Below are 118,929 nucleotides of genomic sequence, written 5' to 3'. Positions count from 1 at the left end.
CTGTAGAATTTACTTAAACTACCAGTCAGTTGCAACAGAATTAAAATGAGTGTGTTTACAACTCAAGGAGCAGGTCGGACGTTGACCTCTGAAAAGGTCTGAGGCCTCTTGGACAAACTAACAGTCGCAGGTTGAATATTTTGATAGAAGTACCCTTTTTTCTTTTCTTTTTTTAGGTTTTAGCAACGCATATGGCAGACGAAGTGAAGTGGGGGCTTACAGTATTGCATTTATAGCGGAGTGTTTACTTGTGTTTCGGATACGAGCCCTCACGTTGCCAAATCTCAGGGTTGTGCTCACATCTGCTCATTGTGCAAAGTTTGGTGTTTGCGGCCGACCCGACAGACTTGTGTTGCGGTTCTGAAACAAGAGCGGGCCGGGCTGAATCCCAAAATAATCGAGTGTTAAACCCAATACTGCGACCACGACTTAGAGCAATTGCCATGTTTATGTAAACATACACGTGAATGAAGCCTCAGCGTTGTGGCATTAATGCGTTTGGAAAGAAATCCAAAAAAAAGAGAAGGAGGACAATATAAAGACCGTCGTGACTCAAAAAGGACAACCTGGAGGGTAATGTTGCAACAGGAGCTTGAAGTAAGTCTTGTTAGCATCTATTAGCATCTACTCGCATTTTACATGTCAGCATCTACTGTTGTGGTTTTTCACTTTCCAACAGTACACACTCAATGTAAACCAAACAGTTTGTTTTGTGAAGACTGCAAGTAGCAGCAGCTGCTGCTGTGAGCTGCAGCCTGTACCGTGCTTGCTGCAGTTTACAGCAGCAGATGCCACTATGACTCCCCAAATATCCAATAGTGGTCGCGGGCTTCCGACTGGTACCTCAGCTGTCCTACAACTGTGCACAAAGTTTGATTGATTTGAGCCTTTTGTCTCAGACGGAGACTGTGGAAGCCTTTCTGGAAGTTTTTACGACATACCTTTGATGTTGAAATTGCATTCTGATAAAGACGGAAGAACCTCGTCGAAACATGTCAACGGTAGTAAGATAGTAAAATGCTGTTTGCCTTAAAAGTAAGCAAAATGTTTAAGAACAAACTAACGATGGTGTAATGAACTTAATGGAAGTATCACGAGTAAGGCTGCATAGTTTCAAACTACCAACCCTCTCCCGATGCTCCTCACCAAGACCCAGTTTAAACCAAAACCATACAAGTCATTCGAAACAAGTCAGTGCTTCGATGTGTATGGTTCGACTGTCGACGTCGACTCCAGAGCCAAGCACATAAAAACTGTTTGCAGATGACTCAGTCTTCTTTCATTCACTGTGTTTGAATTTTGGAGTGCTTGTTTTTTTGTTTTGTTTTTGTCAATGAAGATATTTATTCATCCTGTTTTCTCTTTTCTGTGTAAATATATTTATTTTTGACGTGAAGTGAACATTTGGATTGTAAGTGTGTGTACAGAATGTGTGGCAGGAATGTACTTATGATACGAATGTATCTGAGTGGAACAATGGGTGGAAGCCATTCTTTTTTATATATATACACACATTTGTTTCAGTTATTTTCTTTGTGGTGGGGTGGGGGTGGCGACCATTAACGTTTTTTTGTACTCCTATTCGTTCATCAATTCATGCAGCAATACTCAACACTGCTCCCACCCCCACCCCACACCTTCTCGTCTCCGAGCTTCAGATGTCAAAGTCTCCAAAGCCTGTCACAAACGCTTCAATGCCAAAAGTTAATGTACATAGTATGAACAACATTCGAGCTCCTGAGACTCCTTTTCCTTTTTTTTTTATCAATCAGTGTTTGTCACCGAATCAGTCCGAGCTGCAGACAGAGACTGACTACATCATCCAAGGTTAATTCCCTCTATGAAGGCTGTATTTTTCACAGACCTCAGAGCTGTGCCTTTTTCTATGCAATAGAACACAAACAGAGAGAAACTATCAGATTTATTGGGATCCAAACATGGACTGTGGTTGTTTGTGTGTGTATATATATATATATATATATATATATATATATATATATACACACACACACACACACACACACACAATAAATTGTAAAAAGAGTATAGTATGTCTGCCTACTTCTTTTCTGTTACTTCTTTGCCTACTTCTTGCCTTCTTTGAAAGAAAATCTAAGTTGGTATTGTGGATGCAGAGAAAGATGAGACGGACGAAGCAGTCCAGTCGGTTTTTCTTTATAGCTTCCAGCAGCATGATAGTTCACCTGTCAAACATTTCTCCTGTGTGTCACCGCACTTCCTCTTCACAACTTCTTGTCACCAACACACCTCCACACGTCACCGACATACCCACTCCATTCTGGGTGCGAGAACCTCCCTCCAGGTGCACAAAATCGTCGCGCAATGGAAACACAAGCGGAGTCCATTGGCTTGAGGGTTGAAAGTTCCGAGGCCTTTAGCCACCTCTGTCCACAGCTCCGAGGTGAACTGGGAGCCTCTCTCTGATGTGACGTCCAATGGTGTGCCAAACTGGGCCACCCGGGTGGATATGAAGGCGCGTGCCACCTCAGTAGACGTTGTCGATGACAGAAGAACCACCTCCAGCCACCTAGTGGTCCTGTCCACCATATTGAGGAGGGAGTGGACCCACCAAGTCCAGATGCACATGATCAAACCTCTTCTCAGGAATAAGGAACGGCTCCAGGGGGCTTTGGTGTGACGGTGTACGTTGGACCGCTGACACGCCACACAGGAGGCCGCCCAGCTCCTGATACCCTTCCTGAGGCCCGGCTAGACAAACTTTGCCCTCACCAGCTTCACTGATGCTCTTACACCCGTATGCAATAGAGCTTGCACCGCATTAAAAACCTGCCATCGCCTGCCAGCATACCTGCTGGCATGGCGCGTGTCTGTCCTGTAGACACGTCACAGAGGAGCGTGGTCCCGCTGTCATGGAAGACCACATCCTGAAACAAACCCGTGGCGGCTGTCTTGTAGGCCTGGATGTCAGAGTCAGTCAGCTGGTCGCTGGCCATGGCAGCATAGTCCACTCCCAGGTGCACAGAGTTCACGTGTGCCCGGGAGAGGTACTGCAGTCGGCCACTGCATTGTTTTTTCCAGCTACATGCCGAATGTCTGTGGTGAACTCTGAAATGGCAGAGAGGTCTTGGACATGGCGGAGGTGAGGAGCTTATGGTCCACAAAAGCAGTAAACTGCCGGAAGGAAAAGAGCGAAGAGTTCTCTGTCAAACGTGCTGTACTTCTTCTCATTGTCACGCAGTTGCTTGCTGAAATATGCCAGATGCTGCCAGGCTCCACCCACTGTTCACGTACCCTCACTGCGTAGTCCGAGGCATCGGTGGTGAGTGCTACCGGTGCCGTTGGAGATGGGTGGGAGATCATGGCGGTGTTGGAGAGCGCAACCTTGACCTTCTCGAAAGACAGGATTCTTTCTGGGCACCAGTCCATGTCCTGCTTGGCCTTTCTGCCCGTCAGAACTTCATACAGAGGACGCGTCAGGTTCGCCATCAGCCAGAAGCCAGAAGCTGCTGGTACACATCCCCTGTACCTAAGATATTGGCGAGCACCCCCCCCCCCCCCCCCCCTTCCCCAATGTGCAGGAGTAAGAGGAGAATGAGATAGCGTCCACCAGGTGGTGATTCGTCTTGCCCACTAATAGTCCGTGAGTGCACAGGAAATCTGCTCCCAGGATGGGCACGGACACAGCAGCCATGACAAAATCCCATCCAAACTGACGGCCATTGAATCCCACAGTCACAAACCCGGTGCCAAAGGTGCGGATGGGGGTCCCGTTCGCGCCATCCAGAGGCGGCCCGTTCCTGCCGCTCGCAACGTCGGTGAAGGAGGCGAGATGATGCTCCGCTGCGCTCCGGTATCCACGAGGAAACGCCTCCCAGATATAGTGTCTTTAATCAGCTTCCCGGCGTTCCCGGCACTCACAGCTGCTATCGAGCGCCGGGTCTGGCATTTCCCTGCACAGAGAAGGAGCAGGGCGGCGTGCAGCACTTGGCTCTTTTACCGAAACGCCTGTGGAAGAAACACAGCTGGCTGTAATTCTTGCGCCGATCCGTAACTGCCCTGACCGTAGCCTGCGCTTCGTCCTCCGGCCAGTGTTCAGTCGGCATCGGCACAACTGTTTGCACTCCGTATGGCCGTGACGCCAGCAGAATCCTGTCTGCCTCCTCCGCCAACCCACGACAGTCTTAATGCGCCAGCGGGTCCTGAAGAAGCCCCACTACTCGGCGGGTGGTAGAAGAATCCAACGCTGCGACGACGTGGAAGTATCTCGTGTCGTCGGCCGTTACCCTTCGGAGATGGAACTGAGCCTCGATATGTTGGAACCACGGCTCCGGATCGTGCTACCAAATCTCTGGCAGGTTGACAGCTGCGGCATACACAGCGTGGGCTCCTGCTCCCGCGCTACCGGCGATTGCACCTCTGCTGACTTTGACAGACATGTTCAGATGTCAGGGTCACCAATGTGGAGGCACAGAAAGATGAGACGGATGGAGTCCAGTCCATTTTCCTTTAATGCCTCCAACAGCACGATAGTTCACCTGTCAAATATTTCTCCTGTGCGTCACCGTACTTCCTCTTTTCACACCTCCTCATCACCAACACACCCCCACACGTCACAGACACACCCACTCCATTCTGGGTGCGAGAACCTCCCTCCAGGTGCACACCACCATTAATTTATATTAATTCCAGAGAAATTCCTTGAAGCATTGCTCTACACAAAATAAATTGAAAGAAAGTTGAATATCAACTAAGTCAGGATAAATAAGTAATATTATGTCCGCCAAGGATGTGGTAAAATCATCAGCGTATATTGGTCTGTCTGTCTGTTGGGAAGATTACGTCAAAATTACTCCACGGATTTTGTTGACATTTTCACCACGGATCGATAGTAGGCCATGGAAGATTCCATTACATCCTGGAGGTGATCTGGATTTCATTTTATAGACTTTTAAGGGTTACAACAAAACTACATGACAGTTTTTCACATTTTCACCACTGATGGCTGTAACCTTTGGCAGACGTCAGAAATCTCTGATTTCTCTGGTTAAATATTACTATGTACAAGCCTTAATGGTGATTAATATAAGTGCGGAAAGGATGAAATTCACAGAAAACACAAACAATTTACAGAGAGGAGATGTAGGATATATGTGTGTCATGATCCCTGTCAGTTCCGGTCATGCCCAGGGCGCGCCGCTGTTTCTCCGGCTCATTCCTGCTGCTCTGCTCTGCCCTGCACTCAGCCTCGCACACCTGCTCTGCATTAGTGATTACTCTGCTTTAAATCACAGGAAGCTCTCACCACCTTCGTCAGTCCGTCTGATCTCCACAGTCACGTCAACTCCTCACTCTGAACACTTCAAGCCATCGTGGATCCAACTCTGCCTGTTCTTCGACAACGTCTCTGCCTGCTCCCTCTCGGTACCTCTGCCAGCGGTTATTGGACTTCTTTTGTTTGCCTTTTTTCCAAGATTAAAGTTCCTAAGTTTTTTCCTCGCAACCTGTCTCTGCGTCTGCATTCTGGGTCCAGCCCTATCTCTTGGTGGGAAGTCCAGAGCTCTTGACAGAACGGACTGACCAAAAGATGGACCCAGCAGACTCTGACCCTGTCCGGCGTGCGCTGAGGACCCAGGGACAAAGGATTGCACAGCAGGAGGAGCAGCTAACGTCCATGCACACATACATAAAGGACACAACAGCACGCCAGGAGGCGCTGATCCATGGTTTAAGTGCACAACTGAACTCTCTCACCCAGGTGCTGTGTCGGGAGGGTGGACCGTCCTCTGATTCCGTCTCCTCTCCTGCCACGCCTCCTGCTCCAGACGGGGACCAGCCTGCTCCCCCTGCCGCTCGGACTGCACTGCAGCTGTCACGCCCTGAGAAATTTTCTGGGGAATCTGGTGATGTCCGGACATTCCTGACTCAATGTGAACTACACTTTGAACTTCAAGCCTCTGCCTTCCCTTCCGATCGAGCCAGGGTCGCCTTCATCCTGTCCCACCTGACCGGTCGTGCTGCTGCCTGGGCCACTGCAGAGTGGTCGCGCCGATCGGACGTTTGCTCATCCCTGGTCACCTTCACCCAAGCTCTCAGTCAGGTATTTCAACAGACCTCTCCGGGGCGGGAAGCCTCTCGCTCACTCCTTAAGCTCCGACAGGGAGGACGCCGTGCGGCAGACTACGCCATCCAGTTCCACACCCTGGCCGCCGAGAGTGACTGGAACCCTGCAGCGCTGAATGAGGCCTTCTTCCAGGGGCTCTCTGAGCCCATCAGGACCGCCATGGTCGCCATCGATCCGCCAGCGGAGCTGGATGCTCTGATCGCCCTCGCCATCAAGATTGACCGCCGCCTGCCGGAGAGGGAGAGAGCGAGAGTAGGCCCCGCTTCTGGGAGTTCTCCGCCGCAGAGTCGGAGGAGTGACCTCGCCAGCCTTCCAGCCTTCCCATCACCATCGTCCTCCCGACCCTGCGCTGAGGAGCCCATGCAGATTGGACAAACCCGTCTCTCCCAGGAGGAGAGACTCAGGCGACAGAGAGAGGGCAGGTGCTTTTATTGCGGCGAGTTAGGACACACAGTCAGCCAATGCCAGGTAAAGGCTGCCCGATCCCCCAAGAGACAACGACTCCCGGTGAGTGATGCCATCTTCATAAACACTGTTAGCCAGGTCCAGCCACAGGTCGAGCTGGCCGCTAATCATGACACTATCTCCGTGCCTGCATTAATTGACTCTGGGGCCGAAGCCAATTTGATTCACTCCCATCTTGCCAGGTCACTAGCTCTGCAACTCATCGAGCTCCCGCGCCCCCTGGAGGTGAAGGCCGTTGACGGCTCTCTTTTGGGCAGAATAACTCACCGTACCCAGACCGTTCAAGTAAGCTTCCCAGACTGTCACAGTGAGACTATCAGTTTCCATGTTTTTCCAGAAATGTCCCATGACATCATTCTTGGTCAACCCTGGCTAGCATTACACAATCCCCAGATAGATTGGGCAACCGGACAGATCAGGGGCTGGGAGGAGAGGTGTAAGGACACTTGTTTTGCTAGAGGGGTTAATATTGAACCAGATCACCAGAATCCTGACCTGGCTACCGTCCCATCCTGTTACCATAGTTTAGCCGAAGTCTTTAGTAAGAGAAAGGCCACCACTCTACCTCCTCACCGTGTATACGACTGTGCTATTGACTTGGTTCCGGGTTCTTCCCCATCCCGTGGAAAGCTCTATTCCCTCACAGTACCTGAACGCTCCGCCATGGAGAAGTACATTAAAGACTCCCTTGCTGCTGGTCTAATCAGGCCCTCCACCTCACCTGCAGGGGCCGGCTTCTTTTTTGTTGGCAAGAAGGATGGGTCCCTGCGCCCCTGTATCGACTACAGAGCACTAAACAAGATTACAATCAAGAATCGGTACCCTCTCCCACTCATCTCCACTGCCTTTGAGCTCCTTGAGGGGGCCAAGGTATTTACGAAACTGGACCTCCGCAACGCCTACCACTTAGTCAGAATCAGAGAGGGAGATGAGTGGAAGACTGCCTTTAACACCCCCACAGGCCACTATGAATACCTTGTCATGCCTTTTGGATTAACTAACGCTCCCGCCGTTTTCCAGAACTTTGTTAACGATGTCCTGAGGGATTATCTGAACGTCTTTACTTTTGTGTACCTCGATGACATCCTGATCTTCTCTCCCGATAAAGAGTCTCACATGCAGCATGTCCGGTTAGTCCTCCAGAGGCTGATGCAGAACCACCTGTATGTGAAAGCCGAGAAATGTGAGTTCCACAAACCCTCTGTATCCTTCCTTGGGTTTGTGTTTGCTGAGGGAGTAGTAGAGATGGACGCTGGAAAGATAACTGCTGTGATTAACTGGCCTACTCCCAAGTCTCGCAAGGACGTCCAGAGGTTCCTAGGTTTTGCTAACTTCTATCGCAAGTTCATTCGCAACTACAGCTCTATTGCTTCACCCCTGCATGCTCTCACTTCTCCTCTTAGGTCGTTTGTATGGAGCCCTGAATGCCAGTCTGCGTTTCAGGCCCTTAAGGAGCGTTTCTCATCAGCCCCTGTTCTCACTCTCCCCGACACCAGTCTGCAGTTCACAGTGGAGGTGGATGCCTCCGAGGTTGGGGTAGGAGCCGTTCTGTCACAAGTTAGTCCCAAGGACCATCGGCTTCACCCCTGTGCCTTTTTGTCTAGGAAGTTGTCTTTGGCTGAGCGTAACTACGATGTGGGGGACAGGGAACTACTGGCGGTGAAACTGGCTCTTCAAGAGTGGAGACATTGGCTGGAGGGAGCTCCTCACCCTTTCCAGGTTTGGACAGATCATAAGAACCTCGAGTATCTTAAAACGGCCAAAAGGTTAAACGCACGGCAGGCCCGGTGGTCCTTATTCTTCAGCAGGTTTAATTTTTCCATTAACTTTAGACCAGGTTCCAAGAACGTTAAACCTGATGCGCTGTCCCGTTTGTTTGAATCCGATACTGTACCATCCGAGCCCAAGTCAATCCTTCCAGCGTCCTGTTTTGTTTCCGCGTTCTCGTGGGGAATCAGAGACAGGGTCAGGCAGGCCTTAGACCAGGTGGACGTTCCACCAGAGTGTCCGACAGGGAGACTGTATGTGGTTCCTGAGCTTAGGGGGGCAGTCATTGATTGGGCCCACACTCTCAAGACTTCTTGTCATCCAGGTATTACCAAGACCATGTTCGTCATAGCTCAGGGGTTCTGGTGGGCCAACATGCGTAAGGACGTTACTGAATACATAAAGGCCTGCACCATCTGTGCCACATGCAAATCCTCTAAACAGAGGGTAGTGGGGGAGCTGAGACCACTCTCTATCCCCAACAGGCCTTGGTCGCACCTTGCCATGGACTTTGTTTCTGGCCTGCCGCCGTCTGCAGGCAACACTACTGTCCTTACGGTGGTAGACCGTTTTTCCAAGATGGTGCATTTCATTCCCCTCCCGAAGCTGCCCTCGGCCAAGGAACTAGCTGAGATAATGTTAAGGCATGTGTTCAGACTCCATGGGTTCCCCTCAGACATTGTCTCGGACAGAGGACCTCAGTTTGTTTCCCACTTCTGGAAGGAGTTCTGCAACCTCCTCGGCGCCAGCGTGAGCCTGTCTTCTGGTTTCCACCCCCAGACTAATGGCCAATCGGAGCGCCTCAACCAGGAGCTGGAAACAGGTTTGCGTTGTCTGGCATCCCAGGAGCCGTCCTCATGGGCTGACAAGCTCATTTGGTTGGAATATGCTCACAATACATTACCTTCCTCATCAACTGGTTTCTCCCCTTTTCATGTTGTGCACGGTTTTCAACCACCTTTGTTCCCCTCCATTGACTCTCAGGCCACAGTCCCATCCGCTTTGACCTTGGTCCGGCGCTGCAAGAGGGTATGGGAGCGAGCTCGGCAGAACCTCGTCAAGATGTCCTCTGCGTACAAGGTGGCTGCCGATCGCAAGAGGACTCCAGCCCCTGAGTACCAGGAGGGTCAAAGGGTTTGGCTCTCAACACGTCATCTGCCCCTACGGGTTCAGTGCCGTAAGCTCGCACCCAGGTTTGTGGGTCCTTTCCCTGTATCCAAGGTTGTTAACTCTGTGACTGTGAAGTTGAAACTACCCAGGTCAATGCGGGTACATCCAGTTTTTCATGTCAGCCAAGTCAAGCCCACGGCGGACAGCACCCTGGTTCCTCCAGTCAAACCACCTCCTCCCGCCCGGATCGTCGATGGTGGCCCTGTCTTTACTGTAAGAAAGTTGCTAGCTGCTCGCCGTCGGGGTCGAGGCATGCAATACCTGGTCGACTGGGAGGGATATGGTCCTGAGGAGCGTATGTGGGTTCCCTCACGGTTCATCATGGACCCTGGCCTCATCCGTGATTACCATGCCGTGCATCCTGGAGTTCCTGGGCCGTCGGGTGCCGGCCCTTGACGGGGGGGCACTGTCATGATCCCTGTCAGTTCCGGTCATGCCCAGGGCGCGCCGCTGTTTCTCCGGCTCATTCCTGCTGCTCTGCTCTGCCCTGCACTCAGCCTCGCACACCTGCTCTGCATTAGTGATTACTCTGCTTTAAATCACAGGAAGCTCTCACCACCTTCGTCAGTCCGTCTGATCTCCACAGTCACGTCAACTCCTCACTCTGAACACTTCAAGCCATCGTGGATCCAACTCTGCCTGTTCTTCGACAACGTCTCTGCCTGCTCCCTCTCGGTACCTCTGCCAGCGGTTATTGGACTTCTTTTGTTTGCCTTTTTTCCAAGATTAAAGTTCCTAAGTTTTTTCCTCGCAACCTGTCTCTGCGTCTGCATTCTGGGTCCAGCCCTATCTCTTGGTGGGAAGTCCAGAGCTCTTGACAATGTGTTATGGTTATATGTCCTGCACACAGTCGCGGCGCCAGAATTTTTTTTTCTGCTGGTGCTTTGGGGGAGCTCGATCATCCAGAGACGATGCTGTTGGGCATCTCTAGTTAATGCCCTACTGTTGCACTGACAACAGTTGTGCATATATTGGAAAAGCCGCGCTATTTAAAACAGTATTATGCGACACAATACGCAAGATATTTAGCCAAAGTGATAAAGATGAAGATTTACAAGCCTGCCACTTAAATACACCACTGAATGTAAACTTTAACACAGATATTTCACTGATGGAGCCACAACAGCACCAGTAAGCAAAAAACAGGAAGTTTCAGCCTCACACACAAAGACCACAAACTCCTGCTGCCAGTCACCAAAACCTCCACTGAAAGAAAAATATTTGGTTTAATGGATCTAACAACAGTGGTGGCTGGTGGTAAAAACTTTTTTTGGGGGGGCGGGGCGCACTGGAGGGCAGGTATTACAACATACAAATAAACTACTTAAACATAAATTTTGCTCTCCTCTCCTTAAGGCCAGCAAATTTTTCAGTCACTTTCTGATTGAAATCTGTCATTTCCAAAACAAGTCTCTTTTCCATGGAGAGCATGGCCAATGCATTAAGCCTCTCCTGGGTCATGGTGTTTCTGAACAAATGTTTTTGCTCTCTTCAAGGTTGAGAAGCACCTCTTAGCGTCTGCTGTGGTCATGGATGTGGTGATGATGATCTTTAAATGAGTTACAGTTTCTGAAAAGACCTCTTCAACATTGTTCTCCATGAAGAGCTGGAATAGGTCCACAGCACCACAACAGGCTCTGAACTCTTCTTTTCTGTAGATGAGACCAAGTTCTGTCTTCAGCTTGCTTCCATTCATCATTGGGTAGGCCTTCAAAGTGCTGTGCAGTGCAGCTTCAGGACATGGCCTGTGATGTTCCTTGAACTTGTCCCCCTACAACAAGGTTGCACAGACAAGATGGTCTGTGAAGGTGAAGCGCTCCCTGGTGTGTCTCAGAAGGGTGTTGCAGACCTATATGACAGATATTATATTATATTGCGGACCCCCCCTCTTTCCTTCATGAGGGTGAATGAACAAAGGATTTTGGCTCCAACTGTGGGCTCTCCGGGTTGTTCCTGTTAAGAGACGAGCAGCTGCATTTTGGACGGTTTGAAGGCGGTTTAAAGATGACTGATTAAAACAGGTAAAAAGGGCGTTACAGTAGTCTAAACAAGAAGAGATAAAAGCATGTAAAATCATCTGATGATAGGCTGTAACATCTCTGCAAAATGACAATAATATATTTAAAATGGTATTTCCAAGCACATTTCTCCTCTAACAAATATTACAACCTTCAATGAAACATGGACTATGAAAGACTCCTACAACATAGACTCACCTCTTCTGCAACCCTTTGACGATCCTCTGAACTGAGTACCCCACGTCTCTTTGCTGGCAGAGAGCCACTGCTTTCCTCACCCATGGAATGGAGATAAGTTCTGTGAAGGATAAGGATAAGTTATAATTATAATCAAAAAGGGGAAAAGAGATCATGAAAATAGTGATGATCATAATACTAACAGGAATACTTATTACCTGATGTTTTGTATGTCCTGGTCAAACTGCTGGATTCTACCTTTGATGTGGACAGAATCTATGTTCTTCTGGAGGTTGGCATAGAGGAGGTCCACATGTGGCATGATGTGGTGAAAAGTTTCCAGACATTGCAGCAGCATGGCCATGGCTCCCACCTCTCTGATGGCAATGGTGTCAAAGTCACCTAAGTCTCGTATGTTCTCAAAACATTGAATTGAATCATCTCATAAATCAACACACTCAAGTAGCAAATGACATCGAACACGGAGATCTAATATATTAAACAGCAAACACTATGTACAAAGTGTGTGTGTGTGTGTGTGTGTGTGTGTGTGTGTGTGTGTGTGTGTGTGTGTGTGTGTGGTCTGGAGTGATGAGGGGGATGGGTGTAATGACCTCAAACGTCCACCAGGTGGAGGCAGACGTCCGCGGGTCAATGTGAGTGGGTGTAATGACCTCAAACGTCAGGTGGATGAGTTGAGATCCTCATCCAAGATGGCTTCTCTGATGTGGTTTCAAAGAGCCAAAATGGCGGCCCAGTTGCACTCCCCGAAGCAGCGTTACCGTGGCGATTAGGGTGACGCTTTCCGAGGTCACGTGACGACCGGACGACGCTGTCAGTCCGGTTCTGAGCCGGAGTTCTAACTGGATGTCAGAACATGCAGTCAGAACTCTTGACCTTCTTGACCTTTGACATTCATCAGCATTAACTACTTGTGAGGCATTCGAGCCTGTATCTCTCCGCCGTTGTCTTCTTTCGATCTGACTCTCCTCACTTCCCACTGAGCTGCACTTTTCCAGTTGACTATATCTCTCCTGTCCTCCCACTTATCCACCATGGTCATCACTGAATCTTCTTCGGACTCATCCTCTTCCCCATCTTCTGATTTCACAGTCTTATCCCATGCCTGTGGAATTTCCCTTTCAGTTCATGGGACATGGGATATTGTCCCATGAATGGGTTTGTGTTCTGTTGAGGATGGAGGGTTGGGTGTTCTATGAAAGGATGAGCGTTCTTTGGGGAGTTATGGGGTGGGGGCGCTTCAACAATCCATGATGGTGCTGTAGCATCGGGGTTACTCTTGTCATATTCTCTGTCTAGTGGATGTCTGTCTTTTTCACCACTCCTCTCCTGACTCGTTGACAGCGCAGGGCTCTTAGGATGTGCAGGTTCCACAGGCTTTGTTCGTCTCTGCTTTTGTCCCTCTAGTTTAAACCATTCCAGCACTTCTTGCTCCTTGGCTCTTTTTCCTCTTCTTTTGTCACTGTCGTCATTGGCTTTGTTGTGATTGATATTTATTGCCATTTCATCACAACACTTATCATCAAAAGCACATACCACAGGCCACTGTGCCTCTCCAGGTGTTGTCTTATTCCACTTTTTCATATATTATAAAATTAGTTTTTCAGAATTTGGGTGCTGTTGCACTATTACCTGTACTGGAGTTTCGCTCCAGGTGGTCACTTTTCCCACTTTGGCTCCCATGATCTCCTCTCGCACTGCTGGTGCTCTGGGCAGCTCCAGTTCTTCATCTGTGGGTTTAATTCTGATCAGTACAATGATCTTTTTTTACTGTGATTGCTGTTTTCACTGTTGGTTCTCTGATGTAATCATAGAATAGTATTTCACTCCCGTCTTCTAGTGGTGTTCTCACTATTTGGGCAAATTTACCAGTTTCCCACCTTACCTTTCGAGGAATGTTTGTGATACCCAGCCATGGACTCACTGCCACCCCATGTTGCCCCCTTATCCCGTATCCCTCTGGTACATTTAATAACGGACTTAATAGCATCGCCGCTTGTCGCAGTGATTCATGTCACGTCACAGCAGCGTCAGTAGCTCATCCAAGCCTCTTGGATTCCAACAGCTCTGGATGACCTATACCCACGGTACATCGGGGAACTCCTCTTGTACTTGTGTTAGATTAACAATCCTGGTTCGATGCCACAGTTTTTGATTAATTTCCTGCGACTATTTTTAATTTAAAACTATTTTATAATATCTATTTATAACATCAATATCAATACTTTATGTGACACTGTTTCTCTTTAAGGTTGTCAAATAATAAAACCATAAACAAGTTGACTAAGTTTCGAAATATGTCTAAAGGCAAAACTGCAAACTTACTACCTGAACAAAGTGGCCCTGATATACTGTAACAGCACAGGACAGGGAGAGAGTGCAGCCGTGAGAGAAGAAATTGAGACGGCAGGTAGTTGGAGTAGAAACTGCCCCTCGGAGTGTGGGACTTAGTGGGGCTCAAACACTCGCACACAAGAGGGAAGGAAAAAAGGAGAAATGGCCCGACATGAGAGTAAGTATCACTCGGAGAGAGAGAGAGAGAGAGAGAGAGGAACTATCACTCAGAGATTGAGAGAAAGAGGGAGAGAGAGAGAGAGGAACTATCACTCAGAGAGGGAGAGAAAGATAGAGAGGGGGGAAAGAGAGGGCGAGAGAGGGAGACGGAGAGAGAGGGAGAGCGGGAGAGGAACTATCACTCAGAGGGAGAGAAAGAGGGAGAGGGGGAAATGAGAGAGAGAGAGAGAGAGAGAGAGAGCGAGGAACTATCACTCAGAGAGGGAGAAAAAAAGAGAGAAACAGAGAGTGAGGAATCGAAACATAGCATGGCAGACACGCTCGCACACAGAGAGAAAGAGGGAGAGAGAGAGAGAGAGAGAGTGAGGAAGACTAGCAGTGAGAGAAATCTATGAGTCTTTAAGAGAGGAAAAAAAGAAAAACACTCACACACGGGCACACAAACACAGTATACCGGCGAGCCGGGAAAGAGAGAAAGAGGAGAAATTACAATTTTACCTGCCAGTATTAGTATGAATTTATTCTCCTGAGTTTGTTTTTTTTATCATTATTATTATTTGGGTAAAAGTTAACTTTACATCGTGGATAGCTAATTTAACATTATTAACTCCAACATTTATCCCCTTGAACTCAAAGAGTCTTTTACCTGGGTGGATTTAAGTTTATTTGGTCTTGGGGCAGCATAGCTCAGTTGGTTAGAGTGGTTGTCTCCAAAATCACAAGGTTGCAGGTTCAATTCCCATTCCTGCCATCTCTGCCTGCCTACATGACGGAGTGTCCTTGGGCAAGACACTGAACCCCAAACTGCCCCAATTGGAGTGACAGTGCCTTGCACAGCTGCAGCCTTCAGTGGTGTGTGAATGTGATGAGCTATGTAAAGTGCTTTGGGGCTGTTGTCAGCTAAAAAGTCTATGTAAGTATATTTATTTTTTAAATCTTTTACCTCACTGTCCTAAATACAACTTTTTTTCATTAATTATCCACACCAGTCCCGCTTCAAACAAAAGTAACGCCACACAAGTTACTGCTCCCAGTACAATATAGCCTCGTCTTGTCTGGTCACGCAGCCACCTCACGTTCTCTATCTTGCACCACTGCGCTGCTCAGCCTTGAGCGCTCTTCCTTGCTCAGTCAGTCTGTCAGAGGATCACTCAGTCTAGGGAGCTCTCCCTCGTCTATTTACACTATTATCCTACTTCTCACTATATTATATATACTTCATGCACTTTTTACATTTATTTACACATTTGGCCAGCTGTCACTTCTCCTTATGAGTACTCCACACTCACACTCATATTCACACTTTTCCTCAGGGTTTTATAGGCACCTCGCTTGATATTACAACCCATCCATTCAGCCTCCACGTTCTTTTCAACAACTCAGCACTCAGTTGGGCTCTTTAAAAGACGATATTGACGGTATCCATGGGTTGCGACAAACTCTTCTGTCAATTTAGCCCCCTCTTGGAGTTTTAGTGCACCCTGGCACTCTTCTTCCCTTCTTGGGAAGGCCGCGGTTGAAGCAGAACCTTCTGCTTTCTAAGTTCCCTCTTAGAGCTTTAGTGCACTCTGTACCTGCTTGCCCGTTCAGACCTGGCTTTAAGCCACGTGCATACAGCACCCAGCTGTACTCACTTGGCAAATTTCCAGCGGTTGCCACAAGCGTATGACAATGTTGGGATTTATGGTTGGTTATTAGCATATAATTACTGTAAGTAATAGATTACTGAAAGTAATTAATCACTGGAAGTAATTTATGAAAAATTTTAATTATTCATGGAAGTAAACGGTCATTTACTCATTAACAACTCCTAAAGTAATTGAGTAATTACTTAAAAAGGAAAAAAAAATTATAAATGATCAAAAATAATTTATTAATAAAAAACGTATTAATTTGCATAGATTTGTTATTTATGTATTAATAATAAATCGGGGCACCACCAGATAAACTGGAAATAGCTAATACCAAAATATTAGTCTCGATTTTAAAAGTTTATTTAAGTTAGTTAATATTTCTGCTTACAATATAACAATCTTAAATATAGGGGGAAGGTGTGAGATCCGAGCACAGACTGTTAAAAACCAGTGAATTGTCAACAATAAATACACAATAGTCACCAAGAAGCGTACAATTCAGCTAACAGGCGTTTATTAACAAAATGTATTAATTCATAAATAATTCTGAAATCATCTCATAAATCAACACATTCAAATAGCAAACGACATCTAACACGGAGATCTAATCTATTAAACAGCAAACACTATGTACAAAGAGTGTGTGTGTGTGTGTGTGTGTGTGTGTGTGTGTGTGTGTGTGTGTGTGTGTGTGTGTGTGTGTGTGTGTGTGTGTGTGTGTGTGTGTGTGTGTGTGTGTGTGTGTGTGTGTGTGTGTGGATGGTCTGGAGTGAGTGGGTGTAATGACCTTGAACGTCCACCAGGTGGAGGCAGACGTCGGCGGGTCAATGCGGTGACTGTGACGACCACTAGGGGCGTGCGGCGGCGCGCAGAGGGAGAGTGCAATGATTTGATGTGTCCACCAGGTGGATGTCAAGAGGGGATGACCCACGCGACCACTAGAGCCGTTTGACAACTCTTTCTGGGGACGCGGCGATTGCTTAGCGGCCAGATAAATAAGACGTCCGTCGAGCGCGCATGCGTGAGGACGGTCTCGGAGCGAGGCAGTCTACCGAGGGCGTAACGAACGGGTGGTTCCGTTGGCCCGGTTCTGAGCACCGGAGTCCTAAGTGGGTCACCCTCCATGGTTTGGTGCTATTGGTTCTGTGAGTCTCTGGTAACTGGCTGTTACCGGGTCTGAATTCAGCATCCTAAATTCAGAGGCTTCGTTTCAGCTGCAGGAGTGGACAGCTGAGAGGAAGATCTTGGAGAGGAGACGATGGCTCTGATCTCCAGAATCCCCCAAAAACAGGAAAAATAGAGGAAACAGACGAAGAAGTCCAAGCTGGGTTCTGCTTGTCCAGCGGGCTGGTGTCTTGTTTCTTTTCGGATTTGACCATCCTCATTGGTTATCAACCTGGTGGGTCGTAAAACTGGCTCGCTCCCCTGCTGTTTTATGGCCTGTTCATTGTCCCTGGTGTTTCTCCTCAGTCAGAGAAACTTCTGCAGGAGTTCACTGGAATCTTCAGCCCAACAAAGATAATGAGTGGGTTCATTCACCTTCTGTGAAAATCTAATTGTGTCCAGTAAAGAGCACAATATGATGGTTAACATGAGTGGTGGGAGTTGTTTCATTTAGGCTGAGATAGCCATCTCTTTTTAACCAGGTTTCAGTGAGGGGACAGAAATCACATTTGTGATCTATTATCAAATCACTTACAAGTGAAGATTTGGACGATAGTGAACAAATATTTAACAGTCCACATTTGATTGTTGTGGGATTTTGTTTACCTATGGAGGTAGTTTTTTATCAAATTCCTATGATTAACTCCTCTCCTGTGGGATTCATCTTGTCTTAGATAAAATGGTGGTGGAACAGACACAGTCTCCACATGAAGGATTTGGTTGTTAGAGGGTGAGGGGGCAGCAGGAAGAAAGCTTTGTTTTGAGAACACAGATGATGAGGATGTAGTTGACAGAAAAAGACAGTGGGGGGTGCTGGAGGAAGCAGCAATGGGTGAGTGAGGTGACTCATTTTCAGGAAGCAGTGACCGAGGAGGACAGTAGGGGGTGCTGGTGCTGCCAGCAGCAGCCTGAGGAGTCCATGAGGAAGGACACTCGGGGGCATGGCCATCGCAATCCCTCTTGACATCAGTCTCAGGGGACGAATGTACCGTATGTAGAGTACCGATGTACTGATGAAGAGGTTGCAGCTGTTGGAGACGCAGGAGGAGGGAGAGCCAGGTGGGGAGCGACCGGGGCTGCAGCAGCGGGAGCGGGATCATCAGCTGGGTGGACTGGGACTTCATCGGCCAGTAGAGCGTAGTAATTGGACAGGCTGAGTCCAGGAGGTGAGGCCGTTGCACCGGAGCGTCCCTTACAACCACGGATTACCACCTTCGACTATGGCGGCTGATGGTTGGGGGTGGAGCAGGAGGAAGAGCGAGGACAGGTGGCAGGATCCCACACAACTGTGTCCTGAAGGTCCTGAATGGTGGCGTTGAGCGAGGCGAGCTGTTTGGACTGGTTCGCGGCTACCTTCATGAAGCTAGACAACATGGCGTCCTTCTTCTCCAGTTCTCTGGAGAGCCATCGAATATCATCTTTAAGGTCAGTGATCGTCTTTTTCGTTTTTTGAAGTGAGAAGTGAGTTTGGTTAAGACAATAACTCTCCAAACTTCATGGTTCAGATATCAGAGATAAATAGCATTTTCAGAAGAATCCATCAGGTGTAAAGTCTTCGTCGCGTTGCGTGGCAGAGTGAGCATGGCGTAACCACTTAGTACGTGGAGAAGTCGTGCACACACAGGAGAGAGGCGCAGAAACACAATGCCACATCAGCACAGTGTTGCCAACTCCTCAGTAAGGAAAGTAGCTATTGGCTGTCCTAAAAGTCACTAAATGACATCATCACCTAATTTGCATAATTGGACATTGGCGCGTACTTGTAAGGCACGCTGTAGGCAGGAGAAGTTTGAGCGTGAACCCCGTCTGGGCGAAGACGTCCGGTGCCGGGGCGGTGGTCTCGGCGACTGGACCTGGCGGACCTCCTCCAGTTCGTCCTGGTCGTAGTCGGCCATTCGGACACAGGGTTGAATGCCGGATCCCTCCCGCGGTGTGGAGAGGACGGTCTCGGCACGCTCTGTCTCCTGGAGTGCCTTCTCCAGGATCTTGGAAGTGGCGGAGCCGTTCGGGGGTGAGTCCCTGCAGGAACACGTGGAGAGCCAACTCTTCCTGCACACCTACGGGGAAGCTGGGGTATCCCCATCTCAGCGGTGGCGGCTGTTAAGCTTTTCTCTCTCCGCTGTCACTGCCGGCCACCTCCCAAACCGCAGCTCGAGCACCGTGGTCAGTGCGCACAGGTCCAGATCTTCCTCCTGCACCAGATCCAGGAGAATCTGCTGCGCTGGGCCTTCCAGGGCGAGGGCAAGATGCATGGCGGTGTACTGGTCTCACCAGCCATTATGTGCTGACGCGATGCGCACCTGCCTGAAGTACAGCTCAAGCGGGTTTGTGCCGTCATACTTCGGCAGCTTCACCGCTGCTCTTGGTGCAGCAGCCTGGGGCAGGAACACGGCGGGGACTCTGCTGTCACCATCATGGCGACCTCGCTGATCGCTGTAATCATCCAGGTGACTCGGCATCCTCCACTCCTCGGCTATCCAGGCAACTCTGTCTTTACTGTGGCAAGCTGCGTCTTGAAAAAGACTGTTGTGCTCTTTAGGTGATTCCATCCTGATCCTACTAATGACACCAATGTAGCGCCGCAGTGCTCATACAGGGACCAGGAGACTCAGGAATGCTCAGGAGGGTCTTTATTGAAACAGACATAGGCTACATGCGCTGCTGAGAGGGATGCGCACAGCTGCAACCTCAGCTCTGCTCAGGGTGTCACAAATAATGCATCCAAATTGTTTATAGACAAGACAAAAAGAATGCACAACCGATCACAGGACATTCATTCACCTTCTCCCGCTTAACCATTTCCGGTTCCTGGGGCTGGAATCTGAGCACTCTCACCCAGATCACATTGCAGCAATTAGGAACCTTCCTGCAGGTGGTGAGCCCACGGGAAGGTGGCGCCCGGCATGGGACATGAACCCACTACCTTGAGATTCCAAGTCTCAACCAACTGAGCTAGCCGGGGGACGATCACAGGACAATAACTAGACAATAGCAGAAGAACTCAGACATGGAGCTATAACAGGTAACCAAGACGACACATAAACAAAGTTAGCGGAGCATTTAAAATGTACCTTAGCTCAAAAAAGGTTGAGAAACACTGGTCTAGACCACATGTGGGGTCTGAATGTGGCGCATGGGCCTTGAGTTGAGAATGTGTATTTGTTAATCGGGTAAATTAATGACATTTATGTTTTTATAACAGGGCTCCAGACTGCAAACCATATGGCTGCATACACAACCTTTTTTAAGAGGGTCTAAGTTGAAATTTAACGTGTAAGTGAATTCCAACTGGAGCTACACTGCAGCTGCTTGCCAGAGTCTACTGGAGCCAGCATGTGAGGCGTTTAGGGACTATCAGTAAAATGTGGTATTTATTGATTAGGACATGTTCAGCCTGTGTCCTACTCATGACTGATACCAGAAGAGGAAGGTGAAAAAAACGTATTTTTTTCAGATTTTAATATTTTAAAGATATCAAGTCTTATATCACTGAAAGACAATGCACTATACTATACAGTTATACAAACTATACAGTTATACAAAAACAGCTATTCATCAGCATGTATGGCGGATTAATAGCTGTGGCCATGCAGAACCAAAATAAGGAGGTGGGGCGACCAACTAAGAAAGTTGGAGAAGTTAGTCTGGAGTCATGTTATAATATAATATAATATAATATAATATAATATAACACTAAATCAATTGTGTCCTGTACCGTTAAATGTTTGAAAATTCAATTTAATCAAAAGACCGTTAAGTGGAGTGGAATTCCTAGTTCTATGTCCAACCCTCCTCTTTTATCCGGGCTTTGGACCGGCAAAGTGACTCAAAGAGACACTCTGGCAGAGTTACTTACTTTTTTTTCTTTCTTTTGTTTGCTTATTTTAAATTTTTTATTATTTTTTTTCTTGAATTTGTTTCAATTTCTAACTTTATGCTCCACCTATAACAAGATCCAGTGTAACATTTGGAACATTATTTTTGTATAAACAGTTTTAACTTTAATATTAACAATATAAATGGACCAAAAAGAGACAATAGAAAAAACTGTCAATGGCAATGTGACGAAACGTGTGGCCCTTTCCTCACCTTAGTCCTCAGTGCCCTGCCATGTCTCCATACCACTAGGCATGTCTGCATGTGTGTGTGTATGTGTCTGCATCTGTGTGTGTACATTCACTCGTTTCTTAAATATCTATCGTATTTCTGCACTGTTTAAATCATGTTAAGCACTTTGTATTACATTAATTGTATAAAAAGGTGCTATATAAATAAAGTTGATTGATTGATTGAAACTTTGTAGTCTGGCCCTAATTCAGGTTCACTGTGTGTTTTTTTTGTTCAGACCTCTCTCCACACACATACACTGTGCTGGCTCACAAAAAGAGGAGGTCATCTTCAGTTTGGTGAAGATTTTCCACTGCAGGTTGTGCCACTGAGGGAACTGACTTAAATGAATAAGCAGCTGATGTGCCAAAAAGCTGCAACACATTTTCAGGCAGCTTGTGCTCATAGCAAGCCTCTCCAGACAACTTCAGACCATATCAGAAATACAGGATGGAGTTCAGGGTCTGCAAGGACATCCGATTTCTCAATTTGCTTTTTACCACACCCATCTGGCTGAATAGTCTCTCGACTTCAGCATTCGAGTGTGGCAAGGACAAGAAAGACAAAGCAGCCATGGCAACTTCCTGAAACGGGATGATGTCAGCTGCATCCCTGAACTTCCAAATCTCACTCCAGAAGCCCACTGTGTTTGTGGTTTCATTCCACTTACTAAGGTGGATGACACGCCATTGATGGACAATGTTGTCTATCTCTTTAGGAGAGTAGCCAAGGAGCTTTGCATTTTTTTTCTATTTCTCCCAGGCTCTTATTGTTATCCCCATCCCGGCGGGGTTAAGGTTTCCTCGACAAAGAAAATTGACATGTACTGCAATGCTTCAATGTTGTCCAGCAATCTCACCCTCACCTCATTAGTGAGGGAGATGATGAAGGCTACACATTGCTTTCAGACATTGTCCTTCTCCTCAGGCACAATGTGGAGTTCAGCTGCCTTTGACTCATAAAGGTGACCCAGGTATGGTTTGGGACTGATGTATCCATCAATTGGTTCTTTGAGGACATCAATATTTGCCAGTGGATTCAACACCCTGCTACTCACAGACTTTATCAGGCTAACCAAGCTGTCAAGGAGTTTAAGAGGATCCACCTGATCTCCCTCAAAAGCCTTGATGGCCAACTGTACCTCACCCAGCACTGACTTCAAAAAAGTCAGATACAGGATGTTTTGAGGATCACTGTACATGGAACCTAAAACCCTCAGGCATGTAGAAGTGTTTACTGGACTTGGTTAATTGGAAGTGCAGCTTAAGTACCTCCCACTGGTCCAAAATACGTGAAACTGCTCGTTCAATTGAGAGCACACACCTTGGTCATTTTTAAGTGTTTTTCCCCACAGTTGATGGTCTCACATATAGCTTTGTTGGCCTCCCTGTACTTTGGAGACACTGAAAACCAGTTGTAATTCTCCCGCACCAAGTACTCCACACTACGGGGGATGGTGTCATTAGAAGCATGACTAAAGGCAAGCTGCAGAGAGTGACACACACACTGAATAAGGAGATCTTTGAGGCCATACTCCTCCTTCATCACTTTATGGACGCTATTGTCAATCCCCGTCATAACAGCGGCATTGTCAGTCCCTATCCCCAGGAGTTGCTCTTTTTTAAGACTGCACTTGTCCAAAAAAGCCACAACAGCACAGGCGATACACCTGGCATCTCCTCCCTCCAACTCAACAAGCCCCAGAAATGTTGAAATGATTGTGTGTTTGGTGTTGCTAAAATACCTTATCACAGCCCCCAGGTATTTAGAAACACATCCGTGGACTCATCAAGGAGGAGGCTGAATCTCTGGCTACCCACATCTGAAAGCAACTTCTTTAGAAAGTACGGTGCGAGAACACCATTAATCATTTCAGTACACTTTGTCCAGTGCATGTTGAAGTGAGTAGCAGCAGTGGAGTCTGAGAACGCAGCTCTACATGCTTCCCGAATGTGATCACATGACAGCATGGAGCAGTGTTCAGCAATAGCTAGTGCAATAGTGGCTTCAGCCTGTTTTGCAGAGTAAGTTTTTTTATTGAAGAATGGCAGCTTGCTTTGGGTGGAACTGATATGAGGATTTGCCTTTTGGGTATGTTTCTGAGTTGTCATGTTTTTTTATATCTGATAGTTTGGTGCAGAAATCAGCCTTACAATAAAGGTAGAATGCCCGTGTATCGTCTCCAATAAATGGCTTCAACCTGCCTTTAAATTCTGTATTTGATTCCTACTCCTTTCTGTATTTTTGAGAGTAGTTTTGACTGAGACATGATTAGCTGGCTTATGTCCCAGAGAGGCACGCACTCGGGCAAGGTGAGTAGGTGACTGAGACTGAGTCAAATGCAGTGATTTATTGGATCTGTTTTTGTGAGATTGAAAAAACAATTATATTTACTTGCTGCTCAGTAAACCAGCGGCGGCCTTGCACATGCACGGTTCCTTCTCAGTGTGGACGCAGTGTGGTGAGGGTCTCCTCTGGTCTGACTGCAGGAGGGAGGGAGGGACTGTCAGACTGACCACAGGTCTGTCAATGCTTCAGGACGGAGGAGGGGCTCACAGCAGGACCCGCTGCTCATTAACGACAGTGACTGCAGAACCATACGTGCTTTCACCTCAGAGTCGCCAAACACACTAGAAAGTCGCCAATAACACCAGAAAAAGTCACTAGATTTGTCGCTCGTCGCTTTTCACAAAAAAAAAAGTCTCCAACAGGACCTGAAAAGTCACCAGATTTAGCGAGAAAGTTGCCAAGTTAGGTATAGTGCATCGGCAGCCTGCTGCCGAGAACCAACACAACTTCAGTTTGTGTCAGTATGTTTGAGCGACAGTCACGCAAGCCAGGGGCGTGATTTTGGTTGACAAGTGTCATGATGAATCGATCTGATTGGATGAAAAATGACACAAAAAGCGTTGCTTGGCCAGGGGCGCAGAGAGCTGCTCCCCGAGGAGAATCTTTAGGTAGCCAATTAGAGACCAGCATTAAGTCACATGGAAGCCAAATGTTTAAGAACATACATACATACTAATTTGGCTGGCACCCCTCACTATTGAAACGTATGTATTTAGGTCCACACAAATAAACAACCCCAAATAAACTCAGTATGGAATGGGAATGCTGAAAAATCAAAAGTCAGACACATTTTATGAGTGAACAGATGTGACAATTGCTTTTTACTATGTCATTTATGTTTACTGTGTCTATACATTTTCCTGCAATTTTGATGGAGGCGGCACCCCCGCACCCCTTACTAACAAGCTGCCACTGCATATCAATAAACACAGCATAGAGCCAACCAGAAGGGGTCAGACTCCGGATATAAGCCCACAAATAGGCAATAATTTTGCACTCACTTATTGCACTCACCATAAGATGTCATGATAAAACAATACATCGGTTGTTTAACAGTTTTGTAATGATCAACATTTTTAATGCATTTTAGGTGACATCCCGCTCAACAATAATTAAATAAATATTAAAATGTATGTTTTTGGTCCGTGGGAGGAAACCGGAATACCTAAATAAAGCAGGAAGAATATACAAACTGCACAGAAACCTCAGCGAGGCTGAGAAAGTGATCTTTGAATGCAGACACGGGTCTGCTCATGGGGGGTGGGGGGTGGGGTTGCCATGGCTCGGCTCCGACTTCCTGGACAATACTTGAGTGGCCACGTGCTGCACACGTTCTATTTTCAGCTCTAATGATATGATTGAGTGCAACAAAGCGGCAGCCCTCCGACCAGTGGCGTTTCTAGATGTAAATACTTGGTGGGCAAGATTTTATTTCAGGTTTAGTGACACCACCGAATTCCAAAGTAAAGTGTGTGCACCACCTTCATCAGGAGTGTGATTTAGGCTTAATCATTGTGACTAGGAATGCACTGATACCGAGTACCGATACGACTACATACTGAATGTCATTGATTTAACTGGTTCTCAGCCTGGGGAGGGGGCTTTGCATGTCCGTCAGATTTACTTCAGTCAAATAAAGCCATGATAGGATCATCTAGAGTCTAGAGCAGACGTGGAAATCTGTCTATTTTCGTAAATTTAGAAGGCTAATTTTCTAGGCTGATGAGAGGCTGTATCATCCATTAGTTTTAATGTTTTGGCCTCTCTGAGAACCTCTGACAGTCTGTGTTTTCCTTTAGGTGACACAAGTAAAAACACAAATGCTTTGAATCTGCTTAAGAAAGCAGTTTGTTAATCCACACAAAGCTGAATTGAGTATTTCATCCAAAACTCCAAAACAAAATGCTTATTCTTTGCTCTCACACCTGAATAAAAACTCAAAGTATTTTTTTTAAATGGTATTGTATAAAAAGTCTTGTGTCCAGCACATCAATTCACGACAACCTCCGGCTAAGAACGTTTTAAATATCCACAAGTTACAACTTTTCTGCCACTGAAGTTTTATGCCAGTTTCACAATCAACATCGTTACTCATGGTCAGTCGTTCATGTTCTTCTTTGGCTTCCTTGCGGGCTCGCTTTCTCTCAGGAGGAAGTTCGGCAAAACCTGAGGCAGTGTGACGGACTGTACTCTCCTTTATGTGACAGAAGTAAAAACACAAATGGTTTGAATCTGCTTAAGAAGAAAGTTTGTTAAAGCAAACATAGCTGAATTTGTCTAAAGAATTTAATTCAAAACTCCAAAACAAAATGCTTCTTCCTTGCTCTCACAGCTGAATAAAAACTGAAAGCACTATGCCACTGAGGATGACACAGCCCAGTTTCACAATCAACATCGTTACTCACGGTTGGTTGTCTGCATTTGTTTTGTGCTTGCCGGCGAGCTCGCTCTCTCTCCAGAGGCAGGTTGGGGAAAAGTGAGGCAGGCTTGGTCCAAATGAACTTTTGCAAAGCAGGTGGAGGATTTTGTGACGGTAGAGTGAGGCTGTAAAGAGAATGTCCTTGTTGATAAGACACCACTCTTTAAATCAATACAGTTCAGTATTCAGGTGAGATATGTTCACTGTTTGCGTGTGAACACCTGGTCTTTTCAGGAACCTCCTTTGTGGTGCCTTCTAACCATTTCTTCTTTTGCTCATTTTCCTTTTTGTTAGAAAGCCGCCTTACGGAACTTCTGGAAACTTTCTTTTGAGGACTTGATGGGGGCTGAAATGACCCCCTGACCCCCAGGTCCTGCCCAAGACACAATGGCCTGAAAGGTAGAAGATATAGAAAAAGATTTTAAAAAGTGCTGACAATTTGTTTTCATCAACACTTTGGTAGACTGTATGAAAGTCATTCCACATCAGTTCTGACCATTGAAGGGAATTTTTCATATTTCACAGAAAGAAAAATAAACAATATGCAGATTATTATAGGAGTTTCACAAAAAAACTCATGTCCGTTTAAAAGGCGCCTTGGCCGAACACGAGTATTTGCTACAGCTGTAGTGGAACCTGGAAAGGATGCAGCCAATGGGAATCAAGTTGACAAACGTTAAACAAGAACTAAAGACGAAAGTTCAACGATGTGCACTGGTGTATCAACATCACTTGTATGAAATGTAAAATGTATGGAAGGCAGGAAGTCAGAAGTTACATGGTTTCATATGAATGATCAGTAAATTGATCGTTTCCCACAGCGGAGTACAAAAATAGAAACGTTTTGCTTCATCGACCTCCAGTGGCAAAATAAAGATGCATGTTATATTCACGACTAAACATTATTGGGGTTTTGGTTTTGCATGTCTTACATAGTCATCAAGTGTTTATATTATTGTCAACCATTTCTAACCTTTTTGTGAATTTGGGGCTTGTCTTTGTTGGTCCAGGGACTCGTGGCCGTGGACAGCGGTGGGGCCTGTTGAGGTCAGATTGAGTTAGAAACATGTCAAGTTCATAACAGACAACAATTGAAATAGTTGCATGATAACATTTTGGATAGGATTTTGCATAATTTACAATTTCACAGGGTTTTGGCTGTAATAAATAAATGGTTTTCCTGAATTGAAGTAAGATGTTAAAAGGTTAAAAAAAAAAAAGACTGAAATCTGCATTCACACTATTCTTTGACATGTATGGTGATGAGAAAACAATTCTGATAATAGGCTGAAGGTGGTAAATGAGAGGGTCTGAAACTGGTAACCCTCCGAGAAGGATTGCTTTTTGTTCAAACCAAATACGCAGCTCTGTGAAATGAGAGTCTATAATGACACAGTTGAAAAGAAATGGAGGACGAAATGAATGTCAGAGTTACAGATTTCCCTGCAGCAACGTTTCCTCATTGTTACTTGTGAGAGAGAAATTCTGGCCACTAGTACTGGTGAAGATGCCACAACAATCCCATGGGTGAATTGTTGATGTTATCAATATGTAAACAAAATGACATTTATAGTGCAGTGGAAAACACCTTGTGCCACTCTTTTTGGTGAGGTGTTGCTCATTTGAGCTCATTTGAAAGCAAAGTCCGGGAATAAAGCATTATTTTTCACTCCAGGCCTCTCCTTTAACACCACCAGCTTATCACTTAAATCATTGCTAACATTTACCTCTGGATTCTCTTATGTTTATTTTTAGCATGACACAAAGTTCAGTCTTCTGTTAATACAACTTGGCCCCAAGAGGGACATTCCAGACACTCCATCATGTTCTGCACATTCTCAGCTAAAATAAAAACTTCAGGGTCAATCTAACATAGAAGAGAGAGACTGTTTCAATAACAGCCGGTTTTATAGGACGTACCTCAACTCCAGCAGGAGGAGCAGCAACGTCTTTCACATGGTGAGGAGACGACAAGGAAGATGAAAATGGAGGCAATTCTGTTCAATGAACAACAAGACAAAAGCATGAGCAATATGTAATGGGAGGCATGTGTCTCTACATTTATATCAATACAATAACAAACTAAGGGAAGAATATTAATTAAAATGTTTGACTTCATAGATAACTGCAGAGTACAGAAGATGTAGCATATGAATGATGAAAAGAAACTTTTCTTAACAGGACACCTGCTGTTGAAGGTCACTACATGACATTAGGAGGCTCAGGTAACTTTACAGCCCGTTTACACAATGTTTCACATGAAAATTTGTTTTTACATTTTTGTTTCAGAAAAGTTTTACATGTCAACATTTTGAAAATGATGTCCGCTTCGGGAGCAACGCTGAAGTTTTAATGTAGGACCACTTGTGGGTGCCATTTGTTTTTGTAATGAAACGACACCAAATAAAATTACAACTAAACCTTGACAATAGCGAGTGCACAGACATTCTTATTGGACAGACGACCAAGTGGGATTGTTATTACAGTGACTGTCGACTATAAAACTACCAAGTCCCAGGAGAAGATGGACTGAGAGTCATGACAATCTGGAGGCAAACAGTGTTTTCAAAAAGTCCCACCTTGAGAACCGTTTCACTTTTTCAGTGGCTCCAAGGAGCGTCGTTGTGTAAACAAACACCCAAAATCACATTCATGTTTACAAAGACATACACATGGACGGAGCCTCAGCGTTGTGGCATTTATGTGTTTGGAAAGAAATCCCGAAAACGGAGGAGGAGGAGAATATGGACGTGATCGTGGCTGTCAGATTATTTCATCTTAAATTCTTCTATGTAGTCTGCCATTTTAGCTTCACTGTTAGAGACAATAGGATTGCCTCCTCTCATGTGTTTTTCCCTCCATTTTCTACCATGATGGTTTCATTGATACTCAGACAATAGCCTGTTGATGTGTAAACAAGGGGAAGTGACTGCAAACTGGAGCCCGCCTCAGAGAACAGAGTCCATTGTGATTGGCGCAGAGTGTAAAACAGGAAGTGGTCACAGGAGGCGGTTCACAGAGACGGAAAGAGATTCAAAAGTCAATGTTGGTATAGAATCTCTCTCTTTCCCATCCTTAAGCTGGGGAGCGCACGGCCGTGACCTGTGCAGCTGACCATGTGGTGAGAATGTCTTTGTTTAATAAATAATTCTGTTAATTCTTTACTCTCTCAGATCTGTTGCTTCCATAAGCCAACCACAGTTGTGGAACATGCATTAAATGCAATTTAGAATATAGATCAAATTGAATTAAATAGTTCTTCTTTCTCTGTACTATCCTGCTGTACCACTGCAAATTTCTCCACATGCGAGATAAATAAAGGGATATCTTATCTTATCTTAAATCTAACAGCTCAGAGAGAGAGAGAGGACAACCTGGATCATGTTGGGTCATGTTGCAACGGGAGCTTGAAGTAAGTCTTGTTAGCATCTATTAGCATTTCACATTAGCATCTACTGTTGTGGTCATTCATTTTCCAACAAAGCACATTCCATGTAAAGAAGGTTTGTCTCTGCATCCTGCAAATTGTTCTCTGCCTACATGTGTGTGGTTTCATCTTAATAAACCAACAGCACCCAGTAGTGGCCCAACATATAAACTACTAAATGTTCAGTGGTTCTGCTGTTTCAGTGTAAACGGACATTGTTTTGAAAACGCTGTTGCATAAATGCCAATCTTCTCTGAAACGAAAACATCCAAATGATACGCTTTCATAGGAAAAGTTGCCATGGAAACGGGGTCTGACTTGTTAAGCAAAGTTTAAATGGTCAATACTTACTATTGTATTTTTCTGTGCCGAGCGCTGCCTGGACAGATTGGATTGAGGCTGATAAGGAGAGTCCTTCTGCTGCTGCTTTACTGCACCGACAACACAAGTTCAAGACATTACAAACACAATTACTGGGTCAAGTATAAAATGGGTTAAAAAAGGAGACACATTGAATTTAATTAGCTGTTTGATCTATGAAACAGTAAAAGACTAGAGATAAAACAACTTATAGTCCTCAACCCAAATGCTGATTTTCCATTGTGTTGTGATTCTGAAATCAGATTATTTTCACAGAAACCAAAACTTATTGTTACTGCTCTTAAATATAAAAGACATTTCCAAAGAAATTTTTAAACATGGCAACATTTGTCAGTGCTTTTTACCGCTCATTTTGAAATTACAAGACAACTTCAACAACAATCAGGTGTGACACTTTGTTGTAGAACATACCACATAGACACGTTGGTATTTTTCTGTTTCACTGAGTGCTCCACCTCCATTCTCTAAAACCCATTCTCCTTTAGGCATATTGGCCATTTTCTCCAAAAACAGCTTCTCCAGCACCGTCGCCATGACGTGGACGTCATCCTCACACTGAGAGGGGAAAAATAAAATGGTACAACTTTATCAGGTCAAGTTCTATAATCGGATATAATCCAATACAACAAGCTTCATGGTACATTTCAAATTTGCAAAAAGTAATAATGCTCAGATTTGGGTGAGACCATCAGAGAGGTTTTTATCCTTTCTGAGTCTGTGGTTCGTGATGGCATTGAACTGGACAGGATGACATTGAAACGTCTTACAGTAACATATTCTTAAAAAGAATAAACACTGCAAATAACATGCTCAAATCAAAACCATTGTTAGAGAGAATTTATTGCACAGATTATTTCATGTTAAATATTTTTAGGTATTATTTCAGCCACATAGCTTAGTGATTTAAATTGCACTTGGCAGAAATATGAGCGTTTTTTCAATTTCACGAAGCATCTTCAAAGTTACTGAAAATTAGTACTATATTGCAATTACGTCAAAAAGTAGTGGTGATCAGTCACTTGTCATCAAAACTGAAAAGTAACTACTAAACTGGCAAAGTAACTCTTATGTTATATTGATCCCAGTTGTCAGCACTGTGTGGGCCAGGCCAGACTGATGCATACGTTGATGCGTCAGTCAGTGGGAGAAAGATGCTGTGTAATCTGGATATCGGTTGATGCTAATGTTACAGACAATTCTTTTTAATGCTGCCGTCAGGAGAATTCAGTTTAGGACAACCGTCATGATCCTTCTGAAGTGAGTAAGTTTAGTGAAATAGTTAATTAAGATGTCTATGCTAATGCTAAAAGTGCATGTCTTGCCCCGAACTTGTAATTTTTGTTTGAATTTCGGACTTTCTGTTTTTACATTTCAGAATGATTGTTGGGGTCAAGAAGGAACAAAAAGTATAAGTTTGAAATCTGGCAGTTCTTCATTCACAATCTGATTTTAAACAAATTTGATCATTTTTATCCACAAAAATCCCTTATAAATTTATTTTAATATATTATAGTCTACATTTATTGGGAAAAGGCATCCTAATGACCCCAGATTTTTAATGTTTTCTAACCCTGCACTAATGTGTTAATGCCAACATTGGTTATTGAACAATACGTCCTCTTAACCGATTATAAATGGAGCAGTTGTTGAACATACAGTAAGTGTGAAGTCCTGGACGCAGTCACTTCCTCTCCAATAGAATTTGTTTTGAAGACGCAGCCTGATGGTGCCCAGATCCATCGGGCTGCTAATGATTGAATAGTAATCCTAGAAAAAACAAAACAAAACACAAAAACCATCAGAACACGGTGAATTCCTGGCAGCAACACGTTGGAGCAGTGCCGCAAGTTGACCATTGCAGTTTCACTACTTATTTTATAAAGTGTCCGTGTATATCTGACACAACTATTGTTTTTATTTTATGTGCAATAAAATAAATCTTTTCCATATCGCTCTTTGCAGTTACCATCTAACACAATAACTATATAGAACTCTAAAATACTTTCCAAAGCAAAGTGGATCTATCACAAACTAAATACTCAGATTGTGTTTGGTTGGAAAATGTCTACAGTTGCAATATCTGTCAACGAATGCTTCTATAAACCTCATTTTACACTATAAAACTATTTACTTGGATGGAACTCGTGTTGGTGGCTTGGCCACCAGAAACACCACGATGTGTTTAAATAGGAGGCTTTTTGAACAACACATATTGTAGCTGCCCTTGGCATCAAGAAGAAAGCGTGGAGCTCGACGGGTGCAAACGTTTATTTTTCTTTTCTTTCATTGTTCTTCAGAACAGGCACCAGCACCGTACACCGTGAAACTGCAGGATATTATGAACAAAAAATACATCAGTTCACTTATTTCATTACATTTCAATCTAACAATAATACACAGTGCCCGACTAATAATAACAAACAAAAAGACGCGCTGTCATTGTACACACCTCGCTTCGCCTACCAAGGGCTCAAAACACCGGTCCTCATTTCCTCAATGATCCCAACACTTCGGAGTTTGCCTTAAGCAAAAACACAGGGCAACACATGCATGTCTCAGTTCAATTTAACGCGTTTCTGTGACATCTTTTGGGATTACCTACCGGTTATCTTTTATATAGCAGTCGCTCCTTGCGCGCTGCTGTCAAGGCCCGTCAGTCTCAGTGTGCGTCAGCTGTCAAAACCAATTTGTAGGCAAGTTACACCCGGAAACATAAATTGTCGGCGGGGTGAACCCCAGAACATGTATGACAACAAAACAAAAACAATACTGTAAGTAGCCACTTACACATATGATTTTCAGTAAGTTTGTGTAAAATTAAGCACAATTTGAAAACCGCAATTGAACGTCATTGCGGTTTTATGTAATATACCTGCTACACTTCAAATTAAGCAAAAAAACACAGAAACCAACACACTTCTAATGAAGTGTGACACATCCTGGGCATCTGCATATCTCTAAAATGATAACTTTCCTACGTGCAATGAAACCATTTTAATCCAAACTCACTCAAAGAAAATGAAGATAAATAACCATTTTATCACTGATGTTACTTTTCAATTAGATAAAGAATCTGATTCCTGTAAATTATGAAAACTTTAGAAATATTTGTAATGATTCCATCTGAGCCTGGAGATCAGTCAGAGGCTGTTTTTATGATGATATTTCAATTTTAAATCCTCCTCACAAACATTTCTAAAGTTTTCATCATTTGCAGGAATCAAATCCTTTATCTAATTGAAAAATAATTCAGCATTTTGTTTAGAATAAGAAGAATCATACAGGAATCTAAAGAAATTCAAAAACTCCTTCACTATACTTTTTGGTTCTAAGTATTCTTTTCCATACATCATGAGAGTGAATCTTTTTTTTCTAGGCTGTTTTTATAAATTGAATGTGGAATATGATGGTTTTTTCTCTCCTTCCTCAATCCACTTGGCTCTGGACCTTATAAATACTCTCTGAGTTTTATTCAGATAAAATCTACCTGGATGTACCTTCCAGTGTACTTGTGCTTCCCAGAACTGAACATGACCCATGAAGCCGTGACGTAACTTTAGCCACTGACGTCATTCTGCCTTTTAAATATGGCGGCGACCACATACAAGTATGACGGCGCCCGTAAGCCACCATCTTGATACCGCACTGGCGGGGTTTCAATTCTGGAGAAGTACGGTCGCACTGCAGATCATGTGCCTCCCATCGACATATATATATATAGAGAGAGAGAGAGAGAGAGAGAGAGAGAGAGAGAGAGAGAGAGAGAGAGAGAGAGAGAGAGAGAGAGAGAGAGAGAGAGAGAGATTTTTTTTTTGATTTTTAAAAACACTTTTATTTACACCATTTTGTCAGAAAACAGTGACATTGTGCATCAGAGCTTTATAAAATCATTTATGTTAAAAAATGTGCAAATTGCAGTTCATTGTTTTCCGTACAGCACAGAATGTTTTTAAAACACCAGACCTCTTTAAAAGCATTCAAATCATTGTTTTGTTTAAAAAAACGGTATTCAAGCCAGAGTCTGGATTTGATGTTGACTCGCCACACTTCTATGACATCCTGCCCTTCTCTGTTTTCCACCTTGTTCCTCCTGCTGACATATATGGCCATCTTTGCCTCACCTGAGAGGAAGTTCAGGAGCTGCCATTTTGCTTTTGTACTCTTTTTATAGCCTGCTCCCATGATAAAAATCCTCTCAGTAAAAACAACACTAAAAAGAGTAAAAACCATTGTTAAAAGGGTGAAGAAATCTGAAAGTCTCTTGCACTCCGTAAAAACATGATAAATACTTTATTTTTTTGTGCAAAATGGGCAAGTGTTTAAAACAGCAGGATTAATAACAGAGATAAAAGCATTGGAAGCGATCGCACCGTGTAAAATCCTCCACTGAAGGTCTCCAGTTCGTTTCTTTAGGGGGGGTTTATATAAGATCCTCCACTGGGGACCGGGTCCGCCCTGACCCAGTCTTTGCGACCACACAGTGGGGGGGTCTGTTGCTCAGTCCACCCTTGTGGATGCTCTTCACACAGTTCCGATAAAAAATCCGTTTGTCTGCCTTGTGCAACGACAGTCTCTCGGGCTGTGTGATTTCTAGGAGGGGGCCGGACAATCCCCCCAGCCCCGGGCTCAGCAGGACCTCAGGGAAGGGGTCTGCAGCGTCCGGGGAGAGTTCTCCTTCGCTGTATCTCCTCAGGAGGCTCCTGTCTCTGGCCGTGAGTGTCGTCCTCCAGGTCTCCAGGAGCCTCTGGGACACCCGGACAGACTGCAGCTTCAGTCGAGAGCCCAGGGCCTGGGCGTCGCTCAGGTCCAGCCCCACAGCATCCACAAGCTGACCCACGGTGAGGGTCCCAGACTGGATCAGCCTTCCCGTCAGCCCAGGAGTTGTTGTTCCGCTGATGTCCAGTCTGGCTCCGTGGATCAGGGGTTCTTTCAACAGCCAGTGCAGAGAGTCGGCTTTCAGGCTCCTTCTATGTGTGAATAAAGCCCAGCATTTAAAAATACTTTGATAAAAAGGAGGAAGCTCCTTGAGATTTAGGAATTTAGAATCAGTTAAAAACAGAACATTATCCAACCCCAACTTACTGACACGCCTCAGGATGCAGCTGGCCACACCTCTCAACACCAGATCTGCCGGGCCTGTGAGGTACCTCTGCAGGAACTGGAGTCTAAAAGTGGCAGTCCGGCTGGCCAAGTGGACAAGGCCCTGACCCCCCTCCTCTCTGTCTAAAAACAGCACCCCCTGTGGCACCCAGTGCAGACCATCCCAGAAGAAATCTATCATTTTTTTTTGAATTTGAGCCAGGAGGCCTGGAGGAGGGTCTACACTGGTGAGCCGATGCCACAGCTGGGATGCTACCAGGTTGTTTAAAACTAAAACCCTACCTCGGAGTAACATCTTGGGGAGGAGCCACCTCCACTTGGAGAGCTTACCCTCAATCTTTTCCATGACGGTCTCCCAGTTCTTCTGAACAAAATGTTCTTTACCCAGATGTATCCCTAAATATTTAAAACCATCTTTTTTCCATGTTAAATTCTGGGGAAGAACTGGGAGACCGCCATGCCACTTGCCAACAGCGAGGGCTTCACTTTTTCCCCAGTTGACCCTCGCTGCTGATGTCACATTAAAATCCCTTATTATCTTACTTAAAAGGTCTATTTCTTCTTGGCTCCTGATAAAAACAATAAGATCATCTGCATAAGCAGATAAAATTGCACCTTCACTAAAACCCGGTAAAAACAGACCCCCTAAACTAGAACGTATCTTATTGAGGAGGGGTTCCAGGGAGAGTGCATAGAGCATCCCAGACAGGGCGCAGCCCTGCCTGACACCTCTACACACTCTAAAAGGAGCACACAGACTGCCGTTAAACTTCAGCACACTCTCAATGTCTCTGTACAGCACCTTGATCTTAGCTATGAAACCAGCACGGAAACCGAAGCTTTCCATGACCCTCCAAAGGAAGTCGTGTTCAACGCGGTCAAAAGCCTTTTCTTGGTCTACTGAAATTAGACCAGCATCTATGTCCAAAGAACTAGAGACTTCCAAAATATCACGAATCAGGTGGACGTTGTCCACCATGGACCTGCCAGGGACACAGTAGGTCTGGTCCCGGTGGATGACCTGCTCCATAACCCTCCCCAGCCTGGAGGCCAGTACTTTGGACAGGAGTTTGTAGTCCACACAGAGCAACGACACAGGGCGCCAGTTTTTGATGTCCTGCAGGTTCCCTTTTTTAGGGAGCAAAGTGAGGACTGCCCTCCTGCAGGACACTGGCATGGAACCAGAGGCCAGACACTCATTAAATACGTCTAGGACATCCTTACCTAGGATGTCCCAGAACGCTTTATAAAACTCAGCGGTGAGCCCGTCAATCCCAGGAGACCTGCCCGTTGCCATCGCCTGCAGTGCCGCCCGCAGCTCCTGCATTTCCAGGCAGGCCTCCAGCTGTTTGTTGGTCTCCTCGGAGACTTGAGGCAGTCCCCGCAGGAACCCCTCGAGGAGACCTTGCTCCTCCTTGTACTCACTCCGGTACAGGGACGCGTAGAAGCTCACCGCTCTCCTTCGCATCTGGCTTGGTTCTGAGATCTCCTGCCCCGTGTCTGAGAGCAGTGCGTGGACCACTTTCCCCTGACCGTTCTTTTTTTCCAGGCTGAAGAAGAAGCTAGAGGGAGCATCCATCCCAGAGATGGTTTGATACCGGGACCGGACCAATGCGCCCTGCACTTTAACGTTTAGCAGGTCGGCTAAAGCCCTTTTTCTGCTTTTGAGGCTTTCAATATAACCTTGATCTCCTGTGGACTTATTTAGATGTTCCAGTTCCACTATCTCAGTCTCTAGATGCTTCATAGACCTGGTGATGTCACCTGTGACATTTAGGGTGTGCTGCTGACACAGGAGTTTGATCTGAGTCTTACCGTGGTCCCACCACTGCCTAAGACTGCTAAAATCACCCTTCCTCTCTCTAAAAACCTCCCAAAAAAACATTAAAGCCTCTCTAAAACTTCTATCAAAGGTTAAAACTGAATTAAAATGCCAGTAGGCGCTTTTAGGTAAAACATTTCTGATAAAAATACTATTTAAACGTAAACAATGATCAGTAAAACCAATAGGTAAAATATCAGACTTCTTAAAGACATTAAAATGATGTTTAAAACAATAAATACGATCTAACCTGGCTGAGGAGACCCTGCTCTCTCTAAAGTGGGACCAGGTATACTGTCGGCAGTCAGGATGCATCCTTCTCCAGACGTCCACTATGCCCTGAGAGTGGACCAGCTGCCTTAAGGCGTGCTGAGAGGCTGGATGAGGCTCTGCATGGTTGCGGTCTAATGCCGCGTCTTCTGTACAATTAAAATCTCCACCCAGAAACAAATAGTCCTCCGACCCACACCCACTTACCACCTCACTTAACTTGAGGAAAAACTGCTTCCTCTCTGCACCGGCTGTTGGGGCGTAACAGTTAATAAAAACACATTTAAAATGGTGGAACTGAGCTTTGATTAAAAGCAACCTCCCCTGTACACAGTGCTGGACCTCCAGTGAGTTGGGGTTAAAAGCCCTGGAGAAGAGGAGGCCCACTCCTCCACTGAGAGGAGTGTGGTGGCTTAAAATGGCCTCCCCTTTCCATTCCCTCCTCCACTCAGCTTCATTACTAAAATCACTGTGGGTTTCCTGAAGGAACAGGACGTCTATCTTTTTAAGTGTGGCTGTCTCATTGTCTTTTTCTCAGATCTCTGGCTCCGTTCACATTTAAAATACCCAGTTTAAAAACATCCATGATAAAAGCGATGTTTAAAACTAGGATAAAAACAAATACATTAATTAAAACAAACTTGGCTGTCAGCATCATCGTCTAAAAGTTTTTTGGCTTTCAGCACAAGTTTCCTTAATCTAAAACCCTCCTGTTCTGTGAGGCCAGACTCCTGTCTGCTGCTCAGATGGAGTCTGGCCGAAAAAATAAAAAGACTGAGGTCTGGGAAATGGTCCTCTACTTTTACCCCGTGTTGGTTTTTCGTCTGCTGTAAAAACATCTTAAATTTTTCTGCACTGTACGGTACTTTGGTTTTTTGAGAACTGTTAAAAGAAATGTCACTGTTATCTGACGCATATTCGTTTCCACTGTCTTCTGACACCCGATTCTCCCCACACATTTTCTTTGTTTCACTGTTTTTTCTCTTCCTCCTCCTTTTTGCAGGTTTATTTTTTCCAATTTTTTCTTCCTCCATCTCTGCCTCCTCCACCTGTTCTGCCCATGCTGCACTCCTTTCTACTTCCTCCACCTGTTCTGCCCATGCTGCACTCCTTCCTACCTCCTCCACCTGTTCTGCCTTGCTGCTCCCTCCTGTCTCCTCCACCTGATCAGCTATGTTGCTCCTTCCTTCTCCTTCCTCCTCTCTTTCCTGCTCCATATCTGGCTCACTCTTTTTTTCAACCACTTTTTTTTCTTTTTTTCTTTTTTCTCCCTCCACCTCACCAGTGATATTTACATTTCTTTCATTCACGCTGCATTCAGTGTCATTCACTCCTCCTTCCTCTCCAGCTCCACCCGACATACTCTCCTCACTCACGCTCACATTCACAACTTCACCCGGTGTATTTACATTACTCACCCCGTGTTTGATGCTCTCCTGGTCGGTCACAGCAGCGCGTCTCCTCGGTAAAACCTGAGGAGCGGCGATCGGCCGCTCGGACTGAGCCCCAGCCACCGCGTCTCCCGGGAGCCCGGATTGCGGAGCCACCAGCGGGGGGGGGGACCCCCCAGACGGAGGCCCGCGGCCCCGGCATCGGGGCAGCGGCGGCCGTGGCAGCAGCGCCACGGGACTCCGCGGAACCGGGCTGAGCCGACTCAGCCCGCCGCGGACAGGACTTCACCGTGTGTCCCTCCTCACCACAGCCGAAGCATTTCATGCCAGCTGAGCTCGCGAAGACAACGTAGTCATAATCATTTACTCTCACATGGAACCTGAGGTTGAGCTCCTCATTCCGGTTATTGAGTATCATAAATACTTGTCTTCTGAAACATATTGCGTGTTTCAGCAGCGGAGACTTAATTCCAGACAGGATTTCCTTATAGCCAGACACGACTTTTCCAAATCTGGAAAGCTCCTTAGTTAAGAGCTCATCTGGAGCATAAGGAGGGACGTTGGACAGGATCACCCGGACAGCAGGCTGGGACAGCGGCTGTACCTGGACGAACCTGTCCAGCACGGTGATTCCTGTCTCCACAACGGAGTTGGCCTTTTCTACCCGGTGCATAAAAATCACCACGGCGCCGTTCATCCGGGCTGCCGCCTTCACGCTGCTTTACCCGACCTTCTCCCCCACAGCCAGAGCAATCTGCTCCACGCTGCAGGGGAAAGGTGTCGAGATGCGGATCCCGTGTTTGCGGGTGAGCCTTCTCAGCTCGGACGACATGGCCTGAGCCAGTCGCCGGCAAACACGGACCACGCAGACCCACCGAAACCCCCAAGAAAGAACGAAATAAAACAAACAGTGCTCTGTGACTATTAAACTATATTGATTGTGGACATTAACAATGAAAAATACAGAAAAAAACGTGACAAACGCTCCCTGCTCACACACGCTCCCAGCCCTTCCGCACTCCCAATATGCACCGAGAGAGAGAGAGAGAGAGAGAGAGAGTAAATAGAACAAAAGAAACCCAGAAAACGTTCAGATGTGATCAGGTTTTTATTGTCATTATTACTTAGGGCTATGGCTATACATTGCATTTGACAATTATTATTATATAATTGTACTACTGTATTATTGTTATTTCTATTCTTATAATTATTATATTCTCATATTATTATTTTATTTTATAGTTACTGGTATTCTCATTGTACTCTCATTATTGCTATATTATTATATTATATTACCTTATTATAATTATCTAATGCTGTTTATTATTATTATAGTTTTTATTATTGTATTACAGTTACTGGATTCTTATATTATTATTGATATTAGTATAACCATGCTGAGTATAGCCAGTAACCTATTTGCCCACGATAACAGTATCATCACAATACAGTGATTCTGCTAATTATATCACCGGAAATTTCATTCACGATACATTACAATATCTACGGAAGAGTTTTAGGGCCACCGAAGAAAAAAAAAAATTCGGAGGCTAAAAAAACAAAAAACCTTTGTGGCCTCAGAAAAAGTCGAAAATCAAAGTCGAGATTTTTTTTTTTTCACAGAGAAGTCTGTCCAGCCCTCATCATTTGCCCGTAGATGTGAATTCACATTAAATCACTTAATTCTGATTATATCGGGTTGCTTACTGCTTATGGACATGTGATTGTACACAGGATTTCCTTGATTAATAAGAACATATTTAAATAAGCAGCCCGGGATCCGTGTCTTTGTCCTTCATACTCGACGAACTTCCGCGACGGAACAAGGCAGCAGGCTGCTCTGTCTCTTCTAGTCCTGATCCTGATGATAACTGCACCATGTTTATGAGCTCCATTCTGTCCTGAAGCATCTTTTCATCACTTCATAAACCGCCTGAGATGCATTTTGAGGAAGCAGTCACATGCGCTGGCATGTGGATGGACGGACTTTTTTTTCCACCGTGAAAAAAAAAATCTCGACATTTTCTGAGGCCACGAAGGTTTTTTTTTTTATTTTTAGCCTCCAAATTTTTTTTTCTTCTTCAGTGGCCCTAAAACTCTTCCGTAAATATCTGTCTCACTGAAGAAATTTAGAATTTATTGACTGCACCCATTTAACAGGAATTACAAAACACTGTCAATCAATTTCACATGAATGACAGCCCAGTAAAACAAAGTGTGTACTGCACATTAACACACATGAAACAAAGTGTGTACTGCACATTAACACACACACTGCAGTCTGCACATACATTTCAGTGATAATACTGATATACATTTGTTCTTTGTAAACTTACATTTAACATAAACATTGAACTTGTGCTTTGTACTTAACTTGTGTGTAAAAAAACAAACCAAAACTAATCAATGTTCCACAACGTACCGCAAGACGAAATATTGCGATATATCGTATCGATATTTCGGCATGCCCCTAACCATTACTATTATTACTGTAACTATTAATATTATATCCCTATCATCATCATCTTTATTATTATTACAGCCAAAGAACTGAACTATTCAAGGAACAAGAACATAAACAATCCTCAGAAAACTATTTACAAGAATATTTACAAGCCTTTCATAACTAATACCCATGGAAGATAACTGTTTTGCACAATTTCTTCCTTGTGCTGCCACTCTGGAGTTTGAGTGTTGTGAGTTTTGCAATGTGGTGCAGCCTAATTTTGAGAAACACAGACACTACCAGTTTCACTAAGTTTGAATGGTGATTGTCGATGCCAAATTGTGTGTCTCCAGTATGTTCCCCAAGCGAAAACACATCATCAGTTCCATTCTCCTCATGGACCACATGCAGGACCACTGACACATTAGGGACTTTCCCTGAGTGGCCCTGGCGAATCACCCGCTCAGCTGCTCTCACCACCTTGACTGTGCCTTCTGATGGAATCATCAGCCCGTCGTTATTTTTTAGCACAAGTAGGTGGTAGCTCTCATCATGTGATGAGGGTACGGTGTCTCACACCAGGCTGGCACGACACACATCACAAGAGAGGCTTCTTAGAAACTGCCGGACAACAAACCCTGCAATATGTGCTTTGTCCGCAAGACCACCAAAGCGCATGGGAAGGTAGCTGTGGTCAGACACGATGGCTGCAAAGTTAACAAACGGGGGAGGAATTTCTTCTGCAGTTTCAGCAGAGGACATCTCCACAGCAGATAGAGACACTGTGTGGTCCTGTGCTGCCACATTGCCCAGCCCACTGGGTGAGACACCAAATCTGACCATCAGATGCCTAAAGATGCCCTGGAACTGGCCAGCAGAAGGGTTGTTGTTCCAGCCCCTTTAAGGAAACATACACATGCTTTAATTACATCAAAGATGTTTTCTGATTATTTTTTTTAAAGTCAGTAAAATATGAACCTTACCTGATGCTCTGATTGAGTTAAAGAGAAGCTCAAGTGATCTTGATCTTGCACCTAGGAATTTTGTTCATTGAAAGAGGCAAGTTGATTTTGCTACTACTGTATATCCATCAGATGTAAAACAGCAAAGGGTGACAGGGATGGCCACAGTCATAGATCTTTTGCTTATGTGGCATCCCTTGTGTCTTAACTGTACTGCTAATTTACTGGAAACAAAAGTACTGTGTGCTTCTTACAGGTTTTCAAACCTTATTTTCTTTAATGATTCTGAACCAACTTTTAGGATGCTGGACCAACAGGAGAAACATTATTAAACTTGAACAGGAACAGCTTGAAACAAGACCATGATACAATACATGACACATGCATGATGTTAACATACATACCACTGGCACCTGTATGACCTGATAAACACTAAACAATTAAAATAGGAAAAAAATGCAATCATAAAAAAACAAGACATACCATATCACACACAGATACAACCTCTTCAAAACTTTTATGGCAGGACAGTTGTTGAGGAATACACAGAGATGTTATTAACAGTGGGTGCCATCGTACCTGCTGCATACCATATTGACATCTGTATGACTTGAAGAAACACTGAATGAAAGTTACTTCCAACAGTAAAAAACACTGCATACAGGGGGAAAAATAGAATAACTTAAACCCGAACCCGAACCAGAACAAGAGAACAGGGCATCATATGAACTTGATGCAGAACATGAGAACTGAGTATTGAATGAACCTTTGTCATGCAAACAGTATAGTCACTATTTTTAAAGGCCTCTTTGATCGGTGAAGGGGTGTGCCATCTTTCACTGACAAACTGATCAAATACTCCCTGGCTCTCAACAAGAACACCACTCTCTCCGCCCATTTCAAAGCCCCCAGGGGGAGCTTTGAATCCTTTGGCACGGGGACAGTGTTTTTTGAATCGGGAAGTGTTTTCTCTATTGGGAAGTGTTTTTTGAAGTTTGTAGTGTTTTGCACTTCCAGGCCACCTTAGGCCTTTGACATCTCACACTTAAGAGTCTGACTGCGAACACTTGTTGAATGCAATGAAGTCATTTAAAGCCAGAAAGCTTCGAAGGTGGGGTAAGTTTCTGGGGAGTTTGCATGTTAAGTTCATGTCCTGTGTCAGCCGCTGCGGGGGTTGCACGGATTGAAAAAAAGCCAGAGAGCATGTGCCTCCTTGCGCAAAGTCCTGCGGGCTAAACACATTGCTGGCTGTGCTCACCCAGAAGCCATAACTTGCTCTTAAGTGACAGACAAACAGCGCGAAAAATAGAATCGCGAAAAACGCCATTGTCCAAAGAGAGCAGTTGAGTGTATGTGTGTGTGTGTGTGTGTGTGTGAGAAAGATATCAAGCCAGCGAGCTCACCGTGGGCCGCCAGCTGAAAGACTCATCCAGAGAGAGTGGAGGCCAGGTGGTAAGGCTGCACCGGCAGGTGAGAGTCAGTGGCCAGGTCGCTTCTGCGCTCCAGGATAGCTTGCAATCCGGGAGAGCTTGCAAAATGGGAAATCTTGGAGAGCTTGCGAGCTGGGCGATCCGGGAGATCTTGGGTGGAGAGGCCCGGCAGGTGACGGCTGCAGGCAGGAGGACCCACCTCAGAGTAGGAGCAGTATCAGAGGCTCAGAGAAGCTTATGATCCCAATAAACTCGAACAAAGAGATATTCCCAAGGTGTTTGGAAGGACCATCATATGCGCAAAGTTCACAATAAAAGCTTCCCTTAATTTTAAAAGTAAAAGTTAAAATAATATTTAAGTTAACTTAAAAAAAACAGGCAACACTTTACGTGACGTGGACTGACAAGCTGCCATGCTGTCATCTTAGCATCTTAGCATCATCTTAGCACCACCCAGGGGCGACTGGTCATTAGGGGAAGGTGGGGCTGAGCCCCACCTGGTGTCATCAGAAAGGACAGCATGCAAAGTATGTTATTAATTCTTTAAGATTATCTACAATATTTTCTTGTCTGTGAATAAAACTTCCTCTTATATAGCACATAATTACTGTGTGAGGACTGTCCTCCCTGGTTCTTAGTCTCCTCTTGGGGTTTCAGGTTGTTTCCTCCTGATCCACACCGATGGTGCATTAGTGTAGCTCGCCCCTCTCTCACCATGCAGTGTGTATTGGATGCAGTAAAGTGAAAGTGCTCATGCTCAGGCTGTTGCTCCATTTATTCAGTTCACGTGATTTCGATGCCTCGTGGGGCTTGAAGCCTGAAGCCCCACTAACAACGTCATTAGATGCTCAGAGCTGATTGGCTGGTGCTGATTGAGGCGGAGCTTCACAGAACCGGAGTGAGTCTCACAAATACCAGCTTGTTAGCAGCTAAAGCAAACAAACAGTTAAGAATAAAAATGTATTAGTTTGATTATTTACTTGCTGCCATGACAGGCACCATCAAGCTTCCGGCCTTAACTGCACATAGCCACTTCCACAATGGAGGTCTTGAACAGGGTCCTCTCAGACCTCTGGAACATGGGAGAAATTCTCACGGAGGTGGGAATTGAAATCATTTCAGATGGAGTCCTCTGCTAGCCTTTCCCAACATACCCTCACTATGCGTTTTGGCTTGCCAGTTCTAGCCTGCAGTCTTCCCCACCAAGTGATCCAACTCACCACCAGATGGTGATCAGTTGACAGCTCTGCATCTCTCTTCACCCGTGTCCAGAACATACGGTCTCAGGTCAGGTAACATGACAACAAGGTCCTGAGATCCAAGGCGCTTTTGTTTCAAGTACACTTATGAGCACTCTTGTGTTTGAACATGGTGTTTTTTTAGGGACAATCCATAACTAGCACAGAAGTCCAATAACAACTCACTGCTCGGTTCAGATCGGGAAAGCTGTTCCTCCTGACCACCCTCCTCCAGGTTTCCCAGTCAATGCCAACATGAGCGTCAAAGTCACCCAGTAAGACTTTGGAGTCCGTTGGTGGTGCCCTTTCCAGGACCTTACCCACTCGCTCCAAGAATGCCGAATACTCTGAACTCCTGTTTGGTGCATAATGTAACCCATGTCTGCTACAGACGGCTGATGCACTCCAGCCCTCCGCCACAAGTGGCGCTAGCATAAAAATGGCTGACAGCCGGCACTTCAGGTCGGCAAGTCGATGCTTCCGCTGCGACCACGTACTGACTCAAGATACAAACAAACCTTCAGAAAGGTTACCATAACTTTGAAACCACATCAGGACAGTTCACAAGATTTGACGGTGAGTGGTCGAAGCCCGGTCTCCACTGAACCAGTACGTTAGATTTCTGATCGCAGTGAGGAAAAAAGTTATTTTGTGCTAAAATCGCGAGGGAGCCGTGATCACGGATATCACTATTTAAAGTGTTTATATTTCAGATTGTTTTTGATTGTGAAGTGCAACTGTTTTTTATGATTGATTCCGGAAATAAATTATTTTTATTTATGAACATGAACTGTTAATTTTGTGAAACTTATAAGATTTTCTCCTGACCTTGTTTTCAGATCAGCTCCCCCCCCCCCCCCCCCCCCCCCCCCCGCCCCAGTATTCCTCTGCGAGAGGTGGCAAGCCGATCCGGTAGGACCCCCTTTATTCCTTTTTTTTGTTGCATCCACCGGATACAATTTTTGTTGGATTATGATTCTTTTCCATTCTCTTTTTGATCCATGAACTTTGTTTTTGGAAAAAGAATCTGATGAACTCTGAACACTGTTTTTTTTTGGAAACAAGATTCTGCTTTTCTTTTGACAGAAACACTAAAAGAAACACTGACTAAAGGTCATACGGGTTTTTGTTAACCGTATCTTTGTGTAGTTATTGTTGTCATTGTTGTGTTTGTTATTGTCATGTTGGGGGCTTATGAGTATCCCCACTACCACCTGGCACCTCTCACCCTGTGCAACACCTGAGTAGGAAAGAGACCATCTCTTATTGAGGATTATGTTCCCAGAGCCGATGCTGTACGTGGAGGTGAGCCCGACTATATCTAGTTGGTACCACTCTGGGTCACTGTGTACTGTTCACAGGACTGGACCGTGCACCTTTTATTGTCACTTGTACTAGGTACAGTGAGATTAAAAACAACTCCAGTGACAGTGCAGCAGTTAAAAAGAGCAGAATATAGTGCTAGAAAGAAGGAGGGTGGGGGGTGTAGGGGGTAAGGTGCACGGTCCAGTCCTGTGAACATTACACAGTGTATTTACAGGAAATAAATAAAAACTATCAAAATTATATTGCACATTATGGGGTAATCTGTAAAGTCAGTGCATACAAGAGTTCACAGTGATTATGGCTTTGGGGAAAAAACGGTTTTTGAATCTATTTGTTTTTGATCTCATGACCCTGTAGCGCCTTCCCGAGGGCAGCAGGTCAAACAGGTCAGAGCCAGGGTGGGAGCTGTCCTTGATAATATTCGTAGCTCTGCTGAGGCAGCGGGAGGTGTAAATGTCCATCAGGGAGGGGAGAGAGCAGCCGACGATCCTCGCCAGTGAACACCACCCCGTGGCCTGGCTCCAGAGGTATGTCCTGGTGACCCTCCTCCAGGCAGGGTACACAATCTTCTGTGTTCCTTATTCAAGGTTGAGTGAGGATGTGTTTGCCTGGGTCTTCACTCCAGACTTGGGTGACCCTACCAAGAGCCTGTGCTCCAGACGGCATAGCTCTGAAGGTCACTAGACCACCCAAGCCCTTCCACCATGACAAGACCACAGTCCAGAAAGGATTATTTAATTATGTTTCAAAAAATGTACATTGTTATAAGTAAAATAGATTTTGTAAAAATGTCTCATAATTTTTTTTTTAAATAAAATTAGCATCCAAATTTTTAAGGCACTTTTTTTCTACTCCTATGTAAAGTTTCAATAATAATGATAATAATACATTTTGAATTACTGATATTTTTAAATTAATACAAATATGAATGTAAAATGCCCCATAATTTTGATTTTAATTCTTCAAATATGTAATTTTTTTGTCTCAGTTTTATACAAACCACAACCAAGTTGTACTTGACTAAATTTCAAAAGCTTGACTTTTGTATTTGTACTTACAGTACTTCCATATTAAAAACTTCAATTGAATGTTTCAAATATGGTATATGCTCAGATATATTCTGGTAAATGTGAACCATTCTATCTTTTACACTTCGTAGTGATAAGTCAAAACACAACTGGTCATTTGACTTTGTAAAGATTTATATATAAGTAAAGATCATGAGTTTTTCTTTTGTACTTTTTCCACTTATTGTGCGTGCAGAAACCAGTCCACACAAATGCCACCATCAAAAACTTTTCCTACAGTTTCATTACCTATAAATATTTACACACAAAGGGAATCAAATTTGTGGTCTGGGGACCAAAAGTGGCCAAGTTATTAACCCCCTGAGGATGGTGTATATTTGCTCACCCTGTGTTTTTATATTTTTTAACACTTGACAATATTTTGCACCAGGAAGAATTGTTAAGTTATTGGTTTTTTTTAGCACAATTTTCTTGAAAAATTTTAAATTTGTTTGTCCATAATGTTTTCGCACCTATTTTATCTCCTCAAAAATGAACTGGTGTGATTCCTCCTCATACAAACACTCCTTTTACCGCTTTAAAGTGGCACCCTCTATTGGTTGAAGGCCGATGGTGCATTGAGGACTAAACGTGGATGAATTGAATGGTCGTCAGGAGCATTTTATCACCCTCGAGCTCAAGACAAACAAAGATCAGTGTGAAGCTTCTGCTACACAATATCACTTCGACCACAATTTAACCAGATATTAACTGTAATCACTCTGTGAGTCTTGTATTTATACAAATATTTTTAAATGAAACAGGCCAAATGCATCAAGAAAGGGGGCTCAGTCCCCCTTAATGAGATAGGACCCCCCCTTAAAACATGATTTGCGAAGTTTGGGGGAGTCTCTAAAATATTTGTAAAATGCTGGTTTTTTCCAATGCATTTCCTTTGGTTTTTTGTTTTTCAGTTTTGTCATGATGTGTAAAATTAGGCTATTTTTGTTTATTTTTATTTGTGCATGAGGATGAATCTTCACTCTTTCGCTTTAATAAAGTTGCCAGCCTGCATGCAGTTCTTGTTCTCACCATTGAGGTGTGGGGGCGCTAGTCTTAAACGTCACTTTAAATCAGACAGCCACTCAATTTCAAATAGGGATACCTATTAAATGTTGGGTTTCCTAATAAAAACAATGTGGGGGAGTCTGAGGAGCAGCAACAGAAGCTGATCCAGGTCTGTGGAGCTTCCGTTTGAAGGTAATGTCCATAAACTGTATTATCAATATTCAGCACTGTTTTGTTTATGATGGTGCTGAGGACTGAATCTCTGATGGTCTGGACCTTTCTTTTCTAATTCTGATGGTCATGCGTGTTTGGTGTCAATTATTAGTTTGTTAATGCCTGTTAATGTATTTAAGAGGTTATTTTTTGCATGTTACTGTGGATTTGATTTCCAGTGGAGTCACCACTGGAAATTCCCTTATATATACTGTATATATATATATATATATATATATATATATATGGGAAATCATATTCATATTCGCACAGCTAAATGTTTTCTATCTGGACTTGCAGTTTTTTAATGAGCATTTTTGCATTCTTTGCTTGTACCGCTCATCTTATATGTGTGTTGTTATAGTTATACTTGAACTTTTCCATATGGAATTTGGTATGTATGTATCTATGTGTACTGCTGCTGAAAACACTGAATTTCTCCAGTGTGAGATAAATAAACACATATCATTCTTTAATATCTTAGTGACAATGGCAGTTGGGCTTTCCTGTGTTTGTGCGAGGTGGACACAGCTCATTATATTTCCTTTAACTGAAGAATGATGGGGCTGGTGTTAAATTACAAACATTGGGTGCCGCATGTTGACATTAAAAGAGGTTGGTTGGAATCTGAAGCCGCATCATGGCGCACTGGACAACGCTCTCGCCTGCAACAAGAAGGTCATAGGGTTAAATACTGGTTGGGTCTTTCTTTCTTTCTTCCTGTCACGTGTGGACGTGTGTTTGAGGGAGAGCGTAGGAGAGAGCAAATTGTTGCTGAAAACAAACGTGTTTGCTTGTTTGTGTTTTTCTTTTTCCGACTGTGTGTTTTTGTATGATCCTTTTATGTGTTGTTAGTGGAGTTTAAACTTAGTTTGCTGGTGTTTTTGTGTATTTTTCCGTGTCTCGTGGCCGGGATGGCGTCCTCCGAGACGTCTCCCGTGTCTCTGAGACATGGAGTTCGGTTGGTGCCGCAGCCCAGCTCCACCGTGGAGCAGGTGCTGCAGGTGGTCGGGGAGAAGGTTGGCTGTGAGAGCATCACCTACGCTTCCCGCATGAATAAGGCAGTGATGGTCTTTTTTAAGGACCCAAAGTTTGTGGCGATTTTGATCGAAAGTGGAGTCGTCATCAACGATGAGTTCATCCAGGTGTCCCCGCTGGCTGTACCGTCCACGAGGATCACCGTGTCCGGAGTTCCGCCGTTCGTTTCGAACGAGGCTCTGGAGCGAGAACTGAGGAGGTTCGATAAGTTTGCGAGTGGTTTCCGTACTGTTGGTCTGGGCTGCAAGGACGCGAAACTGAAGCATGTCCAGTCTCTGCGGAGGCAGGTCTTCATGTTCCTGGACTCTCCGACTCAGACACTGGATGTGTCTTTCCGGGTGAAGCATGAGGAGGGTGTTTATATGGTTTATGCAAACTCTGGGAATTTTAAATGTTTTGAGTGTGGAGAGCTGGGCCACAAAATGATCGCCTGTCCGCGGCGGCAAAACGCTGCGAGAAACGGCAGCACAGACAGCGGAGAGCCGGGCGCTGAGGCCGCGCGGGCGGAATGCACGAGCGGATCCGCGGGCACCGCGGGCGTGCCTGGGGGCTCCGGGGTGGCGGGGGCCCACGCGGCTCCGGGAGGTTCCGGGGTGGCGGGTCGCCCTGCCGGCCCCGCACTCGCCCCCCCGGCCCCTGGGGTCCTCAAGGTTCTGCTGCTACTGACGCTGGTGTCTCTGAAGCTAAGTTGGTGCAGAATGAGAGAATGGCAGAGGTAGTGAAGGAGATAATGGTGGTGAGGGAAGAGGATGACAATAAAACTGACAGTGTGGAAAAAAATGAAGAACTAGAAAAGACTAAGGCTGGTACCGATGAACAGGTGACTGATGTACAGGTGAGGACTGATAAGGAGCAGTGTGTTGAGATGGCGGAGGCACTGCAGACCCTGAGTGGTCAGGCAGCAGAGCGGCAGGCTGCTCCAGAGGCTGGAGAACTGGACTCAGAGGAGGAGATTGACTCGGATACTACATCGCTTGTAGGCAGTGCATCTCAAAATGCTGATATTTATTCCATGGATGAAATCAATGAGTTCCTGTAGAATTCCTTTGGCCGGCCAGTTGATGTGGGGAGTTATTTCCCTAACGCAGAGAAGTTCATCCGGACGGTGAGCGCTCTTCAAAAATCGGTCAGCACAGAAGTACTGGATGAGAAAAAGCGCTATCGTCTAAGAAAACATGTTACTACAGTTAAAAGGTCTTTAAGGGGCCGCAAAAGGGCCAAAAAGATGAAATTATCGAAATAATTTGACAGTGATCATACTTCAAGGGGTGTTTCTCTATCTGTTGGTTCTCTTTGTCTGTTCTTTGTCTTCCTCTCCTCCTTTGATGGCTTTGACGGTCGCCTCTCTAAATATGAATGGGGGTAGAAGTGCACACAAAAGGGGTTTGGTGATGGAGACAATCAGACAGAAAAAGATAGATGTAGTGTTTTTGCAGGAGACTCACAGTGACGCCCTGATGGATCTGAGTTTTTGCCTCGTTAATGTGTATGCACCAAATGGTGGTGCAGAGCGTCTGGCTCTTTTTAAGAAATTGAAGGCCGTAGTAGAAAACGTTAGTCGTGGTGAGATTGTAGTGATGGGAGGAGACTGGAACTGTTGTCCGGATGACAGTGTGGACAGGACAGGAACAGAACCCCACCTTCAATCCTCCCGTTTCCTCTCTCAGTTGGTGACGGAGGCTGACCTGGTGGATGTGTGGAGGAATAAACACTCCTCTGATATACAATTCACATGGGTCAAGGTAGTGGATGGTCAAATCAGCGCAGCCAGGCTGGATAGATTTTATATGTCGGCCTCTTTTGTCACTCGTGTTGCAAACTGCCACATTGTCCCTGTTGGTTTTACGGATCACCACCTAGTTTTAGCAGAGCTGTTTTTATCTGGCAATGGAAAATCAGGCTCTTTTTGGCATTTTAATGTTAAACTTTTAAATGATCTAAATTTCTGTGAGAATTTTAACTGGTTCTGGCAGTACTGGGCATCACAAAAAGGGTGTTTTTCTTCCCTCAGTCAGTGGTGGGAGGTGGGGAAGGGCCAGATCAGAAGCTTCTGCCAGCAGTACACCTCCTTCTCCACAGCTAGGATTCGGAGGGCTGTTGAAGAGTTGGAAGCAGAAATCAGTGGTCTGCAGAATGGTCCTGATTCCGACGCTGGTTTGCTGCTCTCCAAGCAGCACCAGCTGAAGGCTTTTCTTCAGGAGAGGGCAAAAGGAGCCTTGGTCCGAGCCAGGCTCAGAACGCTAAGGGACATGGATGCTCCTACCTCCTTCTTCTTTACTTTGGAGAGATCGGAGGCTCAGCGGAGGCAGATGGTGTGTCTCCGGCTGCCGGATGGGCGGCTGACCTCTGACCCAGCTGAGATGAGGAGGCATGCTGTGGCCTTCTACGAAGACCTGTTTGGAGCGGAGGACTGTGATGGGGATGCTGCTGCTGAGCTGCTGCAAGATCTTCCCCAGCTGAGTCCAGAGGACCGTCTCGTCCTGAGCTCAGACCTCTCTTTGGAGGAACTGAATGCTGCAGTGTCACAGATGGCCTCTGGGAAGTCTCCAGGCCTTGATGGACTCCCCCCAGAGTTCTATAAACATTTCTGGAGCCTGCTCGGAGGTGACCTGTTGGACATTTATAGAGACTCTTTCAAGAATGGGACCCTTCCTGCTTCCTGTCGCCGTGCGGTGATCTCCCTGCTGCCTAAGAAGGGGGACGTGACCCTACTGAAAAACTGGAGACCTGTCGCTCTTTTATGCACAGAGTATAAAATATTATCTAAAGCTCTGTCAAACAAACTAAAAGTTTTTATTGACCTTTTAATTGGCAGAGAACAATCTTACTGTGTCCCCGACAGGTCAATACATGATAATTAGTTTTTAATGAGAGACATTTTGGAGTGCTGTAAACTGTATAACCTGAACACTGCCATTATTTCTATTGACCAAGAGAAGGCCTTTGATCGTGTTGATCACTCTTTTTTGTTTTCGACACTGCAGGCTTTTGGTGTTGGAAAAACGTTTGTGTCATGGATTAAGTTGTTGTACAGTCAGGCATCATGTGTGGTTAAGGTGGGGGGAGGGCTGAGCTGTCCTGTAGCTGTCCGTAGAGGCATCCGGCAGGGTTGTCCTATATCAGGCCAGCTGTACAGTATGGCTATTGAGCCACTACTGCGCAGACTGAGGAACTGGCTGACGGGTCTGTGTTTGCCAACGCTAGCTGCTGAGTCCAAGGTGGTTGTGTCGGCTTACGCGGACGACATAAATGTTTTTGTTGAGGGACAAGAGGATGTGCTGGCATTGCAGGACAGTTTAGCCCTGTATGAGAAAGCCTCTTCAGCCAGGGTGAACTGGGAGAAAAGTGAGGCGTGTTTGGTGGGACGCTGGAGTCCTGAGGACACTCCTGACCTCCCTGGACGTCTCAAGTGGGGGACCACAGGCATAAAAGCCTTGGGTCTGTGGTTGAGAAATGAGGACAGAGAGAAGCAGAACTGAGAGGGGGTGCTGGATCAGGTGCGGGCCAGGTTGTCTAAATGGAAATGGGTGCTACCACAGCTGTCCTACAGGGGACGAACTCTTATAACCAACAATCTCGTCGCCGCGGCTCTGCGGCACAAACTCAAAGTCCTGGTCCCTCCACCAGGCCTCCTGGAAAGAGTGCAGAGAGTTCTGGTGGACTTTTTTTGGTCTGGCCGGCACTGGGTGCGAGCGTCGGTCCTGTATCTCCCTTTGGCAGAGGGGGGGCAGGGCCTCATAGACACCGTCTCCAGAACTGTGGCCTTCAGACTGCAGGCTTTACAGAGACTGCTCTATGGCTCTTCTGTCTGGACGCCACTTGCACAGCTGCTACTCAGGAAGGCTGGGAGACTCGGACTGGACAAACAATTATTTCTGACACAAACATCTCAGGGTGACCTGTCGGGGCTGACTCCTTTCTACACATCAATGATGGAGGCATGGAGGACACTGGACATCTCCCGTCCGGACGCCAAGCCTGGGCTGTGGGTCTTTGAAGAACCTCTGCTCCACAACTGCCTGATCTCCACCGCGGCCTTCTCCTCAGCCACTTTGAGAAGCCAGCTCACTGACGCAGGGATCACAAAGGTGGGCCATCTAGCTCGGACAGACACACAGCAGCTAACAGAGATGATGGGGGTCCGGTCCAGCAGAGTGGTCCAGCATCTGGTGGAAGAGGTGTGGCAGTCGCTTCCTGCTCCTCTTCGCTCCTTTGCGCAGGATAAATATCATGCAGACCAGTGGAGTAGAGGAGAAGATTATGTTTTCCCCTCCCTGAAGGTTCATCCTGCTGTGGGAGAATGGGAGGAGGAGGAGGGGAAAATACTGACTATTAAAACACCAAGACTGGGAATCTTCCAATCCTGCCCTGGGAAGGAGCTGTACAGCAGCTGTGTGGAGGTCCTGAATCTGCAGTCGCTGGCTGGAGTGAGGGAGTCGAGGTGGACTGGTTTGTTTGGTGGTGATTCGTCCCCTAAAGGGAGCTTGCGGGTCCTGTACAAACCCCCCGTGGAAAAGCGGATGGGTGACCTCCAGTGGAGGGTAATACATGGAGCTGTAGCTACGAACAGATACAGAGCCCGCCTTGATCCAAGCACTGTGGAGAACTGCTCTGTTTGTTCAGAGCCGGAAACCTTAGAACATCTAGTGGTGTCCTGTCCCAGGCTGACTGGCCTTTACAGGCTTCTACGAAGGCTGGTGGAGGCTCTGGGAGAGGTCTTTTCTGTCCCCCTTTTTATTTTTGGTCCCAAGTACACCAAACAAAAAAAGGCAACATTGGTCCTATTGAATTTTATCTTTGCATGTGCAAAACTTGGCATTTGGCGAAGCAGGAGGAACCAGGTTTCAGGTGACGGTTTTACTGATCCTCTGCATGTTTTTAAAGGTCTGATCGCAGCTCGCCTGAGAGTGGAACACAGTTTTTATAAACTCACAAAGAATGTGACTGGTTTTATTTCAGTGTGTGGAATCAGGCAGGTCCTGTGCTCCCTTGGTGAGGGGGACTGTCTTATCGTGAACTTTTAATATTGTATGTGATCTTGTGTTGACTTTATAGCTGATTACAGTGTGTGACCTGTTTGTGGTTCCACACTGTGTTTGTCTACATATTATTGTTCTCTTTTGTGAGGAGGATAAACATGTAAATTATTGATTTTTTGTGTTTTTTGAATAAAGGGTTTTTCAAGTCAAGTCTTTCTTTCTTTCTGTATGGAGTTTGCATGTTTTCCCTGTGTGTAGGAGTTTTCTTCCACGGTCCAGAAACATGCATGTGAGGATGTGAGGTTAATTGGTGACTCTCTGGTGTGAATATGAGTGTGTGTGTGATTGGATGGATGGATGGATGGATGGATGGATGGATGGAAGGCTATACCTGGATGGATGGATGGATGGATGCAAAGATGGATGGATGGATGGATGGAAGGGTATAGCTGGATGGATGATGGATGGATTTTCCTGGATTAAAAGGTAAAGAAATGCCTGAGGTTCAGATGTGTTAAACTGAATTTGGACCCTGCAGGAGAAACAGGAGACCTGGAGATCCATCCATCCATCCATCCATACATCCATCCATCCATCCATCCATACAAATAGGTGTGAAAAGTGTGGAAGCTGCAATAAAGCTCTATAAACGAGAGCACGCAGTGTTTGGAAAAGATTCCAGCTTTCCCAGCTGTAAAGGAGAATTGTTCACTGCAAGGAAGTGTGGCACACTGCCACAGATCCTGGCAATCTCTCGTGCTCTTGCATCATTTGCCCCTTATGTGAAGCGGCGGCTTGTGTGCGCATGTCCCGCCGGCTCGCTGTGACGTCGCTCCATCTCCATTGGCTCACCGCGCGCCGCTGCTGCGCTCGCGCACAGCCGATATACTATAACTCCTCCGGACGGACAGTCCACTCTGCAGGAGAGCGTATGCAAGTAGAAGTGAGTGAATAAGTGCACGATAAGAAAGATGGTGAAGAAGAGTGAGATTAACGGGCACGCCGTGCCGGGGTCCAGCTTCAGCGAACCCGTGCTGGAGAGCAGCGCGCGGAGCAGGAGCGTGGGCGCGCGGCTGCTGTGCTGCCTGCGGAGGAACCTGCTGGTCATCATGACCGTGTCCGGCGTGCTGGTGGGCGTCGGGCTCGGCATGCTGGTCCGCAGCATGGACCTGAGCAGGGCGCAGATGACCTACTTCGCCTTCCCAGGGGAGATGCTGCTACGCATGCTGAAGATGATCATCCTGCCGCTCGTGGTCTGCAGCCTCGTGTCCGGAGCCGCGAGCCTGGACACGCGCTCCCTGGGCAAGCTGGGGGGTATCGCCGTCGCCTACTTTCTGGTGACCACATTGATCGCATCGGGCATCGGGGTGGCGCTGGCCTTCATCATCAAGCCCGGGGTGGGCGCAGGAGCACTGAACACCAACAGCCTGGGACTCGAGAGCATCAGCAGCGACAAGGAGACCGCGGACTCCTTCCTCGACCTGGCCAGGTGAGAACGTGCTGCACAGCCCGGGCAGGAGGAAGCTGCTAACATGAGGCAGAGAGGAGCTGCACGGCTCTCAGAGGGCTTGAACACGCACACGCACACACAATTGCTGTGGCCAAATCTCTACACTGTACACTGTTGAAATGATATTTTGAATCAAACCCCTTCCAAATGGGATTAATATGGCATCACACACAGTCATTCACTGTAGGACTAAGCGGTGCATACTACATTAAGGGCAAATAATTATTATTTCCATTTCAGATCTAATTTAAAGTAAAGACTTCAAATAGCAAATTGATTTCATTTTTGCAATAAGACAGCTCAATTTCAATTTTCAATTAAACATTTAACTGGAGTTTTACTGTTTTGCACTTATTCTAGCTTATTTCATTTTGTGTCTTTTAATTTCAATCTGGTATTGTTCTCTGGGTGGAGGTGTAGTTGCTGTTTTTATGTTTTGAAGAGCTGCGAGGCAGTTAAATTTCCCTTTGGGGATTCGTAAATAAATATCTATCACTATGTTTTATGTTTTTAATCACATTCACCCACTCATAGAGGCTGTCATTCAAGGCCCTTAATTCATCCATTGGGAGCAACTTGGGATTCAGTGTCTTACTCAAGGACACTTTGATGTGTGGACAGATAGGGAATCGAACCTGTATCCTACCAATTGAGAGATGACCCGCTCTACCCACCGAGTCATAACTGCCCATAAGAATAAGAGGCAGCAGGACTGCTTCTCTTGTACACTTATAATAAATCCAAAAATGTGTTTCAACATAATATACAAATATATTAATAAACTTAATATTTATTTAAATAAACATCAGTGATTCCTAACCTATTTTCTCGAGGGACCTAAATGTTTACCATTGTAAAACCATGGCAACCCCTGAACATTTATCAAAAAAAGTTTAAGCAATGTCAATATGTGACATACAGTTTTTTCATTATATTGTGCAATGATGAGCTTTTCTCTGAGGATAAACTCCTGAGGGTACACTCTGCCTCGTTCTGTTTGATGGACTGAAGCCACTTCAGCGTGAAGTTTCAAACTTTCATACACCAATTTTTCACCACAAAAGTTGAATTCAGCTCTAATTTAGTTCATTGCTTTAATTAAGCTATATTATTTGTGAGTCTTAACACTTGTTTCGACCGATCAATCTTCCTCTTTAACCTGACGCCACGCCATTTTTAATATAAACCCTAAAACTGAGTATTTTGGGGCATAAATTAATTGAATGCAGACAACTATTTTTAAGACGTAAAAAATGTTTAACCCTTTAAAATCGAGAGGACTTTGCGACCCCCATCCCCCCATGAATCCTTGGCACCCCCCTGTGAGGGTTGAGCCCCTCTGGTTGGGAATCACTGGGAGTATATCAAGGCCCCATTTACACAACAACGTTTCACGTGACAACACCTGTTAAAAAAAAAAGTGTGTTTACACTGCTGCAGCAAACACAGAGAGAACAATGTAGTTTGTATGCCGGGCCACAGGAGGGCGCTGTTGCTTGATTTGGTAATGAAACTACACAGACATGTGTGCAGAGAACACGACATCCGCATGGACTGATGACACATCGGATGCTATCAGGGAGAGTCTCAACTATTAAACTACTGCTATGGACCATAAAACTAGAATACTGACAGCGATTCATGCCACCACGGGCCGCCATGTTTGTTTACAACTGGATGAGCAGTACGGAGGGGGAGAGATGTGCAGTAACAGGCTCTGTAGCCTCCATCAGTCTCTGCAGGAGGGAATAGAGACCATGAAAGAATCTTTCCACATTGGGAGCCGGATTAAAAACTTTGCGGAATCAGTGCATCCGCAAACTGGTGCCGTGTAAACGGACCCCCCCAAAGTGAAGTAAGTTTTGCGAATATAATCGAATTCGTTGTCGTGTAAACGAGGCCTAAGACTTTACTCTCTACTTTTTCCCTTTTTGTGCTGATGTTTAGAATCTTAAAAGGAGGATCAACCCCAGAGGATGCACGCCCCACACTTTTAGAACCACGTCAAAACACTGGCAAATCACTGAAATGGTACAGAGTGATGACCCTGTGTGCACGTGAATGTTTTCTTGATGCAGTCGGTGTCATAATGAGCTGGATAAACCAGCGTGCTGACACCACAGAGCAGGTCAGCATATCCTGCAGTGTGCAAACAGCTCTGTGTTTGTTTTGGTCCGATCTTCCACTGACTCTGTGAGGTCACGAACTCTCAGGGGGCTTTTCCACCAGAAAGAAGCAGGTGCTAGTTCGGAGCCAGGGCCAGCCTTAGCACCAGTTCTTTGTCTTTCCACTGCCAAAGCCCCGGCCAAACAGGGGCTAAACTGGTGCTATGCTGGCCCCACTTCGTTGCTGGGCCAGAGAGGAGCCAGAGTGGAGCCCGACGCGTCATCAGCTGGGGGCGGAGTTATCGCTACCTACAAGGCGGAAGCGACGCTGAACCGGCTTTCTGAAATCTACAGCGAACGCAGTCTTAGCATGGTTATAGAGAAAAAAAATTCAAATAATGCGTGGGAACGATATAATAAGTCGCTCCCTGAAGTTTATAATACGAGGGAACAAGATATTTTAATCCGCGATCGTGGAGCCGTGGCTCTTGAGATGCAGAGCTCCTCCACTGTCAATCAGCTACGTCAGATATGTAATTTAGAAGCAGTTTTCCATTGTTGTAGTTTTTTCAGGCTTTTCATGGTGACATGATTGTAACTAACTTCACTTCCAGGTCTTGTATGGTGTTATGACCGCAGGCTGAGGTCTGCATGAGGCTGCATTGCGCTCTGCTATGAGACGCCCCAATATTTTTTTCCACCCACAGAACTTTATAATGAAGCAATACTTTTGGTTCATCAGCAACTAAAAAACAAACTACATACTACTGTAAATGAAAGCTTTGATTTTTTTTTGCCATAAAATGAGCCTTTTAACGGCTTCATGTGAAAGAGAACTTTAATCAGTGTGTTTACAGAGGTTGCCATTGGAAACGGCTATAGAGCTGCGTTCTATCATTCTACACCTCCATTCCTCCAATGTTGAAGCATTTGATTCAGACACACCCAGAAATAAAGTGAAAGGAGCAGAAATTCACAATGTAATGCCCAAATGTTGAAAAATAACCCCCAAAGTCATACACGCCTTGTTATTTTTTCCCTCTATGTCCACTCCGGGGCTTTGGACTAAAGCAAGACGGACGTGAAAAAACAACAAAAGAGATACGAGGAGACTCAATGTTTTCTGCCTCTTTGGTCTGCATCTGAGGTTCAGGCCAAACTAGATGGAGCGAGCCGGACTAAACCGATGTTACAGTCCGTCTCCTGGTTCTTCTACGAGCACTGTCAGCGCTAAATTGGTGAAATCAGTGACGTATCACGTTTTGGAGTGACGCAATGACGTGGCTCTCACTTGGCTCTGTTAACGGTGGAAAAAGAACCGGTTCTTTGGTGGTGCTCATTTAAGAACTGGCTCTGGCACCGGCCCTGAACTAGAACCTGGTTCTTTTTGGTGGAAAAGCCCTATCAGGGGTATTCAAAGGGAATTTAATGATTGAAACTGTTCAGAAAAATACGGGCTGAACTCCAGAAGCTTTGCATCAGGGGTGCCAAACATGAGGTCCATGTGCCAAAACCAGCCCGTAAGAGGCTCCAATCTGGCCAAACCATTCAGCAAAATGTAGAAATTTCAAAGAAAACATTGCGTTTTAAACAAATTTCTTAAGAGTAGCAGACACAACACAACACAGAGACCAGAGGCCGGTACGACAAATCGTGATCAACATATCCAGGATCTCTCTCTGTTTCCTGGGTTGACTGATCCAGACACGTGCGATTCTGATCACCGTTACTACGAAGCAGGTTATCAACTCGCTGGTTCAACTCAGACGTACGTGTGCACATTCACATGAAAGGGGCGGAGTTTGCAGCGTAAGACCAATCACACACACAGAGAAACTCTGCAGCGCAGTTTACAGATTAATGAAGGATCTGAAGGAATTCAAACACATCCACCAGGCTAAATGCAGCACTGCTGCTGCAGCCAAAGCCACAACATTCCTGACTTGATAATGCTGACTTGGTGAGATTATACCAGATTAATTCAACAGACAAAATAAATTGACAGCACGGCATTGGAATCTTTATTACAGCAGAAATGTGTCGGGCAGAGCTTCCTCACTGCTCTTCTTTTAGTTTAGATTTTCCATCCAGTTGATTTGAGACTGAGTTTTTCTCAGTAGTTCTGCGCTCTATGAAGTCATGTTTCTGCAGTTCTGTCAGCATGACCATTATCATTAACCTCAGTATTACAGATTAACCCTCGTGGAGCTAAACAGACTTGGAACAAGTCAAGAACAAGAACAAATACATCTTTTAAAGCCTCATTGACCAGGATTTATTTTATCATGTCAAAAACATTGTTCTAAATACCCTTTCGTTTCAGCTGCTCCCAGGGCTGAATCTGTGTTGTATTTGGTGCTATATTAGCCAAGTTGAATTAAATTGAACCAGTGCACCAATCACGTTCATTTAACAACGGGCAGGTCACTTTCCAAGAGATCTGATTGGTCAGGAGGCGGAGCTTTACACTCACTGTGATCTCATCAAGACCGTCACCTGCTCGGGAGCAGGTTAGACATTCAGAGCAGAAACCGGGGTGATTTATCCCGGTAAGAAGTGATTGAGCATTGTAGTGCAGAAAACCCAGATGATCTCGATAAGAGAATATCCAGTGTCGTAGTACAGGCCCCTGAGCTGAGATATCAGTGATGCAAACGAGCATTTGTGTTAGAGTTTGTAAAAACATGCATAATGCAACAACCACAAGGATGACTGGTCATTAGGGGCAGGTGGGGTTGAACCCCACCTGGTGTCATCAGAAAGGACTGCATGCAAAGTATGCTATTAATTGTTACAATATTTTCAAGTTTCAAATGTATCAAATGTTTCAAATGTCTTTATTTGGGGTTATATTAGGCTTGTTAGTGTTGCTAATGATTGTGTTATGTTGTGTTTTTGTTGCTTAGTTCGTGTAGTTAGTTAGTTGATCTAGTTTAGTTTAGTTTGATATTTGGAAGTTGGCAACCAGGAGTGAAGAGGGTTTTGTGTATCATGTTGTCCTGCCATGTTGTAGCAAAATAATAGCTGCTGCTCCCTGGGTCTCCTGTATACTTTATATGTGTGTGCGTGTGTGTGTGTGCGCGTGTGTGGATATTACAGTATATTATTGCCACTTTGTTCATGTAATAAGTTTACAACTTTGTTTCTAGAAATATTAAAATTCTCACAGTGGTAGACCTGCACTTTAATAAAACCCAGACTTATGTTAGATGTTTATTGATTTATTAGGGACCGAGCCGAAATGCCCTAAGGCCAGGTCCATTTTGTATTTCGTACCCAACCGAGAACGCAAGGCCGGGCAGGAGGCCCGGCCTAAGGCCAGGACCCTATAGTTAGTGCCTGGGCATGAGACCCAGTGGATTGTTATTGTATTTTGTCTGTTTTTTATTGTTTGTTTGCACTCGGAAATTCGTACATTAGCCCAAATTTGACCCCCGAAACAGACTCAAAAACTCACCAAATTTAGCATGCTCATCAAGACTGGTGAAAATTAAAAGGAAATGTAAACATTAACCCCCAAAGTGCCAAAATGTCTCACTAGCGCCACCTAGAAAAACCAAAACAGCCACCACGGCCCGTAGGAATGGCGTAGAGAGAGCAAACGGAAGCTCAATTGTTTGTCTCATCGAGACCTACAAATCACACACTGATACCCCGGACCTAAATCCAACAGGAAGTCCACAATTTGCCTTTCAAAATAAGATTTTCACCCAAAAAAGGCCCTCACACAAACGCTATCTCCTCTTACGGCGAAGGTCGTATCGGCTTCAAAATAGTATGATATGACAGAGGAGACTCTCCTTCATAAATTTAGAACATTTTGCTTCGTTATGGAGCCCTCAAAGTTGTGAACGCTGAATCACCCCCCACAGGCGTCTGACTGCAGGACCTCCACTCTCAGGCATTTCCGGTGCAGCCTCCACTGTGAGGCTCCCTCCACTCTCAGACAGAAAATGACGACACATATAACCCGAACACGCAGGCGCAAGCTACATAGCGGTAAGTTGCTACTTATACATTTCCGGAAAAAGTTATGAATGTACGGTTTCTTGCGTGTGCTTGCCGTTGATATACCTGTCACAAAATAACATATATTGATGATGCAAATGACAGTGTCTTTCACCAGTGATTTAGGTTATGTGTCATTTTAAAGCTAAGTAATGCTAACGGTGGATAGCATTAAAGCACCGCAGGTTTAACTTTTTTCAGAACATAACGTAAAGTAACTTCGTATATCCGATGGGTGAAACAGTTTGTAAAGAGTACAGCAAGCAATAAACCCTCCATGCAGTAGCTAATGCATTGCAATGAAGTGGAAAACAGGTTTTCCTCAGCTAGTGAACGTTTTAGAGATGCGTGGTTCTCACAGGACAGCCAAAGTATCAACATATAATGTATAGCAACATGAGTAGTTTAGATTAGTATGTAAAGTTGTTTAAAATAGCTCAATCTCAATCAGTTGTAGTAAAGAAATTAACATATCAAATGCAGGAGTAAAATTAATCCAGTAGCAATTGATAAAAGTGGCTGCTATTAATTTTCTCCTTTATTTAAATAAATTTTTTATATGGGTATGCGTTTACATTTGCCATGTATTCCATAGGGGAAAATCATTTTTGTGGCTGATATCTATGACCAGTGTGTGAACTATACCGTGGCCTTCAGGGGGACTCACCTACTGTGTAAACATACACAATCTTTTTGAGGTCTACTACTGTATGTCTATGTTTTAGATCATTGTTTGTCGAAAATCCCATCAAAAAAAGCACCAAGACAATATGAAAACACAGTATTCCCTGAAGACCGAGAGAGCGAGTTCCTCCTCGTACGTCTCTTCCTCATTCCTCTCCAGTCTCCGACCTGCCAGAGAGGGTTAACTTGTGTAAAAATGTAAATTCCAGGGGGCATCCAATGAAGGCAAATTCACATTTGACTTATTTTTTAAGGGAAAAATTATAATTCCAGGTTCGTGTTTTGAAGGAAAAAAAAATGATTCATTTTGATGCAGAAAACTGTGTAAAAAAAAAAAAAATACAAATAATTGGGTTGAAAAGCAGAATTGACAATGGCATTGATATTGATAAAATCTTATCAATTCCTACCACTACCTGTGACATATCACTTTAATATGTAAACATTATGAAATGTTCATAAAAGATATTAGTTTTATATAAGCTGTGTTGTTTTATTTTGTTGTCTTGTTCTTTCACACAACGTTGAGTTCCAATGTCTGTAAGGTTTTGAAGCCAACAATGAAACATTCTTGAAATGACTGATATATCAGTGTGGATTATTTAAAAACCCTAATAGCGTCTTGCTTGCGTTTGAATATTGAAGCTGATCATTTTACGTGTTAATGTGTGTATGTATGTTTTAAGAAGAGCAGTGCACAAATGTTTCTTTCAGATTGGACGTCACTCCACCAGGTGAAAGAGGAGTCTTGTTTCACAGTCTCTGTCTGTCAAATACTATTGATGGAGCATTGGAAAGATAATTTTTCTGTCTGTCTTTTCCATAGGACACGTGTTAATCCAGGATTGTTGGTGACTGCAGACATGCAGCAAAGTGGGTTCAGGCTAAAATGCACCTATTTACTGGCCGAGTTGACCTGCCTTCAGTACTGGACATGAGAGAGCAGGAACAGGCCCTTCAGTACTGGACATGAGGGAGCAGGAACAGGCCCTTCAGTACTGGACATGGAGCAGGCCCAGGCTGGTGTGCAGTACAAAGTCTCGGTAAAGAAGCAATCATGGACGAGTTGAAAAATCACTACATTTGTGGACGGAAGTTTTTTGGGAGAAGGCCAGGGAGAAAAAATATTGTTTTTTCGTCGTGTGGCTGTACCCTTATTGACATTCCCTCAGGTGTAAATCTATGTGATCCAGCAGAACAAGCACCAAAACGGCACAATAATTAAGACCAAATATGAAATGAATAATGGCCACTAACACAGAATAAGACAAAAGAAAAGATAAAATGGAAAATGGAGCAATATACATTAAACTAAAGTAATAGTATATACAGTTTAAATGATAATGTAATTTCGTTGTACTGAAAGGTATAATGACAATAAACCTAATCCTAATCCTAATCCTCCTAACAGTGAAAGTACATCATATGTATGACATGGTTGAACATTTTATAACAATAGGTATGATATGTTGGTTTATGAAATAAGTCATTTTAAGAAAAAGAGCACTTTTAACTGACTCAAGCTGATTTCTAATATAAACATACCTGAGCCCCATATAACATAATGTTTCTTAGAAAAGTGATGACACCTCTCGCATTTCTGTGAACTTTTATATCTTTCGATGGTCCCATCAAAAGATATAATAAATATTTACAGAAATGCTAGGGGTGTACTCACTTTTGTGAGATACTGTACATATCATCCACTTTTATCCAATAAAAAATGAACATGCTAGTATTTATGGTGAGGGGGTGGGGTTTGATAAGTGATACTTCCCACCCCTTTTCAGACGTTCAAACAGATTATATTGTTCTGCTGTTATTTATTCAGTTTGTTTGGCGAGATATCTTTTGATTATTATGAACTGTTTATTTGATTTTATGCATGTTCGAAATAAACCATGAAATTTACAAAAGATTAAACTGTAAAATGCCGTAGTATAGACCTATGATTTTTCACATCATAATCATAAACTGTTCAAGTCATGAGCTCTGATTTTCTATTCATTTATATCCTAAGACTATATGAGCTGCATTTTTTTTCATCTCAGAAATACTGCATGGAAGATACTGTTATTGACTATAATATACGATCGTTTGTGGCCATAAATGATTCGATATTATACATTCAGAAATAGTATAATATGAGATAATTTATGGGCATAAATACTCAGGCTACACGTGCTATATAGATAAAAAGGCATAAAAGATATATACTGTACTGCATTCAAGAAAGTAGTTTTTAATATTGCGTTGTTGACTACTTAACGCATTCTGAATTTTCCACGAGCATTTCAGCATTTCATTCTGTCACATTTTATTTTGAATGAGCACTTCCTGTCTGACAGTGGAGGGAGCCTGAGAGTGGAGGTCTTGCAGCCAGACAATCTTGCCCCCCCTCCACACACACACACACACACACACACACACACACACACACACACACACACACACACACACACACACACACACACACACACACACACACACTCTCTCTCCTCTACTGTTTGGGACAAATAAAAACTTGTGTATTGAGGAAAATACATGAATAGCAGGAAATACTTGAATATTTACCTTTTTTATTTTAGGCACCTTATTTTACCTCAGGATTTTCAAGTTATTTTATCTCAGGTACTTTTTATGTGTTTTATCGTTGACCCTGCATTGAAATGTTGTTCTGCAGTGCATGTCCGATGTAAATTGTCAGAATGACAATAAAAGTTATCAATCTATCTGAGGCTGCTGCTGGTGTGATGTTTCGATGTAACTTTAAATGTCATGTGCTGAACTTTATTCATCCATCTGTAGAATTTAGTGCACTACTTTAGTGCCCCCCCCATCACATTTTCACTTCACACTGAATGAATGTAGAGGAATCACTGGTCTATGCGTCAGTGCGTCAGCATAGAACTACAACATATAGAATGTGTTCCACATACGATTCTTTGATATTCTCTGCTTTCTCATATCGTCAACACATTCAAAATCTAATATCCCCATATCACACACCTCTACTTTAAAGTTTAAATTTCAAGGTTTTTCTGGTACTATTTCACCACCTGTCTACTCTAGATGAACTTGGGCTGTATGTGGCCCCTGAACTAAAACGTGTACTTGCAACTTTCACCAAATTCAGAAGTTTTCATTGTTGCCCCCTGTCGTGTCTCAGTGAAGTTACATTTTGTCTTCCACATGCAGCTTTTTCAGCACAATGACAAGCTAGTTTTTGCTTGAGTTTTTTGCACCTTATCACACTTCTTTTATAAAAATAATACAATCTGACACAGAAAAAGAAGTTGTGAAGGCTCTATGGTCACTGACTACAACAGAGAACCGAAAGATTTTGTCTGGCTGTCATGTCTGGACTTGTCTTCCATTTATACTGTCACCGTCTGCTTGTGCAACTGTTGAACCATGTTTAAACCAGTTTCCAGCAGCAAAACCTGTTATTGTTGATGCCACAGCCACATAGAGCGCCCTCCAATCACACCACACATGCTGTTATACACGCCAGTCCTGTGAGCAGAAGTGCACAATACACTGAGGTCTGCGTCTTGTTTTTAACCTGAGAAATAGCCAGAAGGGGTGGATATTGTGAGGGAATAACTTTTACCACCTGGTAAAAATCCCTAGACTTTGTCTCTTTTCTGTGTACATAAGGTCCACTTGTGGGGTCAGCCTATAAATATATCAGCATGCCTGGTCCTAAGAATAAGTTCCCACAGTGTGAGGGAAAGCCGACAGCTGTGGAGAGGGCGGAGCATATTCTGAGGAGGGATGAACACTGAAGGCAGAGCATTGTACAAATCGTACAGTGTCACTGCTGTTAGGACTTCTGCCATATCACAATAGCAGCTAGAAGCTATGCTTGCAGGTCTCAGACTTTATCGCCAAGAAGGTATTAAACCGGGATGCAGGGAGGCTTTGTTTCATTCGAACTGAAGCTCACACTCTGGACTGTCTGTAAATGAGTGAAAAGGCAAAACTTTGGTTGCATTTTCAGTGTCCGTTTACACGACAATGGTGCTCCGAGCCACTGAAAACACTGACTCTCCATTGGAAATGGGCAAAAATGCAACCTTCTTTTAATGCTCAGGCGTGTAAACACAGTAAATAGTCATTCTCCACATGCATCACGAGATGGACAATAAGAATGATGTTGGCCTCCAGAGTGTTGTGACTCCCATTCCATATTCTCCTGGGACTACGTAGTGTTATATGTAACAATGTGTTTTCACTTGAAATGTTGTTGTGTCAATGGGGCATTACAACCTATATTCTCTTGTAAAAACATTCAAACCATCCTTGAGTTTGTAGAAATCATTGAAATCTCCAATTATGATGCTCTTTCTAATCGGGGCGAATGTGATACTGTTGGTAGAGCGGTCATCTCCCAGTCGGAAAGTTGCAGGTTCTATTCTCCATCTCCACCTGTCCACATGTTGGTGTCCTTGGGCAAGACACTGAATCCTAAATTCCTCCGAATGGATGGATGAGGCGCGTTGCACCTCCATTAATGTGTGATTGGCTGAATGTGGCTGAACAATGTGAAGCTCATTTGAAAAGCTCTATATCTATTTAATCTCAAGAAACCAAGATTGGACTGCTTCGTTTCCATTATGAGGGACATATATGGAGGAAATTCAGCAAAGCTCATCCTCCGTCCCCATAGCAAGGCACAGTGAGTCGACGTCCTGCTGGGAGGGTTATTTTCAGTAGCAGGTGAAGACTGATCTGCTTCATTCCCCAGAGACTTCATGCACTCAAAGTAAGCCAAAGCTTCAGCTTCTGGCAGGACCCAAAAAGAATACGAACCAGCAGAGGTTCAGTGGTTTCTGTGTGAATAATCCTCAGTAAGAATTTTACAGGAGTGAGAGAAAGTCCCTGAATCTCGGGATGGGGCCGATCAATCCAGTATCGGTATCGGATTGGAAATTTCCGATCCAACCTGCAGAGATTTTTGATCCATGAAGCCTCGTCTGATTCACTGTTGCTGAAATGACTCCACAAGCGTTTCCCTGCCGCTGCTCTGCTCGCTGGCTGTAAAATGTGGAATGGATTTCCAGAACGGAGGCGGGTCTCAATGAGACGCAGAGTAATGAGTCAGGAAATTCATTCCACAGTTTACAACCAGTGAGCAGGCTAATGTAGTAGCACTGTGCTATCCAACTTTTCATGACAACATGTCCTCTGTTTGGACGTATTTTACGCTCAAAACACCGTGATGCAACACAACCACGGGGATGTTTGCAATGCCGTTGTACAGTGAGGCGGATACTCTGCAGCCAGACATCACCGTTTTAAAACGCCAGTTCGCCAGGGACAACAGCACTGAGAGCAGCATCAAAACAATGAAAAGCAGCTCCTCCACTCTGTAGCAGGCTATTCACACCTCCGTGAAGCTGCGCAATAACCCATGCAAAACTCAGTGAAAATCGTCCCAATCATTTTTGCTGTGTTAGAGTTGGAAACATTGCTGTTTGTGCTGTGTTGCTAAAGAATTTCCCCAGGGATTAAGATATCGTCGTTGGCCACCTTCTGTCTCATGAGACGATGGGCTGCACCAGGTTTAATCAGGTCCGGACACTGCATCTTCCTGTGTAGCTGTGAAGTCTGATGCGGGAGTGACAGTCTTTGCCACAGAGGCTGCAGGTGTGGGTCATTGCCGCCGTGTACAGTGGCCCTCCAGGAGTCCCGAGGCTTTCCCAGGACTGGGTGTTGATTCCAGCACTCTTCATATCTCTTTTGCAGGTGTCTTTGAAGCGCAGCTGGGGGCGACCTCAGGGCCTGGAACCTCCTGAGAGCTTGCCGTACAGCACGTCCTTTGGTATTCAGCCATCCCACCATTCGGCGGATGTGGCCCAGCCCGCGAAGACAGTGCTGACTCAAAATGGTGAAGATGGATGGCAGTCCTGCTTGCTCGAGCACATCAGTGTTGGGGATCCTGTCCTGCCATCTGATCTCCAGTATGCGTCGAAAGCAGCAGAGATGAAAGCTGTTCAGTTGCCTCTCCTGGGCGGCATATGGTGTCCAGGTTTTGCTGGAGTAGAGGAGTGTGGACAAGACTGTAAACCTACATCTTGGTGTTCACCGTCAGGTTGTTGTTGGCCCACACCCTCTTGTGAAGCCTGGACATCACTGCCAAGGCCTTGGCAATTCTGGAGCTGATCTCCGGTTCAATGGAGAGGTTTGAGCTGATGTTGGTTCCCAGGTACTGGAACCGATCAACTGCGTTGAGCTCCTTACTTCCTATGTGGATGCTTGGGGGGGAGTTGGTTATCTGTCCCAACATCTCTGTTTTCTTGATGCTCAATCATGAGACCAAATTCTTCACACGCAAGGGCAAAGCGGTCGAGCAGCCTCTGGAATGCTTCTTCAGTGTGCGTTGCGATGGCAGCATCGTCGAAAAAGATGGTCCCTGATGGTGACGTGCCTGACTTTGGTCTTGGCTCGGAGCCTGGCCAAGTTTACAGCCTGCCATCGGACCAAGTGTGCAGGTAAACTCTGTCTTCATTCTCCTGGCATTGGACAGGAGCATCGAGACGAAGATCCCGAAGATGGTTGGGGCAAGCACACAGCCCTGCTTGACTCTGCTGTTGATGGGGAACAGGTCTGATGTTGCTCCGTTGTACTACACCGTGCTGTGCATGTCAGTGTAGAACGATTTGATGATGGAGTGCAGCTTCGGGGGACAGCCGATCTTCTTCAGGAGTTGGAACAGACCACTTCTGCTGACGAGGTCGAACGCCATCAGATCTATGAAGGTGGGGAAGAGTGGCTTGTTTTGCTCCTGGCACTTCTCCTGCAGCTGTCTCATGGAGAATATCATGTCGATGGTGGACCTGCCTACCCTGAACCCACACTGTGACTTGGGGTACACCCGTGCCGCAAGGACCTGCAGGCGGACCTGCAGACGGACCTGCAGGCTCATCGTCCAGTTCGTCCAGGACAGGCAGCTGACTGAAGGTATCCAACACTGCATCGGTCACAACGTTCTGTGTGGAGTAGAGCTTGAGGTAGTGCTCCACCTACCGCTCCATCTGCTTCTTCTTGTTGGTGATGCTCTCACCTCTCTTTCATGCTCCCACTTTGCATCTGCAGTTGTGGCGTCTGTTTGGCCTTTTCCCAGTGATGTTCTGAGTGTTTCGTGAAGTCTCTGGGATACAAGTTTGCAGGAAACTCGGCTGGCATTGGTGTGTGGAAGGCTCTTGGTCTTGGAGTGGTGCATCTTGCGTGGGGCGAGGTTGATCTTGGAACGGATGAGGATGTGGTCCGTGTTGCAGTCCGCACTGTGCATGCTCCGGGTGTTCTTTACGCTGCTCAGGTCTCTCTTCCTGGTCAAGATCATGTCCAATTGGTGCCAGTGTTTGGATCTTGGATGACACCAGGATACTTTGAGTTGGTCCTTGTGTTTGAAGAAGGTGTTTGTTGCTGCAAGGTTGTGGAAGGAGCACAGCTCGAGGAGTCTTTGACCATTCTTGTTCATCCTCCCAATCCCATGGCGTCCGATGACTGAAGGCCAGGCTTCGCAGTCCGCACCCACCTTTGCATTGAAGTCTCCCGTGATGAAGAGTGCTTCTATGTTGGGTACGCTTTGGACAATCAAGTCAAAGGCGTCATAGAATTGGTCCTTCTCATTTGTAGTAGAGCACAGAGTCATGGCATAGGCACACACAAGGTTGACCACGCCCGTTCTTGTTGACATCTTGTTGACCCCCACATGGAACAAAAATACTTTGTACTGCTTCCTTTTCTTACCTTATACTAACCTCAAGTTGCCTTTTGAGAGAATACATACATACATTCGTACATTTCATACTTGCCTGTAAAGAGGAGTTTATTACAGCCTCATATAAAATCAACAATAATGATAATAATAATATTAAAGCAAACAGAGCTCTGGTATCGGAATAGTATCGGTATCGGCAGATATACAAATTTAGGTATTGGGATGGGATCCGAAGTGAAAAAACGTGGATCGGTGCATCCCTACCTGAATCCAGATGTGCTGAGATTTTATCATCAAGAGAGAAAAAACTGAAGATTGTAGAGTTTTAGTCAATGGAGAAAACAAGCTGCTGTGTGGTAAAAGTTGTATAGAGGTGACTTGGCTGGTTGCAGTCACTTTGGAAAGATTAATCCTAAACGTTGCCTCTGTCATGAGTTTGAAGCGTTTCCATGTCGAACAGATTAAGGAGCTGGAATAAGGAATAGTAAGGAACTGTCTGAACGGAGCCAACATGTGGAGCAGCTGAAGCATCATTTGGCCCCGAACCGAAGGCAGAGTTGATGGGGGTCATGAGGTTAGGAGCTGAACTGGCTCACTGTGGTCTGGGAATAAATGTGAGCAAAGTCTGTGTTTCTTTGCACAATACAGTGTGGGCCCAGTGGATAATCTCACAACAAACACATGCTAATACGCGGAAGAGGCCTGCAAGCTTCTAGTAATCCCTATGTGATTATCTTACAGTATGGAAAATAAACTCAGCACGGAGTTTAAACCGACCATGTTTTTATAACGAATTCATGTTAGTGAAAGTGACCCAACTTCACTGTCTGCTGAAGACCACAAGCTGCTTTCAGACTGAGAATTGACAGCCTTTCTATTTACTGTGCTGGAACCAGAAACTCAAAATACTTACTAATTAATTGATTAATATTTTCATATATCCTACACATGAATTGTGTTAATATGATGTAGTTGCAAAAGAAATAGCTTTTGTGATGATAATTTGAAATCAAGCTTTTTTTCCATATTTTGTGAGGGTGCAACGATACCACTTTATAAAGTACGAGTAGTAACCTTTAGCTACTTGCAGATGCCAAGCACCGATACGAGTGTGTGGCAGTTGTGCATGCCATCATCGGGTTCTCCCACATAGGAACGGAGATGGAGCTTGCAAAAACCATTATTTTATCAAATTAAATAAAAACTATCTCCTCTTGCCTCCCTGCCGGTGACGTTGTTGATGAATGACATCACTTAACACTGGCCGGGTTGGGTTGTATTGGGGATCGTACAGGACCACATACTGGCATCGGTATTGTTGCATCCCTAATTTTGTGATTGTTCAGACTGTAAAATGCTTGCACAGCAAACTTTGCACATACTTTTTAAGATGACAGCCAAATGGTTCCAATCAAGTCAGAAAATCTGAAACATATAAAATAATTTTTCTAATAGCAGAATGTAGACAGTATTCTAATCCTAACCCAAACCCTAATTTTATTGGCTTTATACATTGTTTCATTACTTAGATTATTTTTATTTACATACGACCAAAATGGCTAGTTTTTACTGTTCAAATTTAATACATTTTGATTTAACGGCATTGTTTAGCATTGGTTAGCATTGCCTTTGCGGCAACGAGTAATATAATTTACTTATAAAAAAAAAAATCTATTCTTCTTGACAACTTCTTTCTGTGTGATAGTGTTATAAAATATAAAGTCAAACAACTAAAAGTTTTCATGTTAATATGTTATGTTGCATTAACCTTATCTCGAACTTTATACAACCTAATATTTTTAGCTTCGTCATTGCAGCATTGGAGCCTTAAAAAACTGCTGCCGAGCCCCCTCAGAGCACACATAAACAAGTGAGACCTTTGAAACCTTGGTGTCTAAACGATGAATGTTTCACCTGCGGCGTTGATGTTTGGGTGAACATGCTCTGTAAAGACACGTCCTGCACCACCACCATCCTGTCAACAAATAACCTGGTCTATTATTCATTAGACAGTCAGCTGGGAGTTCTACATCTCAGCTTCAATCAAACACACCAAGCAAATGTTCCTTCTTTGTTCTTTTACTAAACTTTTATTGTTTGATCGGAGAGGCTTCCTGCAGTCTGCCCTCTGGCCACGTTTTAACTCATTCTACACACTCCTTGGATGCATTGTGCTCACAGTACCGGAAGAGAAAAGATTGTGTTTAAAAGTTTGTTCACAGTTTGGATCTATTTGTCTGAACAAAGGCAAACAGCTCAGAAGCCCAGTGGTGTAGTAGTTAGCATATTTGCCTTGCAGGAAAAAAAGACGTTGGATTTTTAGGCTCTGAGCCTTTCTGGGAAAGGTTTCTGTACTTTTGAAATTTTGGTAATGAATGCAAAGCCATGCAACACTCCACTCGACCACTATGTCTCTAGTATGAACTTGGTAAATTATAGCTACACTGTACATGTTTATTATGTGAGGTGACACATTGGTTAACTTGGTTGCCTCACAGCAAGATTGCGCCAGTTTCGAACCTCCACTCCATTTAGAGGTTATTCTTCTGCTGTGCGGTTGAGTTTCCTCCTCTTCCTGATCAAGGACTTGTTTACTTTTTCAAAAAAATGCAAAACTTTCATTACATTTACGCGATAGCTGTTCTCGGAGCCACTGAAAATGCTACTTTTTGAAAACGCCTCTGACTCAGTCTCTAGATGGACATTAACAAAAGATTAACAAAAGACATTAAAGGAGACATATCATGATTTTAAATCCTTCCTTTTTACATATAAATCATACAGTTGTGGTCTATATAAAGCGGAACTGCAATGCTTGGGTCTGAATTCCTCATTATTATAGCTCCACAGGCCCCTTTTCTACCCCTTTTCTGTTGTGCTTCCGAGAGCAACTCGTTTTGGTGCGGTCTCTTCAAATGCAAATGAGACACTTCATACCCCGCCTCCTCTCCAGGTTGCAGAGGTGACACTCGGTTCAACTCCACCCTGTTCGGCCATCTTTGTAGTTTGATAGAACAGATACAATTATCTAGCGGCGCAGAAACTTTATATTCACACATTATTTACAAAATGTCAACAACGGAAGATTTGTCCATCCAGCCATACATGTTGGAGCCAGAGTCGGACCCGGCGGAGCGAGATGAAAATGACGATGATGCACCTGCAGAACAACGTCTTCATATGGATGTAACGCAATGGTGTGTTACTATATTTACACTAACTTCTCCATCCATGCCCACTACTACAATACTGCCTGTATTACAACGACTATTTAACACAGAAGTTACATTATAATCTAAAACGAGCACACAGCGCTAACATATGAAGACGGTGCAACTGCTAATGCTAACAAAACAATGTCAGGGACGTCTTATCATCACACTTTTTAGCGTTATATACAGCTTACCGAAGTGCTCTGTTCGTCGTCTCCAAAGATAGAAGGAACTGACCGCTCAATCAGACGAAGTCTTTCGGCAAATCCTTCTTTATACTGGCGGAGGTTGCTGAAGCAGTCATCCTTGAAGTGCTTCGCGCACACAAAAATGACCTTACCCACAGATGTGGGTACATTTCTGTGAAAAATAAAACTCAAGCAGGCACTTCAAAAAGGTTCTGATGCTGGGAGACGGTGTAACGAAGCTTGTGGGTTACTACATCCAACAACCGAACATTTCGACTTATCCTCTCGTAACTTCGGCATCGTTGAGGTTGGACTACAAAATCGCAGCGAGAAACAAAAATGGCGGATTGCTCGAAGCGTCGATGTCCTAATTTGGCAGTTCCGCTGCGAATACTGTGACGTCATTGTTCAAAAAACGTAATAGAGAATAGAAAAATCGAAACAGATTGCAAAATATGACCAAAACAGAATATAAAGATATCAACGGAGCACCTGAAGAGACTACTTTGAACTTTTCTGTACTTCTAAACACTCTAAATATACAACAAAATGCATTTAAGGGCTAAAAAAGTGGATTTAGCATGATATGTCCCCTTTAACTAAAAATGTTATCTTAATTGATTCGATTCTTCCAATTCAATTTATTTTAACCCACCCATCCCTGCGGAATTCAATGTGAAAGGCATCAAAACTACCCAAATTCCTTTCTAGATCTCTCATATTCTTGTGCTAACGTTTCCAACACCTCCAGCTTAAAACCCAAAACCTCAGTCCATTTTGTGGATTCATACCAGACTGTCGCCATAGTGTGTAGGTCTTTGCCCCCTACCTGGGGTGTACTTTACACTTGCTCAGGTAAATTGTGCAGACAAACGTCTTTTCTAACATGTTTATGGAAGCACACCATAAAAACTCCTTGTCTTTAAGCCTGGTCAATAGCAATAATCACTTCTGCTCCGAGGGTCTTTTTACATGTCTTGTGAAAACAGGAAGTGAAGTGAAGCTTTGTGAAAACATCAGGTATATCTTCACCTAACTCTGGTTTACAGCTTGTGATTGCTTTTAATCGAAGATGAAACAGCAGATCAGCTTCTCTGTCAGTGAACTTGAGCTCCCGGAGGCTTCATGGACTGTCCCTGGAACAGAGCCAGAGTACAGAAAGTGACTGATGGCAAGCCGATTCTGTTGACTATTCACTGTAAAGACTTCTTTGGCTCACAATTACAAAAGACTAGCCTTCATTCTATAATGCCCTGCGGCTGTTTTTGTTCACCAAATTTGAAAGAGTCAGCGTCTATCAATTGTTCTTGCCAGAGAAATGACAATCTGACGGTTGTGATTGTCAACTGCTTCAGTCCTCAGGCTACCGCTTTGCATTGATGTTTATTAGCTACAGGGAGATGGAATTTACTGGTTCTGATGCTCGACTGTCAGTTGCAAGTTAATTGGAGTCTCTAACCTGTGGCTCTGGAGCTGTGATTGCTTCTCAGCCTTTCAGGAGCGGATCACTGCAACTACAATGATGCCAAAGTTTAATTTTTAATATTTTTTTCTTTTGCAAAGGAAAGATTGAGGGTCTCTTGAAGTCACACTAAAAGTAAATGGCTCAGTGAAGATTTATCTTCAGTTTTCAACTGCATCTCAGAAAGCGTACCCAAGTAAAGAAAGAAAGAAATGGAATGAATTGAAATGAAATGCAAAAGACCTTTGTATTGATCGCAGAAGAGAAATTCACAATTAAAAGGTTTTGATGAGAATTCAAAATAGCAGAAATGAAATTGCAAAAGCAGTTAAAACTAGTAAAACAGTTAGAATAGCTTATAATACTAAATAGCTGTAATGTTACCATTAGGGATGTCCCAATCACACCCTTTGGCCCCCGATACTGATCCGATTTTTCAGAAGTGAGTATCGGCCGATACCGATACTTTCCCGATCCGAAGCTTATCTGAGCTTTACAAACTGTTTCCTACTGTGCACAACAGAAGAGGACAAAAAATGAATGCCTCACAAAATTGGCAGAAGACGTACAAGATCTGGATGCAATATACAGTTCTTCACCGACACCAGCAATATACTATATATACAACGTTTATTACTGCAAACAAGATACAACCTCATGTCAACCAAACAAACATAATATCTTATTTCGAAACTGCGTAGTCATTCATATGAGCACAAGGAAAAAACAGGGAAACTTCTGGCTCATCAATTATGGCAAAGAAATGCAACTCAAACTATCTCAGAAATTTTAATTGATCAGGGCTATTTCTGTAATACTACTCAATTCTTAATACTAAATATTGTACTTCACTGTATAGCTCTTCTAAATCTGATAATACTTCAGACCTGGAGAATCTTTTTTCAAAATATTAACATCCCTACTTTAAACTCTACTTAAGCTCTTTAACCTACTTTAAGCTCTCTATTCCACTTCAAAGTGGTAAAACCTGTTTGACAAAAGTAGTCTGAACATAGTTCTCTCAAAAACTTATTTAGAAAACAATCTTTTTTCTCCCTGGCCTTCTCCCAAAAAACTTCCATCCACACCTCACTATGAACACGGCTCAACATGAGGCTTCAGGGCATGTAGTGACTCACCAAACACAACAAAAACACAGAAGAAGACAGACCACATAGAAATTTAGAAGTAGACTCCTGCACATAAACACATAACCCACTATATATAACTCTAGTTTTATAGGTCTATGGCCCTGCTCCGCCTGCTTCTAGCTTCTGCAACTCGACTGGAGCTTCTAGTCCGTGATTGTTGTGGTTATTAGGTGACGTTGCGGACCGCAGTGGGGGGAAGAGGGGGTCGATTACGCCATCTTATTTCCACGGCTGATCGTCTTTGCCGACTTTGCAGGGGTTTGAGAATTTACCCACTCTCGGACCCGTATTAAAAAAAAAAAACCTGTCTTCGGGCTCCAAAACACCGCCTCATGTGGATGATAGGCCAAAAACAGCTCGTTTAGGTTAACCGGTTTCCTGGTGTGGACGGCCCCTGAGCGTACTCCTCCGCATGTTTACATGTCTTATCAAATAAGTTGTGTTAAACAAAGCTCTGGTGCGCCCACCTCTTGGGACTGTGGTGAAGCAAATAGTACAACTGGCCGCTGGACTGGTTTCGTTATCAACCTTAAAATACTTCCAGACTGCTGACATTTTATCCACTCAATGGCTTTATGCTGCTAAAACTGAAACTTTTTTTTTTTTTTTTACGGAAGATCGCAAACGAGGCTGACTTTACGACAGCTGAAGTGAAAAAGTATTTTTTATTTTTTTTAGATTGGTGGGTTGTTCGGCAGGATTTGCTGATTCCCGATCACTCACAAATCACCAATATCGGCCCCGATCCGATATCTACCGATCGGATCGGGACATCCCTAGTTACCATGGTATTAATGTTTAGCCAGCAGTGATGAAACTTCAGTGATATCAATTAGGGATGCACCGATGCCACATTTTTAAAGAAGTCATCACCTGGTATTGTCACGCATCCATCCATCCATCCATCCATCCATCCATCCATCCATCCATCCATCCATCCATCCATCCATCCATCCATCCATCCATCCATCCATCCATCCATCCATCCATCCATTTTCTTCCGGGTCGCGGGGGCAGCAGTCTAAGCAAGGAAGCCCAGACTTCCCTCGCCCCAGACACTTTCTCCAGCTCTTCCGGTGGGACCCCAAGGCGTTCCCAGGCCAGCCGAAAGACATAGTCTAGTGTCCTATGTCTGCCCCGAGGCCTCCTACCGGAGGGACATGTCCGGAACACCTCCCGAGGGAGGCGTCCGGGGGGCATCCGAAACAGATGCCCGAGCCATCTCAGCTGGCTCCTCTCGATGCGGAGGAGTAGCGGCTCTACTCCGAGCTCCTCCCCGGTGACTGAGCTCCTCACCCTATCTCTAAGGGTGCGCCCAGCCACTCTACGGAGGAAACTCATTTCAGCCGCTTGTATCCGGGATCTCGTTCTTTCGGTCATGACCCAAAGCTCATGACCATAGGTGAGGGTAGGAACGAAGATCGACTGGTAAATCAAGAGCCTCGCCTTTTGGCTTAGCTCCTTCTTCACCAAGACGGACCGATACAGCGACCGCATAACTGCAGACGCTGCACCGATCCGCCTGTCGATCTCACACTCCATCTTCCCCCCACTCGTGAACAAGACCCCGAGATACTTGAACTCCTCCACTTGGGACAAGGGCTCTCCACCGACCTGAAGGGGGCAAGCCACCTTTTTCCGGTCGAGAACCATGGCCTCGGATTTAGAGGTGCTGATCCTCATCCCAGTTGCGTCACACTCGGCTGCGAACCGCGCCAGTGCACGCTGAAGGTCCAGGTTTGATGAAGCCACCAGGACCACACGCTTTTTGCAGAGACGAGATCCTGTGGTCCCCAAACCGGACCCCCTCCGGTCCCTGGCTGTGCCTAGAAATTCTGTCCATAAAAGTTATGAACAGAACCGGTGACAAAGGACAGCCCTGCCGGAGGCCAACGTGCACTGGGAACAGGTCCGACTTACTGCCGGCAATGCGGACCAAACTCCTGCTCCGGGCGTACAGGGACCGGACAGCCCTTAGCAAAGGGTCCCGGACTCCATACTCCCGGAGCACCCCCCACAGGACGTCCCGAGGGACACAGTCGAACACCTTCTCCAGGTCCACAAAACACATGTGGACTGATTGGGCGAACTCCCATGAACCCTCGAGTAGCCGGTGGAGAGTATAGAGCTGGTCCAGTGTCCCGCGACCTGGACGAAAACCGCATTGTTCCTCTTGGATCCGAGGTTCGACTAACGGCCGGATCCTCCTCTCCAGTACCCTGGAATAAACTTTCCCAGGGAGGCTGAGGAGTGTGATCCCCCTGTAGTTGGAACACACCCTCCGATCCCCCTTCTTAAAAAGAGGGACCACCACCCCGGTCTGCCACTCCAGAGGCACTGTCCCCGACCGCCACACAATGTTGCAGAGACGTGTCAGCCAGGACAGTCCCTGCACATCCAGAGACTTAAGGAACTCAGGGCGAATCTCATCCACTCCCGGTGCCTTGCCACCGAGGAGCTTAGCATCTACCTCGGTGACTTCAGCCTGGGTAATGGACGAGTCTACCTCTAAGAACCCAGCCTCTGGGTCCTCAGCGGAAGACGTGATGGTGGGATTGAGGAGGTCCTCGAAGTATTCCTTCCACCGCCCGACGACATCTCCAGTAGAGGTCAACAGCTCCCCACCTCCACTGTAAATGGTGTTGGTAGAAAACTGCTTCCCCCTCCTGAGGCGCCAGACAGTTTGCCAGAATTTCCTCGGGGCCGACCGATAGTCCACTTCCATGGCCTCCCCGAACTCCTCCCAGGCCCGAGTTTTTGCCTCCACCACGGCCCGGGCTGTGGCCCGCCTGGCCTGCCGGTACCCGTCAGCTGCCTCAGGAGTCCTATGAGCTAACAGCGCCCGATAGGACTCCTTCTTCAGCTTGACGACATCCCTTACTTCCGGTGTCCACCATCGGGTTCGGGGGTTGCCGCCACGACAGGCACCAGAGACACCTGGTAATGTCACGCATCCAGTTTCTCTTAAATTTAAAAAAAAAATCTATTCTTAAAATTTAACTTAAAAAAAAACAATTAACATAGAGCTCGTTCTGACCCTTTTTCATAACTTCCTCTCCAAAGAGTACATGAGAGATTTTGACTGGTACGGATGTTAGGCGCACGTTGATTGGCCGCAGGAATTGCACATCAGCGAGCTTTACAGGACAAAGTATCGGACTTGGAGGGGCGCTCCAGGCGCAATAATATCAGGATTTACAGCATCCCGGAGAATGCAGAGGGCACCTCCGCTGTGTCGTTGGTTGAAAACCTGATAAAGTCAGAGCTGGGAGCGGATTTCTCTGAGGGCTGTGACTTAGGGATTGAGTGCGCCCGCCGCGCCCTGACGCCAAAACCACCTGCAGGCGCCCCAGCACACTCCATGGTGAAATAATCCTATCAAAAGAAGTAAGATGGTATCTCAAATAAAAATGGAGAGGATAAACATAGCATTTTGGCAGGAAACCCATCTTTGTAGTACTGAACACGAAAAAAAAAAAAAAAAAAATGGGTTTCAGAAATACTTTCTTTTCATCATATAAAAATGGTAAAATAGAGGGGAGTTGCCATACTGATCTCAAATTCAGTCAGGTCTGAATTGATATCTGAAATAAATGATAGAGAGGGCAGGTTTGTTCTGATAAAGGGGAAAATAGACTGAAAAGAAGTGACACTATTCAATGTTATGCTCCTCCAGGGAGTGATATATATCTTTTCATAAAAAGGTGTTTGGTCTAATTGCAACGGAAACATGCGGGACCCTTATTTGCGCGGGAGACTTCAATATGCTTCTTAATCCTTCATTCGACACAACTAACAGGAAAAGGAAAAGGAATCCAATTGAAAAACGTATAAACAAGGTGCTTAAAGACCTGGGACTGATTGATGTATGGCGGTTAATGCATGGCTCAGACCCAGGATACACAATTTATTCGCCATGACATATAGTTTATTCAAGAATAGATTATTTATTCATGTATAACCAGGATCTACATAGACTAAAGGGCGCTAGAATAGGTCAGAGGGACATTTCAGATCATTCTGGGGTCTATTTTACATTATATTTAGATGGCAGACAGTGAAAAACACTGTGGAGGTTAAACACAGGTATGTTGAATGATCCCGCTTTCATAAGTTCAATGGTGTCAGACCTAAGCGAATATTTCCAGGATAATGATAACGGGGAGGTAAACCCCAGTATGTTATAGGATGCAGCTTAAAGGAGACATATCATGCTTTTAAATCCTTCCTTTTTACATATAAATCATACAGTTGTGGTCTATACAACGCGAAACTGCAATGCTTGGGTCTGAATTCCTCATTATTAGAGCTCCACAGGCCCCTTTTCAACCCCTTTTCTGATGCGCTTCTGAGAGCAACTCGTTTTGGGGCGGTCTCTTCAAATGCAAATGAGACACTTCATACCCCGCCTCCTCTCCAGGTTGCAGAGGTGACACTCGGTTCAACGTCACCCTGTTCGGCCATCTTTGTAGTTTGATAGAACAGATACAATTATCTAGCGGCGCAGAAACTTTATATTCACACATTATTTACAAAATGTCAACAACGGAAGATTTGTCCATCCAGCCATACATGTTGGAGCCAGAGTCGGACCCGGCGGAGCGAGATGAAAATGACGATGATGCACCTACAGAACAACGTCTTCATATGGATGTAACGCAATGGTGTGTTACTATATTTACACTAACTTCTCCATCCATGCCCACTACTACAATACTGCCTGTATTACAACGACTATTTAACACAGAAGTTACATTATAATCTAAAACAAGCACACAGCGCTAACATTTGAAGATGGTGCAACTGCTAATGCTAACAAAAGAATGACAGGGACGTCTTATCATCACACTTTTTAGCGTTATATACAGCTTACCGAAGTGCTCTGTTCGTCGTCTCCATAGATAGAAGGAACTGACCGCTCAATCAGACGAAGTCTTTCGGCAAATCCTTCTTTATACTGGCGGAGGTTGCTGAAGCATTCGTCCTTAAAGTGATTCGCGCACACAAAAATGACCTTACCCACAGATGTGGGTACATTTCTGTGAAAAATAAAACTCAACCAGGCACTTCGAAAAGGTTCTGATGCTGGGAGACGGTGTAACGAAGCTTGTGGGTTACTACATCCAACAACCGAACATTTCGACTTATCCTCTCGTAACTTTGGTTGGACTACAAAATCGCAGCGAGAAACAAAAATGGCGGATTGCTCGAAATGTCGATGTCCTAATTTGGCAGTTCCGCTGAGAATACTGTGACGTCATTGTTCAAAAAACGTAATAGAGAATAGAAAAATCGAAACCGATCGCAAAATATGACCAAAACAGAATATAAAGATATCAACGGAGCACCTGAAGAGACTACTTTGAACTTTTCTGTACTTCTAAACACTCTAAATATACAACAAAATGCATTTAAGGGCTAAAAAAAGTGGATTTAGCATGATATGTCCCCTTTAAGTGGTTCTTAGGGGGAAGATAATAGCCAGGATGACCATTTTGAAAAATATAAAAACCGAAAGCTGTCTCAGCTGCAGGAAAAACTGAGACACAGAGAACAAGGGCACATCGTTAACAAAGATCCTTCTATTATACACCAAATTAGTAATGTTAAGCGAGAAAAAGATAAAATACTAAGTGAAGAAGTTGAAAAAAATATAAGGTTTATGAAGCAAAGATACTGTGAGGCAGGCCCCAAAACGACAAAACTGCTAGCTTGGAGGCTCAGAAAACAACAGGCAGAAAATACTATCTTTAAGATCAGAGACCCTGTTACAAATAAACCTACTAGCAGTCTGGAAGGTATACAAAAAACTTTTGAAACATACTATAAATCTTTATACTCTCAACCAGACCAGGTTAATAAACACATAATTACTGGATTTCTGAACTCCCTGGATCTCCCTACTCTTGGTAGAGAAATTAAAAATAATTTATTCTCACCTATAACATTGGAGGAAATAAATAAAGCTATTTCAGGGCTAAACCTGGTGCCGATGGGTTACCTCCACAATGGTACAAATCTATGAGAGAACATCTGCTCCCCTTATTGGAGACCTGTTTTAATTACATTCTAAAAGAAGGCTCCATCCCCCTTTTCTGGAGGGAGGCCTTTATTTTGGTTATCCCTAAAGAAGGAAAAGATAGGATGGAGCATAAGGGATACAGACCTATCAGTGTTTTAAGTGCGGATTATAAACTGTATGCCAGCATCTTAACAAAGAGGATGGAAACTGCAATGCCTTTTCTAATCGACGAGGATCAAACAGGATTCATGAAAAACAGACAAACCCAAGACAATATAAGAAGAGCCCTGCATATTATTGAACAGAATAATAAGGACAAAGTTAGCGCCATCATTCTTAGTTTCGACGCTGAGAAAGCTTTTGACTCGGTTGGGTAGTAATTTCTCTATTTAGTAATGAACAGATTCGGCTTTAGTGAAGATTTTATACGTTGGATTGAGGCACTCTACTCCTCTGCTACTGCAAGAATAAAGGTAAACGGTAGTCTCTCTAACTCCATAACTTTGCAACGCAGCTGTAGGCAGGGGTGTCTCGCTGGTCCCAGTCTTTTTAATTTATTCATTGAACCTCTGGCCCAAGCAGTCAGACAAGAGACAAAATTAAAGGGTATCTCCGTGGGGGGAGTGGAATATAAAGTGGGCTTGTACGCGGATGATGTCTTGGTCACAATCATGGAACCGGATTCAGACCTGCCACTATTAATGAAAATTCTGGAAACGTGGGTCATACTCAGGATATGTCCTTAATATACACAAAACCCAGGTTATGATATTTAACTACACACCCACACAAGAACTGACAGCAAAGTATAACTTCAATGGTATTTCAATGGAAAATTAACTATAATAGTATTAACAAAAACATATACGACAACCTCAATGGGTGGGGCTTGCTCCCTCTTGACCTCGGCAGCAGAATCAGATCGGTTAAAATGAATATTCTTTCAATATTCATTCTAATATTATTATACCTTTTCCTATCACTTCCAATAGAAATTCCACAGAAACAGTTTAGAGAATGGAACAAACAAATTTCACGGTTTATAAGGGATAAGAAGAGACCAAGGGTGAAATTCTCTACCCTCCTTAAACACCGACATTGCTTTGAACAGATGACCCACTCCACACGACTCCAAAATGAATTGGGGAAAAAATGGTGGGAAAAATGGTGTATTTATTTAGCCAATGAGACGGACATTTAACTTTATTCTGTGTGACATTACATTGTAGCCCCCGGCAAGCTCAGTTGGTAAAGCATGAGACTCACAATCTCAAAGTAGTGGGTTCATGTCCCACGCCAGGCGCCACCTTCCCGTGGGCTCACCACCCGCAGGAATGTTCTTAATCGGTGCAATGTGATCTGGGTGACAGTGCTCAGACTGCCCCGCCACCCAGAAACAGATAAGCAGGAGAAGATGGATGGATGGATGGATGGATGGATGGATGGATGGATAGATACAATGTAATGTCCACCCATCCATTATCTCCCGCTTATCCGCTTATGGATAGATACAATGTAATGTCCATTTTATTAGTTTTATTTGTTCTTGCCATATTTATGACAAAAAACCCAGAACCTCTGAGGCCATATCGACTCTCCCTATGTTTAGCCTCGTTTCAACAGTGCCCCTTGGTGCGGGTCGGGTGGGGTCGGCTATCCGTAACCAGACCCATATCAGTGCCTTGTTTCCATTACACGGGGTACTGTTGGAAATGTAGGCAGGGTTATGAATGGTTGCGTAATCACGCAGGATGTCACGGCATTTCACGGCGGTCAACGCGGGAGAAATTGAGGAACAAACATGGAGGATTACGCGAGCGTCTTTCTGTATGTTCTGCTCGCTGATAATGGAGAGTGGCATCTGCACCTCCTGAGTGGACCATGGCTCTGTGAACATTTTCAAAAAAGTTACCTGATTGCTGCCGAAGAACTGATTCGAAATGGCGGGCTTGCTGGGAGAATAGCAGTTGTCACGGACCAATGAGCAGTGTTGAAGCTCCTCCCTCTCATATCGGCACGTTACGCCTGGTACCCCAAGCGGAGGGGTAGCGAGAAATGATTACCATTGGTACGGTTTGTTAACAGTTTTGAGTCACTGGAAACGCACAACTGGTTCCGACCTGACCCGTACCGGCACCAAGGGGCACTGTGGAAACGAGGCTTTAGAATACTTTCTGGATATGAGGTGGAAGTTATGATGATGCACCTTATATTGTATTAAGGTTATCAATGTCATGTATTTTTAGTGTCTTAGATATGGCAAACAGAGGATTTGTTGGAGCATAATAATCAGTTTGATTTATGATTCTAATGGCCTTTTTCTGCAGAAAAAAAATAGGTTCAATGTTTGATTTATAATTATTTCCCCACAATTCCACCCCGTAGTTCACATAGGGAAGAATGAGGAGTTATATATTAAATAAATTGAGCAAATTTTTATTTATTAGTTATCTAATTTTGCACATAATGCCGATATTTTTTTGCTATTTTTGTCTTCAGAATATTTATATGTGGCTCCCAGCTGAGCTTTTCATCAGTGATTCCTAAGAATTTAATTACCTGCACTTGTTGAATAAGTTCACTATTAATTTTAATATGGGTTTGACTGTTAGTATCCCTGTTTCCAAATATGACAGGTTTAGTCTTTGTCAAGTTCATTGAAAGTTAGTTATCAAACCAACTTTTTAATACTGTGAGCTCTTTTTCTACAGTGTTTATGAGCATATGCAGGTCTTTTCCGGAGCAATAGAGACTAGTATCATCTGCATATAATATACAATTAACTTTTTCCATAATATTACATACATCGTTCATATAGATAATAAATAATTTGGGCCCAATATAGAGCCTTGTGGAACTCCATGTGTGATAGTCTCTTTTATTGGAGTAAACATTATTAATGTGCACATACTGGTTCCTATTGCTGAGGTAGCTTTCCAGCCATTCATTCACAAAAGTGTAAACAGTGCCCCTGACACATACCCCTGAAGCTTTTTTAACAGTGTGTGCTCTATTGTGTCAAAAGCCTTGCTTAAGTCAATGAAGACACCCACCTTATAGTCTCTGTTGTCTATTGCTGTTGCAATATCCTCAGCAAGAGCCATGGCTGCCATCAGGGTGGATCTGTTTGATCGAAAGCCGTACTGATTGTCACTCAGCAGGTTATATTTTTCAAGAAAATTATCAGTTAAGTTTCAACTGAGAGCCAACGCCAATATACATGTTTTAAAAAGGAAATATGGGATTTTCAGGTGATGACTCCTTTAAATATAAATTCAACAAAAGTAAAGATGAAAAAATATATATTTATTATATATTATTTATTTTTCTTGACATGTGTTCTCTTCTTTTTGACACATTTTATTTGATGGAAAGCGAGAAACACCTTTAAAAATACAGCAGTGTTTCCATCTTTTCAGGAACTCTTCGTATTGGCTGCTAAAATTACTTTGAAAGACTCTTCTCTGACTCGTCTCCCTTTCTCCTCGCAGGAATTTATTCCCTGCGAACTTGGTGGCGGCAGCTTTCCGATCTGTGAGTAACACCTTTTTTATCAACTCCTTCCACTCTCCCCCCCCAAACCAATCACCACCTGCTGTTCTCTGCACGGCGTTCACCAGAATTTACTTCAACAACCATGCGGACACCCCTCCACGGTCATTTGTAGCACCTGTAAATCCGCCTAGAGCTTCACAGTGGCTCTTGATCAGGAGACGTCCAGGACAGCCCCCCCCCCCCCCCCGCCCTCCCAGATGCCGCTCTTTCTTATCCAGCCGTTTCCATGGAGCAACCATTCCATTCCCACCAGCCTAGCAACCCGTCTCGCCTCGCTAACTCTCCAACACAGCCCGCTCCACTTCCCGGAATTTTGATCGCTGTCTCTTCAGGCTAAAATAAGAATCAGGAAAGTTCAATATTTGGGGATACAGAGATGTAACATGGCTATCTACACACATACAGGAACAACACACAAACAGAAACTTAGCCACTCAACCTACTGCCTCCAATAAGCCTAAAAGCAGGTGTGGGAATTATGAACTCTCCTCCAAGTCAAGCTTCAAATGCAGCCGGGTCGTAGAGTTTAGTATAGTTTGGTGCTAACCCCCCCACAACCACCCCACCCCCCGTATATACGGTGGTACAGCCCCTGTGGAATTAATCCAACTGTGGATTAAACCGAGAAAGCAGAGGAGAGGGAAGATTTACACAAAATGACAAGCGGCTAGATGTTTCAATAGAAACAAATGAAGTGTGTACTCACTGATCATAGACATGGCTGACTTTGTAGTTTTGAAATCACATCGAAGTCCTCTGTGCCTTCATGAATATATTGGAGTCAAGGTTGTCAGCCTCATTTAAAGTCCATATGTCTGCATGGATGGTGGGAACCTTCATGCTATAAATGAGAGGGGCCATTGTTACAATGCTGCGTCCTGAAAAGACTGAATGTCACTGGACGGCATCCAGCTGGACCTCAAATCTACAGACACGCTAACCCTCTGTTACTCAGTGAGCAAAGAGAGCGCATCTGTACGAAGCGGCGCCATCGCTGGTGTTTATAGAACAAACAAATGTTTTCAATATTAGACATTGTAATTGAGTTTAATTTACATTACAGATACATATTTTGATCAAACAGTGGTTTGAAAATGGTAATATTGTTTATAGTTATATAAAGTTAGTATCTAAACTGTATGGAGCCATGTTTTTGACCTAAAATTGGTTTCCTCTTGTTTGGTCTGCCACCCAATGACCTTAAATCAGGGATGTTCTAATTCTTCAGTCCCACCATAGCGGCTCCCTGAAACTTTCCAAAATAAAGATTTTGCTTTCATTTGTATGCTATGTACATGCCATACTATTTAAAAAAAAAAAAGCTCTAATAACCTTGATAAAAACAGCTAAAGAAGGCAAATAGCTAAAACATTCACAATTGCAATAAATGGATAAGATAGCTAAAACTACCATGAAATAATACAAGAAAAACCGCTAAAATAGTAAAATTGCTAATATAGCTTAAACGGTTCTGTCCATTAGGAAATAAAATGGCTAAAACAATTAAAATGGCTAAAAGGAAAGAAATCATGAAAAAATTAAACAACTGCTAAGACTGACAACAAAAGAAGAAAAAAATGATCTAAATTGTAGCTATAAAACACCATGACTGCAACGCAGGATTACTATTGCAACAACACATCACCAGAAGGGTAAAACTAACTTGTCTCACAACGGTCTACTCTAAATCCAGCTCACATTCCCTATTAGTGGGTGAATAATCCAACGCTTGGTGAATTCTGCTTCACAATGAGTATGAGTGAGAAACAGACTTCAGCCAAACACTGCCATGTAGTATAGATATCTGATGTGTTTTGTGACCTGCAATTTCAAATACAACGTTCAACCTGGGATAAACTCATACCAAGAGTTAGTTGGAAGACATAGAAGTTCATTTCAAGCACTTTATTTCCATTAGCCTACGTTCATATCGAATGATTTTAAATGATTTGACTAAGTCTGGTTGAAGGCAGATTGACCTGGCGCACATGAGAGAAAGCTATTGCTAACTGTATAGAAACCAATCTGATGGACCATGAGCCTTTACTATGGTCCTGTATAAAATTTTCTAAATTGCATGCTGCTGCAATTAGATTACCAAACTATAGTGACCTCACACTCAAATAAGAGCAATCAAATCCAAATTTTGTGTGATTACGGCTCAGTTAACATCTGAAAGTGTTACCATTACCACAGTCCATTAGATGGAACATCGAGCTCTCCTAAGCACAACATGAGATTATGATACCACAGTTTGACGTGTTGGTGGAAGAAGTGGTCAAACATATTGGGTCCGCAAATACTTCTGACTTTGACAAAAAATAGTGTGTGTCTCTGACTCCAGAATGCATTACTCTCTCATGACAATCCTGAACCAATAACTCAGAGTATCTGTGGGCGTGGCTCCCGAAACCTGAGGTCTGAGTTCTGTAGCCTTCCTCCAATACTGATAAGGCTATTTTCATCTAGAAATGGTTTCAGGTCTTTTATTTTAGAGTCTCTGTTAACGTTTTGTCCATATTTCATGTGACCAATTTCTCGACTGAAACTGTTCTCCTGAGTCACTTTCACCCAGTACATCTCTGCGGCTGTAATCTCCTCAGAAGTTAACTCTCCTTCCATCTTTTGACTTAAGCGGGTTTTGGTTATAAACCTCTTTACCCATGCAGTAACTCTAATTGCATTTTTTAGCCTGCTAAACTTCTGTAGATCAAGTAGTGGATCATTTTGATCTGTACTGGCAAGCTGTACTACTACCTGGGAATTACACCTGAGCTCACCATTCACTTCATCTGCAACACAGTCCACACCACTGCCCTCAGTTTCAACAGTGGATGACAAGGAAGGGGGTCCATTCCACCAAAGCTGACTTTGGCCTCTTGTAGGTAGATCAGCAGGGTTTGTTTTGCCACTACAATGTGACCACAGTTCTAGATTGGTGAGACTTTGAATCTCCGTCACTCTGTTAGCCACAAATGGCTTCCATCTTTGTACGTTGCTGCAGATCCAATGCAGAACAATAGTTGGCTGTGTCCACATTTTCAGCTGATTTCTCTCTAGACTTCCCAGCCATGCTCCAATCAGTGCGCCCATAAGCTCCAATCATGGTAAAGTCATCTTTTTTAAGAGAGTTACTCTCAATTTGGACGCCACAAAACTCGTCACAACTTATCCATCTTTGTTCTGTCCTCTTCCATCTTGGAATGGCCAGTAGATGGAGCTGTGGCAGGTCTGCACACCACTGATCCCACTTTTCAGCCAAGTCCTCGCTGCCACATTTCTTGGAATAAACATTTGACTCTTACAGTAAATGGAGTGAGGAAGCTGATGGGGTTGATTATACGTGCTGAGGTCTTGAGTACACTTCACTTTGTGTCAGGATTCGGTGGGTCCGGTCCTGGCAATTTTGTGTTCTGTTTGTTTTGGTGGGTGTGGTCTTTCTCTTCTGTGTGTAGTGTTCCTTCCCACCCCTCTCATGAGTGTGAGAGGATAACTCAGATTACACAAGTTCATCAGCTAACAGGAATGGGCCGGATGAAACTCCAAACACCACTCTGTTCATCCTCATTATGCGCAGCTCATTTTCATCATGGTCTTTGGTTGGAGGCCTATGCAGCCACAGGAACCTTACTGCATCTTTATCTTGGTCTAACAAGGCTATTGCAGAAACACCTTGGTGATGTCAGCTGTGAAGGCTATCTGGTTGAGTCTAAATTTGACTAGCACATCTCGCAAATTTGGATTCAGGTTAGGCCCTGTGAGCAAGCAGTCATTCAAAGAGTGGCAACCGTCTTCATGTGATGATGCATCAAATACAACTCTGAGCTTGGTCATTACCTTGTCTTCTCGAAGCACAGCATGATGTGGCATGTAATACTTTACAGTCTCCTGCTCTTCTACTATGGAAACATTTTGAGGCACATCCTCACAGATGCCTTGCTGCACGTAATCATCTATGACATCATTGTACCTTGTGTGGAAGAGTTGCACAAATGTAAAGTGTGTGTTGAGAAGAGCATACAGAATGAGTGTTATACAGATGAGCTCAAGTACATCACTGCAGGATCAAACATTCCTTCCTCCAGTGGTCTTCTGAAGTTACACCCCACGATCGACCAAGACGGACTTTTGAGAGTGGGAGGCTGGATAGCGCAGTAGAACTTAAGCGTGGATGAGGTTCATCCTTCAATCATTCCTGGTCAGCATCATTTGGCAACACTGATTGTGTCACACTATCATGAAGCCGTGAAACACCAATGAAGACACCTGACTCAAGCAGCTGGATTCTGGATAGTAGGAGCAAAGCGCTGTATAAGTAGCTTGATTCACAGATGTGTCACCTGCAGAAAACTGAGAGGACGGTTGGAGCATCAACAGATGGCATCTCTTCCAGCCGAGCGGTTACAAGTTAGTGGTGGTTGGTGTTGATGTCTTTTGGCCCTCGGATGTTGTGTCCCGCCGCACAAGAGGAGGAATCTCCAACTCCAAACGGTGGACTGTCATGTTCTCATGCATGTGTCCGAGAGCAGTTCATATTGAAGTAATCGAGGCAATGAGTGCCAGCAGCTTCATCAACACTCTGAGGAGGTTCTTCGCTATCAGAGGCCAAGTGAAGCAGATACATTCTGATTGTGGAACTAACTCTGTTGGCGACTGCAGTGAGCTTGAAATGGACAAGTCAAATCCAAGTTTTAAGAGTGTGGAGATGTACCTAAATACAAAGCATTGCACTTGGGTCTTCAATCCACCTCATGCATCCCACATGGGTGGCGCATGGGAACGCATGATTGGTATTGCCCACCGTATCTTGGACTGCATGCTTCTGACTCATAAGAACTCTCAGCTCACACACGAGGTCCTGACAACACTCATGGCTGAGGTTGCTGCTTGGAAAGATAGCACAAGACATTAATTCTTCCAAAATGGCTCTGAAGTAGGTCCACTGCGGTATCATAGTTATCATCAGTCATTGTCAGTCCTGCTACGGCTCTTGAAGCAGCTCCAGGTAAATATGACTTAAGATATGAAAACTTCTCTCTCTTACTCAGAGGGACATTGTTGTGAATCGCCCTTTCATATTGTGACCAGAATTCCTGCCACTGACTTATTTCTCCACTGTATTTCTCTATCATTAGCTTGGGCAGTTTAACATGTGGAAATTAACCTCTGAAATACCTTAACACACATCAACAAACCAATAATTAACCCCACACACACACGCCCATCAGAATTTAAAGAAATAGTCCAGGCTGTATACCATCATATACAACACAGAGCTAACAATTAATGATACAGTTTATACATGTTACCTTGAGACAGAAGAACCGCAGGTGTGGATCAGCTTCCTGCTCAACTCGCCTGTTGCTGCCCATCAGAGTCACCAGATGATTTTTCTTTGTAAATCCAAAGTAGCTACTAGGTTCCCCTGTTATTTTTTTTTAATTTTTTAAATTCTTTTTAATTTTTAACACGACAGTAAGTGCTGCCGGGTACGTCAAAAACTAAACTTCCCAAAAGTAAACAGAATGTGACTCCTCCTTTTCCCATAATGTATAATTTTCTAAAGCGACACACACAAACCGAAATAGAAGTCCTTTTTTTTATTCTAAACGTGATTCACACATGCTGTGATGCTCCTTAATGAAGGCCCAGTGAGGCCCCCCCGCCCCTTCCCAAACCCACTGCCTAGGCCTGGGACAACAGACACGATTCCACCCCCCATCGGCGGGCATGCTTCAAACGATAAAGATTTCAATCTCTTTTCCTCTCCTGTGGTTATAAAGAAAAAATTATTTCCATTGTTGTTTGACTGGCATTCTCAGCATTCTTTTTGATCACGACAAACATCCCATGTATTTCTTTTTGTTTGTTTTTTTACCACTTTCCGACTTCCAGTTGACATTAAAAAGAGCATTGACGCTGGGTAAAGATGTGTAACTGAACGTTTCTCTCCTCCATGCTGCAGTATGCAACTGGATACAAGATGGTCCCTGCAGGGAATCACACGAATGGGACGGCTTTCTATGAAAAGGTGAGTTAAAGGAGAATCCACCTCATCCGTCATGCACATTTAGAGCCAGCAGAGCATTTTTTTTTTAAAAAGACAAGTCAAGCTGGTGTTCATGGTTACTGAGAGTTTGTGTGAGACTAGTGATTCAGCAAAAATAGTTCAAGAGACTATGATGACTATGGTCATACAAGGCGTTACTTAACCATATTACCAGTAAAATACACAAATAGGTGAGAAAAGTGTAGTTTGTGCACTGTTTTTTGATAATTCATGAAAATTATGATGTCTGGTGACTAGGGATGCACCGATACTACTTTTTAAAACTATAAGTATTTTGTCTGGTCTCTACCCTTTGGCCTGTTTGGCATGGGGGGCCGTTTGGGGCCATCGGGATGGGTCGTATTTACTAGACCAAATGTCCTGCATATCTCACAAGTTTCAGTTGAGAAGGCTGCCTTAGTTCAATACAGATGACTTTGTAAATGCACAATTAATCACCACACACAAGAACATTGATGTGTAGGCCATGTTCAGGCTTTAATTGCTTAATATAATGAACCACGTGAAGGTAAAAATATCTACTTACCAGGGGTCTCATTTATAAAGGCCGCTGATGCACAAAACGGGTCCTGAAAGATGCGTACGCCTCTTCCCATGCAAAGTTTGTGATCTAAAAAAATAAACTTTGTAGGAGAATGTGTGTACCGGTACGCCAACTTTGAACCTTGCGCACGCACATTTTGGAGAAGGGGAAAACTGACAGCGCTGATTGTGAGGTGCAGAAATGAAGCCAGATTCATCACATACATTTAATGTCTTCTAATATCAGACTTACAAGCTGCAGTGGTGTAGATGTATTTCTTTAGATAAAACTGTACTTTATCAGTCTGCTGTTCTCTCCACCAAATATATTTCCTTCCTTCTCTGACACTCTGACACACACAGTGGCCGTCACAACCATAGGGGCTGTTTTTGTGTCCAGTGATGTGCTCGGTGCTGCCCCCATGATGTCACTCTCCCCCATGATGTCACTCTCCTCTAACCTCCACCTTCAGATCAGACTCTTCTTCTCCACCTCTGCAGTCACTGATCTCTCAGTGGCTCGCACACTATTTACAGCAGTGACAACGTGCTGCCGTTGACTTGTTTTTTATTTTATTAATGATTCCACTACTGTGACACCAAATAAGATCATTTTCCTGACCTCCACCTCTTCCAGAACTATTTCACTCTCCGTAAAATTCCTTTTCCCCGTCTTTTCTGCCAGGAATTTGCATCAAATGCCAGCGATCAGCAGGCTGATTGACATGCAGAAATATTGATGAGGCACTTTGCATTGACCATTTATGGTAGAAAGTGGGCGTGGTCTGAACTGCGCAAAAGTGCAGGTGGACTTTGATCTGTGAAGGGGAAGTGCGTGCAGATGTCCGCACGCACATTTTTACCGATCAGATATTTTTGGGCTGCACGCAGTTTTCAGCTTTTGGGCACATGTACGTTTTTAGTAGGAATCCTACACAAGGTTTTATAGATGAGGCCCCTGGGCCTTATAACAAAGTGTGTGAGAACATACACGATCATTTAAAACCAGGACTGAGCACCATTAGACCCTGTTTACACTGCAACGTTACAAGTGAAACTACATAGTTTTTGTGTTTTTGCTACAGAAAAGTTTCGTGTTTACATGTCAACATTATGTAAAATGATGAAATGGCAGAAACTCTGAAATCAATGTAGTTTTCATGTAGGGTCACTAGAGCGTGCTGTTGTGTGTTTTAAGAATGAAACCACACACACATGCACACAGAGAACAATAGGCTATCAACATTAGCAATGACAGTACACCGACATTCAAATGAACAGACAACCAGGTTGGATTCTTATTTCAGGTGACACTCAAGTATAAAACTACCAAGTCCCACAAGAATTTCGACTGGGAGGAATGACACTCTGGAGGCAAACATTGTTTGTTATTGACCATCTATTCGCGCATGTGCAGAACAACTATTTACTAGGGTTGTGGTGCGCATACGCTGTAGAAGCGTTCATCACGTCTACCCATAGACGGAATCCGAGTGTTTTCAGTGGCTCAGAGCACCGTTGTCATAGAAACGGACACCGTTTTCATTTGAAAACTTTGACGTGTAAAAAGGGCCTTAGTGTTCCTACAGACATGTGGCGTTGTGAAGTTTGCTACACGTCTCTGCTGAGCCTCATAACTGGTTATACACACTAGTTAAGACGACATCCACAAGATGATCAACAATTCACAAAAATATAATTAAAAAGTCATTTTGTATAGTGGGAAAGTATCCATTCAAATGTAAAATAAATGCATTAACATCACCAACTGCAGCAGCTATTGAAATGGGCTCACCTGTTCAATACTGGTGGTCACAAATATGATCCTAGAATCCTCACTGGGCCATACGCGATCTATGACCCAAATATCTGTTGATGTTGGACATTACTAATCAATGTCAATGGTACACAAAACTCAGTATTGGAATCTCTTGATGAACTCTGTGCCCGTTGAAAAGAAAAGATCATCCATTGGTTCATCTATTGGGCCATCCATTGGACCATCCCATGAAGGGAACATCTTCTCTGTTCCGGTTTCCTATACAAGTTTTGTCCCAGTGAAGTGGAAGTTTCTTAATCGGTGTCCTTTCCCCAATGTAGTCACTAAGTTCAGTGACTGTGTATATTAGCTTCCTGTCGGTACAGAAGTAGAAGGCATGAACATTGGAGTCAATTGAATTCTGACTTCATAGTTTCTGTAGAATCTTCATGATCTGAAGGTGTTTCTGAAGCCTTGGAGACCCCTCCCTTCACCGGAGCATGGATTTTACAGAAACATCCTAATTTGTCACCTCCTCAGGCTTACACAAATCTGAATTATTTGTTGTAAAGTATATTGAATGGGTGACCTGTAGGTTATCTTTAGACAATACTTGCCCAATACACATTTCTTTTTCTGCCGTGATGACTCTGTCAGAGAGTTGGCATATGGACAGGTCTTTCTGGACCAAGCACTTGGCCTGCTGAGCCTGTGAGATGTCGGTCTTTAGAGCCAACCAAGCTTGCTGTGGAGCTCCAGACTGCTGTTGGCCCTGCTGTTCGTCGTAAACATTGCATGGCAGACAATAAAATTGTTAGTTTGTCAGCAGGATTAGTAAGAGGATTTAAAGAGGAAGGGTGGGGAACAGATGGATGTTGTTAAATAGGCTGCTGAACAAAGCCATTTATCGGGGACATTGAAAGGCTTTTCAAACTTGTTCACCAGCAGCATCGAGTTAGCAAACACAAGAAATTGATTTATAAGGTTCAGATGATGGGGTTTGAACTCAATACTCCTTGATGAATGTTCAGTCATTTTAGAACTTCAATTAAGTCGAGGCTTTCTGTACGATTAATGTGCTAAAAGTGTGATGAATCTTCTAAATCCTGATTGTTCTCCCCAGTGGCCTTGGATTGCCCCCAATGACCTAGTATGAGGGAACAGTTTGAGGGGACCTGATCTTGGCTTCACTCCATGGTATTTGTTATCAGAGGTGGTGGTGGACAGTTCTCTCAGTGCCGGGGGATGAGGATGGTGAAGCTGTGGGAGAGCTCAGTACAATGGGAAGGGATTGGGCTCAGGATTTATCATTGTCCCTCTTTGTTATCCATCATCCAGTTCACTGAATCCTTCAACTACCTCCAGACATGTGCAAGCATGCACTCTGTAGTAAGCTACTATACAGAATAAACTTCTGAAATCATCATTAGTAATGAATGTTGACCGCTTCCCAATGAACGAGTACAAATTCAAATGGGCTGACCTCTTTACAACTGCTGGAGGTCACAATGATGATCCCCCAAGTTTTTTATAACATCGTCACTGAGCCAAAATAAGCTTATGATCCAAATACCTACATTTTTAGTACATTACCAATCAACCTTTATGGTACTTTGGAACCATCCATTGGGCCTTCCCCTGCAGGGAAAATCTTCTTTTTAAGACATTCCATACTCGTTTTGTTCTATACAAGTGGTCAGTCAGGTTCTTAATTGGTGTCCTTCCACTTAATCATGTCACTAAGTTCAGTGACTATGTATTTCAGGTTCCTGTCGGTACAGAAGCAGAAGGCATGAACATTCTGGGTCTGGTTTTATTTGCCATGGTGTTTGGCGTGGCACTGCGGAAACTGGGAAATGAGGGAGAAGAGCTCATCCGCTTCTTCAATGCTTTCAATGAGGCCACCATGGTGCTGGTGTCCTGGATCATGTGGTGAGTATTTAAAGGATTTTTTTTCTTTTATTCTGCAATATGCTGCTGTAGTACTATATTTGTGAGTAAATTGTGATTAGTTTCCTTGGTTCCTCTCAGGTATATCCCCTTTGGCATCATGTTCCTGGTGGGAAGTAAGATTGTGGAGATGGAAGATGTGGTTCTCCTCGTCACCAGCCTCGGAAAATACATCTTTGCTTCGATCCTGGGCCACATTATTCACGGTGGCATCGTACTACCCCTCATTTACTTTGGTTTCACACGCAAGAACCCCTTCAGCTTCCTGTCAGGCCTCATCACACCCTTCACCACAGCGTTCGCCACATGCTCCAGGTATCACTGTCGCCTCAGAGGGTCTTACAACGTAATCATGGAAGTTTATGCTTGATGGCTTTGAAAACTAAATGGACTTCGATGCCTGGTGAACTCTGCGTTTTAAAAAGCTCACAGAGTCACATGCTAAGGTTTACTCTTGCAACATGAACTTTCCTCCTCACTTCACTCATGGATTATCAGCCTGGCTGGTTGCCCGAATATTAACTTTAATCTTGTGCCTCAGTGTGACACAAGATAATGTGTCATCTCTGCTTGTGAGATATTTCATAATCAACTGCAATAAGATCTGTTTCACACATGGCCTGACTTTGGCTCTGTGTACACAACAACATTTTCAAGTGAAAATGCAAACCTTTCAATGCATTTTGGGTGTCTGTTTGCACGGCAACAATGTTCAGAGTCACTGAAAACTCACCTTTTAGAGAACATCTTCCAAGGTGGAGGTTTTCCAAAACACTCTGACTCAGTCATTGTGAAAACGAGGGAAAATGCAACTTTCTCACTCAGATTTGCTAAGAGTTACAACCTTTCTTGAAGAGGTGTGCATGAATATCACATTTGTAGCTTTGCTGTGTTTCCATGCCTTTGATGTGGTGTGTTATGGAAGAAATTTAATTCAGGCTTTTAATCCTTTACAATATTCATTTCCTCACACGTCATATTGTAAAAGGTTGAAATAAATTAATTCGTGTGTGATTGTTATATGTTGGATTATATATCATACATTATCTTTTTTTTATTTATAATTATTTATAATAATAGTAACATTGTATGATTAATTATAGTTATAACAGAATATTTAAGCATTTCATTAATTCTCATTAAATATTGAGAAAGCAAGAGAAATAATGGTAAGGCACCTTCACAACATCGACACAAGCCTTGAATAATCTCTGTTTATCACATTTTATCTAGGGTGTTGAACCTTTGCTTGCTTTGTAACCAATGCGACATGGACATTACCTTCAATTCTTATCCATTCCTAAAGATTATACTTTGTATTTTTGCATCAATAAGTCAATTAGTGTTCAAGTTGGTGTTTGATGGCTGTGTCGCAGCTAAGGTTGCAATAGTCTTGGCTTGGAGTTAGTGTCAGATGTGTGTTTGAATTAATTGCAAACCAAGCCAAAAATGTCCACGTCTGTGCTTCCACCAGTTCAGCCACTCTTCCTTCCATGATTAAGTGTGTGGAGGAAAACAATGGTGTGGACAAACGCATCAGCCGCTTCATCCTTCCCATCGGGGCCACAGTCAACATGGATGGGGCGGCCATTTTCCAGTGTATTGCTGCCGTCTTCATCGCACAGCTCAACAACGCAGAGCTGAACGCTGGGCAGATCTTCACCATCTTGTAAGTACAAACTCAATCAACTCTCACAATATAAACAGTGGATTTTATATTTTTTATTAAAAATGCTGCTATCTGTATTTTTCCTTTAGGGTGACGGCCACGGCCTCAAGTGTGGGTGCTGCAGGAATCCCAGCCGGCGGTATCATCACCATTGCCATTATCCTTGAGGCCATCGGTCTGCCAACCAACGACCTGTCCCTCATGCTCGCAGTTGATTGGATCGTGTAAGTGAAACCTGTCATCAGATGCTTTTTTTCTCTTAAATACAGACATAGATTCCAGCCACACTGCATAAATAAGTGTCTCCAATCCATATGTGAACCATATCAGAGTTTTGTAATGACGGTAATAACAGCACAAAAGTGATTTTTATAAACCCACCCAAGTTGATTTCATATGTGATCTTAAATTAGATAAATGGAGAAATATTTTACAGTGTAACATATCAGTTTGAACAATCATGTTGAATTTCATCGTCATCAAAGCGAGACAGGTCTCATAATTCTGCGATGGAGGACAGCAACTTATATGTTACCCCATATATTAAAGCAAATGTATCAGTGTGGTGGCCATATTGGATGAGGATCCACTTCACCTTCAGTGCGTCAACTTCTATTGACGAAGGAATTCTTTGCAGAAACACTAAGCTTCTCAACATATTTAAACATAGTTTGGTTTGTTGCAGACAGGAAACATAAAGTTCTGATCCAGGATGCTTTTGTACATAAATAATTTAGCAAGCAGGTTTTACTTTTGAGCAAGGGTCTCCAACCCAGGACCTTTGGACCAAAACTGGACCGCGAGAGGCTCCAAGCTACCGAGCAAATGATCAAAAATGTAAAGAAAAAGAAGAATTTTTTTTTTTTTTAAATAAATTTCTTAATAGTAGCAGACACAGCACAACACTGAAACCTGAGTTAAAATATTGGTGATGCTGCCATTAAAGCTAGCAAGCTAACATTAGCTTCAAATCCTTGCTGTCAGAATGAGTTTGTTAAAACATGCATAATTCGACAGCTTTCCAATAGCATAATTCTTGCAGCATAATTCTAATTCAGCATAATCTTCCAATTTTTTTTTTACGTTTCACTGTAGTTTGCACCAAATGTATGTTGCGATTTACGCATTGTTTGTTTTTATGAAAATATCAACATTTTCCTCACACATATTTCAAAGTGTAGTTCTAAAGGTTATTATAGTACTATTTTACCAATATGGCTCATTCAAGATGCAATTGGGCTGTTTGTGACCCCTGTTTTGGAGTGTGATGGTGGTCACATTTAAAGGTCCAATATTATGCCAAATTCACTTTCTAATGGCTTTCAATGTCCTGCTGCTGATAGTAACATGTGTCCCTATCGCCTGTGTGTGAAGACAGTCTGTCATTTCCCTCATTTGCTTTCTCCGCTTTTTAGCAAACGTGTGCTCATACAGGCCAATCAAAGGTTTCCTTTCGATATCATGCTTGGAAATAACAACTCCCCCTGGTAGTGGAGCTCTGAGTCTGAACTTCTTCAGGAGCCTCTCCTGGGTCAGATTCTCGTTCAAACTGGTTTGGTTAAATAAACAGTGTTTCTACAAGAAAAAGCAATAAATCCACTGTAAACACTCATAAATGGTAGTGTAACAAGGAAACCAGATTAACTGGTTTCCTTGTTAACTGGTGACCGACTAAAGTAAGACTCACAAAAAGTATGACATTTGGAAACTTCATTGTAAATGCTGTTACACAGCATTTCATCGGCACAGCTACAGAGTTCTGTCTGGTTTTTAATGTCTGTTATTACAGGGTGTCCGCGGGGTCTTAAAAAGTATTAAAAGTTGATAAATCAATTGTGGGACAATTAAGGCCCTTAAAAGTATTAAAAAAGTCTTAATCGCGATCCTATCAGGTATTACATTTTATGCGCTTTAACTCGGTTGCGTTCTCGGAGCTAGATCGCCTCGGGGCTGCGTGTGTACGGGTGTGACGTCATCGCATCACAGTGAATATTCCGGCGCAAAAACAGACAAGAAGAAATTTCCGATCCAACCTGCGGAGATTTCTGATCCATGAAGCCTCGTCTGATTCACTGTTATTGAAATGACTCCACAGTGTTTCCCTGCTGCTGCTCTGCTCACTGGATATAAACTGTGGACTGGATTTCCTGAAGGGAGACGAGGAGGAATGATACAGGAAATCCATTCCACAGTTTGCAGCCAGCGAGCCGGCTAGGGAAGTAGCACTGTGCTATCCAACTTTTCATGACATGTCGCTGTTTGGACGGATTTTACCCTCAAAACATCGACGTGGATGTTTGCAAAGCCCTTGTACAGCGAGGCGGTCACTCTGCAGCCAGACGTCACCATTTTAAAAGGCCAGCTCCCCGAGGAGAACGGCACTGACTGCGGCATCAAAACAATGAACAGCAGCTCCTCCACCGTAGCAGGCAACTCACACCTCCGTGAAGCTGCGTCCTACTCCACGCTAAACTCCCTAAAAATAGTCCCAATGGTTGGAGCTGTGTTAGAGCTGGAAACATTGTGTTTGTGCTGTGTTGCTAAAGAATTTCTCCAGGGATTAATAAAGTGATTCTGAGGTTTTAAAGATAGAATTAGTTTATCATAAGATGATGACGTCACTCAGACCCCCACATTGTCCAAATGGAACAAAAATACTTTGTACTGCTTCTTTTTATGACGTTATACTAACCTCAAGTTGTCTTTTGAGAGAATACATGTATACATTAGTACATTTCATACATTACTGTAGAGAGGAGTTTATTACAGCCTCATTTAAAGTCAACAATAATGATAATAATAATATTAAAGCAAACAGAGCTCTGGTATCAGAATAGTATTGGCAGATATACAAATTTGGGTATCGGGATCAAATCAGAAGTGAAAAAACCTGGTTTTTATTTGGTGTTGACACGTGAAACGTCATGTAAACAGGGCCTAAATGTTTCAGTACTATGTCAGAATCTGCACAGATACTCTCATGGAAAGAAGTTTAATTGTAAAAGTAATTTGTGAAATCCTATTATGTTTGTCTAGCCATTTTTAACAGAAGTCAAATATACCTCAAGTTTATTCAAAAAACAATTACAGAAAAATATTAGAAATGTATTTATTGGTCGAATTCATACATTACCCAAGCTTATAAATTTCCATTAAACTTAGGACAAGTAAAAATTTGTCCGGGCAAGAAAAAAGTTGAAAAAGCACCTGCCCGAAGTCCCATATGCAAGGTACTAGCCACAAGACTTCTGTTGGCAGCATCTTTCTGTGGTCCGCCAGCAACACGACCACCTGGTAACGTGACAGGTGAGCTAGCCAACACAGCTATGACCACAACCTCTGCTTCATCGTCTGCTGACATAAGGGTGACTATGCGCGGCACACCAACGCTGTGTGCAGAGGTCTTCTGGTGTTTCCGGGTTCGGACCTTGCTAAGATGTTTACCTGGGGCAAGGACAAAACTGGATACCTCATAAGATTGGGGTCAGCAACGTACTTTAAGCAGGAGCTTGTTGACAGCATCAACAAAGCTGGGCCTTTTGTATTTATGTTAGATGAGTCTTGTAATAAGTTCTGGTTTTCCGGCCAGTTGGCGTTGAATAACTGTTATTACTTGTTGTGGCTGTGGGGAATGTCAATAAACCTGCCTTTAGTTTAATTCATTCTTTTGAGTTTTATCCTTCTCAGCATACCTCATTCCTGTTAAATTGTAAACTACAACTGTTAAAGATGTGTTGCTAATGTTGGGATTTATGGTTGGTTATTAGCATTAAATTACTGTAAGTAATAGATTACTGAAAGTAATAAATCACTGGAAGTAATTTATGAAAAATTGAAATTATTCTTGGAAGTAAACGGTCATTTATTCATTAACAACTCCTTAAGTAATTGAGTAATTACTTAAAAAAAATAAAATGAAAAAATGATCAAAAATAATTTATTAATAAAAAAAAATATTAATTTGCATAAATTTGTTATTTATGTATTAATAATAAATTGGGGCACCACCAGACAAACTGGAAATAGCTAATACCAAAATATCAGTCTCGTTTGTAAAATGTTTATTTAAGTTAGTTAATATTTCTGCAATCTTAATTAAAATGGAAGGTGTGAGATCCGAGCACAGAGTGTTACAAACCAGTGAATTGTCAACAATAAATACACAATAATCCCCAAGAAGCATTCAATTCAGCCAACAGGCGTTTATTAACAAAATCTACTAATTCATAAATAATTCTGAAATCATCTCATAAATCAACACACTCAAGTAGCAAACGACATCTAACACGGAGATCTAATCTATTAAACAGCAAACACTATGTACAAAGAGTGTGTGTGTGTGTGTGTGTGTGTGTGTGTGTGTGTGTGTGTGTGTGTGTGTGTGTGTGTGTGTGTGTGTGTGTGTGTGTGTGTGTGTGTGTGTGTGTGTGTGTGTGTGTGTGTGTGTGTGTGTGTGTGTGTGTGTGTGTGTGTGTGTGTGTGTGTGTGTGTGTGTGTGTGTGTGTGTGTGTGTGTGTGTGTGTCCTTATCTGATCAGATAAGGGGGGCGCAGGGCTGCGAGGAGATCCGGGTTAGTGGAGGAAGGGGGAGAATTAGAGAGGGTGAAGACCAGAGAAACCCTGAACCCTGGTTCCTCCACACAGAACTTCCAGTGGACTGGAGCTCACTTGGACCTCTGGTTCTGAGGTGGAAAACCCGACTTGGTTGGTGCGCGTGAACACGCGTACACAAACATATGAGATGCTGCGGCCTTCTGAGCAGCACATTGAAACACACATCATGTTAGCTTCACGCTAATCTAACAATATATCTGCCCAGACAAAAGCTCTCACCGTCCGTGGTGCTGTTGGTTCTGTGAGGCTGTGGTATGTGGTTGTTACCGGGTCTGAATTCATCGTCCTGAATTCAGAGGCCTGGCTTCAGCTGCAAGAGTGGACAGCAAGGCAGATGATTTGGAGAGGAGACGCTGGCTCTGGTCTCCAGAATTCCCCCAAAAAAGGAAAAATAGAGTAAACAGAAGAAGTGGTCCAAACTGGGTCCTGCTCGTCCAGCAGGCTGGCGTTGGTGTTTCTTTTGTTCGTTCTGGGTGCTCTCTTATATCAACCTGAGGCAGAGACATGTGTCTCCCTCGAAGGTTAGATTGAGAAGCAGAGAGAGTTGGTAGGAAAATCTTCATCCAGCTTGAATTTCAGACCCATGTGGTGTTTGGGTCGGATTCGACCATCCTCATTGGTAATCAACCTGGGGGGTTGTAAAACTTCCTCAGTCTCTGGCCAGCTCCCTGCTGTTTTATGGCCTGTTCATTGTCCCTGGTGATTTTCCTCTGGGGGAGAAACTTTGGGGAGCAGTTCACTGGAATCTTCAGCCCAACCCTAACAACAACTTAAAGTGGTGATGAGGTCTTAATTGCTTTCGAAAGGTTTTTTAAAAAGTCTTAAAAAGGTATTGAAATTAACCTCAGGATTACACTTCGATAACACAAAAATAACATTCGGACAAATTTTCCATTATTTTATTTTTCTTCTCTATCCCACCCCACCCCATCACAGCAACACAAAAGCCAGATAGCTCAGAAATGCAAACTTGGGTACTTAAAACAAAACACAATAAATAAACAGACAGACAAGCAAAATATCCATATATATATATATATATACACATGCATACATACATACAGATAAATATATATACACAAACTAGGGATGTCCCGATCAGACCGGTAGATATCGGATCGGGGTCGATATTGGTGATTTGTGACTGATCGGCAAATCCAGCTGATCACCCCGCCGATCTACAAAAAAACTAAACTTTTTCACGTCAGCTGCCGTAAAGCGAGCCCCGTTTGCGACCTGCCATAAAATAAGGTTAGCAGCCTAAAGCCATTGAGTGGATAAAATGTCAGCAGTCTGGAGGTATTTTTTAGGTTGATAACGAAACTAGTCCAGCGGCCAGTTGTACTATTTGCTTCACCACAGTCCCGAGAGGTGGAGCACCAGAGCTACGTTTAACACAACTAATTTGATAAGACATCTAAAAAGTAAACATGCGGCGGAGTACGCTCAGCAAAGACGATCATCCGTGGAAAAAACCTAATAACCACAACAATCACGGACTACAAGCTCCGGTCGAGCTGCAGAAGCTAAAAGCAGGCAGAGCGGGGCCATAGACCTATAAAACTAGAGTTTTATATAGTGGGTTACGTGTTCATGTGCAGAAGTCTACTTCTAAATTTCTATGTGGTCTGTCTTCTTCTGCGTTTTTGTTGTGTTTGGTGAGTCGCAGCGCCCCTAAAGGCCTGGCATGTGTACTACATGCCCTGAAGCCTCATGTTGAGCCGTGTTCATAGTGAGGTGTGGACGGTTTTTTGGGAGAAGGCCAGGGAGAAAAAGGATTGTTTTTTTGTCATGTGGATGTACCCTCAGTTTACAACAACAACTAAGGAAAAGCCACACTGAAGCAGCAAACTCAGTGCAGCTTTAAAATAAAGGATTTAAAAAAAAAGGATAAGTAACCACAGGGGAGCGATATGGCGAAAAAAAGAACCCAGACGGTTACGCTAGTTTGAAGGGAGACTGGGATATTCTGAATAAGTTTTTGAGAGAACTATGTTAAGGCTACTTTTGCCAAACAGGTTTTACCACTTTGATGTGGAATTAAGTTTAAATTAAGTTTAAATAAGTTCTTAAGTCATTCTGAGAAGAATTTTGATTCAATAAGTGAGTTTTACAATAATTTCCAGCTAAACAAAGCTTCTGCCAATAGTGCTTTTAGCTTCAGACATCTTAGTTGCTCCAAAAATAGACTATTGGGTATATTTGCAATTGCAATGTAAGTATCGGATCGAGAAGTATAGGTATCGGCCGATACTCAATTCTGAAAAATCGGATCGCTATCGGCGGCAAAAAAGTGTGATCGGGACATCCCTAATACAAACATACACAAACATACACAAACACATGAGAGAGATAAACAAGATTTTTTAAAAAAAGAAAAAATCGAGTCTTCCAGCCTGGTCGCCGCATCAGAGCTTAAAGTGGGTATGTTAATATTTTGGAAAAAAGTTCTCCAGGTCTGAAGTATTATCAGATTTAGAAGAGCTATACTGTGTTTAGTAGTATTTCAGAAATAGCCCTGATCAATTATAATTTCTGAGATAGTTTTAGTTGCATTTCTTTGCCATAATTGATGAGCCAGAAGTTTCCCTGTTTTTTCCTTGTGCTCATATGAATGACTACGCAGTTTTGAAATAAGATATTCTGTTTGTTTAGTTGATATGAGGTTGTATCTTGTTTGCAGTAATAAACGTTGTATATACAGTATATCGCTGGTGTCGGTGAAGAACTGTATATTGCATCCAGATCTTGTACGTCTTCTGCCAATATCGCGAGGCATTCATTTGTTGCCTTCTTCTGTTGTGCACAGTAGGAAACAGTTTGTAAACCTCAGATACGCTTTCAGTGTCTCCCAGACAGTAGATGAGGACATTCCTGGGGTTTGATTAGTGTTCAGAAATAATTACATTTCATACCTTAGAAAATTGACAAAAGCCTCATCTTTCAGTAATAATGGATGGACTCCATGTTTGACCATTGGAATGTGCTTTAGGGATGTGCACTGTCATAGTCAATGGGGAGTGGCCTGACGTCACCATGGCATTATAGTCACAGTCTTTTATCAAGCGTAAAAGTTTTTTATCCAAGAGAAAATAATCTATACGTGAAAAAGTTTTGTGTACGGGAGAAAATAAAGTATTTCCTTAACGTTGGGTTACGATCCACCAAACATCTCTGATGCGATTGGTTTTAAGAAAGCATTGAATTACACAAGCTGAGTTATTTTCAGGTGTTTTGTTCTGCGAACTGCGATCTACAGCAGGAGACAAGGCACAGTTCAAATCACCGCCGAGAATGAGGTGATGTGTTTCCAGTGGTTCCAAGTGGTAACAACCAACTGGGTTAACACCTGAGATTAGTGAAACCTGATGCTCTGCATAGAACTGTTTAACTTTGATGAAGATGTGTTGATTCTATTACAGTAATTGAGTTCTATTGATAATGATATTAGATTCTATTACAGTAATTGAGTTCTATTGATGATATTAGATTATATTACAGTAATTGAGTTCTATTGATGATGATATTAGATTCTATTACAGTAATTGAGTTCTATTGATGATATTAGATTCTATTACAGTAATTAAGTTCTATTGATGATGATATTAGATTCTATTACAGTAATTGAGTTCTATTGATAATGATATTAGGAGTAGTTATCAACCTGTAAACCAACGTTAGCTCTGCCACACACACACAAGGTCTGCATGCTAATCTCTGCTTTACTAACTTGTTAACTCACAGTCCTACACATTTCACATCAAAGACAACATCACACAGTAAACTGAACAACATCTGACGACTCCAGACGTTTTACAAGACAAATCGTATTCACATCAACTCATTCTAGAAATGTCCCTTTAACAGAGACACCCAGGAAGCAACACTAAAGATGAGCTTCCCTTTGTTCTCCCAGCACCTGGGCAAGACTGAGGACTGTCTCTCTGATAACCACCACGTGGTAGAGTCAGTCGTCCAATAACTGGAGGGTTGGCGGTTCGAATCCCACTCTATCAAAAAGTCATTGTTTTTGTGTCCTTGCTCAAGGCACTTTACCCACATTGCCTTGTATGAATGGGTATGAATGGTGCGTGAATGTTGGTAGTGGTCGTTGGCGAAAAATGGCAGCCAGCCTAGCTTACCATCACTGGTGGGATTGGTTTGAATGCATAATGGTCTGTACGTCAGTCAGTGCGAAAGAAGTGCTATATAAATCCAAGCCATAATTATTATTATATTTTATGTGGGTTACAAATATAATGTTGACCTGAGGCCAGACATCAGTTTTATGAATTGATATTGGAAGAATTTGCTTCCTGTCAGTGTTGTTGATAGTAGGCAACTATGATGTCTTCATTTTCATTGAGACCATTTTTCTTGGGCAACACAACCATCCATCCATACATCCTTCCTTCCAGCTATCCATTCATCCTCTTTATAAATCTCCATATATGTTTTGTTTTTCTTTGGTTTTGTTAGTCATTTGAGGATTTACTGTATGTGTGGTTGAGACGCCAACCTTCGGAGCACAGTCTTCACAATATCTTTGAGCTTTCATTGATATGATATACAACTTAAAAGCGAATTAACTTGAAATGGCAGTTTTGTGAGAAAAAAAACATTTCCTCCCTCATATACCACAGGTTGAACCTCGTTCATCATCTTTGATCCACATTAAACCCATTTTCTGTTGCTTTGTTTAAAATGACTTTATTCTTCTGAACGCTGCTATCTTAGGAAATAATGGAAATGTTTGTGGTTATATGCTGTTTTCTTGATGTTAATAATAACTATAAAGTAATATTTCATCTTCCAAATGAAATGTAATGAACCAACCTTTGTCTCCTCTGTACTTTCTGGCACAGGGACCGGACCACCACGGTGGTGAATGTGGAGGGGGACGCGCTGGGAGCTGGAATCCTCCACCACATCAACCAGCAGGAGATGAAGAAGCAGCAGCAGCAGCAAGAAGGAGACGGCGAGCTGGCCGAGGTCCGGGTGGACACCATGGCCAACACACAGGAGACGGAGGAGATATCGCCGCTCGTGAACCACCAAACAAAAGCCTTGGAAGCCATGCCCGAAGCCATCGAATCCGTTCTGTGAACTGAGCGAGACTCCTGCCTCTGGAGGGGGTCTAAGTTTCCTGACATTTTGAGCTTTGACTACACTGACGAAGCAGATGGGGGAAACTGTGACCCCAGAGTCCTTAAAAACAAATGCAAGGCCATTAATCTGATAATTTCCACAAATGAGTACAGGGAACACCATACAATAGTCTGTTTAGAGAACAGTGGACCCACAGTCCACCCAGAGCTGTGAGCTTTGTGTCACACCATCTCAACATCTGTATTTCCATTCAAACATTTCAACACAGATGCAGACAAACTGCTGTTCAGCATGTATACTGAAACAGGCTCCTTAATCTGTATCTTCAGTCCAACTTTTTGGAGATATTTTTAAACGTTTCAACAAAACAAGACATAGAAAGTGTCAGCTAGATGGGAACTTCCCCATTAATGCCATTTATCTGTTTGTCTTGTGTGCCAAACGTTTCTATGTTGGGAGCACATTCGTTTGGTTTCGGCAGCAAACACCAACAATGACTAAAGATAGATAGTTATCATACTCTGAAAAGTAACTTTTCAGAAACTAGGATATAAACATGTATGTATTTTTTTGGCTCCAGAGCAGTGGCGACATGAGTGTGGAGGCTTGTGTTTGCAGACAGCCAGCAGGCAATGTTAAATATTAACTCTTCAAATAACAGGTTGGAAATTTGCTGTTCTTTTAGAAAGAATGTTCGAGTTATTAGTTACAAGTGGAGAAAAGCATTTTTCCCAACATTTTCCAACTGATTACCATTCTTTCCAAGTATGCTCAATTAAATTTTCCCCCTTCCGCAATTTACAAATCTCACTACAACAAAGCCATGATTGGCCCGACTCTACCTCTGATTGACTGAATCGTGTATTCTCACCTTAACCTTGAAACCTATAAACCACTTTTGTTGCCTCAATCAAACCAACTGACTGAAAACTAGGTAGTCACTGGAATTGTAGTGTAGCTTAATGTGCTTCTGGAGGGGGAACTGTAAAATTTGGATACACACACATATGCAAATATGGTACCATGAGCCACTTTTTCAAATAGCTAACAGTCACCAACAAATAGCCAATATTTCCCAACAAATAGCCAGTATTTCCCAACAAATAGCCAACATTTCCCAATAATTAGCCTACATTTACCAACAACTAGCCAACAGTTACCAACAACTAGCCAACACTTGCCAACAACTAGCCAGCAGTTACCAATAGTTTTAGCCTACAGTTACCAACAGGTTGCCAACATATACCAACAACTAGCCAGCATTCACCAACAGGTAGCCAACATTTACCAACAGGTAGCCAACAGTTGCCAACAACGAGTCAACGGTTACCAAGAGGTAGCCCATATTTACCAACAACTAACCAGCATTCACCAACAGGTAGCCAACATTTACCAACAGGTAGCCAACAGTTACCAACAGGTAGCCTATATTTACCAGCAGGTAGCCAACATTTACCAACTGGTAGCTAATGGTTACCAACAGGTAGCCAACATTTACCAACAGGGAGCCAACATTTACCAACAGGTAGCCAACAGTTACCAACTGGTAAATAACGGTTACCAACAGGTAGCCAACATTTACCAACAACTAGCCAACATTTACCAACAGGGAGCCAACATTTACCAACAGGTAGCCAACAGTTACCAACTGGTAAATAACGGTTACCAACAGGTAGCCAACATTTACCAACAACTAGCCAACATTTACCAACAGGTAGCCAACATTTACCAACAGGTAGCCAACATTTACCAACAACTAGCCAACATTTACCAGCAGGTAGCCAACATTTACCAACAACTAGCCAACTTTTACCAACAACCAGCCAACATTTATTAACAACTAGCCAACATTTACCAACAATTAGCCAACATTTACCAACAATTAGCCAACAGTTACCAACGGGTAGCCAACATTTACCAGCAGGTAGCCAACATTTACCAACAACTATCCAACCGTTACCAACAGGTAGCCAGCAGAGGATGAGGCTGCTGAGTCGTGCTGACAGAATCCGTTCTATGTTGTGGTTTCATGCACAGATTTTGTCATATTTAAGTTTCTGGGAACTGGGAGCCATTTCCCACTTCCCAGTTCTTAATGAACTGTCGATACAATTAGGCACAAACTGATTGCACCTTTTCTTAGCTTTTTTCCCAGGTAATTTAAGCATGCTTGCATTTGTTCATTGTAAAACCAGCCTATAATTTAATATCAAGTTATTTCTGACGAGTATTTTTAAAATCAGTGTATCTCAGCAAGCAATGTTAACATGCATCGGAGTGACTAAACCCTCTAGTGGCTCTACAATGCTTGCACAAAGTTATACGTGAATCAACATTTAACATTTAATTTATTATATAAAACACAAGTCTTTTTTAAAAGGACTTTTAACTCTTGGTTAAAAGGGCAAGTAAATTGGGGAAAAAGAGATAGGCTGAGCCTCACCTGGTGTCATCAGAAAGGACTGCATGCAAAGTATGCTATTAATTCTTGTCTGTGAATAAAACTTCCTCTTATATAGCACATAATTACTGCGTGAGGACTGTCCTCCCTGGTTCTTAGTCTCCTCTTGGGGTTTCAGGTTGTTTCCTCCTGATCCACACCGATGGTGCATTAGTGTAGCTCGCCCCTCTCTCACCATGCAGTGTGTATTGGATGCAGTAAAGTGAAAGTGCGCATGCTCAGGCTGTTGCTCCATTCATTCAGTTAACATGATTTTGATGCATTGTGGGGCTTGAAGCCTGAAGCCCCACTAACAACGTCATTAGATGCTCAGAGCTGATTGGCTGGTGCTGATTGAGGCGGAGCTTCACAGAACCGGAGTGAGTCTCACAAATACCAGCTTGTTAGCAGCTAAAGCTAACAAACAGTTAAGAATAAAAATTAATTAGTTTGATTATTCACGAGTACGGGTTTGAAACACTTAGTTTAGCAAAGAAAATTAAAGTAAGTAGTTGTAAACTGTGTGACACGGTGAGGAAGACTTCTTAAGAATCTCATTGGCTTGTAGCTTTACCAGTGGTTGAGTGGCTGAGCTACCATCTTGGAAACATTATGACCTGGTTTGGATCCCATCTTTGATATATTTCTTTTTTTATTGAATTTTTATTTTATTTTATTTATTTATTTATTTTTTGACTTTAAATAGTTAAAAAATCTGTTAAAAATCTGTTTACACACACACATTAGACTGTGTATAATGGAACCGACCTTAATAGATCAATAAATCAAAAGCAAAACAAAGGCTGACTATTTTTACGGGATCAGTGCCTATATGGTTGTTATAATGTTGGGGCTAAAAGGTTGTGCACACACTATACTTTGGAATTCAGTAGTGTCACTAGACCTGAAATAAAATCTTGCCCCACCAAGTATTTACATCGAGAAACGCCACTGGACACAGTTTATATTTATACATCAAAATTATATATGAAAATTTACAAGCCTAATTTTAAAGGTTAAACATGTTTTGTGGCTCAAGTTGAACTTGATTTGGTGGAAAGTGACAAAAATTACTTTTTTGGTCATAAAGGCAACCTTTGGGGTCAGGGGTCTGCAACAGACCCCTGACCCCCAGAACTAAACCAAACGCTTCTGAAACTTCTATAGCGAATGTTCACATTGCAAAATCTTCCAACTACAACTTTAGCTCATGCACTCCTTTTATTTTAATTTTTTTTAATACAAACACCAATTTCAGCAATCATCAATAAATATTAGCCAATCAGAGGCTGATTGGAAGCTATCTCATTTCCGGTAACTTTACATTCAATGGCAAATGTTATGACCAAATTGTGATCATCTAATTTGGTAATTAACATTAATGGTAAACAGCACAAACAAAACATACATGATTTGGTATAAAAAAAATATGTGGCAGAAACAAACACAAATTAACTAATGGACGGAACTGTCAATTTGCTGTGTATGTAGAATCATGAAAACCCTCCAGTCTCCTTTTTGTTGTGATTGAAGAACGATTGTTGGGTAGGTCAGTAGGTCTCAGTAGTTTGTTTAAGAAATCGAAACATATCCTTGTATCATCCACCCGAAGGTCGAAAGCTTCATCCAACGTTTACACTTTAAAACTGGACCAAAAATACCTGATGAGTTCCTGTCACACTGTGAATGCTGTCTCGTGCAGTGACGTTAAACTTTAGGAGAAGCTAGTTAGTGCTCATGCTTGAAGACGGTTTTATGGAGATCTGTCCTCTTCTGCAGCTCTCTGATCATTTCAAATGGTTAAAAGAAGTTACTGCTGTTCTTACGGCTGTGATTGTGAAAGTTTTTTTTTCCCAAGTGTACATGGTGGCCATGTGACCTGAGCTTGTGTGCACACAATGTGAATCCTACAGGAAGCCTGTGGGCATCTCTCATTAGAATATAGTCTGTGCTGCCCTCAGGTGGTAATAACACGGAACTGAACTATCATTATAATTTTTTGTAGGAAAATAAAACTGCCATTTATGCTGCAATTTTAAAGTTAATGAAGTGAGGGATAGTTTCTCAGTTTGTGTCATGAAGGTATTTGTGTTGCTGTTGTATGAGAAGCTCACTGTTTGGTGCTGCTGCTGCCGCTGCTGCTGCCGCTACTGCTTTAGTTGTGGACTTACAGTGGGGTTGCCGGAACTGCCTGCTTTTAACAAGGAAACTAGCATGTTTTCGTACTCATCACTAAATATTTCACAGGTGACTTTTCTAAGAGGCTCTTATGACTAGGTTTGTGCAGTACAACGTTTTTCGTACAAACACATGTAATCACATACAATATGGCTCTTGTATGACGCAAATATATATATATTTGATATTAATTTATTGTAATTGCTTTAACTTTTTGTATTTTTCGTACTCTCTCCTGTCAACACTCAGTGATACATTTTTGATCGTTACAGTTTGCTTTTTGGTCATTAATCCCTCTTTCAGTATTCTTGATATAACCTGTAAGAATTACATGATTTATAATGTGATTTTCTGTTGTGTAGAACTAGCTGCGACCTTGCCTGTACCACTTCAATGTCTAACACTGTACATCTGCCTTTGCGTTGTGCTCCTGCTTTCTGTCATTATTAAAAAGGAAGATTTTTTTTTCTTCATGCAACTCAACTGAGAGGATGACTTTTGTTTTGTCGTACAGTACGTGGTGGGTGGAGTTCAAGGGTTGGCAACCTGCGGCTCCGGACCAATAACGGGAGTTTGCAGCAGATGGGATATTTTAATATTGCAGACTTGTTGAGAGTGACGATGCTCACTACCAGTCAGCAGACGTGTGGAGTAACAACGCTTCATGCTGATGCTCACTCGTCCACAAAACTGCAACCCCGGACCACTCGTCCACACACAGTACTCTCAGCGGACAATTTGGCCACAAATGAGATTTCAGACTTTTTCGGAGAAAATAAATCCTGTACATTGTACTTTTTCATATTTCGAATTTATATTTTATGTTTCATATATCTAATATAGCATCATATGACTTTGTTTCTCGTGAAGAATGGTCTTTTATGCGCACATGAACGCATCTGAACGCATCACTCAAAGCTCTCAGCTACGAAAATCAGTCCGTTGTCCGCGTTCGACAGGTTGTGCATTCATTAAGGTGTATTAACAGTTAAATACCTCTCCGTACACAGTGATTGTACTTTGAAATCCAATCCTTCAAATCAATAATGCTGAAAAAGCATGTAACGTCGCTACTGTATGAGCCCCGCAGCTCGTTAACATGTCAGAAGGCTGGCTTCTGACATGTTAACGAGCACCTGAACGCATCAAAGCTGTCATCTATGAAGCAGCGTTTTAACTTTATGGCTTATTTGTTTTCAGAAATACATTTCTGAAAACCGTATTTCTGAAGACCATATCTGAGTCTGGGCAGCTGCCAATGTTTATGTTTTTGTGTCAAATACACTTAATTATCCTTCCAAATGTGTCAAATACACTTTCAAATCCAATCCTTCAAATCAATAATGCTGAAAAAAATTGTTGTGGACGAGTTGTCCAGGGTTGCAGGTTTTTTTTTTTTTGGGGGGGGGGGCTCCCAGTGTGTTTTGTTCGGTGGGAAACGGGTCCAAATGTGTCTGAGTTTTGAAGGTTGCTGACCCCTGAGCGAGAGTGAAAACTGACACCTGACTCTGGAGCCCTATTGAAATGAGAGAGGGAGAACTTTACGCTATAAATATATTTAGGGTTATATTTGTGCCAAAATTTTCTGAACGAGCAATGGGAAACTTTTAGCACAGAAAAATAAATTGTGCAAGCGCAAAAATACTATTTTGATGAAAAATTTTATTTGCGCGAAGAAAAACCTAATGTTGAGCATTCAAAAATCATTTCTACGCTGAGTGTCTCTCCATGCTTTTGCACAGATTCTTCTTCTGTGCAGGCAGACAGCAGCTCCACCTGTCCCTTTCACTCTCTTTCAATCTCGCTACATCCATGCTCAACTTCTGCTGTACACTCGCTCAATTTGTGCAAAAGCCCAAATGTGACACAGTTGTCAACCAATCAGAAAACTCGGGGCGGGCGTTGCGCGCTGATTGGTTGCTTCAGATCCCGGAAGTGTGTCATAATAATATTAAAACACCAACTACTAACATGCATAGAAATTATAATGAATAGACCATAGACATTATTATTCCCCTCCTGTCCAAACAACCCATCAGTAAATGCCGCTGAAAATGAGTGAGAACCCCCCATCAAGGGGGCAAGCAAGATGGACAAAAAAGTCAACTCTTTCATCTGAAAGTGGTTGGGGCTGCCATGATGTCTCTCAGAAACAGGCCTCTTTGGAAAGAACAGGCTTCAACTTCCCCTGCAGGCCATAAGGCAGGGATATATACAGGAGAAGTCCTTGAGCTGAGAGAATCCACTGATCAGCCAGTAAGGGATGCCAACATCAAAGTCTCTACAGGACGAAAGTGGAACGCTCAAGTAGATGTCAAATGTGCCGTTGACAGACTCCAGCATCAGGAGATTGTTGGCAAACCCAGCAAGGAAGAGCAGGACTAGGATGGGGAGAGGCCCCCCACTTCTGGTCCAAAGCCAACCACAAGGAGAGGAAAGAGATGGTTGTGGCAGAGGTGATGAAAATGGAAGAAGAGTGCCACAAGATCAAGGCTGTGTCACAGGGTCGTCAAGGAAGCTGAACAACTTGGGAGGGAGTTACCCTCAGTCGCGCTACCTATGACACAGTCCCCTGCCCTTGTAGCCTCCACCAATGGTTTGGAAATGAGGAATGCTGTCATGTTTGCAATGCCCAGAATGCAAGGCTCCAGCACATCCTGTCAGGCAGCAAGATCGGGCCTCTCAGGGACGCTACAGGTGGCGCCACAAGCAAGTTCTGAGGAAGCTAGCCGAGGTGCTGGAGAAGTGCCGACAGGATAATAAAACGTCACCACCGGCAGCCAACCAGAACTTTGTGACTGAAGGCGGGGAACAAAGCTCCTTCAGGCCAAGAGAAAGACCAAGACCCTTTTCCCCTGACCTGGAGTGGGACATGAAGGTTGACCCTGGCAGACAACTTCAGTTCCCCACGGACATCACCACCACATCCCTCCATCCTGACATTGTCGTTTGGTCGACCAACACAAGTCTGGCATACCTCATCGAGCTCACAATCCCACAGGAGGAAGGGATTGAGGCCGCCTTCGAACAAAAGAAGGCCAAGTACGCAGAGCTGGCTGCCGAGTGTCGAGAGGCTGGTTGAAACACTACCAATTACCCTGTTGAGGTGGGATGTCGAGGCTTTGTGGGGCGGTCAACCATTCACCTTTTGAGGGATACAGGAGTGAATGGAGGAAAGCAGAGAAAGAATTGTGGCCGAGGAGGTGGAAAAAGGCAGCTTTCAGCTCTGGCTGAGGAGGAAAGACAGGTGCTGAGGAAAGACCAACTAACCCCAACATCAACTGCAGGGGTAACATCCATTAGCTGCAGGGAGAGACAGGGAGACGGCCCTGTCACTGCCCCGCACCAGGAGACGTTCCAGGATTAAAGGGGCGAAATGTCGGTGAATGGTGGTTCCTGGCTGACGACCCTGCAGCTGACACATGGGCACTAGAGGATGTCACCCAGACAGTTTTGTGTTTTCCATGGAAAGTGACACTTTTATTTACCACACGAGTTGTAAAATGAATAGAAAATATAGTCAAGACATTGACAAGGTTAGAAATAATGATATTTATTTGAAATAATACGTTTTTCCTTCAAACTTTGCCTTCGTCAAAGAATCCTCCATTTGCAGCAATTACAGCATTGCAGACCTTTGGCATTCTAGCTGTTAATTTGTTGAGGTAATCTGTAGAAATTTCACCCCACACTTCTAGAAGCTCCTCCCACAAGTTGGATTGGCTGGAAGGGCACTTCTTGCGTACCATACGATCAAGCTGCTCCCACAACAGCTCAATGGGGTTTAGATCCGGTGACTGCGCTGGCCACTCCATTACAGATAGAATACCAGCTGCCTGCTTCTTCTCTAAATACTTCTTCACCATCTGGAGGTGTGCTTTGGGTCATTGTCCTGTTGGAGGATGAAACTGGCTCCAATCAAACGCTGTCCACAGGGTATGGCATGGCGTTGCAAAATGGAGTGATAGCCTTCCTTATTCAAAACCCCTTTTCCCCTGAACAAATCTCCCACCTTACCAGCACCAAAGCAACACCAGACCATCACGTTACCCCACCTTGCTTGACAGACGGCGTCAGGCACTCTTCCAGCATCTTTTCAGTTGTTCTGCGTCTCACAAATGTTCTTCTGTGTGATTCAAACACCTCAAACTTCCATTCGTCCGTCCATAACACTTTTTTTCAATCTTCCTCTGTCCAGTGTCTGTGTTCTTTTGCCCATATTAATCTTTTTCTTTTATTGGCCAGTCTCAGATATGGCTTTTTCTTTGAGACTCTGCCCTGAAGTGTGTTGCGTATATAAGTTTAATTGTGTGTGTGTTTAATATGAGTGGCAGCAAACAGGAGAGATGTTTCTAAGTATAGGACTATTATGATGTTTGAAATAGAAATACTCACATCATGAGCCTGAGAGCTTGAAGCTTCTGGTTCATCCTGAGGGACACTCGGGCTCTCTGCAGCTTTTCTGGAGGTTCTGGAGGTCCTACCCTTTTCCGGCTAAAATGAAGAAGCATAAAAACACGTGTGCGTGCTTAGATGCATTTTAAAACAACAAACATATACAAACACACACACACACACACACACACACACACACACACACACACACACACACACACACACACACACACACACACACACACACACACACACACACACACACACACACACACACACACACACACACACACACACACACACACACACACACACACACACACACAAAATATAGAAATAAGTGGACTCACTGGCAGTAAATCCTTCCTCCTCAAAGCCACTTCCTCTTCTTCCTCAGATCTTTGTCTTTGGGAAACCTTCAAAATGAAAACAGGAGATTTGCGAGAGTCAAAACAAAAACATTTCAATAAGATTATGCTTATTTTCTTCCTTCCAATTTCTTACAAACTTTCTTCAAGAAAACTTCTATTTTGATGGATAAATGCTGACAATAAACCAAAGCTGCTAAAACTGTGAGTGAGCTTGTTGCATACTATTCTACAGCCACATGTCAGTGTTTCGGAGATTAATCTTACTTCTGTACAGGTGAAAGAATAACAAGTGAATAATCCAGCCTGTGTCACCTGGTAGAATGTGCTGCTCAATGCTGTACCAGCAATATTTGGTTTATTTCTACAATAGCATTATTTTATCAGTTTGATCTAAGTCTGTGTTGTGGAACATGTGATTATAAAGTCTCAATTGGACTAATAGTTGGTGAATAGGCTGTAAACGAAGCCTATGGCAGCTAGCTATGAGTTCACTGGTAGACAGTGTTGGGGCCCAAGATTCCAGTTGAACTCCTCCAAGTTTCTCCCCCGAAAGGAAAACACCAGCAACAATAAACAGGCCATAAAACAGCAGGGGAGCGAGCCAGACCCCGGAAGTGGCCAATGAGGATGCTTGAATCCGACCCGAACACATCACAGGGGTCCAAACCCAAGTTGGTGAGACTCACTTCCTACCGAAACTCTCGGCTTTTTCAATCTGACCATCGAGGGAGAGCCATCTCTTTCCCTCATCAGGATGGTATTAGAGAGCACCAAGCAGAAACAAAGAGACAGAACCAACACAGCCCGCTGGACGAGCAGGACCCAGTTTTGTCATGATCGGCTCTCCTGCAGCCCCTTAGGGGGAGGGGTTATTGGCTGCAGGTGTGTGCTTTTTCCCTGCAGTGTGTTTCAGGTGGGCGTGCCTGGAGGTGGTGTTTGGGATGGAAGAGCTGGCTGGGTTAATTACCAGGATTCAGTACAGCTGCGGGTAGCAGGTGGAGGCGTTTTGGAGGAGTGGCTCTGCTTTTTAAACGGGCTCCTCACTCCACTCGACGCGGGACCGTAAAATCAACAAGAGTTAGTAGTTGTGGTGTTTGTCTGTTAACTCTACCTCTTGCTACCTGCTCATACACTCTCTCACTCCTCCTCATCATCAGAGTGACATCGTCAACACTCCACGCTCGGGCCCAGCCAGCACCAGCTCTTCCCACACCGCCTCGGCCGCCGCCCACTGGACCACAGGTTCAACCTGCTCTGCCCCAATCTGCTCTGTACTCGGCTCTGGTGCTGACATCCGGGAGCCCCCGTCCGGACAAGGACACGTCCCCTCGCTCCGTCAGCCTGACTCCGTCCACGCTAGCCTGACCCGTGAGCCACTCTCCCCAAAGACTTTATCTCTTCTGGAGGAGAACTCTAAAATTATTTCTTATGATAAATAAAATCCTTGGTTCCCTTCATCTCTGTTCTGGTGACTTTCTGCGCTTGAGCCTCTGTCTCCCCGCCGTAACAAGTTTGGACTACATCTTCTGTTTTCCTCTATTTTTGCTGTTTTTGGGGGATTCTGGAGACCAGAGACATCGTCTCCTCCCCAAGATCATCCTCTCAGTTGCACTCCTGCAGCTGGAGCCAGGCCTCTGAATTCAGGACGCTGAATTAAGACCCGGTAACAACCAGTTACCACCGCCTCCCAGAACCAACAGCACCACGGACGGTGCTGTCCAGCACCAAAGAACTATAAGGGTGAGAGCTTTTGTCTGGGCAGAGAATAGTTAGAATGATGTTCTGTTGAAAATGCAATGTGTTTCCATGTGCCGCTCAGAAGGCCACACCAACCAAGTCCAGGACTCTGGTTTTCCAGCTCAGAACCAGAGGTCCGAGTGAGCTCCAGGCCCACTGGGAACTCTGTGTGGAGGAACCAGGGTTCAGAACCGAGCCGCACAGAATTCTCTGTCTTTCTCTTGTCTTCATCCTCTCTCATCTCTCCCCCTCTTTCACTAACCCGCAGCAACGCGCCCCCCCCTTATCTGATCAACATCAGCTCACACACACTGCTGCATGTAACGCCCATGAGTGTCAGCTAGTGCAAGAGCAGATCTGTTTTGATCACAAGAGTTCTAACTGCAGGAACCGACCTCCACTTAGGACTCAGGTGCTCAGAACCGGGCCAACGGAACCGCCCGTTCGTTACGCCCTCGGTAGACTAACTCGCTCCGAGCCCGCC

General features: G+C 43.8%; 1 protein-coding gene across 1 annotated transcript; it reads left to right on the top strand.

The window, feature by feature from the left end:
* The first annotated feature begins 54,856 nt into the window (after window positions 1-54,856).
* On the top strand, window positions 54,857-108,119 carry slc1a4 (solute carrier family 1 member 4). The gene is made up of 8 exons (XM_080481059.1): window positions 54,857-55,495; window positions 85,569-85,611; window positions 91,598-91,663; window positions 95,749-95,915; window positions 96,015-96,248; window positions 97,408-97,602; window positions 97,692-97,826; window positions 107,081-108,119. Exons 1-8 carry the CDS (start codon window positions 54,978-54,980, stop codon window positions 107,319-107,321), a joined length of 1,599 nt encoding a protein of 532 aa, XP_080337185.1. The 5' UTR covers window positions 54,857-54,977; the 3' UTR covers window positions 107,322-108,119.
* Window positions 108,120-118,929: the final 10,810 nt, after the last annotated feature.

Source organism: Lipophrys pholis (assembly GCF_963383615.2).
Source record: "Lipophrys pholis genome assembly, chromosome: 15".
Classification (NCBI taxonomy): Eukaryota; Metazoa; Chordata; class Actinopteri; order Blenniiformes; family Blenniidae; genus Lipophrys; species Lipophrys pholis.
This window is presented reverse-complemented; position numbering and strand designations above follow the sequence as displayed.

Coding starts and splice junctions, on each gene's coding strand:
- slc1a4 (XM_080481059.1), top strand. CDS start 54,978: ATGGTGAAGAAGAGTGAGATTAACGGGCACGCCGTGCCGGGGTCCAGC. Junction 85,612..91,597: donor TGGCGGCAGCTTTCCGATCT/GTGAGTAACACC, acceptor TCCATGCTGCAG/TATGCAACTGGATACAAGAT. Junction 97,603..97,691: donor GGGCAGATCTTCACCATCTT/GTAAGTACAAAC, acceptor TTTTTCCTTTAG/GGTGACGGCCACGGCCTCAA.